Genomic DNA, 129974 nt, shown 5'->3' with positions numbered 1-129974 from the left:
ACACACCAGCAAATGAACAAATAAGTGATATTTGAAAAGAAATGGAAAAGTATCATTAAGCACTGAGGAATGAAAAGTCTGCAAGAACCTTAAAGATGAAAGTTATATTTACAATTGTAAATTGGTTGCATAAGAAGCTGTGTTGGAAATCTAGCAACTCTCTATTGGAATACTTTTCCTTCTTTGGATGCCACATCAAATATAGAAAGTGATATCTTCAGTCAGTAAATATGCATGCTTAGATGCCAAAAAAGAAGATTGAATTAATTACATTAATTCAAAAATGTAATTAAAATTCAATTATTAAGCAACAATAATAACAAAATGCCATCATTCTCATAAATTAACCAACAAAATATAACTTTCAATGTATAGTCTAAAGTATGGAATATTATATCATTTTTTTTGGATTGTCTGTAAATGCCAAACTGACTTAATATTTGAGGGCAGGGTATCTTTCTGGGGGAAAAGGGTTTAAAAAAAAGTAAAGATAACTATCACAATCACATAATTGGAAACATGCACTTTTTCTGTGTCTTTCCTTACTGCCAAATACAAAGATTATATTTTCTTGTGACTTATAAAGTTGAAATTATTGGCTGAATTCACAATATACCATGTGAGCCCTATTTGAATATGTGAATTCAGCTAATACATGTTAGTATCTTGTACCAAGTCAGCCATTATGGAATAATCATCAAACTAGAGGTAAACAATCATTGTTTACATATAAACTCTTTATTTTGCGTTATTGTGCCTAAGTCACCAAACTGTAATTGGAAATAGTGCTTGGTGTAAAGTGTAAAACCACTCATAGAATCAAGAATCAGCATCAACAGAGTTTACTGGTAATCCTTACTTAATGATGCTGATTGGACCTCACAACTTTGATACTAAATGAAACAATAGTTAACCAATTTATGTTAGAAATCATGTAACTATTTGGATTTGGATTTGGATTTATTAGACATTTATAGGCCGCCCTTTTCCCTGAGGGGACTCAGGGCGGCTTACAATCCAAAAGGAAAGGGAGTGTAGGACAATACAAAAGAAAGGTGCACAAAAATAAATTAACCAGTAAAACTCAACATTCACTCAGCATTCGGGAGGGGCAAAAATAAGATTATCCCCAGGCCTGACGGGCTAGCCAGTTCTTGAGGGCTGTGCGGAAGGCCTGGATGGTGGTGAGGGTACGAATCTCCACGGGGAGATTGTTCCATAGTGTCGGAGCCGCAACAGAGAAGGCTCTCCTCCGAGTAGTCGCCAGTCGGCACTGACTGGCGGATGGAATACGGAGGAGGCCAACTCTATGCGATCTGATGGGACGCAGGGAGGTAATTGGCAGAAGGCGGTCTCTCAAATAGCCAGATCCACTACCATGGAGCGCTTTATAGGTGGTGAGTAGGACCTTGAAGTGCACCCGGAGACCAACAGGTAGCCAGTGCAGCTCACGGAGGATCGGTGTTATGTGGGCGAACCGTGGTGCGCCCACGATCACTCGCGCGGCCGCATTCTGGACTAGCTGAAGTCTTCGGATGCTCTTCAAGGGCAGCCCCATGTAGAGCACATTACAGTATTCCAGCCTAGAGATCACAAGGGCTCGAGTGACTGTTGTGAGGGCCTCCCGATTCAGGTAGGGCCGCAACTGGCGCACCAGGCGAACCTGGGCAAATGCCCCCCTGGTCACAGCTGAGAGATGGTGGTCAAAAGTTAGCTGTGGGTCCAGGAGGACTCCCAAGTTGCGGGCCCTTTCTGAGGGGTGTAAATTTTGTCCCCCCAGCCTGAGTGATGGTATGTTGGTCAAATTTTTGGGAGGAAAACACAACAGCCACTCGGTCTTGTCTGGGTTGAGTATCAGCTTGTTTGCTCTCATCCAGTCTTTAACGGCTTCCAGACCCCAGTTCATCACGTCCACCGCTTCATTGAGTTGGCACAGGGCGGACAGATACAACTGTGTATCGTCCGCATATTGGTGGTATTTTATCCCGTGCCTTCGGATGATCTCGCCCAGCGGTTTCATGTAAATGTTAAATAGTAGGGGGGATAAGACCGACCCCTGTGGCACCCCATAAGTTAGTGGCCTCAGGGACGATCTCTGCCCCCCCACCAACACCGACTGCGACCTGTCCGAGAGATAGGAGGAGAACCACTGCAAGACAGTGCCGCCCACCCCTATCTCCCGCAGTTGTCGCAGAAGGATACCATGGTCGATGGTATCGAAAGCCGCTGAGAGGTCCAGGAGAACTAGGATGGAAGCATAGCCTCCATCCCTAGCTCTCCAGAGATCATCAGTCAATGCGACCCAAGCGGTTTCTGTGCTGTAACCGGGTCTGAAGCCAGACTGGAAGGGGTCAAGATAGTTAGCTTCCTCCAAGGTACGCTGAAGCTGGAGAGCCACCACCTTCTCAACAACCTTCCCTACAAAGGGGAGGTTGGAAACTGGACGATAGTTATTAAGAACAGCTGGATCCAGAGACGGTTTCTTCAGGAGGGGTCTTACCACCGCTGTCTTGAGCGCGGTGGGAAAGTACCCCTCCCGAAGAGAAGCGGTAACAACCGCCTGGATCCAGCCTCGTGTCACCTCACTGCTGTTGGCAACCAGCCAGGAGGGACACGGGTCCAGTATGCAGGTGGAGGCACTCACAGCTCGCATAGCCTTGTCCACATCCCCAGAGGCAACTTCCTGAAACTCAACCCAGAGATGGTTTGCCAAGTCTTCTCCTTGTGTCTCTGCTGGATCTACTGGGGTGGAGTCCAGGTCCGCTCGAAACCGGGCAACTTTGTCCGCCAAGAACTGGACATACTCCTCAGCCTTACCCTGTAAGGGGTCCCCCGTCTCCCTCCTATTTAGGAGGGAGCGGGTTATCCTAAACAGGGCGGCTGGGCAGGACTCGGCGGACGCTACCAAGGAGGCAATGTATGTTCTTTTTGCTGTTCTTAAGGTCCGAATATACTCCTTGGTGCATGCTGTTAAAAGTGCCCATTTCGACTCGGACCTATCGGACCTCCACGAGTGCTCTAGGCGTCTCCTCCGGCGCTTTACTTCCCGGAGCTCCTCAGTGAACCAAGGAGGCCTCCGGGGGCCACTGACCCGGAGGGGCCGTAGCGACGCAATCCGGTCTAGAGACTCCGAAGCTGCCGAGTGCCAGGCAGCAACGAGGGTCTCCGCCAAACTGTGGGCGAGGGTATCAGGAATAACCCCAAGTTCCGTCTGGAACCTAACAGGGTCCATCAGTCGCTTGGGGCGGAACCAGCTGGTCGGTTCCTCCTCCCTACGGTGGGGGTTTGGCCTCCGGAAGTCTAGCCTCAGTAGGTAGTGGTCTGACCATGACAGGGGTATGATCTCATTACCCCTCAGACCAAGATCGTAACTCCACTGCTCCGAGAGGAATACGAGGTCAAGCGTGTGACCCGCTGAGTGAGTTGGGCCTCGAATTACTTGAGTCAAGCCCATGGCTGTCATGGAAACCATGAACTCCTGCGCTCCATCAGAGTGTTCACCGAGCGAAGGCAAGTTAAAGTCCCCCAGAACTATAAATCTAGGGAACTCAACCGCTAGCTCGGCTACTGACTCGAGGAGCGAGGGGAGGGCTGCTGCAACGTAGTTGGGAGGCAGGTACGTAAGCAGCAGACCCACTTGACCCTTGAGGTCCAGCTTCACTAGCAGGGACTCACACCCGACAAGCTCCGGAGCAGGGATCCTACGAGGTACTAAAGACTCCCGGACTACAATAGCCACACCGCCACCCCTTCCCTGGGCTCTCGGCTGGTGTAGCACCTGAAATCCGGCTGGGCACATCTCAACGAGGGGGACTCCTCCCTCCGGGCCCAGCCATGTTTCAGTAATACATGCCAGGTCTGCGCCCTCATCAGTTATCAAGTCCCGGATGAGGGGGGCCTTATGAACAACAGACCTGGCATTTAGCGACAGCAGCCTGAGACCAGGGTCCTGAGCACCCGCGCCATCTGACCTTGGAGTGGGACTCCTAGGGCCGGAAGGAGGGATCTCTATGACACAGCGAGCCCTCCTTCCCCGATGATGGCCTGCCCTAAAGTCCCCGCCATATCTGCCTCTCCCTGTCATGACCGCAATGCTCCGACCCTCACCCGTGGTTGTAGTCCCCCCAACCACCCCGATGACCCCCGCATACCCCGGCAGGTCCTCCGAATCAGTCATACCCAAACTCTCACTCAAGCAGTCCTCACGAAATGATTAAAACACAAAGTTACAACAGTAATAATAATAAAAGTGAGATCATTCATATCATCCCAAGCAATCCCATGCACTCAACATACCATATTAAAATATTTTTTTTTTTTAATTTAAAAATTGCGCTATGACTATACCTGTAGGCTGGAAAGAAATTAGTCAGTTTCCTACCTTCTACTTTTGTTTGCTTCCTAGCCACTTCCCACCCTTTGGAATGCTGGAGTGCCTGCTTACTGTCTTGTAAACACTAAAAGCAATGTGATCACATCCCAGACCAGAATTGGGAGCCATAGGTGTGCTACACAAACAGTTTATTCTTTTGAAATCCCATTTACCCAATCTCTCTGCTCTACATGGGAGGTGGGAAGGTCAGACAAAGGAGAGCTCTACAAAAACCATGACTTTTTTCTATCTCAAAGAGTGGACAGATTAAAAAGGAAGTTATTTCAACAGAATACTGTAAGCTGGTTGCATAGCATACCTTTGGCTCTCAAGCTGGGGGATGGAAGAGGAGACTGCCAGCACACTTCTATTGCTTTTAGGGTATAGAAGAGCAATCATCCCATTAAGGTGAAGAGAAGTGGGGAGAGAAGGGAAAAAACACAGAAACACCTTACGAAAAGCATACTGTCTATACACATGACTGAGTGTTACTGTGAAAGTTGTCAATGGGCCATCAGCACCTTTATAATTTTGAATGGTTGATGAATGAATGGTCAGTAAGCAAGGTCTACCTATACTCTGAAGTAGTTATACATAAAATTTGATCCCACATATTTCCCATCTTCCAAGTCTTTCTGGTCTTTCTGCTTATTATTTTCCATGTTATATGTTAAGAAAGCAGAATATTTTTACAACTATTTCTTTTCAAAAAGTTTAGCCATAAGTTAAATTTACCTTCCTTTTAGAAATTTTTACTGGATTTGAATTTTAACTGTTGTATTTTTTTTCTTTTTGAATAGTATCATTTTGGTTTTATCTCTTATTTTTACTATTTTCTAGTGAACTTTAACATTTTGTGTTTTAATTTGTATTACAAATTAACGTTAATGTTAACCTCTTTTAATGAGTGTTGCTGCCATGTATTGTGTATTCAGTTTTGAGAATAGCAGTGGGTCATTTCTTTCAGTCCTGCTGGCTGGGGAAATCTGGGAGTTGAAGTCCATGCATCTTTAAGTTGCTGGAGTTGAGAAACATTCTCTACAGGAATGTTGAATGCCTTAACTCAGGGGTATCAAACTCACATTGTCATGGCGGTATCATGTGATGTATTGGGATATTTTCCCCCTTCACTAAAGTGGGCAGGGCCAGCACATGAATCATCTGGCTCATGGGCTGAGGATTTGACAGCCCTGCCTTAACTTATGCCTTCTGAAGACTTCTCATCAAATCTTACCAGGCTCAATGTAAATACAGATTTGATATCCTTTTGAAAGAGTGTTAGATCATGCTGACTGGGGAATTCTGAGAGTAGAAGTCCACACATCTTAAAGTTGGAGCATTTGAGAAACACTGCCTTAATATACGACTTGTTCTTCAGCCAGGTCTTCTGAATTGTATCAATTATTTTAACTGCTGTTTCCCTCTCATTAGCAGAGTTTGTTTCATTTAAATTTGCAATCCTTTTTTTCTTGTTTTGCTGCTTTCAGTACTACAAGTATGAAAAAATAAATTAAGTTGACTTTTATTAATAGTGTTTTTAACCAACCTGTTAGCTCCTTTAACTATAATTAATAACAATGGAAGATATACCTATCAGCATCTGGAGAGGAGGGTAAGTGACACCATAATCATCATTAAATCATCATAGAAATTTTAATTCTATTTGTGCGCTGAGATCATAGCAATCTTTTCGCTTTTTCCCCCCATACATATATACATGCATCTATACATAGGGCATGTGAAATGGTCCCTGCTTCAGGAAGGCACTCAAAACACAGCCTACATGCTGTGACCATGCTGTCTCAGACATTCTTGAGATGACTTGTATCACATATCATTCCATTCAAAGCACTATTGTGTGGTTGATGTGCTTTATTAGCCATCATAGAGCTAGTTTGGTGCACTGTTAATCAGAGGCAGACTTCAAAAATTTCAGCAACTGTTTTCTGCCGAGTGTTGGGTGAGTGTCACCATGGTGGGCATGACCTAGTCAGCCTCCTGCACCCCAGCAGTCAGCTGTTTTTGCCTTCCCCAGGCTATGGAGCTTTGGTCAAGCCTTTGGGAGGATGAAAACTGCCTCCTCCGGGCTCCAGAGGCCATCCAGAGGCTGGAAATCTTGTTTCCAAAACTTCCAGGAGGCTCACTTTTTCCCCTCCCCAAGCTTCTGCATAAGCCCTGCACTGATTTTACATCCAAAATGGGCCAGCCAGGTATGGAATTTGGAGGTTCTCTGAACTGGCCATAACATTAGCTGCAGATTCTCCCAAACCAGGGCGAACCCAAAACAGCCTACCCCTGCTGTTAATGTGCTGGCTAAAAACTAGGAAACAGAGATTTTGGCCTGTCTTAGTCATGCTTGCTTGTGTGTATATTAGGGCCAGTCACTTTCTCTGAGCACAAACCACTTCACAAAACTGTTATTGTGGGGAAAACTGAAGGTGCAGTAGTATAAAGTATGTACGCCACCTTGAAATAATCAAATATAAAGATGGGCTAAAACTTTAATCACCAACATCTTGCTTTAAGCAAAATGAAATACAGCAGCATCTCCATTCCACTGCTTAAACTCAAGGAGACATTCCTCTTTGTTAAAGTGCTTCAATCAGAAATAAGAACTCTTTTTATTTTTATTTTATTTATTTATTTGCAAGCATGTATAAGATAACAGGTATGAGTATAAACATGATTATGAATACATGAAATCAATACAAATGAATGGGGACATTAGGACAGGGATGGTAGGCACTTTTGTGCACTTATGCATGCCCCTTACAGACCTCTTAGGAATGGGGTGAAGTCAACAGTAGACAGTCTAAAGTTAAAGGTTTGGGGGTTTATGGAAGAAACCACAGAGTCAGGTAGTGCATTACAGGCATTTACCACTCTGTTCCTGAAGTTGTATTTTCTGCAATCAAGCTTGGAGTGGTTTACCTTAAGTTTGTATCTATTGTGTGCTTGTGTATTGTTGTGGTTGAAGCTGAAGTAGTCATTGACAGGTAGGACATTGCAGCAGATAATTTTATATACTATGCTCAGGTCAGACCAAAGGTGGCATAGTTCTAAGTTGTCTAAGCCCAAAATTTCATAAGGTACTCTGTTGCAAGCAGAGGAGTGGAGGACTCTTCTCGTGAAATATCTCTGGACTTGTTCAATTGTATTAATGTCCTATAAGCAGTGCAGGTTCCAGACAGATGAGGTGTATTCAAGAATGGTCTAGACTAGAGAATGTGATTTTTGGCACACAGTACATTTCTGATATTTATCTAGTAGAGCAATGCAAAACATTTGCACCTGGTACTTATTAAAGCATCCTTGAGAGAATGAAGCACCTCCCTTTGGAACATTAAAGCAGTCTGATCTTTGGGAAGCCCTTTTGGATGCTTCAGAATGGGGCCCTGATTTCCTCTGTGGGTATGTAAGTAAACTATCTCTTTCCTTTGCTGAGGTGCCAGTTGGTAGTATACGTACATGTGGGCAAAGACGGACAGCTTTCAAAGGAGCAGATGATAGTTCAAAACAAAATAAAAAAGAAAGCTTTGAATTGGAAAGCTTAATGTAAACAAGCTCAACAATTATTAAAGTTTGTAGTTCTCAAAAGTGCAGGAGAAAAGCTTTATGTAACAGTTGAAAGGATTTTGTCATGAGCTGTTAGGTGAGAATGTTCTTGTGAATCCAATTGTTTTTTATGTATTCAGTGAATTGTACTCCACCTGTGTCCCTCTATTAATTTGACTGAGATAACATATTTCTTCTAGAAAACTGTAAAATACATGTTCCTGAAATGTGATTCCAAAAACTTGGCTCAGGAAAAGTTTTTTATATTCTAATCAAATTACCAAATCACCATTTTATTCACTAAATTTAAAGTCTGGGTATTCATGCTTTTACAATAAGATTCATTCATCAATAAAAGAAATCAATGCCCAGTAGCATCACTTTAGTCTGTGTATGGGGTGGATAGGTAATGAAGTTTTTGGATGAAATTGGGAATTGTAGGGAACTGATAGGGTTTTCAATATTTGATCTAATCCTTGAAATAAGTTATGTATGTGAATTCTAAAGCAATGGAAAATCATAGCTGAATTTTTCTGAAGGTAGGCTGTGATTGGAGAACAGCGTTTTGTGGAAAAAAAGCCACATCAAATGAAATACATTGACTGGGTCCCCTTTACTGGCATACGGTGGGGGGGATTTCTTCAAATTACATAAACGGAAATATTAAGTCGTGGGCACCGCATCTATGTGACAGAGGCGCTGTTAAACTGAGAATCTCGCACCGGTCCAAATCTTTGTATAACAGCTGCGTGCGCTTGGGGTGGGGGAAAGACAGACAGACACAGAGAGGTAAAATTAGGAAAAAACAACGGTCCCTCGAATCCCCTTCAGAATCCGGGAGGATCCGGCTTTTCCCTTTTTCCTCGGGAGTGGGGGGGGGGGAGAGGCAGTTTGACTGACAGTCAGAAATCTGATCCTGTTAAAGACGCGGTTAGCCAATGGGCTACGGAGATCCCTCGGTTTAGACTAGAGGCCCCTGGAGGAGAAGTAGAGGAAAAACCACTGAATGTAGAGTCCTGTCAGTGGCGCTTTTCGCTTGAAAGGAGAAGTGCTGGGAGAAATAATTAATGTTCTTATTATATTTGTAGGGACTTTTTGTTTTGGTGCGCGTATGTGCGCGCGCGCATCCGATCGTCTTTGCCGTACTTTCAGGTGGGTTTTTAACAGCAACTTTGTTGTCTGTTGCTCCGGCGATTACGTGGTTGTGATTTGCAAAGAGAAGGTAGCTCTGCCTTCTCTTTCTCTCTCTTTCTCGCTCTCTTTTTCTGTCCTCTCTCCCGTTAGGTGTAACGCGAGTTGTGTTGTGCGCCATTACTAGTTCTGCACACGTTTACAAATGGGATCGCTCCAGGGACCAAAGCGGGCATGCCAGCTTGGCTCGCGATTTGATTTCTTGTTTTTTCCCCCCGAAGTCCTTTCCATCCTCTTGCTATCCTCTCCGGCTCTTGCTTGTAACCAAGAGGAAGGCAGCAGAGAAGGAGGGATGCGTGTGTTTTTATGAATGGCACTCTCGGAGGATCATTAGATATGCAAATTCAAGCAGTTCATTCATGATTTTAAACAAAAATATCTAAAAGCCATCTTGTGTTCTCGGTTTTTTTAAGGCTCTTTGAAGGCTGCATCTGGAGGAACTCTCTTTTAAATCCAATGTCCAGAAAATAATAAAAATACTACGATAAAGTCATCAGAATGGATGGATTTTATGACCAGCAAGTGCCTTACATGGTCACCAATGTGAGTGATCAGCTCCTAAGTTGTTGGGTCTCTCGGCGGGAGGGTGCAATTTGTAGTTAAAAGGGGAGAAGGCAAAAGGTTTTAATGTGGAAAATTGTTCTGGGTTTTTTTTTGTTGTTTTATTTTTGGACTGAAGTGAAGGGAGGAAAATTTATACTTTGTAATGAGATGTACATTTAATTCAATAAATTTCCTTTTTTCCCCCACATACCATTTCTTTTGAGGAAAAACAAAAGCACTTTTACCCCTCAGTATTATAAGACGAAAGAAATCATAATTGTTGCAGTTTTAGAAGTGTTTTGTCTTCTTTGTCTTCTTAAATAGAGAGAAGTCTCCTAAAAGAAAAAAAGTTTTTTTCCTTTTAAAGGACTTTGACAAATAAAAAGTTAAAAATTAAAGAATAATGTCCAACCAGAATCAATCAAAAGTTGGCTTTTAAAGAAATACCCTTGGTAGGTGTTAGAACTTTAGATTGCCAAAATTAATACTTAACACCTACAGCCCTGCCTTTCTATATAGGTGTCTATATGGACATGTGTTTTCAGTAGGTGGGTTGAACCTAAATATTCCTTTGCATAATTCTAGTAATTTTAGTTTGAAATTAGTGATAAGATCAGTAGGGAAGCTTTAAGCTTTCTCCATAGCCTTAACATTTAAAACCTACTGCTAATATTGCTTGATATCTAACTTCTTCCCCTTTTTCCTTTTAAAATAACCATTCTATTCTATTTGTAGAATCTCTGTGGGAGAAATTGTAATGAGCGACCAGCAAATGTCAGGAAAAGAAAATTCATTAACAGAGATCTGGCTCATGACTCAGAAGGTGAGGATATGTGTTACGCAAGGAGGGGGGGAGAATAAATGTTACTGGCTCCCCCTCTTATAACTACATACCCTGTAATATGCTTTTTAAATGTTGATGTCTGCGCATTTCTCTCCTTTTCTCCCTTTTTCCTCCTTCATGCATCTTCCTGGAGTTTTGTCTACATCTATTTATAGAAATGAGACAAGAAAACCACATCTCATGATGTGACACAAGCTGACAAAAGCAATTCACCGCTAGGCTGATGTACCTTCAGTGACTCACCCTCTGTGTTAGGTATTGCCACATGGTAGGGATGTAAGTAAGTCCATATATCTGGAGGTGAAAATTTGGCAAGAATCGATAGGTAGTAAAAGGGCACACACAATTTGCTCACCTGTAGACCTCTGCACACTTCCTCCCCATTATCATTTCCTTTGGGAGTGCATACTGGTGTGTTTCAGAGAGATGCTAAAGTTTTGCTTTAATCACTAAGAGGCGAAATAGGACAAGATCCAGAGTTCTATCTGCCTACTTTTTCCATTTCTACCCTTTGGTTTGTAACTCCTATAGTAACCAACTATGAACCACTCAGAAGAAAATGGTTCATTACACTTTTTAACATCACACCCTGTGAATCTAACACTTAGTAAATTTGTGGAAAGGCTGTTGAAGGGAAACAAGTGTTTGCAACAGTGCTGCCTTGATAGCTAGTTGCTTCAAACAGCAACTCATGGCTTACTGGGGGCAAAATAGTCCTCACTTGCTTCCCTTAAACTAAGAAAAGCACCAATGTCCTTTCTTAGACTGGGTTCAGACTAGAGAAATTCACTCTTATCCATCTGCATTATAATAAGACTACTCTACCAACTTGGATTGGTAGCTTTTTAAAGATTTCCCAGAGAATGATCTGAAATAATTTTGAAAGCCCATGCACTCTTCTAAAAATGCTGTATAAAAAGTTATCTGCTAATGTGGAAATAATGATTAATAGCAACAAAACTAAACAAGAGCTTCATGAATTCATGCATTTGTCCTGCAGAGAACTGATTTGACTAAATTACCAATTCAGATTTCCATATTGGTTATATTTGTGATTTATTAACTAAATACATTAACTAGCAAATTCCTCCTTCCCAAAGTAATTTAAGTAAAAACCTTACTTTGCAATGGCAACTTGTCTGGATTTTATTTCTATCATTGTATAATTTATACCAAACATATGAGCAAAACTGCATTTCATTATTGAGTACTCCTTTAAAAAATGTTAGGTTATAGCCTGATGCAGTTATTTTGGAGTAAGCTCCACTAAAATCAATAAAATTGTCTTTGAGTGGGTATGCATAAAGAAGTTCAAGGAATTTCTCTTTAAGTAGTCTTGGTCATTCAGAAATCAGGTCAATTGATTTTTATGGGTTCTCTCAATAGATACATGTATTTTATTATTACTGGATTTGATTGTGTTTTTTTACCAGATATATTTTATGCAGAAACTAACATTTGCATATACACAAAATTAGACGAAATATAATAAATTACAAAGATCTTTGCTTAATTTAATATTATTTGAACATTACAGAGCTGCTTGCATTTTTAAAAAATATATATATCTTATTCTTTTCTTAGAACTGTTTCAAGATCTAAGCCAATTACAGGAAACATGGCTTGCAGAAGGTAAGGAGGGAAAAATGTTTTCTACCCAAAATAAAGAAAGAAAGGAAAGGGGGGGGGGAGCACTCTGGAAGAAAAAGGGAGGGGGAAAGGGAGGGGGGAAAAAGTCCTGAACTTGCTGTCTTAATGTTCAGCCCAATTAATTGAGCTCTAAAAGAGCCACCTCATGTGTCATGCATACATTAGAGCCTCTGATGAGTTTGTCTTTGGGGACTCTGGGGCTGCTCTATCCAATGTCATCACAAATTACCAGGAGAAATTGCTTCCAGCCCACAATCACATCTGCTTTTGGCAAGAACTAATGCACCAAGACTTCACGTTCCAAGCCTCTGTTCAGATTTTAATTGCAATTGATCAGGTTTATATTATTGTACCTCAGGAGACTGCCTACAGCCAGAACTGGGCTCGCTCTTTCCTTCAGAGCAGAGCATACAATTGTTTAGTGTTCTGGAGGAAGTACTTTTCTGATGGCAGAATATAGTTTCTCTGAGTTCATCAGGACGGGATGCTTCAAGATTTAAGTGAAAGTGTCTTCTTCCCTGCTTGCTCGCAACACCGAACGTTAGGTGTGTATTGGCTACTTAAGAAACGATGGATTTCTATTACCATTATTTCAAATTTATAGATATTTATTTTGCAAGGCATTTAAAAGGAGAAACTTTATTTTCTTTTCTTTTTCTTCCTCTCATACCCCCTTGCATTTCCATAAATCTGAGATAGATTATTTTAACATAGTTGACAGATTATAATGAAATAATTTTAATGCTGGAGTTAAATTACTATGGATTTTGATTAAGATGAAATGCCGAGATAAGTTTTGCAAAAGCTTAGGAAGTTGATCTTCACTGAGTTATATTTTCTAACTAAAAAAGTTGATGCTCCTGACATGTTTGGGCTTTTTTCAGCATGAAAATAACTCAATTCAAATTCTTTTCTTTTTTTAAAAATATGTATACAGTGTGTGTGTGTGTGTGTGTTGTGTGTGTGTGTGTGTGTGTGTGTGTGTGTATATAAAACCAAGAAGCAGAAAATTTAATTAAACCTCATTCAGAATTAGGTGATATACCTCTGTCTATGTGTGCTCTTGCTTGTTTATGCATTTTTAGTATTCATTTAGGTTTTAATTTTTTTTAACTCTTACTGAATGTGCATTGTTTGTTGAATGAACATCCTATTTCTTTTGGAAAGGAAAGGGATAATTTGATGCAGTTGCTTAACAGAGAAAAGAGAAGTATTGTAACGGTACATATAGGCTGCCTACCTTTTAGATACTACCTGATATAATTTGCCAAATAGTATGTAATTCTCATTAATTTATCTTTTTTGGCATGCTTTTATGTACAGTAATACATTATTTTTTTTAGCAAAAATATTAAATATGGTGTAATAGGTGGTAAGCCTCAATATTAATATTGAAGATCTTAGCTAAAATTCAGCAATAGTTGTGTAAAGTAACTCTAGTAAAGATCTATACAGATGCTGAACTTTCAGCTTGTCTTGATAACTTGGAAGACCATCAAAGCACTAAGCATTCAGTATTGCTCATTTCATTCATTGAGTTTAAATTTTAATGCATGTCTTAATTTGGTAAATTTTGATTAAATGCAGTTTTTTAAAAGTGCAATCAGATAATTGTTTAAAATGTTTCTGAATAGGAAGAATGAACAAAAATGGATTTTATATCATTTGCTAATCATGGTTCTGATTAAACAAAAGGAACAAACAAAAGGAAATAAACAATTTGAGCTATAGTCATGTACTCAGTTAGAAATAAGTTTCACTGAAAGCAATAAGACACTCTTCTGAGTTAGCATGCAGAAAATGGCTTTGTGTTATTACCAATTAAACATGAAAAATTAAATTCTTACCTTAGAGACGTATATTTAAATAATGTGTCCAGTGACCAGCATAGAGCTTGGTTGAATCAAATCCTAAACATGAAAACTAATTGAGTTTATATGAAATGTAATAGTTGAGGGAAAGTTTTTGTAACCTAAGACTACAAATCATAGATATGACTTAATAGTTATTTTTGCATTTTCCAAGAAAGGAAAAAAAACATTGAAATGCTCTGTAGGTAGTAAGTAACTAATCCACACAAGATTAATTATAAAATTGGTCTTGAAGTAAATCTACTTTGCTTACCCCTTGATTAAATTTTGTCCATTTATGTTCACATGGTTGCTGATAAAGTTACAACTCTGTGAAATAATTAGCTCTCATAATACTTTGTACCAGAAATGTCACTTTAACTTTCTTAATTCTGCCACTCCTTTTTAAAAATAGTACAGTAGCATCTGACAGAATCATTATGGATTATCATTTTTTAGTTATTGGAGGATCTGTTTTCTTTCCCTCTTCCATCCCCATTTTAGAGAAATAGTTTTTAGACAGGAAAGAATAAGAGCAAGAAAAAGAGAAAAAATGATAGTTGAGATATTTCAACTGCATATTTTTCAGTATCCCTATTCTTCTGGGGAAGATGTTGTTAAAATGAGTAATCATAAACAGTCTATTTTCTTTTCACAAAAGTGGCATTGGAAACAATGGCATTTACATATGTAGTGAAGGTGGAAAAATAATTCAGTGGTGAATAGAACCAGATTTGGTTGCTGTAATCTAGTGTGCTGTAATTTGGTTGCTGTGATATGTGTGCCAAATCTAGGGTGTCAGTTCAAAAATGGTTTGCATCCAGTGGCTCAAGAATCTAGCAGAGTGCTTGACCAAACTTTCTTTCTTGTTCTCTATGTGAGATACAGACTTAAACACTTGTTTTTTTCCTTCAGTAGAAACCTGCTGCTACTGTATTGAGGCTTAAAACAAATAAACCATTGGGACCTGAACATTTGAAAAAAAATGAAGGGCTGTTAATAATTTCCTAATTTAGTAAAGCATTACTATGATCTGTTAACAACCCTGGGTTATTCAGGTGCCAATACTTCCTTTGTGCATACATAGAAAAGTTTATTCAATATGTATGGGACTTTCAACTAAACCAGCTAATTCCCATGCATGCAGTGTCATGGTGATGCCATTTTGGCCCAGTAGATGATGGAACTCCCCTATTGAATTTGTAGATATTGCATTAAATTGCTCTTGACAAATAGAAGTTAACAATTGACTTCAAATAATCAGCTCAAATATGAACTTAATGTATTTTTCATTATCGGAAGCTCCCGCTGTTTATTCTGTAACAAAAAAGGGAACGAAAAGACTGATGGTGCTGAAAGCCTGCTGTGTTATGATGGAAACAGTTTGTGGTTTGAAAGAAAAATAATCTGAAAAAGAAGAATGTTTTAAATTTGTATTCAAAACATTAAAAATGATGGATAAAGTGTAATGTAAATGTTACAGGATGTAAAACTCTGTTATATTAGTATTGATTTAACACAGTGTCATCTAGAAAGAGTAATATATTAGTGAAAGGACAGTATGTGTGTGTGTGTGTGTGTGTGTGTGTGTGTGTGTGTGTGTGTGTGTGTGTCCCTTTCTCCTTTGGGTCATATCAGAGATTCAGATAAAGAACTAATTTTCTGAAAATATACTGGTGCCAGTGAAAATAATGGCCAGGTTTGGTGATTGAACTTTGTGAAAATTCCATGTTCTTGGCACAGTTTATCTCTTGTTTCTTTTCTGGCATTATTTTATTTTTCTCTTTCAAATAAATTTAATTGTCCCTTTTTATTTTGATCAAGAGAGAAAATGATATTGAAGTGCCTTAAATCAGGATGTTAGTTTGTTATCCTCATCTTCACAATCAAGAGAGTTCTATAAAACTTTCATATTTTATATAGTGTTTAAATGTGTCCCTTAAAAAAGAACTAAATTATAGTACAAAAAAATAATGAGAAATACAAACTTTGTACAGTAAAAGTTCCCGAGATATTTGGGGAAACAAAGTTACAGGGTTATCCCTAACACATAACTTGAAGGCATCTGTTAAATGAAACCTAAAGGGGTGAGAATGGGAGATTTGTATATGTCATAAAGATAATAAAGATAAAGCTAGGCTTTTGGAAGACATATTTATGATGTCTTTAAATGTACATAGATTTTAAGAGCTTTTTCTGCTCAATATAAAATAGTGTAATAACTTTGTATAGTCAAAGAAATAATAATCTGTCTCATAGGTCTTGGATGTCTACTTTCTAGGACTACAATGTTAAGATCAGGCTGTATTGACAAAAATGTTTTGGATTTGAGATTTTATTAGTCACTTTTGCATCTCAAAACTATTAAAAAGTATTTGGACAGAAAGTGTATAATTTTGGAAATAGTGTGCTTTTTAATATCTTAAAATGCAAAATGTCATATTCTTCTTATATGATTCACTTTAGAGAATTAATTGGAAGGAGCACCATTTCTTTATTTATATTTTAGCTGGTAAATATTTTCGTGTGTATAGAACAGTGAGACAGGTACTTCTTAATTTGTGTAGTTTTTTTTCCTTTTCAAAGGCGAATTCTTAGATCTTCAAAATCTTTGGCAATTTGGCTTATGGATTGCTAGAGTACTAAGAAGGAATGAATGTCACAGTCTGTGTAGAATTGATTAAAAAGAAAAGGAGTAAAAATAGTGCTTTGGCTAATCTGCCTTATGCATTTTCCCTTTCTCACTCTGTTTCCTGCGCATCTCCTGTGGAGCCTGTAACTTTTTTCCATTCTGAGACCATCTTTTTTTTTGACATCTCATTTATTGTATTTGTTTCCCTGATAGGGCCTGTGTAGTATCCTGAAAGAAAGCAATGAAATTGATGTGTTTATATAAAAAGTTCAAGTTTATTCTTCTGTCTCTCTTTCATTCTCTCTACTTTTCTAATGGGGATGTGACAAGAAAAGATTGTGGTTGAAGCCACATGTTTCTTGCTGGATTCTGTTTTTGTGAATGAAGGCAGAACTCCAATTCTGACTGCTTCTCTTGAATAATTGTTTAAGAGATCAGCTGTCTCATTCACTGGCAAAGAGAATGATTCATACATCTTCTGCCTTACTTGGCTGCAGGTCATTGTTACAGTGGATAGAGCTGGTTTTAATTAAATATCAACTCAACTTATTTTGCTGTCTACTTTTCTGTCTTCTTTTGCGCTACCCCCACCATATACTTTTAGGGGGAGAGAGTGATTACTTTTGGAAAAAAACTAAATTGACCTTCAGTTTGTTCTATTCTGCTGTTGCTTAGCTTAATAATAAAATCTTAAAGATGTTGCCTTTTCTTCTTAATATTAAAAAATGGTCTGAGGCATTTAGGTGTGTATTGAAAATGTCAATATCTTATTAGAGAGTGATCCTGTGTATTTCTGGGTCAGTGCCGTTCTATCAAAAGAGCATATTTCTGAATAAATCCCAGCACTTTTTTGTTATTTAAAAGTATTTGGAACTAAAATCTCCCCAGTGTTTTTATCTAACATTTCATTACCTTTACTTTCACCCAGGGAAGATTTGAGAAGTTGACAGGAAAAGAAGGAAGCAAAAGCAAAGAACATACATTGCTCTCTCCAGAGTGAGACAATTAACGGCACCTTGTGTATTAATGCAGAATAAACCTGATAAAACTGTTAGGATTATTATATAATCCCCTGTTCTTACCCCTTAAAATGCTTCTTCTATTTAACTTTTTCCTAATCTTAAGTAGTCCATTGGAATGTTACTACAAAGGGGATCTTTGTAGATATTTAATATTCTGTCCCTCCCCCCAAATCCAAATTCAACAGTCATTTATATTGATATATCCCACCTCCTGGTCTGTCACCATATTAAAAACTACTATTCCTTTTACGAAAGACTCACTGAATTGCAGCAGTGACAAGAAAAAGGAAATTATTGGTATCTAAAACTACTTGCAGCACTACACTTTTGTTTGGAAGATTTAAGGTATATTTAAATCCTCCAAACAAGAGTTAGTTTGTTTGGGGCATTTAAGGTATAGTTATACCTGCTGTTCTAACTTTAGTGTGGAAACCTAAATTTCTTTGCAGGGTGGTATTGTGAGGCACCTGACATGTTTACCATTAATCAACTACTACTCTTGGTTTTATTTGAAGAATAGAGAAATCATGATGGGCTGATACTATCTAAATGAAGTTTATTGGGTTTTGTACCTTGAAATTTTAGTAGTTATATTTCTTCTATTTTTTGTGTTTCTAATACTAAAGGATATTTTATTTCTACTTAATTGTAGCCATTGAGTGCTTGTTCAGGATAGATTGTTTACTTCAGAAAAAAACAAATATGTCAATTTGAAACTGGACAGGATTTCATAAATTGCTATATACAAGACTTAAGATGTAATTCTATATTTAAAATATGCTATACCTTTGTTTTCATTTTATAAAACAGAATATACTAGTTTTCTTCTTTACTGGTAAATTTCTGTGGAAACCAGTTACAGCTGACACTATTACGAACAACAAAGAACATACAGCTGTTAAACACGTGGTCTGTTAATTTGGTGTTTGTATCTTGGAAGCAAAAGTTTGAACTTTGTCATTTCTTATTTATAAGAACAACAATAAATATGCTATTGGTCAATTTGGAAATATGGTACTAGCTCAAGTTATAAAAAATGCAGATAAATTGGAATTATATTTGCTGAAGGGTGTGTGCTTTAAAACTTTTCTACCCATTAATGTGGCTTTTTTGTTTTTATCTGTATTTTAATGTGCCTTTATTTCAGCAAGTTACAGTGCTGTTCTAAAAGTTAGATTTAATCATTCAGAATAATTCTCTTCAACTATTTAAACATGTTTACACATTCTAGCAACTAGTCTAGGAACTTTATTTTTGTGTTGCTAAAAATGCAGGGCAGAGAAAAACCTTTATTTTTTATCCGAATCAACAACTTGTAGAATGCTGCTGGTAAGTTTTAATTTTCTTTTTTGGCTTATGAATTAGTGAGAACAAGAGTTAAATGTTGCAGGTTAATATGAAAAATCTAGCTTTTAATGTGATAAAATCACACAAAATCTAACCCAAAGAGTTCCTGTGAAGGCAGAAAGATATGCTGAGTTCCTGAAAGACAAATTCCTTAGAGGATATTAAGAGCATTGAAGTTTATTATAGTAAAGGAATAATAGTTAATTGTACCTGCTATTCCAGTAGATTTTAAAAGGAGAAATGTGAATTACAATATGTGAATAATGGAAAATAAATAAGAGAAATCTACAGTGTATTTTTAGCTTATTATCCGTTCATATTGTAATTACATTGGTTGTTATAAACTGCTAGCACAGATTGTGGAAATCATCTTTCCACAATTAGGGGTAATAGTTACTCTAGGATATTTTTTTTGCATCATGAAAAGAGCAAACATTAGCAGTTCCTTTGGCGTATGGAAATAGAATAATTCACAATGGTTACATAGTTGATGTTGCCTATATGTCAATACATTTTGAGCTGAGTACTATTAATGCTGTCCAATTAACAGAATTATTAGTAAGCATTTGTGGTTCTGATGTGATCTGAAAATTTGGGCCTAAATCCAATCAACAATACCAACACTTTTTATTAGCCAAGATGCTTTTAGGCAAATCTTGTTTCCAAACAACATTTTGTCCTATAAGGCAAATTGATCCTGGAAGTAAAGGAGGGAGGCTTTAGGTTGTAGTAAGTTCAAAGAAAATCAGTTTAGTCCTAGTTCTTCACTTAAGTTAAAGCTCTTTGGATCACAACTTCAGAAATACTTCAGTCACCCTCTTTTGCCTTATGTGGGTAATTTTACATTAACTTCTCTATAGTGATTTTAAACTAGATAGCCTGCTTAAATGCTACCATTGTCCAGTAAGCTTTAAATAGAGAAAAGAAATAGGAAACTATCAAAAAAGAAATATTATATGGTATTGTAGCTAATATTTTGTTTTTAAAAATATTTATTTACTAATATACACTAGTACATGCTGTTAGCTTATAGCTAACTTAGTTTATAAACTTAGTTGCTATAAGCTAATTTATAAATGTATGCACACATTTTATTCAGATGTCCTGGTAATGCTTTCATTCAGATAATAAATCCATATCAGTGAAACGTTGTGGTTGATTATTAATTCTTGAAGTGAATTCTAGTTGAATTAATAAAATTTAAAAGAATGATTTCTAGAGAAGGATCTTTACAGTGGATTCTCTTGCTATGTCTAGGATCATTAGCTGGAAGTAAGTTTCCCAGGACTTAATATGACTTAATTCTCGTCAAGTATGCACAAAGATAAGCTTTTAATTATATCCAAGAATTTGGGGACTTATTATGTGAATATATTATGTAATTATATTCTGCCTTGTGGATGATAATTTACTATATAAATGAATGAGTGATGAATCCTTCTATCAAATCAAGAAGCCTTTATAATCCCGTTTCAAATTGTAAATGTTTAACAACAAAACTCTCTTAAAGGTGTGGAAAGGTATTTCCAAATGTGTGTGTTTTTTAAAAGGGAATTACTTTGAAGTCAGGAGCGTGAAATGTTTTATATCACTGATTTAGCTGTGTTCTAGAATTTAATAAAATTGAAGGGGAAATGTATCTTCTTTTGTCTATCCTATTTTCCTCCTTGCTATTTTTCCTCTTAAATATTATAGGAGTACAAAGGTAGAAGCCTCAAAAGCTTCGATGGGATTCAGCCTGCATTCTATTTGACCCCTTGGTTGCTTGCCTTAATGATATTAGTTTAATTTATTGCTACATAAATGCAATTCTACCTCCTAAATGCTGGCAAGATAAAACCATAAATCTAAGGTGGGTTAACTGTTCTCTACCTAGTTTTAGCATAAAGGTATTTAGTGACTAATACATCACCTTACTTATTGAAGTAAATGCTTGGCTCTTGTGAAGTATGCCCAATATATGGGATGCTCGTGTTCAGTGCTGATTAATGCAACCTCAAGTGCAGAATTTCCCAGTGCATCTTCATTTGCTGTTGATTCCCATTTGCTGTTGATTCCCATAATCATTTAATTTTTTTGTTTTATGTAAAGTGCATTCTCTTCTTGATTTGGCTAGTCCTAAGAGTTAGAATTAGCTCTTTTCCATTTAGTAGCTTCTTTTCCTAATTAATGTTTCTAATAAATTATTTCTTTTCATTTTTTCCCATACCTTACCTTCAGCTCAGGTACCTGACAATGATGAGCAGTTTGTACCAGACTACCAGGCGGAGAGTTGTAAGTATAGCACTTTTAAATCCTTTCCTTTTTTAAAAAAAGAAAATATTTTCAGTAGTATATTTCTCCTTCCTTTAGCCAATAGATAGAGGAGGAGATGTCAGTCCGTGGCCGCAATATAAAAATATATAAAAAGAACTCTCCCTAAATTGCAATAACAAATAGATTGATTGAAAAGCCAATGTCCATCTGTGTCTCCTCCTCTTTTTCCCATTTATTTAATTTTGTAGATATTTTCATTATGACAAAGAATAGGTTTTCCAGAATGGGAAAATAGAGGAATAATTTAGTATAACAATAACAATAACAATAACAATAATAACAACAACCAACAACAACAACAACTGGAAATGGAATTCTATCTAAATGTTCTAGTGGTGTGTAATCAGAGGACCTTCAAAAATAGTTATCCAGTGCAGTTTTTAAGAGGACATGGGGAATAATAAATAGTAAAAATATTTAATTAATTGTTATTTATAGTCTATGTGAATGTTTTTGTCAGTGATTCAGGATGTCGTTCCTAACATATTCTGAGAACGTGTGCAGTCTCTGACCCAAATTTACAGCCAGCTTTGTATTCTTAAAGACAGCTTCCACCATCAATGTTTTTTTTAATTGGCAAAAGATAAATAAATGAAAAAAGGAAGTAGGATGTACACAAGGCAACTTTGAGGCAAAGCAAAATTGGAGAATATAGGAGTTGAGCAATCTGCTATAAAAAAAATTGAATTTTCAAAATTGTAGTTACTTGGTGTTAGCAGAAAAGCCTAATGACCAGGTATACAGTAATAGGTGGTTTTCACATAGGATTTCATTTGGGTTATTGTGCTACAAATACAAATACTAGTTCTAGTATTTGTATTTGTACTAGTTAATCCTAGTTCAACATTTTTTCTCCACTGTTATAACTCTTCTCATTTTTATGAAAGGAAATAGCTTTTGATTCTCTTCTACCCCCCCCCCCCCAAAAAAAAAGACCCACAAGAAGAAGAAGAAGTTAGGAGTTAAATTCTTAGATAGAGTGTGGGATTCATGTATTTTACCTTACAGAGTAGCCAAAGATTTGTGTCTTTCATTATCCACCCTGCTCTTCAGCAATCTGTAGCCATCCTACATTTCAATGAAAACTTAAAGGCAAAACATAAAGTGGAGCTCCTCCTATGGGGCTTTTTTAGAGTAGGAAACAGAGGAGCCAAGAAAGTTGTCACTTCTCAGTAGTAAAGTAAACTCAGAAACACTACCAAACTAATTTGAAATTATACTAAGCCAGAAATAGAAAGTGGAGGATGGTTTTATGGCAAATATTAGCTAAAGCAGAATAGTATGTGGCTGCAAAAAACACTTCTTAAAATGTGCTAGGATTCGTGGTAAGATTCGTGTGTGGTTTATTTCAAAGAACACCTTAATGGAACGGTTTTATGGTTGACTAATATCTCTTCATTTGATCCACCTCATTGTTTGCTAATAGCTGACTATTTGCAAAAGCCTCCAGGGATGAATTTAAGGGAGCAAAACAAAGGGCAAAGATGTTATGTAACAATGTATATTCATCAAGTACATAAATTAGATATATGAATTGGCTTATCACTCACATTGCTTTTTAGGACATTTATGTATTTATTCAGCAATTTGTAATTACATTTTCCCCATTGCTCTATTTTCTTGCCAACCTCAGAACAGGGAAAATTTTTATGTCAATTAATAGATTTTCTTTAATGCACCATGACTGCTCTTGTATTCTTAAAAAATATGGGTAGTTGCCTATTTAGGTCTTACCATTCCAAGTTTATTTGTTCTTATTTTTCCATTCTTGGAGCTCATGGTTATTAAACTTGTTTCTTGGACTTTTGATCCATTATGCTGTAGATATATGCTATGAGTTTGGTGTAAATCATTAACACTAGAAACTCTATATTGTTGATTAATGCACTTGAATGGCACACTATACCCTTGAGAAATATGTGGAGGTTACATTTTTTTATCCTGTTTTTATTATTTTTATAAATATCTCAAGGCGGCAAACTTACCTTATACTTCTTCCTCCTCCTATTTTCCCCACAACAACCCTGTGAGGTGGGTTGGGCTGAAAGAGAGGGAGTGGCCCAAAATCACTCAGCTGGTTTTCATGCCTAAGGTGGGACTAGAACTCTCACCAGCCTGGTTTCTAGACCGATAGTTGAAACCACTAGACCAAACTGGCTAGGGAAAGGAAGAAAGCATGGTGGAGAACATAATCTCTTGGAGATCTGGTAAGATCATTTTCTTCAGTCAAATATTAAGTGGTAGTACTAATAATGTTATCTGATTTTAAAATTCATTTTTTGAAAAAAATCAAATTGTTATCTGCCATGACTGTCCTATGGGAAGAAAGGCAAAGCACAATCCATTGTCATAGCATCACAATGAATATATCATTCATTATTCTTTGCTTCAGTTCAAAAAGACATCCCCATAATTTCAAATGGTCCTTTAGAGTTATTATAACATAGGATTTTTTCCAGATCTTCTGTATGTTCTTCACACTGTAATTTTAATTCCTTTCTTTTAATATTCTTCATTAGTTATGTATTGAAAAAAAATCCATAATTATGGTATAGTATATTCTCCTGCAATTGATGTGAAAGCTTTAATTAATTGCTATGGTTTCCTTCTTAAAATGAAGTTCCTTGACAAACATTTCCTATTTAAACAGGCTGTAAGATTAACTTTTTTCAGTTCCTTACATAAGTTATCAATTGAAAAAAAAACCTTTCAAATGGCATTAATTAATGTTCTTCAGTGAGAAAGATGGGCGGTTTCAAAGTGTGATAAATAAACCTAATTTTAATAATAGTGTTAAAAAATGATATGACATAAGTAAAGGTGAAATAAAGTTGTTAGGAAGCAACGAGTATAATCTTAACATTAAAACATGATTAAACTTGATTTATTATATTTAAAAAGAATTTATGCATCGTTTTATTAGAGACTATGCAAATAAAATCACTTCATTGATTTTGTTAGATTTTATAAGACTGAATTTAAAACAGATTCACACATGGGCAACTGATGTGGATTTCACATATTTTTATGTTTTAATCCTAGGTAAAGATACTTGATATTTGGAACAATTATCTTCAATTAAGCAGATCTTTCTGCTAAGCGCAAAACCAATTTGAGATAATCAAACCTATTCTAGTGAGGAATGCAAAGATTTGCCAACATTTTGTTTTACAATCAACACAAAAAGAAGGGCCACATATTGTTTATGAAAAATCCTGTCAAAGATGATCACGTTTTCTTAAGTGAACCTTAGCCCTTCAAACATTAATGCAGTGATGTAGCCAAAGATTATCTGTCCAGATAAATAATCTTCTGTGTATGTCCAGATGGATCTGTATGCAATTGCTGGGCTGTATATACAGAGACTTAAAATCCTATCAGCCATTTTTAGAAAGTTTGAGATATTTTAATCCAAATATTTTATTCCCTTAGCAAGTGGACTTGGCTGTTTAACCTTTTGAAATTGTTTCCCAGGCATACATTAACACACCTTTGGAATTATGTGCTTGATATTTTCTGATTATCATTGCAAATCAAACATATACAATTTACATAATACAGTTGAAAAAATATTATTTTTCCTTGTTCTTCCTTTTTGAAGGGCCAGAATATTTCCTTTTGTTGGAAAATTAATTCAGCAATAGATACAAAGTTACACAGATTGTGCAGTAAACTCTGTAAAATATTGCTTGGAATGAAAATTTTAAATACATGTAAGCACAAATTTTGAAAATTTTGTCAGTATATATGGTATACATATACTTACATGGATTTTTGTATGCATGTATGCACAAATTGTAAGTTTACATTTTGTTGATTAAAGGATGTTTGTGTTATGGATTACACAGTTTTCTTTTATTCAATCACCATTCAGTTCTGATTCTATTTGATGACTTGTTTCAACATTGATAGGTGAAGGAGAAAAACAGCCAAGCTTAATTTGGATTAATTACAGACCTTCATAGAATGAACTTACATGAGTTTCCTTAAATTGCAAGAACAGAGAATGTCTAGTTAGTTATTTTATCTTTAATTGTACTGAGGTTATTCTTAAATATGGTAATTTGCATCATTGAAAAGAAGTCTCTGTAGCATGAAAAAACTGCCTTCTTCTCATATTTTCCAATAAAAGGTGCAAGAAGATTTTATCATGAAATCTTCTGATGTTTGAAATAGCTATTCTCAAGGATTCTGGGACTGATTTAACTAGTCCAGCAATATTTTCTATGTTTCATTACAAAGGAAATATCAGGTTTGCTCGCACATGATCTGATTTTTAATAAACATAGTCAGAAGCATGGATTGTATTCCAGGAGTTCCATTTGACAAATATCTTGACACTAAATTGTGAGACTTAACTTTATTATATAGTATTGCTATGAAAGATTTGTTTGTGGCCTGTAATGGCTGTCTTTCATACGCAGATTAATGTTACAATGATCGTACAGTTTCTTTATGCCTGACAAAGAACTGAACATGTAAACAACCAAAGAAAACAAAGGGCCTTCTTTTTTGTAGGCATTGCACAATAATGGCAAAAATTGAATGGGAAAAACACAAAGAAAACTCTATTCCACATTTGGGATGTTCCTTTTTCTTGTCATTTAAAAAATATCTAAAAACATAATACTTTTCTTCTGATCCTGATTTTGTTTTTTATTATCTTTCGCCTCCTCTTTTTCTTCCTTATTATTATTAATTTCATTTGTTTTCATCCTTCCTTCCCAGGGGGTGTTGAAGGTAACTGACAACAAGAAACAAACAATTAATACTTAATTTAAAAAACCCTTCAGACCAGAAAGGCCTAATAAAATAGGCCTGTTTTCTAAAAAACAGAAAAAAGGACTGAACACAATTTCCCAAAGATATATATTTCAGACCTGGAAAGAAACCCAGGAGACAAGGTCTTCTCCCACAAACACAATAAATGTGTCTTAATCTTAACCTTACATATACACTTCCACTGAGTTTATTCGGGCCTATATTCAGGTAAAACAATTCCCCTTGAAATCTACTAATTAGAATCCCTCCTTGAGGGAAGTTGGTGGTCTAGAAGCATGAAATATAAATAAATAAATGAAGTTGTTAGAAATAATGCAGCAGGAGAAACTAAGACTACACTTTTGCATGATCTTTATTAGCTCTTTCTATTCATTTCCAGAACCAATAAAAGGTTCTGATATTAACCTATAAGAAGGGAAATGACAGATTACCTGGAAAACTGACAGCCCAGTATCAAAACCCAATAGTCTTGTGGTAAGGAGGGGGTGAGCTTCTGCCTTACCACAGCTTCTGCCCACCTAGCAGTTCTAAAACATACAAATGTGAATAGATAAATAGTACCACTTAGGTGGTATATAGATATGCTGGCCACATGACCATGGAAATATCTTCTGACAATGCTGGATCTTTCAGCCAAGAAATGGAGATGAGCACTTCCCACTAGATTCAGCATGATTGGACAGGGAAAACATTTACCTTTACCTTACTAACTTCTAAAAGTTTTTCATGTTTTATGGGCAGAATACCCAAGGGAATGTTTCTTCTCATTTGTTTCTACTTACCCTGACATCATTATTGATATGGGTGCATTCCTAGAAATACAGTGAGTGGCTACTTTAGAAGTCTTTTTCAAAGATAGTTCTTGATTTTAATACCACAATATGCCTTGTGCATGTGTATAGATTTTTAAACTTAAGGAAAACCCACCCACCTACATACATATAACATTTTTGTAGAAGAAGAGTTTGCAAACATCAGCAAGGATATGCAAAAATTGTGCTTCAACCAATACTCAGGAGGCTTCCAATACTTTGCCTAAGTATTTTTTTAGGACTAACAGAATATTGCATAGATTTTCAAGTCAGTGGAACAGTATAGCTTTCCAGGTACTTGCACATGATCCCTCTGTATAAAAATGGAATGCATAAATCTTTTGCAAGTTAACTAGGAAGACAGACAAAGGTAAGGATATAACTACATGATTTTCTGGCAGAAGGTGGTTTATGTAATTTTCCCTGATATAACTCCGAAATAAAATATACATTTCTCTAGGTAAGGATACTCTAAGAAATACACTAATGTAGAGGAGACTGAAGGGTTAGCTGATCATGTAAATAGTTTCTAAGGCGATAATATCTCTGCATTAATTTCTGGCATGTTCTAAGTCATTTCTCTTTCTGAAACCGTCTTTGGAGTTGCAGGTTAAATCTGCAGTGATCTCATTACTGCGATCTGCAGAGGATTTGGAGGATAACTGGCATATATTTAACTTTTGCTCTTCTTTTCTATTTAGTATGTTAAGCTTTGAAGCATTTTATGATGTTCTGAACCTGAATCTGCACTTACTTGAGTTTCAGGGATGGACGTCAACTTTGCAGGAAGTCTTAGCATGAAGAAGGATCCACATTAATTCTAGCCATCTCCATGTGCACCTGGAAAAACCTTGAAATCCATATATAGAAACATGCTGCAAATATGTATGCATTCTTTTGAAGGAACAACTGGAAGTAAATGCTTCCTACTTATATATAATGTGGGATAAACCAATGTTCCAGCAAATGAGTATCATAAAATTATATATAGGAAGGTAGAAATCTGCCTTTTATTAAATCATACTATAATCAAGTTTTTAAAATTAAGTGTGTAAATAGGAACAACTTAACAAGCAAGATATGTTAGCTTGCCCCCCCCCAATATTTTATGTTCTCTTCAGAGTGTTTTAAAACATCCATAGTTCTTCTTGTTTTTATCATCATCATTTTATTCATCAAATTTGAATGAGTTTAGTAAGTCCTGAAGCATGTTCCTTGTAGCTCTCTCAGTCTTGCCAATGGATGCACCATTTCTCTTTTTGGGCCGTTTGCCTATTTTTAATCATAGAAATATAGGCTACACTGGACATTAATAAAAATTGTAAAAAAAAAAGGCAATGGTAAATTGCCTCTGATTTGTCAAAAAGAATTACGGTACATTGATAGACCAGTGATCCCAAGGAGTTGAACTCCGATTTCCTATGGAGACTGGTGAATTTTGGGAATTCAAGTACATACAGATTTTCCTCAATTTATAATAATTCATTTCGTGACCCTTTTAAGTTAAAACAGCACTGAAAAAAGTGACATGACCATTTTTCATAATAATTATTGCAGCATTCTCATGGTCACATGGTCAAAATTCAGATGCTTGGCAACTGACTCATACTTATGACAATTGCAGTGTCCCAGGGCCACCTTTTGTGACCTTCTGACAAGCAAAGTCAATGGAAAAACCAGATTGACTTAACAACCATGTTACTAATTTAAAAACTACAATGATTTACTTCATAATAATGGCAAGAAAGGTTATAAAATGGACAAAATACACTTAACAAATGTCTCATTTAGCAGCATAAATTTTCAAGGCTTACCTACCTGTACTCTATGAGGAGTCCACATATTTGGAGAGTGTTCATGTTTAAGAAACCTGATCGAGTCCATTTTTGTCTACTTTGTCTTGTTCTACAGGGTTTCAAGGAACATCTTTCATTTAACCCATTTTGATTTAAAATGGTCCGATGTATTAAGCAAACTGTTTTATCTTGTCATGTAACTATGCTGAAAGCTAACCACAAGCCTGTCAAAAGAGTACCCACTAAGAAATATTTCTATAGATTACATTTTTATTCATATGGCAGATCTTTGTTGATTTCCCCCCTCTTGCTTAAAGTAAGTGAAATAGCTTTAATAATATAGTTGATTCTTTGTTCCTATCACTATAATTTCATTTTGTGGTTATCCCCAAGCATTAGCCTGTATTTAGATTGAAGATTTATCTTTTCTCTAGTGAGTGAGTTTCTTGTTAGTTTTTTTGCCTCTGAAAGATTAGGAAGCTATTTAAATTTGATGAAAATTTAATTTCCCATTTATGTATGTATGCATGTACATATGTATGTATGTATGTTTGTAAAGAGGGATTGCTACAATGATCCTATTAATTCCCTAATCTGTAGAAGCAACTTGAAAGATTTTTTGGTTTTTAATAAGTAGGTCTTGGTGTATTATTTTTCTGCAGACTCTGGAGATGCATTTTTTTAACTTAAAAAATGTAACTCATAGCTCTGAAGGATACAAAGACCTTGATAGCCTCGCTATTGATCTAATCCACAACTGGCACACTACCACTATTAAAACAAATCACTGCTGCCTGCTCCCCCTTCTCTATATATAGACAGTATTGATCTGTAATCCTTTTGGAAATTTAATTTTTATTTTATTTTTTTAAAAAAGTGACCTTGTTTTTGAGGTGAGCACATAGCGCTAACCAAAACTGCCCTCTCACTGTTGTAAAATATATGACAGACCAAGACTCATATCCTTTGGCTTGACTTCCTTGTGGCACTTAAGATGCACCTTGGATTGATTCGATCTATGTATCCTTGTTTCCTTGTTTATTCAAGTCAATAGATATGCCATGGCTAAGTTTTCCTCAGGAGAAAAAGCAAGATATCATTTTGCCATTCTTTTGTTACACAGTCTTTTGTTTGTGTTCTCCTTTTCTTTCTTGTGTACCCCTTTCTCTGTAGTACTTGTCTGAAGGGAAGGAATAACCCATTAACTAACTTAGTAAGAAAGTTTGAACTGATCACTTATGAAGCGTTTTTTGGAAAGCAGATAAAAGCTACCTATCCCTTTTCAAGGCTTTGTCTTTTTCATAGAAAATACTAAAAGGGACTCAATGCATTATTACAGACAAAAAAAAATATCTTAGAACAAAAAACTTTATCCATTAGTGAGAGTTGCAGGGTTAAAATAAAATAGCCCTTAACTCAGAGAATCCCAGAAAATGCTTACATAAAGGTATAAATACAACTTTCATATAGATAATATTAATAAAATACAGATTAATACAAGAAAGGGTGGAAATATCAGGACCAAATGCCACCTAGTTTGAGTGAGTTTTTTGAATTTTGAATATTGAACGACAAATGTTTGAGAAGCCTTGGATTCTCAAACGTTTGTTTGGGTTAAAAAAGGAGACACTCATAGACCTCAGATAGCAAGTATTTGTTTGAAGGAAGCATATTAAGGGCACATGTCTTTATAAATAAAAACAAACATCCAGCTTGTCGTGGTGCCTTGCAAACATTGCTAGGTTGTGAAATGCAATAAAGAGGATGCCATGGAAAAGATAGCAATGAAGTCCCTGCTTTAATAACCCTATTATATACCCTCATGTGAACAGTATATTGCTTCTCCCTCCCCCTTTCACAGTCTTCAGTATCCTTTAATTAGAGTATTTTCCTGTCCTTTATTACAGCTGTGGGAAGTGTACGCAGTTTATCGACATAAGTAATGGCTCTGTCATAACATGAACTAAGCATATGCTGTTCATTAGATTAGAGATGGTTAGTACTTACATTTGGAAAAGCAGTGTAATTAATTGGGATTTGACTTTAGAAGGCATGAATAACCTACGGTTTGATTGAAAGTACATTTAAAGGCGAAGGCTCAAATATTGCTTTACAGTTTCCATGTGAAACTTTGCCAAAGGCAACCAAAGATTTTTTTTCTTTTCTTCCTTCTCTCTCTGTCTTGAATATACGATATATAGGAGTTTTCATTTGGATAAATAAGAGGTGTCTAATAAACTCATCAGACTTTAATACTCAGCAATCTAACAGGTGTAGGAATTATATTTTACAAATCTAATAACATTCTTCTGTAATGAAAAAGCCAAGCCTGTTGAGTCATGCTGTAAAATGATATTGGTTCTGAAATGGAAAGCCATGTTGCAGAGGCCTTGTTACTCTTTCACAATGAGTTAAGACATCTGTATGTTGTTATGAATTTTCTTGGATGATTAAAAAAATGGAAAGAAAGTTCACACATTATTCTGACAGTTTCCCATTGTAGGAATAACATAACATGAATTCAGAAGAAATAGAAAAGCAAGGTACCCGTGGTCTTCCATACTCTTTTCTGGATTGCAAGTGTTGGCATTAAATGTTAATTAATTGAGAGAGAAAAAAAATCAGATGATATGTGTCAAATGATATTGCCTACAGGTATGGTCAAGTTATGACCAAAATAAATCCAGATTTTACAAGCTTTTTTGTAGTAGTCAATAAGCAAATGATGTAGTTCTAAAGAAGCTGCTGCAGTCATTAACAAATCAGTTCTTTGCTTTGGGTCCAGTTTTGTCAAAATCTGGAAATAAATGCAGATTTCTGGCAAATCCACTCTAAAACACAATCATGAGACCATGAAGACTACAAAGGGTTGTAACTGCAGCCCAGTTGTTGAATGTTCAAAGTACCCCTTGTAAGGTTTAATGATAATTTAAAATTACAATGGTGTTAAATTTTTTAAAATGTGTTTTTCACATTTACAACCCTTGCAGCATCCCCATGATCACATGATTAAAATTCAAATGCTTGGGAACTGGTTCATATTTATGATCGTTGCAGTGTCCTTTCATAACTTTCTGACAAGCAAAGTCAGTGGGAAAGCCAGATTCACTTTACATCTGTGTTATTAACTTAATAATTGCAGTGATTCAGTTAACAAGAAAGATAAAAAATGGAGCAAAATTCACTTAACAAATGTTTTGCAAATGTTGGAGACAATTGTGGTTGTAAGTCGAGGACTACCTGCATTGCATCTCTCCTTGCGAGGCAGTATTATTGCAGCAAATAATATTGGGCAGTCTTGAAACCTTGACATAACTTTAATCTGTACCACAGCCAAAGACAACCTGTAAATCCATTATGACATTCTTTTTCAAACTATGTTGTCTGAAATGATGGGATTCCATGAGACCTCGATGGATGTCTATGAAACTAAAAACAACACAACAAAAAAGTTAATTCAAATACAATCAAGGTGTCAATAGCAGTTTTAAGCTACAGTGGACATTCTTGCATTAAAAAATAGATTTAGGGAAGAAAACCAGGTTAATATAGTCTGAAAAAGTTGGAAATCTATGCAGTAGGGTAATAGTTGCAAATGTCATAGGTGGTATGGTAGTCCCATTTGTATTTATATATTTAAATATAAATTTTTTAGGATGTTAAAAATAGCAAAGTACTGGTTTATATATATATCAGCATATTAAGTCAGTAAATGATTTTAAAATGGTTCAGTTAAAATATTCATTATTGCATTAGATTGTGCATATCTCTAGTTTTGCTACTTATACGTAAATTCATGTATAGAAACTATTTGCATGTATTTACATGAATGTATAAGTAGCAAAACTAGAGATATGCACAATCCAATGCAATAATGAATATTTTATACTGTCATATATATCATGAACATGTTTTTGTCTGTTTGGAAATTTGGGTTATGGCTCTCATAATGGATCTCATAATGGATCTCAAGTTGGAATGAAATCCCTTTCTAATATAATTGAAAAGCAGCTGTTATTTTCACTTACAATAGGAAAATCAGAACTTGTAATTTATTAGGTGTTTAGCTGAGATATTCTGCATATAATTATATAACTCAGCCTTCCATCCTTCGGAGGTCAGTAAAACAAGGATCCAGATTGCTTGGGGCAATAGGCTGATTCTATAAACTGCTTAAAGGGAGCAGTAAAGCACTACGGAGCGGTATATAAGTGTTATTGCTATATAATTAGCATATCAGTGCAATCTATAAAAGAGGTTGGATCTATAAATCAGGGCTTTTTAAACCAGTTGAACTTTATCTGGTAACCTTCAGTGGAACTTAATTCTGATTGATTTCAATAACTGATTGACTGACTGTATTATAGAGCCGAGGTGGCGCAGTGGTTAAATGCAGCATTGCAGGCTACTTCAGCTGACTGCAGTTCTGCAGTTCGGCTGTTCAAATCTCACTGGCTCAGGGTTAACTCAGCCTTCCACCCTTCCGAGGTGGGTAAAACGAGGACCCGGATTGTTGGGTGCAATATGCTGACTCTGTAAACCGCTTAGAAAGGGCTGAAAGCCCTATGAAGTGGTATATAAGTCTAACTGCTATTGCTATTGCTATTTGGATCCAACCCAGGGGCAACAATTTTTACAAATGATATATTTCAATTATTGGAAAACATAAATATAAAATATATCTGAAATGGTATATGGTCTCCTCTACCCTTCCAGTTCTATTCTGATTGATAACACATTAAAGACCCTGGAAAAGTAGTTTAGTTAGGCTAAGTTTCCCTGTATTCTGTGAAACTGGTAGATTGTCATGATTAGTTATCAATAGTATTCTGTAATAAAAAAGTATACTAGATCATGGTGTCTCACAGTGCTTAATTATTAAAAATATAAGATTCCAATGAACAATAAAAGCAAAAGTGAACCAAATTTTCAGCTTCAAAAAAGAAAAGTGAGTGTTTCCTTGCCTCGTTCTTCTTCCAGATGTAGAGAAAGTTATTCAGCTAGTTGAAATCAGGAGCTCATCAGCTGTCATAGTGAAGTTTTTTGGCAAGAGAATAGTCCAATCCAAATTAAACATTTAAGGGAAATGGTACAATACTAAGAATCTAAAAGAATAAGCAAAAACTGTAGTTGGAATATAAGACTCACTTCCTCCAAAATATAAACCATTGTTTAAACACATATGATGCAATCCTGAGGTCAGATTGTGCTTAGTCTTCTACATCTGGTCTTTCTTGAATGGTGTTAATATTTACTGACCACTTTAAGCCTGGTCTATTATTAATATCTGGTTGCTAATACACTTTCAATATATCAAATGCTTAAAGGTATATTTGGTTTCTCTAACCATTGGATCATTCTGAATATACTGGTTGTGAGGTTTGTGCTAAATAACAATATATCGATTCAGTTGCTGTTGCTTGCATTTCTGAGACTGTGCAACACAGGTAGACTTGGATGATACACAAGATCTGTTCATAAGAAATTAATCTGTTTCAGTACTTTAAAAAGGTAAAGGTTTCCCCGCATATACATGCTAGTCATTCCCGACTTTAAGGGGCGGTGCTCATCTCCATTTCTAAGCCGAAGAGCCAGCACAGTCTGAAGACATTTACGTGGTCATGTGGCCAGCATGATTAAATGCTGAAGGCACATGGAACATTGTTACCTTCCCACCAAAGTGGTCCCTATTTTTGTACTTGTATTTTTTACATGCTTTCGAACGGCTAGATTGGCAGAAACTGGGACAAATAATCGGAACTCAATCCATTATGCATTGCTAGAGATTTGAACCGCTGAACTGCCAACCTTCTGATTGACAAGCTCAGTATCTTAGCCACTGAGCCATCATAATAGATAAACTTAGTAAGACAGTTTAGGGTATTAGCAACTTATATATGCTGAAGTATTTGTGCATATTCAGGTAGACCTTGACTTATAACAGTTCATTTAGTGACTGTTTAAAATTACAACAGCACTGAAAAAAGGGACTTATGATCATTTTTCACACATAAAACCGATTGAAGCATTTCCATAGTCACATGATCAAAATCCAGATTCTTGGCAATGATTTATATGTATTACAGCTTCAGTGTCCCAGGGTCATGTAATCTTGCGACAAGAAAAATCAATGGGAAATCCAGATTAGTTATCCAGATAACTTAGCAACCGTAGTGATTGAATTAACAACTATGTCAAGATAAAGGAGCAAAATTCACTTAACAAATGTTTCACTTAGCAACAGAAATGTTGGGCTCAATTAAGGTAATAAGTCAAGGACTAACTATATTTTGTACTAAGCCTATTACAGCAGGTAGAGATTTGACTATCACAGAAGTTGTTTCCAACAAATTATCTAGTCCGTGGTTCTGTTTCTTGTATTTCACCAGCACTTCTGTGGAATTCTAATTTTCAAGAAATCTATTAATATTAGGAACCATGATTAGTTGTTCTGGATCAGTCTGCTTTCTATTACTTGATGTAGCAGAAGTGACACTTTCATGGATTCAAGAGTTTTAGAACAAGAGTTCCACAACCTTTGCGGATCATTGGGTGGGTGGGGAGGGATGGTTCCATGAGTTAAGCCAGCAAACTCCATTTGCATGAGTGCACAAGCTGGCCTACTGCTCATGCAACTGGGGATGCATGCATTTGCTCTCTCATCAGCTGGTTCCGTGGCTTAGTTCTGAACAGCTCAGCTACGGAGTTGGGGACCCCTGCTTTAGAATATACTAGGATAAAAAATAGAGTATGATCTATGAAGACTGAAGTGATTGTCTCCAAAATTCATGCTAAGATTGGGATCCTTACAGAAGGGGAAATCAATGAAGTTAGTGCTTTCATTTTCCAATGTCTATTTTTATGAAGAAAGTTTTCTAAATGGACATGATAGTTTACTTCTGTTTAGTGATCCAAATGGAACCTCTGGGTTGTAACACATAGTTTGTGAATATAAAAATAATAATAATAGGCTATGCTTTGCTATTTTGTATGAAAGTCACCTTGATTCTTGGTATTTCATTTTTGCATAAATCAAATGCAAATATTCAGTGTCCCCTTGTTTAATGATTTCCAGACTGGCTGTAGGTTACAAGATGGAAATGTTTATTATTAGCATTGTTATTTTCCTTAAATGAGGTCAAAATTTGTGCCACCTGAAAAGTGTTGCCCCCTTCAGCTTTGAAGCTATAAAATGTTGGCAATTTTTAAAGATAAATCTTGCATTTATTCCCCCCCCCCCCTACAATTTTATTATCTACTTTCCCCTCAGTCCCTCATTCTTACCACTATGGATATGAACAGTTTGCCTTTGCTCTCTGAATCAAAAAAAAAGGACACACTCATTTTCTTATTATATAGGCAGTGGTGGGCTGTAACCGGTTTAACAACCAATTCAGTGAGTGCATGCGTGCCTAACGCACTTGCATGCAGCATTCAAAATACAACAGTTTGAAGCTCATCTGCTTACCTTCTAAGGCAGCCCCAATAAGGAGAGTAGAGGAAGTGCAGAAATCAGCTGTGTTACGTGAATCCAGAAAGAAGGAAATATAAGGACAGGATAGGGTGGGAATAGGTTGGTGGAGCCAGCTGATTGTCGGAATTACTACCTCAAACCTGTCCAAACTGGCAGCAGCCTATCACCGGATATAGGTGCATTTATTTATATATTTCTCTTTTATTTAAGCTGTAAATTGGGACATGAGTACCTTTACAGTTTATGTGTGTGTGTGTGTGTGTGTGTATACATACATACATATATACATACATACATACATACATACATACATACATACATACATACATACATACATACATACATATATATATATATATATATATATATATATATATATATATATATATATATAGTGTCACAACCCCTGGTAAGCCCCAATTATGGGAGGAAGCTAACAGCTTCCATTATCTGTCAATCGGCTCGTCACAAGAGTCCATCACGACAGAAACCCAATATTTTTACTGTTGCCTTTGTTACACATTTTGTGTTATATTTGTGCTGATAAATAAATAAAGGGAGACTAGTATAGATCTATTTCAAGCTATTTAGCTCTCATCAGCTAGCCATACCCTTACTGGGATTCGAACCTGTGCTATATTACATCTTAGGCATCTTGTGGCTTAATGGCTAAGACGTTTGCCTAAGATGTAATATAGCACAGGTTCGAATCCCAGTAAGGGTATGGCTAGCTGATGAGAGCTAAATAGCTTGAAATAGATCTATACTAGTCTCCCTTTATTTATTTATCAGCACAAATATAACACACACACACACACACACACACACACACACACACACACGTAATTATATATATAGTACTGGCTGAGAACAATGCCTTTTTATGTTAAGTAATATAATTCTTAGCGTTTGCAAGCGTGTTGACTTACATTAAGCAACGCATGCAGAAGCTATTCTTCACTTGGCTGGTGTTTCATATACTATCATAAATCCATCATAAAATCAAAGGCTTCTTTCCAAATGGCAAGGATGTTCCTAACAGTTTTCATTTGGAATATGTAAAATCTTGCAGATATTAATGTAGTGGAAGAGACTTAAACCCAGTACCCTCCAATTGTCTTGAGAATTATATAAATTGAGAACTATATTCCAACACGTAGTAAGGGCACTAGGTTTCTAATGTCTGTCTTGGAGGATCATCTAGTTTACAAAGATTATGCATATCTCCTGAAAAGGAGTTTTACTGTAAAAGGGTTGAATTACCCTGATTGGAGTGTATGAATAATGCAACAGTGGTTCACCATTTGATTGTTATGAAAACATACAGTTTAATGAGTGTAGCAAAAGTCATTCCAATTGTTTTATACTGAATTTTACGAATGTTATACCTCAGAGTTCCCCAACCTTTCCTTCTTTTCCGACCAGTGGGAAGGGCAGGGGAATGGGTGGATGGTGGGACGCACACCTGCCATTTATGCAAATGCACCCCCTTGCTCACCATTTCCACAATCCAGTTCCAAACAGCTGAAGGCCCAATAGTGGCCCGGGATTTAGGGACCCCTGGTATATCTAACTCATTTTCTTCTTTCTCATTGTTTACCTTATGTTCATTACAACTCTGATAAGGAAAGGAAAGAAAAGGATAGGATAGGATATTATTGTCATTTTACTGTGAGCACCATTTTACTGTAAGCACTGTGACCCACATTAAAAATGAAATTCTGTTGCCTTCTCTCAAAAGAAAGTATACATCTACCCATACATAGCACACATACACCCATGCTATATACATGCATAAATATATACTTGCACCATAAATATTTATTAATCACTGTCCATTTTGAATACAAAGCAGAAAGAGGAAACTTAAGAGTCCAAAAGTTTGATGCTTTATGGAACAAAACTGTGACTGAATCTAGAATTCTGCTTCAGATATCACAAAGCCTTCTCCCAGAAAGTAACAACGAAAATAGGCCATGAAGATGATGTGTAGAATCCCAGACAATACTGTGAACTCTGCTCAAGCATCGCTTATATGTGATATCCTGGATAGAAGGGAATGAACTACTAATGATCTTTTCTGCCATCTAAACATCCAAGACCTGTTTAAAAATTATTTGAATTAAGTTTGCATGATTCAGCTCAATGATGTGAAAATTAATTTCTGATGAAGTTTACATCAAATATGAGATGTATAGTATATAGATAGTTCTTGAGTTACAATCACAATTGGAGCCAGAAGTTTCATCATTAAATTATGGGATTATTAAGTGAGTTGTGCCCTATTTTGCAATCTTTTTTGCCAGGGTTGTTAAGTGACTCATCTGTCTGTTAAATGAATCCAACTTCCTTTATTGGCTTTACTTTTTGGAAGCTCTCTTGGAAGGTTTTAAATAGTGATTAGCAGGTACAACTAGACATAGATGATATGGGCTTTCCAAAGGGCTGTTCAATACGGTAGCAGCCATTTGAAAAATTATATCAAGCTAGCTTTCATGATATCTCTTCAGTGGGAAGAGAAATCCCTCAGTTCCTGGGAGGAAAAACTAGATAAATTGGAAAGGGGAAGATAATTGAAGGAAAGAGAGATAGGTGGGTTTTTGCATTCACAACATAATAAGAACAATGTGAAATTAAGTGGTACGTTCTTCTAGTTCAGCTTTGTTTCTCATCATGTCCATAATGCATTTGTTCTTAGTTTTTTAAATCTTGCCTTTATTAGACTTATAAATAAATTAAGGCAGAAAATATCTAATACCCATTCCTGCTCCTTTTTTCTAGACAACAACCCTGTGAGGTGAATTGGACTTAGAGAAAATGACTGGCCCAAACTTACCCAGCTAGCTTTCATGGACAAAATAAGAGTAGATTCACAGTTCTGGGAAACTTGCAGATACCAGTAGTGTAGAGAATGATGATTCTTGTCTCCAGTAATTTCCCAGCAAACATTACATAAAAGATTCAAAAGGTGTTAGTATCTGGTCAATTTACTAAATTATGTCCTGTCATTTTTAACACCACCCCTCTTGTCTGTTCCTACCACAATTGCTAGCAGTGGATTCCACTTTTAACTTTGCATTGTGCAAGAAAGTATTTCTTTCTGTAGGTCACAAATCACTCTGTAGTTATTTTCAGCAGACAAGTTTGAACACTGTGAAAAAGTGAAAAATACTTTCTTTTAACCACTTAGCAATATTATATATCTCTATCAAATCTCTTCTTTCTTTTAATGCAAAGAGCTCCAATTACAGTAAGCTTTCTTTCTGGGACAAGTGGGGAGATCTTCCAACTGTCTTTTATAACTTTTTTCTAGATATGTGAGATCATTTTTAAACCTCATAATGGTCAAAATGTGGTCTCACCATAGATTTATATAAAGTTATTATTATATGGAGTGTTCTATTTTCAGTTCCATTCTTAATGATTCAAGCTACAAGCCTATTAAGCTACAAGCCTGTAGTATACTGCATACTACATAGTGAGTTGCACACTGGGTTGGCACTTTCATCAGGTAGTCCACCATGACTCCAAAAATAGCTAGATTCCATAAAAAATATAGATGCTAGATCTATATATTTGGATTTTTTACATCTCATAAATATATAGATGTTGTTGATTTCCTTTATTTTTTTTTCAGATTTGAATTCCATTGCCTTCTTATTATATTTTTGCAAATTATGGTACTGCCATAAACAAAAGTTACACATTTATCTGAAAAGATAAGCAATTATATACTTACATTCTTTTTTTTTAAGTGGGTAAATACTGTCTTAGTTTGTTATTACCTTCTTATAGTTTGAAAAGGGTGATTTGCTGTGGACACCTTACTATATCTTAAGCAATGAAGACAAAAGGAAAGTGTATATTAGCCACTGAATCAATTAAATCTGGTTCAGAAATAAGCCAAGTCTCCTCCTCCTCCTCCTCCTCCTCCTCCTCCTCCTCCTCCTCCTCCTCCTCCTCCTCCTCCTCCTCCTCCTCCTCCTCCTCCTCCTCCGTTCCTCTGCTTATTTTAGTCACAAGATAAAAAAAATATTGGGAAAGCAGAGTTGCTTTCCCAATATTTTTTGTCTTGTGACTGTAGAAATACATTTAAAAAGCTGCATGTAAACTTCTGCTTTAGTGTGCTGATATAAATCCTACCCAGTAATTTATAAAACTGAATTAGTCAAGTGCTGAATGTATTACCATGTTTTCTTTAAACTCAAGTATTTTTTTATGTAGTATACCTTAATGGAGCTCCCACTATTTTTGCATCTTGCTATTTTCTTATTCATAATAATTGTTCTGAGAAGGCTGGCTTTGAAATACAGAGTCCTTTTAACATAAGAGGCAAAGACCAATCTGAATGGGACTCAACAAGCAACAGTTGCTTAGCATTTAAGCATTAATGATTTCTGGCTCTCTCTCTCCCCCTCCCCCTTGTATTCACATACCAATTAAATGAGGTATGAAACATTTCAGGAATTCTCATTCTTAGAAATACAGTGTATGATTGAACAAGGTTAGCAGAGTTGAAAGCCTAATTGATGACTTTTATTTGTAAAATAAAATGTTTTTTTTAACTTTGGAATTTTGTGGTCTATGATCTTTAGCCCTTCATGCTATGAAAGATTTTACAATGTTGGTTTTCTGCAAATCATATTACATTAAATGTGTTTCTGTTGATTTAGTCCCTGTAGATTTCATCTTTACATTGTGATAATAATCTTTTAGTAGCAAATATCTGATTTAGGTAGGTATAATTGTCCATCCTCTGCTTAGTGAAGGAAGCCCACTAATATACTAGGCTACATCCTATAAGGTAAACCAAACTAGCAAACCAATGGCGTTTAAGTTAGTACTATTTTTATTGTGATGCTATAGTAACAAAATGCATTATCCCTCTTTTATTTTGTTAAAACTGGTGAGAAATTTGTCTGACATATCTATTCATGTTACTTTTTTGACTTGGATTCAGCTGCTTTTTTGTTTCTTTGGTAATGGTTCTTCCTTCTGTATAGGACATCCCTATGTCCTATATATCAGAATATTGCATGGTTTGACAAGAATTCAGAAGACATACTTGGGCCTTATACACATGCAGCATATATTTGCTAATTATTAAGTGGTCTAACTTTTATTTGGACTTCCACTTATGCCATGAAAAATACATTTCTTGTTCAAGAAATCCATTTATTAAATTTAAAACCACTTTTAATTAATTTTGAATTGTCACACGCTCTGGCACCTGATAAATTTTAGTTATGTTTAGAAGAATTCATAAAAGGTAATGTATTAAATTTAGTCACATTTATTTTTGTAATATCAACAACTATGTATTACTATCTTTTTTTCACTTTGCATGCACTATGGTCAAGTGTGCAAGTTCATAGCAATTTTTTTCCTCTTATTTTTGTTGGTTGGTTTGATATCTCACCTTTATTATTTTTACAAATAACTGAAGATGGCATATAATCACACCTTTCTCTTCTTATTTCTACTTTATATTATTATATTACATTTACTTGCCATAAATGATTCAGAAACCTGGAAATTTTAATCTTCTTTTTGTTCAGAAATGTTCTATCCATTGAGATATTATGTACAGTATCAACATAATATCAGCTTGGCAGAAACTCCTTTCTTGTTGACCTCCTTAGGAATAGCTAAATAGTTCTTTATAGGTATCTGAGGAGCTAGTGAGCAGGTGATGAGAGAGATAAAGCCTCTGCAGCACATTAGTTTTTCCTTTTTGGTGTCACAACCTTAGCTAAATCAACTCTCATTGTTATTGCTATACCTGAATGTCTTGAAGGCTATTTATAGGATGGAATCAACAAATAACTAAATATGGGCATACTTGAAAATTGCATATTAGAAATGAAAGATTATTTATTAGTTATCCACCCCAGAAAATATGCCATTCAATGTGATTGTGTTTTTTTTTAAAAAATCAAATCAACCAGCAGCATGATAGTGGTGGGAATGGGAGAATCAGTGCTTTACTTTCATTTTAATCTTTCCAGCCCCACTCTGACCTTGGCAACAGAATAGACATGCCAAAAGTTAGGAATACATTATGATGTAGTTCATTTTGAAAGTGGTTGTTTCAAGTTTTAAAAAGCCAATCTATAGCAGCATGAGTAATCACCAGAATCTTTGAAGATCATGATATATGAGGCACTGCAAGGAATCTCTTCAGAACTGCCAACTTCTCATGTATTCAAAACTTCAAACTTAGATGCAACAGCGGATAGATTTCTGAGAAATTATATTTTCATGGCATATATAGAAATGTTATGAACTGTTGTGTTACAGAATAACAAGCAAAAAGAAAGATTGCTACTTAAAATTTGGATGTTAAGATGGGAGAAAGAAATATAACCAATTTCACAAAGAAAGGCAGAGGACAGGATAAAGAATATCTTGAGTCAAAATAGTTCCCATTTAGAATAGGTGTGTCAAACTTGATTTCATTGATGGCCGCATCAGGGTTGTGTTTGACCTTGGGGGCCAGGGTGGGTAGGGCCAGGGTGGGTGTGGCCAGCTTGTGTCAGGGTGCTGGTGATGGCCCGAGCAGTTTGCCAGCAAAAATGATGCTGTTTTCAGACGCAATGGTCATCTGCAATTCTCTGCCAGTAAAAACAGAGCTCGTGAGGGCTGCTTATGGCCCACCTGACAGAGGTGGGTTCCTACCAGTTTGGATCGGTTCGGCTGAGTAGGTAGTAACTTGGCCTGCCACTCCCCTGAACCGGTTTTATTGATGGCGCCATAGAAGAAACTGGAACCACCCTCCCTCCTGAGCTCCATTTTCACTGGCAGAGACTGTGGGCCAGTCCTTGGCTGTTTTCAGAGCGGCCCCATGGGCCAGATCTAAGTATTACATGGGCTGGATTTGACCTTGAGTTTGACATCCCTGATTTATAGGCCTTTTGAATGGTCTCTCAATACTTCTTAACTACACCAACTATTTCTTTGGGATGCTTCCCTTGTTTTAACCTGTTTGCAATTGATGGGGAAACATCTAGTCACTTTCAGAGACAAGTGATGGGATATCTAAAAGAAATCGAATATATAATATATTAAGGAAGAATTTGTACAAGTTTAAGAAAACTAGCTAAGATTGCATTTCTGTCTGAGCAAGTTTCACTTAAATAAATTTCAATTCCAGAAAATCAGTAAAAGCTGAACAATTGCCATATATAAACTGAATGGGAAAATTTTGCATTCTAAGAGAAGATGTTAAACAGGTCATAGATGTGTTTGCTTCTTTCAACTGTGTTCTTTGCTTATGTTATTCATTTTCTACAGTTGACAGAACTTTCTCTTCAATCATGTGGATTTCCATCCTGTGAACAGCTGAAACAGTTTAAGCTGCAATCATTCATTTGGCCTAACAAGTCATTTTTACTGGCAGAATATTGAAAAATTATCTTTGTAATTTCTGTATTGTTTCTATTTTGGAAGCAGGTAAAGTGTGCTTGGTGTTTAGTGAAAACTCGGCTTTTCTTTAGCAGGAGATGAATTTAAATTTCTTAAGTGGACATAAGACTGCAATCTCATCACCAAAGTAACTTAGTTTTTAAATAAGCTACAGAATGTCTTGAGTGGACTGACCAACCATTAAAATTAAATTCCATTTTGTATCTTGTTCTCTGATTAAAAGATAATAATCCTGGTGACACAGTAATTACAATGCTGTTTCACAGGCTATCTCAGCCCATATCCTGGAGTTCAATCCTGACAAGCCTTGAGATTGACTAAGCCTTCTATTCTTCTGAGATCAGTAAGATGAGGATCCAGATTAATGGGGACAATATGCATCATAAACCACTCAGAGAGTGCTGTAAAGCACCGTGAAGTGATATACAAGCCTAAGTGCTATTGCTATATTGCTGCTGAAATATAGTTTTTATTTTCCAAATATTTATGGCTGCCCAACTCACTTGATGTGACTCTGAATAGTACACAATCAAATCTAGCAATTAAAACACAACAATATCTGTATTTTTCGGAGTATAAGTCGCACCAGAGTATAAGATACAGGAAGGTTTTGAAGAGGCAAATTTTTTAAAAAAGTTTTTGCACTCTGCAAACCTCCCAAAAACAGCCCGTTTTTCTTAAAAAATAGAGCATGAATAACCGTTAGGAGTTATGTAGAGTTCCTGCGGGTATTGGGGGGGGGGGCAAAATGAGCAAAAATGGTCCATTTTTTGTGAAAACAGGCCCATTTTTCGTAAAAAAGGGGGCATTAGGAAGCTTATAGAGTGTTCTTCGGGGTTGGAGGGGGGCAAAAGTTAACCAAAAAACCGCCAATTTTTTTCTCATTTCTGCCCTCCCCAGCCCTCAGGAGATCTCTCAAAGCCTCCTACAAGCTATGCACAGCCATTTTGGTGAAGGGGAAGGGTTTCAAGAGGCAAAAATTTGCTGCATTCAATGTATAAGATGCACCCAGATTTTCAGCCTCTTTTTTGAAGGAAAAGGGTGAGTCTTATACTCCAAAAAATAGGATACATAAAATAAGATCATGAGGGAAGAAACTATATATGGTGTAGCCAGCATTCCAGTTGTCTATTACCAATAGATCACCAGACCTGCAAAACAACATTTTGAGGGCTTTGTGGAAGATCACATATGTTGGGGCTAACCTCATAATGAGCAGAATGATGTTCCAGAGGGTGGAGGCACAACAAAGAAAGCTCATCTCTTGGGTCCTATCAGATGGAGCTCCTTCTCATACAGGACTTGCAGCATGATGCTCCTGCCAGATCTGATGGGACAGGTAGATGTACTTGGGAAAAGGTGATTCCTCAGATTAACCTGGCCCCATGCAGTTCTTGTCACCCGTATGGCTCTTTTTTTCAATAAGTAACATATCTGGCTTCTTTTTTTTTGATCTGGAAAAGCTCTGTAGATTGACTTGTCTCATAGTGTCTTCCTTTGAGGGATAATGAGTATATAAGAAGCCAGGGAGAATGTCAAAGATATAATTGTGAAGCAAGGTCAATGACTAAGGTAAGTGCACAAACCTATCAATGGAAATTTATCTGAGAGGGTAAAAGCAAGAGTATTTGACAGCTTTATTGTTTTGGCTAAAGTAGCATTCAGAACAAAAAAGCAGAATTATTAATTTTTGGTGTTCTATTTAATGTAACAATTTGTCCCAAAAATCAAAGCTTATAGAATGCAATTTAGATTTGTATTTGAAAAAATATGGATTAACCTGTATGTATGAACCTGAGTTTGATTATCTGTTGAGTACTGATGATGTTACCTAATGAAAAGTCTGCAATAAAACAGACAAGCTCAGAGAACATAAAGCATTCCACGGTTCAACTCTGATCTACACATATTCATTTCTACTACAACCTTCATAGCTTCATCATTTTCCTCTGATAGCATCTGCCAATCTCCTGTCATTTTTTCACTATCACAGTCATGTTCTATTACAGTGCTGACTAATAGAAATTAAGTGTGGCCAACCATTTGGGCATTAATTTATTTTTGTACGTCTTTTAGATGACTCTTTGGTATGATTGACTCCATACTCCAGAATTTAAATTTGAATTAAATTTAAAATATATCAACACTTATTTCTATAATACTTTTCACTTCTATTATGATCTTCATGTATTCTTCTATAGGGAAGGTAAGGGAAAAGAAAATTGGCTGGGAACTATATTCTAACAGATGATATTTTTAATTTGGTTTTCTACTTTTTGGATGTCTTCTTTTCTAGAAAGTGGCAACTTCAACTGTATAGCTGTACTTTTTTTTTGTTAGATAAATGTCCCACATGGTTTCATCTCGCCCACATGATACATCATTGCCAGTTGGCTCAGTTTTCCAGGGCTTGGGCTCATCATACAGAATTAGTTTCCAAAAATGAGATGCCATGCTGTTTCCATCTACTAATCTAGTGTGGGTTGGATAGATCTGAACTGAAGCCAAAGCAAAGCAAGATAGGATTGGATTACATCTACTATCTTTGCCAAACTATTGTCAAGTTTTGCTACTTTGCTTTCTGCAAAATGATAACTGGAGGTTGCTGTCATTATTAATGTTTTCATTCACATGAGTGCTCCTGCAAGTAAATCCAGTGATGCAGAGTGAAATGTGAAAGAGTTGATGCTGCTATTGTTATTGTCATTATGAATCCTGCATATAGCCTTAAGCAGAACAAAGCTAGCAGGGCAAGCTACTGTTATATTTATTTCAAGTTGTCAGTGATTGATGAGTTTGTTAGTTGTAACTGAGAGATTGATTGTCTGTTGATTTATTTTACAGTATTTATAACTAGCCCCAATCCCAAAGGACTAGGGGCAGCATGCAACACCAACCATACCTCCTTCCCAAAGCATGTTTTACATGACTAAAACAGAATAATATAAAAAAGTCACAAAGAGCTAAAATTAAACCCAAGAGAGGCATCCATAGTTATTTGATTGTGACCAAATGCATTGAAATAAATTACTTTTAATCTGTTGATTATAATAAGGAGAAGTTGTATGTACTTATGGGTAAAAATGTTACAGAGAAAATTTGCGATATCACTCACATACTAGTTATTCATTTTATTTATTTACAGAATTCATATGACCACCTATCTGAAATAATGATCCTAGAAACTCACAATTAGCAAAAACCAAAATAAACACCAAGACCACACTCTCCTCCACTCCAGGCATCAGTCCAACATATACAGGAAGAGGCAGGTGTTCATTACTTTCTGGAAGACTATAAGATAGGGATCTTTTAGATCTCAGGTGGGAGGTTATACCAAATGACTGGAGTGACTATTGAGAAGGTGTGCCTCCAAGGTCTCAATATGTGACACCATTTAAGAGGGGACCCGGAACATGTCCATTTTATTTAGGTTTTAGGTTTTAGGTTTTATTGGGATTTATATGCCGCCCTTTTCCCTGAGGGGACTCAGGGCGGCTTACAACCACAGGGGAGGGGAAGTGCAAGGTCAAAACAAAACAATTGGTGAACAAAAGAAAATTAATAAAACACAACTTTCATTCAGCAATCAAACACTCGGGCGGGTGATTGGAAACCTATTCCCAGGCCTGCTGGGAGAGCCAGATCTTGAGGGCTGCGCGGAAGGTCTGGATCGTGGTGAGGGTGCGGATCTCCATGGGGAGCTCGTTCCATAGGGTCGGGGCAGCAACAGAGAAGGCTCTCCTCCGTGTGGTCGCCAGTCGGCATTGACTGGCTGATGGGATTCGGAGGAGGCCTAGTCTGTGCGATCTAATTGGTCGGTTTAGGGAGGTAATCGGCAGAAGGCGGTCTCTCAAGTACCCAGATCCACTACCATGGAGTGCTTTAAAGGTGGTCATTAGTATCCTGAAGCGCACCCGGAGACCAACAGGTAGCCAGTGCAGCTCGCGGAGGACAGGTGTAACGTGGGCGAACCGAGGTGCGCCCACTATCACTCGCGCGGCTGCATTTTGGACTAGCTGTAGTCGCCGGATGCACTTCAGGGGCAACCCCATGTAGAGCCCATTGCAGTATTCCAGTCTAGAGATCACAAGGGCTCGAGTGACTGTTGTGAGGGCCCCCCGATCTAGGTAGGGCCGCAACTGGCGGACCAGGCGAACCTGGGCAAATGCCCCCCTGGTCACAGCTGACAGCTGGTGGTCAAAAGTCAGCTGTGGATCCAGGAGGACTCCTAAGTTGCGGACCCTATCTGAGGGGTATAAAATTTGACCCCCCAGCCTAAGCGTTGGTGTATTAGCCAAATTATTGGGGGGGAAACACAACAGCCACTCGGTTTTATCCGGGTTGAGCACCAGTTTGTTAGCACTCATCCAGTTCTTAACGGCCTAGTCTAGTGGATGAGCACATAACCTGTACCTGTGCCATTTAAAGCTTTAAAGGGGATAAATACAACCTTGAGGCAACTCAGAAAGCAACTGGAATTCAGAGCAGCTTATGCAATGGTGATATAATTCAGATGAATTGTTAGGCACTGAAAACTGCATGCGCAGTCGCATTCTGTAGCGGTTGTAGCTTCTAGGTGGTTTTCAAGGGCAACACCATGTATAGTGCACTACAGTTATCTTAATGGGAAATGACTAAAACTTAAGGATTATGAACAAGTTTTTTCAAAGAATTCCATGCAATATATCTTAATGCTAGTATATCCTAGTAATGCACAATTGTTAACTTTAAATATAATGACCAGGAATTTTAATTGAGTTCAGAAGCCTATTGTCAACCAGTATAGTGATTTAGTGTAGGTGTCATTCTATTTCCAAGGAATTTTCAGAAGCAACTACTTTTTTTAGGTACATTAAGTAATCCATACCATGATGTTCAAGCTGTGAGATACTAAGATTCTAGTCCATATATGGTTGTGCACCAACGAAAGTTAGCTAAAGTTACCAAACTACCACTTTTAACTGCTATTTGAGTGGGAGTCCTGAATCAAGGAAATCCTTCAGTAGTGAAGAATATCTAATTTTATTTTTTGATAACACTTCTGAGACATACATGAAGATTCACTTGTTATTCTTTTTCCTTGTTTATTGTAAACATGGACGAGTAATTATTTTGAGGCATTTGTTCAAGAACTTATAACTTCTTTCAGTTTGGACTTAACTCTTTCCTGACTTTCTACAAAATTGATCAGAGAGTCACCATTTCACAATCTTTTTAAGCACTTCATACTTTTACTTTGTCTAATTCCTGTTTCCAGGATAACTTTTGCTTTCTTTTCAATTGATTCTCTGCTGCTGCCTTCTCAACAATTCCATATTCCAATAAAGCTGAAAATATTTTCTCTCTAAAAGGCAGCAGCCAGCTTTCATGCTGAGTATTTTTGACCATGTGATTCTTGAAGTTCTTGTTAATATCTTAATGAAGTTTCTCATACCCATGACAAACCCTATACATCTGCTTGTTAAATAAGGCACCCATTTGACTCCAAAGTCTCTATTAGGGCCCTCCATTCTGTATTCACATCACTTGCATCATAATTCATAATTCTGCAGTCTAATTAAGTTTATTTATATGACCACCTTACTCAACTTTCAGTGACTCGGGTGCCTTACAAAAATAAATACCAATATGAAAACAATAAAAAAGCAACAACCTCCCAACTCCTTAATAAAATAAGCCATCCAATAGGCTCCATCCAATTGCGTACCCAGGCCCATTAGTAAAACCAGGTCTTCAAGATCTTGCAAAAGAGCTCCACAGAGAGTCTTTAAGGAGAAGGTCCTTCTTCTTGATCCTGCTATATGTACCTCTTTAGAGTTAGGAGACCATAGAATTCCCTACCTCCTGGCTCTGGTGGATTGGGTAGATCTGAACTTGTCTATCAAATAACCTGATCCCAAGTTATCATGACTTCCCCAGATACTTCTCTACATATCAGGTTGGGTTCCTGGCATGTCAGGAGCTGCGCTTATTGATGGCTCTGAGCAGCTGTCTGTGAGGGATTTGGTTAAGGTTCCAGGTGGGGAAAGCACACAACTGCAGTTGGTCATTGAGGAGAAGCAACTGCCTTCTGTACCTGATCCAAGAACATGTAGGGCAGAGAAACGGCAGGAGCAGAGAAGGTCAGCCACACTACTTGTCAGGAGAAAGCCTCACCCTTCTTAATTGGCTACACAGAAAACTGGCTATTTAGCACAGGAGATAGATGGAGGTGATACTGGGAACAACATCTTGATTCCTAGCTGTTGGTCATTATGATTCCTGTCTCAGTTTGGATTGACATTGTATCTTGACTTAGATCATTTCTTGGAAACTGTGAACTCTTCTTTCCTCGTGAACTCTTTTGTGTTGTGGATTTAAGTTTGCTTGGTGGATTTATTTTGATTAAGAAACTTTCAAGTGCCATGTCGACTCTTTGGCCATTGATCTGTGGCCATTGGTTTGCTCGTGGCTGGAGTTAATTGGGACAGTTATGGGTTTTTTTGGTGAAGGGAATTGCTTATGAATAATTTTCAAGGGTAGCCCCACTGCAATAGTCAAGATGGGAAGTGATTAGAGTATGAGTGACTGTGAGCAGGGATTATTGGTCCAAGAAAGTTACCATGATTCTTGGGATAATAAAGTTCCCTGAATTATTTCATATAGGCTTGTCATTTTTTTTGACTGTGTAATAAAAATTGAAAATGAAATTCTTTATGTTGGTTTCTTTCTTGTTCAAATAATTATAAAATACTCTTTTTTTCTATTTTGCTTTTATTTTTAATTTAATTTCTAAATTTTCAAATTCCATGACTCTATTAGCCAATTTATAGAATAATACAAAAGAATTCAGAATAATTCTGAACTAGGACTATGAGAATTATGTAAATCAGTCATTTGTGGTGTTAGGGATAACAAACTATTTTTTAGGGATAGCTGTTCAGTTTTGTTTTTAAAACTTTCAGAAATGGAAAACAGAATTTCAGTAGCTATATCATTCTACTGTTGTATAAATGTTATTGTTAGGAAGTTTTTCCTTATCATTATCATTCTATATGCAGGGATCAACAAGAACCATCTTGTATGTTCAAGCACAGTATCTGCCTGCATTCATTGTTCTTGCCATCTTTGCTTCAGCCTTCCATACAGCCATCTTCTATTTATATTAAAGTGTGAGGTGATATAGGCAGTGGTGTGGGTGTTGCTCATAAAACATGCCTCTACCACTGTAGGCACTTCTCCTATACTTTCTCTGATATTCACTTTTGAACTATGTCATTGCTGACATGGTCATGGAGAGAAACATGTAAAACTAATGAAGCATGCACATTTTCATGGCATGTGAAGTATGCTTGACATATTTGGGACTGGCCAGCATTCAGCATCATATAGAACTGCTGAGTACACAATTGTTTTATACACTTTTGATTTTAGATGGATTGGCACGTGTCAATCATAGAGCAGGTTTCACTGTAACCATGCTTCATTCACTCTTGTGTGCACTTTGTGATGCTGCTATCATTTTATATATGGGATAAGAGGTGGGTTTCTGCTGGTTCACCCTGGATTGGGCAACCAGTAGTGTTGGCGGCAGGATGCTCTGTCTATCGGTCCCGATGCTTCTGTGCATGCATCAGCGCAAGAGCGAACCAATAGTAAAATAAAATAAAACCCACCACTGGATAGGATTCTAGGTAGTGGAAAAGTTATATTTAAATTAAATTTGTTTAAAGGCTTTATTTATATTTAAAGGCTTAGAAAGTATTTCCTTTTATTTAAATGAAATTTAGATTGCTCCAATTTATATTCATTCTATTAGGTCCTGGCTTCTGTAGTGGTGGGAAACAGTTTCTGAATGTCTTCTTTGTGGCACTTTTTTATGTACCTGACTGTGTATCTCCCGAAGGTCTTTTTTGTCCTATTTAAATTACCATTACAGTTTGGTACAAGTATATTATCAGAAATTATCATATGTTTTGGATGTGAAAACTGAGGTAAAAATTCCGACTAGGCTTCTTAGGGATTCTAAAAGTGTGCTACTGATTGTTTATTTCTAATTTTGCCATACATCCACATATTTACAAATACCATCATCCATTGCATATTTGGCTAGTTTCCTCTTGTTTTCATCCTTTTTATACTTAGAATTATTGAGATGGCCCACACTCTAGGATGTAGACATCCCAATGAAATCATTTGCACACAACAAAGAATACAGGAAAGCCCTTATTTTTTTCCTAGTTATCTGATTAGTCTTTGATTTCTTGTGTGAAAATAAACTTTAAGTCCTGGTAATTTTTCTTTACTGTATGTAAAAGCAAATGCATTATGACCAAATAATCACCACATTTTAGAAGGAGGTTTGAATTAATAATTATGCAAATCAAAAAGGTAATCATGCATATACCTACTATATGTGTGCCACATGACCCTATCCACAAATATTTATTCTTCTCAGTTCATAAGCATATAGAATGGAGGATTTCTTATAACAGTTGAAAGTAGCATAGGAAAAGAAAAAAAAACTGATCTTAGAAGCACTTTCTTCCTATAACTCTCTAAGAAATCTCAGCAATAGTGGTAGCATTTAGACTTTATATATCGCTTTACATCCCTGTCTAAATGTTTTACAGAGTCAGCATATTGGGTCCTCATTTTTCTGACCTTGAATTGAACTGCTGGCAGTCATCAGAATTAGCTTGTAATACTGCATTCTAACCACTGGACCACCAGACTCATAACAGATAACCTTTCAGACAACTACACTGTTAAAGTGCAGTCCAAATTCTAACACTCTGAAACTTTAGAATGAAACCAGTTGCCTTTATTATGGCTTCATTCAATTATTTCTATTTTATGAGGTGCATATTGTAGTCTATTTTTATGAATAATATAATTGCCTCAAAAATAATCTATATGGTATATCAGGCCTTTTTACTACTTGAATGAGAACCTTCCAGGCTATGGACTAGATTAGAAAACTAAAAATAATCAAGAAAGAATGCAATGGCAAACCATTGAGAAAAATGCAATATGGACATAGTCATATATCCACCAAGACTCAAACTCAAGGAACAGTAATTTATTAAAATAAATTGTGATTTTTTTTGGCAGCTGTTCCTTTTTATTCTATCAAGAACATATAGCATAATAAAAAAACCTGTTGAACAAAACTATTAACCCATATAATCCATTATTCTCTGTTACAGAGTGGGCAAATAAATACATTATGGCCAACAAAAATATTCCACAGCAATAATAGAAATGATAACACCATAAGCAATTGTAATGATTAAAATGAACCAAAACTAAAGAAATAAAAAAGGATCCAAGTAACATTAAAGTATAAAAACAATTCCATTCTTTAATATATTATTAAATCTACATCATAGCGAACATGTCAATCCATACTTTTACAGAATGAATTAAAAAACTCATTTCAAAAATTAGTAAAGAATACATTCCTTGAGTATCCTATTTAACTACAAGAGTGTAAATTTCCATGTTCCACTTATACTGTTGCTTTGTAACAGCTGTTATTCAAGACATGCTGTCTGCAATTTCAGATAACAGTCATCAGGACTGGCAGCCAACAGTAGTCCAACACTGCAATAAATTTGCCAGTCTCCTTTTAAAACCATTGAAATTAGGGTCTCTTATAATATCATATTGCATCACAATCCAGATTTAACTCTGTTTAGTATAAAGAAATTTAAACAATTCTATCTTTTTAGGAAACTAGCTCTTGGTATAATAGCAATGAAGATATTGCTTGAAAAAGATGTTGAGATGGTGTGATATGGCTCTATCTACAAAGATCATAATTATGCAGAAAATTATTTTTTCTATGACATTCTATGACAAAGTTGAACTTTGGAGAGGCAGGATAGCAAAAGTAAATTCTTTTGAGCTTTGCTATTGTAGAAGACTCCTGGGAACACCAGTTTTAGCCAAGAAATCAATCAAATAGATCATAGAATTAATCAATTCAAAATTATCACCCAAGGGACAAATAACCAGGCTTAACTGATGTTTTGGACACATTAAACAAAGAACCATCTCTTTGAAGAAATAAGTGCTGGAAAAGATGGAAGGAAGGGGGGGGGGAGAATGACAGAATTGGTGGATCATTGGAAGACTGGAAGATCAAATTAGGAATAAATCCTACTAGAGAAAAATCTGTGTAGTTGTTAAAACTTACCAATTTGATGGCACGTAATCAAATCCATCAAATTCTTTCAGTTCATATTTCTATGCTACAGTGTGAAAATTCTTCAATTTATTCTTTTTTGATGTTAAAATCCCTGAAATGTTTAAATATACATTAAAAATAGGTCCCCTTTAAACTTGTTTTTTAAACAGATGCTTAATGGGGAAACTGGTATATTGGAAGTCTTACATTATGTGGTATAGTTCCTAAAGATTTTTAGCACTGCAACTTCATATTAAGCAAGGTGCAGTTTTCAGTGATTCTCTAATCCAAACTCACTACTTACTCTTTGAGTTCCTGGATTTTATTTCATCAAAAAGTTTTTATAAGGGCAATGAAGCACATGGGACTCCTTGCATTTTTCAGAACTTTAACAAAGTGCCTTGTATGTGCAGCTTGACATTTTGTTGCTGAACTATGTACTTTGCCCCTTGGCCAGAGTTCTTGATGGGAAATGACTCATGTGCTTAAGTTTTTAAATCTTCCATAATTCAACCTGAATGCATGCAGATCTCAAATGTTGAATTTCTGAGCCACTTGAGGAATACTGAATATAAGTGACCACAGCTGTATATTCATCATGCTTCAAGGGTTTTTTTTATGTATAGAGTTAACTAAGAATAGCAGTCTTCCATCAAATATGTAATCTCCTATGTCTATATATGCATAAATCAAAGTTACAGTAGATGCAAGTAGCAAAAGAAAGAGATTTTTAAAAACATGGTTGAAGTCATTACTTTTTAATTTTTTAATGCATGCCATTGCATCAGAAATATTGTATTTATATTTTATATTTTCTTAGGAACACTGTCAGAATGATCCATGGAAGCATTCACTTGATGATTTTGAGTAGGGGCTAGGGGTATACTAACCAAAGATGGTTGAGATGATAAATGCTTCTTCTTCTATAAACAAATAAAACAGCTGCACTCTTCTACCTTTCCTTCCCTGCAAGATCTGTAGGGAAAAAAGTAACATAAAAATAACTTCTATAGAATTTTTTCCCCAATTCAGGAAAAGTGAAGACCATTTCCAAACAAAACCCCAAACTCAAAAATCAAACAAACAAACAAACAAAAACCCAACCTCCACCCAGGGACTTTGTCCTTTAAATGTATTTCAGTTTGCATTTTGATCTGAGTTTGGAAATGTTATCACCCACTTTGTCACAGACATAATTCACATCTTTCTTTAGGCACTGTAAACAAGAGAAATGGTTTAATGGCTCCCTAAAAGGCACTCTGCACTGATAGCTGAGATTAGACTGTTTAGTAATGGATTTTTGCGTGCTGAAGAAAGAAGGGGAGGGAGACTTTGGCAGGGGGAAATGTAGTGGAAAAGAATCTTTGAAAGGCAGCAATGAGGCATCTGAACGCTGGTTGAGTCTTATGCATGAACAGGTAGATGTGTTTAAGGAATCTTCAGTACTGTGAGTTTTATCAGTCACTACCTCTTTTGCATCTAGAATTTTGCTGCATGTTAATTGAGGCCATCTGAATCCATTAATCACCTACAATACAGAGTGAGATCTGAATTAGGACCATGGCTGGCCCTTGGAAGCCCTTGTGAAAAAGTGTTGGCCTCTTTAAACATGACCTTATTGTAAGGCTCTCCATATCACACCATTTCCAAAATTCCTTGGTGGGGCTGAAAGTGAGCAAAACTTTTTGAAGACATCATGGTAAATGCTTTTGAGTTTGTTATTCAGATATAAGAGAATAAGCCAAGGCATCCTTTACAATGTACATTTTGGAAGATTTTTTTTGCTGTTCCTGGTTAAAAAGCGAGCATTTAAAAATATTATTTCTTTTGTTGACAAATTGTGCTTTGTGTATAGGGTTGTGTATAGTTTGTTGTAGTTGGCAACATTTAACTGCATTTCACTGTCAAATGACAATCCATGTCTCTTCTATATCTGAATATAGGGATAATCTTTTAGCTCCAAAGATTTGACACAATCTGATTTTTTTAAAAGGGTGAAGGGTTGTTTTGCAATAGGATAATGATATCCATTCACATTTCTTCTACTTCACTTTTTTTCTCTTTGTTCAGATTATATGTTTTATCTCAAGGTTAAGTTTTTACTCATGCATTTAAGCCAGGTGTTTTAACTTAAAACACCGGAAACTGCTCAACTTTTTATTCTGAATCATTATCAGCAATATTTTCTTTGAGGTTTGGCACATGAATCTCTAGCTGATCTTCTTATGATTCAGATTCATATGCTTTGTGTGGGGGTGCACTTAATGTTTCTTGAAAAGAAAGGAGAGTTTCACAATCTGTAGGTCTACAATGTGAAGTGAGCTGGGTCTATGATAAGCAAGCATTGAAGCAGCCAGATTTTCTAGGGGTTTCAGTTTTGGGACTGTTGTTATTTTTTAGTTCAAGTTTTCTTGAAACAAACAAACAAACAAACAAACAAACAAACAAACACCACAGCTATTGGTAAGAAACTTTAATACTTGTCTTACTTATTCTTCTAAACTTCCTAACTTCCAGTATATTGTACAAATTTTCCAGTCATTGTTCTGGAACTGTATATTATGTGGCCAGATATAGATTAGTGCCGTATACACCTAAACCTCCAAAACATTAAAAAGCTCTATCCACGTGTTTTCACTGTCTTTTTAAGAATAAACTGAGTAAGAGAAACATGAAACTACAGAAAAACCTACTTGAGATTTGGTTTTTTTAACCCCTCCCCCCATTTATTATAGGTGTTGTAAGTAAGATTTAGGAAGATCAGAAAATGGAACCAGAGGAAAAAACATAGCTGTTATTTGTGTTCTGTGAGCACTGAAATCTGTATATCACATGAGATTTCACCAAGCCAGAGTAATCTTTCAAATTGCTAAATCGGAAGTGATTATTTGAGTAGCTTGTACTATTTTTTCAGACTATGGAAATCTGCTTGAAATCTTGAATTTTAAGTATTTCATGAAAGTTTCTGCCTCTGTATTCCATGGAATGGTGAAACAGAGAGCTGGGTAATATATTAAATTGGTTGTTTGTGTGTGTTACTTATGTTTCTATGCTGATGATAGATGCTATCCCCACCTCTTTTAATAATGTTTCCAATAGAAAACAAGAGCTAACTTATTATCCTCAGCCACAAAAAGCATGAACCAAAAGTTCCACCAATCTCACCAGTTTTTGCACTGATCATTCAACATTTGGTCGTCCTCAAGCAATTGATTCTCAGAGCACTGATAGATGTTGACTAGTTATAGGGAAAAATCTTAGCAGGTTTGAGCTGCATCTTGACATTAAAAACTTAACTTTGCTGCCTCAGACATTATATCTTGACACTCTTAAAAAGATGGCATGGACTTTTCATTAAAACTCTAGCTTAGTAACCTCCTAGCTCTGCTCTTTGAACCTTGCTATCCTTGTATCAGAAGCAAAAGAAAATATATCTTGTAGCAGAACAAGCAGACATCATGTTCAGTTAGAAAGTTATTTAATTAGTGTTGATCATGACTCCCGATGATAGTGATTTGATAAGGAATAATTTAGTATTTAATAGTCTGTTACATGCACCAATTCTATCTGGAAAAGAAATATTGTATAAAATGAACGTAATACATTTGGAAAGCCTTGTTCCAGTGAGCTGAAAAACTTTTTTTAGTTTCTTTACTGTCTTTTCATATCCCAGTGATGAGATACACAGGGATATGTCACATAAGATGTCTGTATTTTTTTTTCATTTTAATGGCAATTGTGAAAAATTGTTTCCCATGGATTAAGAAAGAAACCAGAACCAACAAATCGAGAATGGAAAAGGGTCTAAGGTATAGATTCCAGATGTGCTACAGAAGATCAGTGTTTAAAAATCAAAGGCATCTGAATATATGATTTTAAGGCCCACTTTTTAAAACAAAAATAATGTGCTAGATTATAAAATGTTAATCAAAATCAAGATACACTATCAGTAGCATGACATATAGTTACTAGAACTTTCACATTTCAAGAAAAGTTGCAACTTAAATAGATGTTGGAGAAGCATGTGGCTACTTGTTTATATGGCCCAGCATAAAAGTCAATTACAGACTGAAGTACGCTAAATAGGAATAAGTCACCTGAAGGACCTTGAAACAGTATCCCAAAATTTCATGTTGTTTTGCCATTATAAATAGGCTTGTCTATTACTTGATAATGAATGTGCTCCTATAAGGGAAACCTCTTTAGGCTGCTAAAGTTAGCAATGTGACATTTCTGCTTGAATTTTCATTTTATTATTTTATTGGTTTGTGTATTATGGTTTATTTTCTTTTTTTTTTGTTAAATTGTTTTTTATGCCCAGGGTGATTTAAGTTGAGTTGTGCAGCTGTATGAATGTAATAGATAATAGATGATAGACAGACAGACAGACAGACAGACAGACAGACAGACAGATAGGAAAAAGCCATCCATCCATCCATCTATCTATCCATCCATCTATCCACCTATCTCTCTCAAAAATTCTTAGAAAAAACAAGCAAAATTAGACATTCAAGATATTTTATTTTACAAATTCTTACTTCTTCAGAGGAGTTTATAAAATATCACAAACTCATTTTTGCATAGTAGCTTATCCCCAAATGAAATTGTTAGAGGTTGAAACTGTACAATCATTTCTGAAACTCAAATCTTTGATATCATGAATATAAATGGGGTATCTGTTCTCATGTTTCTAAGAAGGGTCATATTGAATTTAACCAAAGGGGTAGCATGTCTAATATTTTATTCCCAAGAGTTCAACCAATTCAAATAGATAATCTATAAATGGGAGATGGTGCTACAACGATAATGTTTGTCATTCATAATTTTCAGCCATGATGTTTTGGAAGCATAACACCTTCTTACCAATAGGTTATTAGCCTCCTGATTTGTCTGAAAGATATCTAAATTGGTGACAGTTCCTCAGTAAAAGAAACTTCATTTGATTAATATGTCCTGTTCGAAATTTGTGAAGTTTTTTAATGCTAAAGATTTCCCCACAGTTTAGAAAAATAAATTAGCGAAAGGCTGCTTGCAGAGCTGCTGATGGTATTTCATTATGATTTTTGTGTTAGAATTTCAGTGAAGATGTATTTAATTTATAACTAAAATACTATTTTGAAGCATCTTATACTGAAAACTACAGTATTTTTGGCATGAGGTAATTAAAAGCAAATGCGAATAGTTAAGGTTTGTTTCACTGATGGTGACTCACACCCTCATCACCTCTTAATTACACTGCTGTTATATACACAACTTGAGATTGCCTTTGAAGACCACCCAGAAACCACAGTTGGTAGAAAATGCAGCTGCTGTCTGTTAATGAGGGAGTGTTGCTACAGCAAAATAACTCCAATCTTGTGGGCACTCTGTTGACTACTTATCAGTTTCTGTATGAATTTAAAGTTTTTGTAAATATCTATGAAGCCTTACGTACATAGCTTGGCTTCCTGTTTGGGAACCTTCAGGTACTATCTGTCATTTTCATAGTCTATGAGGGACCATTTGCTTTTGATTCTTACCTCAGTTGTGGCTAAGAATCTGAAGGCAGTCTTTCTCTGTTATGGTCTAATTGCTATGGAATGGTTTGCGCCTGCCCCAAAGTAGACTGGCTCTTCCCTACTTTGTATGAATACTGGAAGATGTCAAACTAGAATTAATGGAGATGTGGTAAACCTATAGCTATCATATCTTTGTATGAAGACTTTATTTGTACATTGTAGATCTGAAAGACCGGGGGAGGGGGGGGAGAGAATCAGCTCTGGGAGAGAAAAATGACATAGTAGATTTCAGGAAGAAAGTTTGATCATTTAATGTTTGAGTATGTGTCATCAAATATTCAAATGTTCATCAAATATGACCACATAAATATTCTCCATGATGATTTGTTTCTAACCTGGCCTTCCAATCATGCCATTGCTATTATAACTGAGTTCATCTACCTTGCTAATGGTCATCCTCCTATTTTCTTTCCTTCCCACTATTGGAACTTCGTTCAGAGAGTTATGTCTTAATTTATCCAAAATAGGATAATCTGACCTTGGTTACTTGTTCCTCAACTGAGATCTCTGGGTTGATTTGGTCAATGGCCTATTGGTTTTTTTTTCTTGACAGTCTATGATATTCTCTGCAATCTTGTCTAATACTTGTCTAAAATGTCAAAAATCCTTAAAAAAAGAGGATATCTTTCTGTCCTTTTATCCCAAAGTCTGTCTTTGGCTTTCATAGACTGTCATAGAGAGCACCATGTTTTGCACAATTCTGATCTTTGTAGGTATGGACACATCCTGTCATTATAATATCTTTTCCAACCCTTTCATGGCTGCTATATCAAGTGCTAGTCTGTGGCATATTTATTAACTGCTGGTTCCTTTGTTGATGATGATGATTATGTAATTAGCTTGCTCTTTTTTATAATTAATTTTAGTCCTGAAGCTCCTTGACTTTATCTAAATTATATTTCCTGTGAAAGTTGTAAATATTAAATATGTTTTCATATTTTATTCTTAAGCAAGGTTGCTTCAGGTTGGGAAGTTTGAATACCTCCAAAGATTGTTGAACTACAGTTCTCATTATTCTTAACTATTCCCTAATGAGACTGATGGGGAGTCATTTTTCAGTAACATTTGGTGGGCATGAGGTTTATCATACTTTTTGAAAACCTTATTGGTCACTCAAAAATTCCCAAACGTTCTCCCCATTATATCCAATTTATTGATTGATAAATCAATAATCAATCAATTGTATTGAACAACTTTTAATTTTCTTGACCCATAAACTATTCTACCTGGCCAAATTCTTACTTACATTTGGTCTCTGTCACAGAGTATGTTGAATTGAACCTTTGCCAGGTAATTTAGGATAAGGGGGAAGATAGAACAGTGAATGTCATGTAGTAGAGAAAATTCAGGCAGTCTGGCATTGTTTTTGAAATGAATTTCATGTATGTATATAATTCTTACATTCTTATCTGCTTGAAATTAATTTCTATTTCTGTTTTTTTTTAATCTTTCCAGTGGCTTTTCATGGTCTTTCAGTGAAAATCAAGAAAGAACCCCACAGTCCATGTTCTGAACTCAGCTCTGCTTGTAGTCAAGAACAACCATTCAAATTCAGTTATGGAGAAAAGTGCCTGTACAATGTCAGGTAAAGCAAATAGTATATTTTGTATTAGTTCTTTCAGTAGAAACTTTAACATCATGATGATACAGTAACGGAACAATTAAAATCTACTTTTTCTTGATCTTGAAAGGGTTATCTGGTCTGATCATGTAGCCAAATTGTATTTGATCATACCAGTTTTTAAGTGGGGAAATGTTTTCTTGTCATGTTTACTGCTAAGAAAAGTAAGCTAAAGTGGGAAAACAGTAGGCTAAATTGTCACAAAAGGACTTTTTTTTTTCAAAAGGCAAACTCAATTTTGTTTTTCCCTGATTCCAAAGTCCTTTTGAAAAAGCACCTTTGGGACAACCATGATCTTGGATAACTGAGAATCTTCATAAAGCATAGGCTAAATTATTTCCCTTAGATACAAGAGTTTCTCTTTCATAAATTTTACAGTTGAAATAGTACTGGCTGCATGAATGCTTGGATTTTTTGTTTTTATTTCTAAAAAAGAAAATTTTAAAACAATTAAACCAGTGTTTCTCAATCTTGGTTTCATAACCTTTTTAAACTATGTGGACTTCAACTCCCAGAATTCCCTACATAGCTTAAAAGAGAAATATAGTGATTAATTATAATTAGGCATGCAATGCTTCTGCTTGCTACCCCTTGACTATTTTTGCCAATAAATAGAGCCAACAAACTTATGACTTTTTGTCATGATGGAACACTGGTTTGTTCTTATCTGTTATCATATCAGAGTTCCTGGTTCGCATATTTTATGAACAAACCATCTGTATGCAAATCTATCCATTGACAATTGACATCGATGGGTATGATCAAACAGGGTGTACAGGCATGCTTGTGAATTTCTGGAAAAATCAGATTACAACTGCTCACTCTCCATTGCATGCAAATAATTGTAATGGAATCTGGAATCTTCCACTGAGACTCATACATAATGAAACTGGTATTGGTTTTTTGACTTTATGTTGAAATTAAACTACAATTCCTGTTCCAGATTTTCAACACGCCCAGAAGCTAGCTATTCTAGTATGTGAACAAAGGGATAAGAGGACGGTGTTGAATTATTTTTGGGGAATGTTAAATCAGAATGACATTATTTTGTAAGCTAATCAAAAGCCAGTGAACACTATTAAATAAATATTCAGCCTCCACTTTAAATAACAGCTGATACCTGTATATTATTAATTAATTCTCACTATCTGCCTCATCAGGCTGCTATGCTTCCGTAATTGCTAGTCTATCATAGTTTTGTAGTTACTGTCTATGCATGATAGGCTCCTATTTGTTTTGCTTTGAAAAATGATTAAGAGGACTCCTGCCTTTATGGAAACAAGAACAGGGGCTTTGCTTGCACCTGTTACAGGAACAGTGCCAAACAAAAAGGGAACTTTAATCTTCTTTCAGATAGTGGCCCTTTTCCCAGTTTCAAATGATAGTGAAACAAGTGAAATTATGAATCATCTGAGTGCAGTCACTCTGGACAATGATCTGAAAGCTTGTTAAAGTTGTGTTATGATATAGGATTATAGGAGTTGAAGTTGAAAAAAATATTTGCAAGCCAGTATGGGTCATTATCACTTCCCTTAAGGAGATGCTGTTTTTCTTCCTTGGAACTGTTTTTTTCACACGTTCTGCATTGTAGGTAGAACTGTGGCTCCATTCATTTTCATTTATATCTTATTTCATCTCTGTAATTTCCAGTGACAAAGAAAGTGTAAAAATGCAACAGAGCATAACAGCTGGTGTACATGCTCTGTAAAAGTATCAAAAACAATCTGATGGTAATGGTCTCCAACAGTAGAAACCTGGAAAAATTAAGGCCATTGCCAAAAAGTAATCAAAGTGGGCATGAGGAATGTTTCCTTTGGAAGGAAGGTCCATAAGTGGTATCCAGATGCATTAGGATGGGTATAAAGTGTCTGCCTTTTTATTCATCCCACAGAGTGCTCTGCAGCGATATATTTACTCTTGGGAGTTCAAATAGCTCTGCAACCAAGAGACTAACTTTTTTGAAGAAAAGAATAGCATCATTGTAATATGCATAACTCTGTATTTTTATTTTAGCTTTACTGTATGCTTCTAACATTCTAACAGTCTTCTAACTCTAAGATGGCAACAGACTTCTGAATGACGATGGATTATCTGTCCCCTGTCTGATTTTCCAGAACCTCTCTCTCAGTGGTCATAGATAAGGAAAGATGGAGAATTGTAGCTTAGCTGTATCTAGAAAGATAACAGGTTCCTTCTCCTAGGTTCATATAAGGGAAATCCTTTTCTCCATTTCCTGAACTTCCTTCATCTTTCAAAAATATGGATTCTTAGCAGGTTTACTCACTTGTTCCAATCAAATATGTCATGTTTCTTTTGAAATTCAAAATCCTTATATACATGCATACACTCATGCATACACCTATAGAAACACTGCAAAATTAAGTAAAAAAGAATAACATTAAAAATGCAAATCATTTTGTTGTATGACCCCATGTTATCACATGTAGACTTATATGTGCAAATTTCAAATGAAGTGTTTTATTCCAATAAAGGGCATTGCTGTATGTTAAAAAGAAAAAAGAAACATTGCAAATAAAACGTATGATGCCATATTTCTGGCATGTTTCTTGCTTAAGGATAAAATAAATCTTACTTTGGACATAACTGTTGAATGATTGCTGAAACTTAAAAATGAACCCAACTTCAAACAATGAAGCAATACACAGTACAATCTCTGTCTTCCAATTATCCATTTAGCATAATTTATACTGTATCTTCCAGTAATCTTAAATCAATATTCTGAAGTGATTCAGTGAAGGACTAGCTTATTGATAAGGCAGTATATTTGTTTCTAATTCCTATCAGGCTTTGGAATTGCTGCTAGTGCAGCTTACTCTATACCTGAGAAATCCCAATTTGCATCTTTGATGCTTCGTTTCTCGCTAATACTTGCTAGATTTATGTTAGAATTGGATAACCTAGAAATATGATAAATACATGAAAATACATGAAAATTGATAAGATATGATTTGAAATAAGACTCTTTGGGGATAGGAGATCACTTTTAACATTTTCTTGTGGTAAGTTCTTTGAAATGCAAAAACTTGAATCTATTGTATAAAATTTTAATCAGTTTTGTTTCTATGCTTTATGGAATATTTCTGATTTTTTTAAAAATTGTGATTGTAACCATTTTTATTTATGTTCTATAGCTTTAAAAGTTCATTTTTGTAAAATCAGCTTGATCCAAAATCTTTATAAAGCTGCAAAGCTGTCTTTATAAAAATTGTGGTGCAAGCATTTTGTTCTACATATTCTTAAAAAGTAAGAAAAACAAACTCTCCAAACAAATAGCAGATGTATCTAACAAGCACAAAGAATAATCAGTGTGTATTTGTTATGTATATTATATCCAGAACTTCCTAACTGGGTTAGGAAATAATGCTGGATAGAGAATGATTTATGCTTTGATCATCTAGTAGAATCAAGATTAAGATTGTAATATAGAATCAAGATTGTTCAAGATTAGCATTAGTTATTGGCACAAGGAAGTTGATTAAATACTATGCTTTGTGCTATACTGTATTTGGTGTTGCCTAAATGCATAATGTGACCTTAGTTTTTGCATTTATAAACCATAATTCAGGACTTTGCAAGATATGTGAACTCAGCCATTATGGTACAGTCATGTAATCATGGCTAAAACAATCTAGAGGCAAATGATGAAAAAACATTCAACTTCAGAATTATACATCTGGTCTGTCTGGATCAACATTACCTAAAATGTGCCTTTTAGCTATATTTTGAGACTGTAATCTACCAGAACAATAGAGAGAATCAATAAAAAGCATCAAGACTGCATACAGTCTTGAGTGTGTTATGAAGTCTAACTGGGATTTTCTAGAAACTGATTATTTACAATTAGTCTATCTGAGAAAGCCATTTATATCTCCCCTTATTTAACCAACAGTGCCTATGATCAGAAGCCACAAGTGGGAATGAGGACTTCTAACCCACCAACTCCATCAAGCACTCCAGTTTCACCACTACATCATGCATCTTCAAACTCGATTCAGAATTCTAAACCTGACCGGATTTTTGCAACTCATTTGCCTCCATCCCAGCCCATTTCAGACAATAACTTTCATATGGATCACAGGTAACAGAGTCAATTCTTCCTATGTTTGTTTTCCATTGTAAGTAGGTTTGCCACTTTTTTATATTGTGTTTATTATTGAATATGTCAGGATCATCCACCATAGTTAATTTTATTTAAAATCTTGAGAATGATGTAGGAGTGAATTCACATACATGCAGAGAAAAAAACAACAATCAATACATGGAAAGGTAAAATATTCTGAGACATTGTGCTGTCTATCAACCTATATTGTAACCCTATATACATTTTTAAAATGTTTCAGATAAAGGTCCTTCAGACTATGCAGAAATTTGAGCAGAATATTTCAAGCCTTTAAAAAGTTGCTATTGGTTTAATAAACCAAAACGGCATATTTTTCAGAACTAGGCAGAAGATACATTTTCTTTAATGAATAGCAGAGAAGCTTGAAGGATGCCTTCCAAGATATTTTCAGAATATGCTCAGTTCTAATACATAACACTATATTATAGCATTTTTTTTAATTTTCTGTTAACAAAGTTAACAATTCTAGCACCTTTTTTTTTCAAGTAATCAGTTGAGAAATCATTAGCTCTAGACAATCTGAATGTTTTTTAAAAATAATGGTATTTCAAGGGCAATAATAAAACAGATGTTAAAATCAAGATCTCGTAAAATTCTACTGCATTTGGAGAAAGTACACAATTTTTTATAAATTTTATACAGATAAATACTATTTATCTGACTGGGGAAAATTACTACATAGGATTTTTATGAGGGTTACAAACCACTCTTTCTTTGTTCATTATTTTAAATTTAATTAAATTAATTGTACGTAAATATTGCTGTTTAATGTTATAATTTGCATAGTATCCATTGAAAGGGTGTGGGCTTTTTTGTTTTTTATTTAGTCCTTTGAGCATTTTGAAATGCACTAGCTTAGGAAGAGGAAGTTAAACAGCCAAAACAAACTATGTTCAAATAACTTTAGACTTAGCAAAACCACAAAAGCTAAAAAAACTAAACTGAAGCTTCAGCTACGTCCCTGAATCACCCTGCTTATTTCTTAAATTTGAATTTCCTAAGGCAAAGCATCCATAGATTAAATTAATACATTTTGTTTACATTTAGTTATGGCTATATTTGAATTCTGACAATATTGTTAAAGCAACTCTAATTCATTCAGTTGGTTATATTCTAACCATATCAGAATGTACTGCCTAATTCAGTTTTCCCCACACCCATATATATTTTCCCCAGACCCATAGGATTTAGTAATGTGTAGGCACATAGCTGACATACTATTTATGAAATTTCCCTAATATACACAATGATACAAATAATTTGGTGATGGTTCCATTAGTCTTTGAATTTGCATTTTCACTCTAAAGTCAGAATATCACCATATGAATTCTAAGATTTTAAGCTACAAATATTTCTTATTAGTTCCTTCTATTTGACTGTGATACTAAAAATTGCTTGTTGTACTGCAATTTCTAAATGAACAGACATGGAAGTTAATTCATTGAACTTGGTGGGCTTTCTTCAATGTTAACATGCATTTTATTTACATAGAATAATATGAAGGTTCCAGACAGAACTCAAAAAGTTAGCAAAATGTGATGAACCATGGCTTAGTATATTTGTAGCTTCAGTAAATTATTAAATTGTTACTGCCCACATGTGAGATGGATAGTGGCAGAAGACTTTAAAGTAAACAATCAATAGTATTGTATTCTATTATTTGTGAAAAGCCCAATTACCTTAATGAGTACCAAAAGAAATCAAAGCTACTTGTATAAACACATCTATCTATCTATCTATCTATCTATCTATCTATCTATCTATCTATCTATCTATCTATCATCTATCTATCTATCTATCTATCTATCTATCTATCTACACACACACACACACACACACTATGAGTTCAATTATTTTCTCCCTCTTTATATGCCTTCCTTCTTAATTTAGTTTGGGTAATCCATACTTTACAATAATGTAAATTTAATTTGCATTAAATTTTCTGTAACACATTAAATGAAGTGTTTTGAATACTGAACATGCTATTTATATATAAATTATCAATCCAAATAAATAACATCATTTAAGTATCTGCTACCTGAATGACTGCAAAGTCAGTGTTTCTACTAAATATTATACTTACTTTATTTTCTCCTTGTGCGATATAAAATATTGATTCCTTGTTTCATTCATTTCTCTGTTACTTTTAAATAGCTTATTAATATCAAATGAACAAAAAAGAGCATACTTAATTGGTTCTTAATAAAACTGTTTATTATGGCAGGGTCAACCATGAAATCCTTCTCTAGGGGCAGCTGTTTTTATCTAATTCTTACAGAATGATGTTTCCTGTGCTGTCTCTTAGATTCTTGCTATACTCTGCAGAAAATTGTATATGTGTTTCTTTCCCAGGAGAAAAAATAATTTCCAAAATTTACTGTCATTTCCCCCATGCCATCTGTTGTGACAGTTTATCTTCTGTCCCACCCTGACCATAATCCATTCTTTCTCCATGGTACCTCTCTCTCCACCATTACTAGATTAATAATCATTGTCTGTGTTATTGTCGTAGATTTCGCCGTCAGCTCTCAGAACCTTGTAATTCCTTTCCTCCTTTGCCTGCCATGCCACGGGAAGGACGTCCGATGTACCAACGCCAGATGTCTGAGCCAAACATCCCTTTCCCACCTCAAGGGTTTAAACAGGAGTACCATGATCCAGTGTATGAACACAATGCCATGGTTGGCAATTCAGTCAATCAAAGTTTCCCTCCTCCTCTGATGATTAAACAAGAACCTAGAGATTTTGCATATGATTCAGGTAATACAAATATTTCTTTTCATTTTTTGTTCAGTAGGATTTGATTTATTTGACAAGATTTGATTTATTTTAAAGATTTAACTCTGAAAAACTTCACTAGGGTCAATATTTCTAGATAATTTAGGAGTATTCTGTTTTAACACATTAGATTGTTAATGAAAGTACAGGTTTTATCATGCAAGATTTATACCATTAAATAAAACAGCATTTTTTCCCCAAATGATCTTGTTGTGTGAAAAGGCTTTTTATATATATAATGTCAAGGTACCAGAGGTGGGTTGCTACTGGTTTACAATGGTTCAGGTGAACAAGTATGGAATGTTGGCCTGGATCGCAGAACTGGCAGTTACCCAGGCTAGCCACGCCTCCGAACCGGTTCCCCCATCAGAGGGGATGATTTTTGGCATTTTTTTAATGTTCTGCACATGCACAGATCTATTTACAGGCAACTATGCATGTGCGTGGAGCACACACAAAGCACCTGCACACTGAACTGGCAGTAATTCTAGTAGCAACCCACCCCTGCAAGGTAATAGTCTAAAGTGGAAATTTAATACAAATATTTCATTTCAGGCTCTTTCCCAACATGAATTTATAACGCCTGTTGCAAGCATTAGATAGATTTTTAAAATTAATACTGATATTTTATATTAATGATCAGTAGAAGAGCTCTGATCAGTCAAAACACTGAATATTGAAATTGTTCACTAATATTATTATTGTTTAACTGAACTTGGCATTATCTAGAGATTTGGGGTATCAGACAAAACTGATGATGAATCTAACACATGATTTATGTAAAATCCCTTCCAATTGATAAACCAACTTTTCATTGATACTAGTTAATTTTTAATAATATTTTACAGTATAATAGAATACTCCTTGAAGTAAACAGTCTGAATATATTTACTTTAAAATTAAGTTAGTAAGAAGGTAAGCAAGGACAGTATTTTGTAATTGTCACCTCAAGACTGGATTACTGTAACGCGCTCTACATGGGGCTGCCCCTGAAGAGTATTCGAAGACTGCAGTTGGTCCAGAATGCAGCCGCATGAGCGATATTGGGTGTACCTAGATACACCCATGTTACACCCATCCTCCGCGAGCTGCACTGGCTCCCTATTGGTCTCCGAACGCGCTTCAAGGTGCTAGTCGTTACTTTTAAAGCCCTACATGGTTTAGGACCTGGCTACCTGAGAGACCGCCTCCTGCCACATATCTCCCAACGACCAACTAGATCTCACAGTTGGGCCTCCTCCGGGTGCCGTCGACTGGACAATGCCGGTTGGGACTCCCCAGGGGAGAGCCTTTTCTGTAGCTGCGCTGGCCTTGTGGAACAATCTACCCATAGAGATCTGGACCCTTACCACTCTCCCGGCCTTCCATAAAGCCACCAAGACCTGGCTGTTCCGGCAGGCCTGGGGCTGTTGATCAATGTCCAGCCCCACCTACACTGAATGGATGATGTGCAATTTTAATTATGTACCTTTATTTTTAAATTTTAAATGTTTTTTATCTGTCTGTAAGCTGCCCAGAGTCCCTAGGGAGTGGGCGGCATACAGATTTTATTAAATTGGAAATTGGAAATTGGAAATTTACATTTCTCTGATTGTTGCCAGATGTAGTTGTAAGATATTTACCCCAAACTTCTGACATTGGAGAAGTTGTTCTTTCTGGAATCCTATTTATTTACTGAAGAGATTATCATGTTGTTAGTCACTTAAGAATTGCTGAATAAGTGGTACTGAGGTTCTATTGATTCCTGTTAATCATGTCCTTTTGCATTTGGTAGGATTTTTATTCCTCTCAGAGAGAAAGAAATTTCAAAATGTGTCTAGCTTTTTGAAAACATTTTGCTACCATTGATCAAGGAAAGGAGAAAGGCACAGGTTTAGGAACCCCCTCTTAATCCCATCAAATATGCTTACTTGGGCTATTCAGCTAATATGGTAACAAAGTTCTTGTTCTTATATTTTAGCAGGAAGGGTTACCATATCTTGTGCTTATAGTCTGAACTGAAGCTGATTTATCTTGCCGCTTCCTCATTATTCTGAAAGATTCGGTAAAATAATATATGTACCTCTATTCCCCATGGTCATTTGGGAAGTATTAGTTTATATTTTGCATAATCATAATTGTTGACTCTTGAATTGATTGTTGATAAAATAGTACTGAGACCTGAACTAGTCCTACAAAGCATAAATTAAAACAGTTCTTTTATCCCACTGCTCTCCTAGATTAACATTATATTAAAATCAAAATCTTATTCCTCTTATCTTGCCTTTCCTACAAGGATATCCTACAAGGATAGAGCCAAGGTGGCGCAGTGGTTAAAAGCAGCACTGCAGGCTACTGCTAGATCAGCAGGTCAGCGGTTCAAATCTCACCGGCTCAGGGTTGACTCAGCCTTCCATCCTTCTGAGGTGGGTAAAATGAGGACCCAGATTGTTGGGGGCAATATGCTGACTCTCTGTAAACCGCTTAGAGAGGCCTGAAAGGCCTATGAAGCGGTATATAAGTCTACTGCTATTGCTATTGCTATTGTATATCAGAGAAGTGAATTGAGTTATCTGTCTTCCATTTCATCATTACAGCAGGCTGCTAATGTATTGATCTACTAGATACTGATCCCCTTACATATTTTTTTTAAATAATCTCTTTCAAGATTTAGGACATGAGTCTTCATAGTAAAATCTGGATTTCCATTGTTCTTTGCCCAGATGCACACTGCAAAATTATCTGGAATAGGAATAGCAATTGCACTTAGGTTATATACCACTTTACAGGGCTTTACAGCCCTCTCTAAACAGTTTACAGCATCAGCAGTTTACACCCCAACAACCTGAGTTCTCATTCTACCAACTCGGAAGGATAGAAGGCTGAGTCAACCTTAAGCCTGGTGAGATTTGAACTGCCAAATTGCAGGTAGCCAGCAGTCAGCAAAAGTACCTGCAGTACTGTACTCTAACCACTGTGCCACCATGGCTCATAGAAGGCTGAATTTTTGATACATATTCTATCTATCCTCTTTCTGACCCATGACCTGATTCAGATTGAATCGATGTTAGAAAATCGTGGGGTAGCTAAAATTTTGGTTATGTTAACTTTTCATTCTGAATAATGAGCCGTGAATGAAGTCATTGTGTTAGATAGATCTGTCTCATTGCCTATACATTTGTGGGGAGAAAGAATGCTTTTCATGTTTATAAATTTGGTAAATGTAATATCAAGTTTTGTTTCTTATTCCCATCCATTCTTTTAATTTCAGGAATTGGCCTCTGCTTCTTCAGGAGAAAATATTAGTTTAAAATGATCTAGCAGGACAAACAGTAGTAATGAAGAATTGATTTGTGGCCTTAGAGTACTTTTTATGGCTCTAAATTCCTGCATTTAAGTTGGCACATCTGTACCAACATAAAATACAGTCAATGGTTTGATGGTGTTTTGCTTTGTTCTGCAGAAGTCACCCTTTTTCTTATCTTTGCTCTAAGAGTACTTTAAATAACCCTTTTGGAAGCATAATGCATTTTCCCATTGAATCATTGATTTTATTATGTTTATGGATGTTTAGGGATAAGTCACACTGAAAAGGAGCTTGCATAATATTACTTTGCTATCTAGATAAAAAAAATTAAAAAACTCTTTTGCAGGATCATTATAATAAGATGTTTCTTCAGGGAGATTTTGAAAGAGCCTCAACACTGCTTATTGCTTTTGAGCTCCATATTCTTATCCATTTTGGAAATCTGCTGAATGAAAACCATTATTATGGAATGATTATAACTCTATTAAAACATGACATTAATTATGACATCGGAAATGGCAGATCAATTAGTTGTAATTGCAGGTATGCAATTTCTATTGCAGAATGTTGAGATAATGGAACATGGAAAGAAATAGAAATGTCAACACAGTAGAAGATGTTTTATTTTTCCACCCATCCTAGGAGCCATGCTGTGGGGATAATTCAGACTGCAAAATGAAATAGTAATTTCTATTAGAGTGCAGTTTTTATAGGTGCTTTCTAGGTGCACATAATTCTGTAATGGGAACCATTCTAGGTCACAGAGTCATAGCATCGGAAAGCCATCTAGACTATTGAATTCAATTTTCTTGGCACAGAAAGCCAATGTAAATTATCTCTAAATGGATGGCTATTGTTTAACCTCTGCAGAACACATTCAGCAAAGGATCTCCCATTAGTAACTAGAATTTTGCTTTTTGACTGTAACACCATTATTTGGTGCCCTACCTTCTATGGCAATAGAGAAAAGGTCCTAGCCTTTTTCTGTATGACATTCTTTTAAGTACTTGAAAAGTATTAGCAGGTTTACTTTCTTATCTCTATTAAAAATAATAAGATTTCCTAATAAGATTTATGGTTGAGGCCCCTGATTATCTATACAGTCATTTACTGTGTCATTTGCAGTTTCTCTGAATCTTTGTTAAAATATGGTGACCTGAAATGGATGCAATATTCCAGGTGAGACAATGGAACTATTACTTCTTATGCTATGGTAACTATATTTCTGGTGATTCAGCCAAAAATTGTATTTATCCTTTTAGGAGATCACTTTTATTTTTTAGGAGTGGTCTCCCATGATATACTAGATTAGCTCCAGCATTATATTCTTCTAGAAGCAGAGTAGAGTGAAAGTCATTTGGATGACTTTTAAAATTTAATTTGTTGAGAGAACTCCTTATATTATATACTTATGAAATTTATTTGGCCATTCATCTTAAGCAAATAATTTGGTATTTATAATACAGAACAATAAAGCATAAGTAGAAGCATGACCATAATAAATACAAAATATGAAAACTAAGGCAACTTATACACTCTTTTCATTCACAAACTCCCCTCTATCAGGTTCAGCCAACAACCTGACCCTAATGTCTCTGAGGAAAGCAATGCCATAATCTACTAAAGTATTTTAAAACAACACCGGTAAATTTAATCTGACAACAGCTGTTTTGTCAAATCCATTATGATTTTTAATAAGTACTGTTTTACTTTTATGGTCAATAACTGTCATCTCCTAAATAATTTTCCCAGGCATGAATAACAGATTGATTCGTTTTTAGTTTTCTGGATCTTGAATTTCCGTTTTTCTTAAGATATGTCAACAGTTGCCTTCTATCAGTTTATCAGATGCTTCACATATTCTTCCAAAGTGTTAAGTGGTGGATTCATGTTTGGCCACATCCTAGACATCATCCTTATCTAGGATGCAAGATTTGGATCTGAATTAATTTAAGTTTGGAGTATATCATGATCAGCTCAAAGACAAGGTGGAATACACCTACTTCAGTCATATTGTTTTTGGAAATGAGTAGGTCAAAATTAAATTGAATAGGTCTTTTCTATTTATCAGGTATTTATTGTTTGTTTTTTCCATAAGTAGATGATAGTATTCCTTTTTTTACTTTGACTTTGCTTAGGAAAGCTCTCTTTGTTATTTTTAACTTCTTTTGTTAACCCCATCTTGCTCTGAGTTCTCATTTACTTTATCTCACAGATGGTTTGATCTTTTTGTTATTTGATCTGCTCCTCCTTTAATTGATTGTTTTAATGTCCTTTTTGATGTTTGCATGCTCTTTAAACTTTTTGTGTAACCACATCTCCTTCTTTAGAAATATTTGGAACTGTTCCTTTTTCTTTCCCACCCTACCCATTTTTAAGAACTCCCACTACTTTGGAGCCTCTTTTTCTGTTAACTTCTCTAATAGAAACCTAATAGAAAATTGTTTTTATATTATTAAGATTTGGGGCAAGGTAAACTTTAACTTCATTTATTTTTCATTTTCTTAAAAACTAATTTTTAGTGTTTAGATAGTTCTCCCCCTAAATTCCCATAAAATTTCTATTCTTTTTGTTTGTAATTTAGTAGCTTGCATGTTCCTTAACTGAAAATAACTCCTTTAAAACACTAGTTTTTAAAACAAACAAGATCCTCATAAGTAGTAGTAATTTTTAATTTTTATTATGATCACAGATATTAGAAATAAGCATTAAAAATAAAAAAATGAGATAATATCTAAAAATATTGGTGGATTATCAGTGGACTTCCTAATTTTACAAACAGTACAACAAAATTTAGGTATATTCAAAGAAACTACATCCAACTGATTGGATAACAATTGTACATTAAAAGATCGATGTTTTCCTTATAGAAGGTACAATATAGTAGGTTGTGACTATAGTTGGTTCATCTGCCCTTTTCTACCTGGAGACAGAGATGGGCTGCTGGGGGTTCACATGGGTTCAGGCAATCCTCTAGATAGGATACTGCCTGCTTCAGTGAACCCCCAAATGCAATCCCTGGCTGGATCCCCCCACCCCACCCCTCCATTCCCAGAAATCTCCATGAAGCCTATTCATCATGCAAGGTAAGTACAGGGCCCACATGGAGGCTCAGGGAGAATGAAAAATGGGCCTACCAGAAGTCCAGAAATGGGCCATATCTGGCCTCCCGAGGCCCTGCAGAACCTAAGGAAGCAGGTTTCACCCTCCAGAGGCTCAAGGAAAGCCTCCAAATCATGGGGAGGGCAAAAAAATGCCACTTCCCTGCTATGGTGCAGGAGGACACCCAGTCTATGCTCGAACCTGTTGAAACTTTTGAAGCTTAACCTTTACTTTGTCAAACTCACACTCCCGTACCACAGTTCTTTCTTTTGAAAGCCTTAGGACTTGGACTTAGGACTTATCTGAAAAAAATTACTGGCATAAATCACATTGATCTTAGAAGATCATGGTTTAAATACATAAAATACTGTTACAAAATCTATTCTCCATCTTTTAAATAATTTTTCCTTCTGTTGAGCTATAGATTATGATTTGGCAATTTGTCGAGTTCACATCAAAGAGGAGCTTAGAATTTCAGATTGTACATTCTTGTATAATAGTGATAGTTCCCTTGCATAGAAGTAGTGTTATAAGTTTGATCCTAGCATATCATGAATTATTCTTCTTGAAAGGAATTTGACAACAAATCTGATGAAGAACTATAAATCACATTATTGGGAAATAATTTTTTTGAAAAAAATCTGGTTATTTTTTTTTAAAAAAAGGAAAAGAAAGCTCTCAGAAGGTGAAAGCAAATCTATAAATAATTTTGAATGAAAACAAAAAGGGGTATGGTGTCTTGGAATACTGTATTTGATTAAATCAATATAAAATACTTTGAAACAAGTTCAAAATAATTGTTTCTAGGCTCCTATAAAGTTTTGCCTCAAGTTTCAAACTGGCAGGTCATTTGATCCTACAGTACCTAAGAGGAAGTAATATAGGGGAATATGTGGGGTGCATAGAGATTACATAGCTTTCTGTGATGATAATATAGTTTTTTTTCTTACATTAGGCAGCTTGATTTAGATCAGCATAATCTGTAAGGGACAAATAATGTAAAGCAGGGGTCCCTAACCTCCAGTCTGTTGACCGGCACTGGATCGAGGCATGCAAGAAACAGGGTCACACAAACAAGCAAAGCCCTATCCCTGGGATACAGCAAGCAGACAAAACCACACCCATTCTGGTCCATGGAAAAGCCTCTCTCTATAGAACTGGTCCCTGGTACCAAAAAGGTTGGGGGCCACTGATTTAAAGTACAGGTTTTTGCTTTGTGTTATATATCCAGTGACTGCAGTCTGAAATAAGTACTATATCATAAGAATGTATCATTTTCCTGCCTTTGAAAGAATATTTTCTAGCTATATCCTCCAATCTTTACCATTCCTGCATCTGTATATACAAACTGAAATGAGTGTTGTCAAAACTATTTTTATATAATTATAATCACATACATCACATCACAGTAGCAATAGCTCCAAAAGATTGTCTTGGTCTTGATTTTATTTCTTCTCTCTCCTCCCCAAAGGAATAGATAAAATATCCTCTGAATCTACAGTTACAGTAAGTGGCATTGGCTAATGATTTGATTTGAGAATTGAGAATACAGTCTGGATTTACTCTTTGTGCATTAATGCAGGTCAAATGGACATCAGCTGAATTTTCAATCAGTAATGGAAGGCTGAAGCTTGTCTTAAACCAATCGCATCAGCCTTACCCAAGTCTGACTGATCCCTAGAGACTATACCCAGTAAGCAAAGCTTTTATATGAATGGAGCCTGGAGTTTCATTCATAAAATGGATGCTGAAGGGGGAAAGAGGCGGGGGAGAATGATGGGAGAAATACACTGGAATGTCCATTTATACAAAGCTGAAGGGTGTAGTATTCCATCAGCTGCTACTCCTGCCCATTGACTTGAAACAATGATTAATGTGTGTTGGCCTCCTCAGTATGTAACTTGACACCATTTATGTGGCCTTGGCATGTTTCTAATGTATAGTGAATGAAAAGGCTACATGAGCCAATCAGAAACATAAACAGGAACTGGTTGGTCTGAATTCCATTCAAATATGTCACTATAGCCCAGCAGTGTTTGCAGACTTAAATTTTTATAGACAGAGAACAGGGTGGAGGAAGAGGCTAAACACAGATGTTGGTGTGTGTTTCCAGCCAAAAATCACAAAAGGGAGTGAAAAATGGTATGTTTGTGCACTCATTTATGTGCACTTCTTTATATAAAAAAAGCAAGCTAGTCTACACATCACTTAAAACTAATGCCATATGACTGAAATAAATACATAAAAATAGGCACTCAATAGATTGTAGCTTTTTTTGCATTACAAACACACATGTCTTTTTGATTCTGCAACCCTCTGTAACAAGTAACCATTTGTTAAAGGAAGCTGGTTGTTGCCTGATGTGTTTTCTGAAAACCGGATGTCATGACAATGCCAGAATAAAGCAGCAGTTTGCTATAGAAAGCAATCTGGTGTATTTCAGGGACGAAAACTATAGCTTTTATTTGTGTGTGTTTTGGTTTGTTTTGGAATGGCTGTGGACAAATTAGATTAGAATTTAAAGGTTGCTGCCAGATGAGAAGTTGGACTTACACCCCCCCCCCGATGCCTGGATTTTGTATTTTGTATCTGCCATAATGTGATGTTTCCGTTATGCTGAATTTTAATTTTTAATGTTATTTTACAAAGACCATGTATTTTTCTTTTCTTTTGCATCCTGCTGTAATATGGCACTGTTCCCCCTGTTCAAATAAAGGAAAAAGAGCTTTCAAATAGTTTACATTGATAAAAAAATTATATATATTTTTCTAATTTTTTGAATACACACAAAAAACACATATAAAATTGTATATGTGATAAAAAATTTAAAGGGGAAGGAGTGAATGATAATTACATTTAAATTTGCTCCAGTAAAATTCCATGAATGAAATAGGGAGATTACTTGAAAGAAATTTTGGCTAGAACATCCCTTTAAGTAATGATTGTAGTCTAAGGAGAAAATCATGTTGCAAATTATTAGTTATATACAATTTTAATTGCAAATTAAAAATAGGTTGTTTTGGGAAGGATTTTCTATCTAGTTTTACAATATAAATCTTATTTTCCTCCATTTTTTGTTAAAATATTTTTTTTGCCCACGTTCCTAAAGAATGCTCCACATCCTTAGATCTCTGAAGCTCTGACTTGAATTTTCTAACCCATCCTGAAGTTTTTGAGGTTGTGCTGAAATATTTTTCTATTTTCTATAGAATTAAGAGTTAATATTCACTTTGGAAAAAAAATAGACATTTTTATATCTAATTTTCTGAAGTTATTCCTCATTTTTATTTTATCAGTGTGTTTGTGTGTGTTTGTGTGTGTATGTATATGTGTGTGTGTGTATGTATGCGTATACACATACACAAACACACACATACAGAATTTGTAATGGAAGAAATTGAATAATAAAACTGAATATTTCTGCATAGGTATGTATGTATGTGTGTGTGTGTGTGTATGTATGTATATGTGTATGTATATACATACACATACATACATACACATACACACACACATACATACACACACATATATATATAGACGTATATATATATGTGTGTGTGTGTGTATACATATAGATAGATAGATAGATAGATAGATAGATAGATAGATAGATAGATAGATTAGATAGATAGATAGATAGATAGATAGATAGATAGATAGATAGATAGATAGATAGATAGATGATAGATAGATAGATAGATATATAAATCTTCAGTTTTATTATTTAATTCCTTCCATTACAAATTCTGTACAATGGGCAAAGCAAACACACTGCAAAACAATAGAGGAAATAACAGGATTCTGCAACAGCTGCCAAACTACTTTTCCAGGAAACAGATTTAACAAGTCAATTAACTTTATAGATTATAAATGCATCATATGGATATTCCTTTTTTTTAAAAAAAATGCTCCTACCAAGATAGCCATTGATCTAAATCATATTGTCTTTCAGCATAGCTCAAGTGGTACACCAAATAAGGTAAAGCTTTATTTTACTATTGCAGATTAGAACCATTTTCATAAAAGTAGTCAGAGAAAAAGCTATGTTGAAATTGTGCCGCTTATCTGATCCAATTCTGAGGATTAAGAACATGCTGTCATCATGCTGTTCTTGACATATTTGAGTGGTATATTAACCCTATCAGTAAATAAAACCTGGAAAGACCTTTGTTTGCATTACAACAGTGGAAGCAATTCTTTTGTCCTAGCACCATTAAGGGGCGAGACTATTCAGCATAGTCTGAAACCTAACAATAAATATTAGCATCAGAGTTACTTATTACATCTTTCAATCAGGCAATTTCCTTTCTTCAGCTGTGCATCTATTGGAACTGATCTGCTGCATCTCCTTTTACATATGTTCTATAAATGTAAGATTGTTTGTTGTGTTCTCAGGATATGTGGCTTGAGAAGATTGCCGTGGTTCAACTTAATAGGACCTGTGTATTATATGTAGTTTTCTTTGATCTGGGGCATCCAATGTAACAATTTATGTTTTAAGCTAAGCAGAAGCCAAGCTAAGAATATCATTAGGGTCATTATTACTTTCAGCAACCCTGTAACCAAATCTCCAGGAGTGATTAGCTTGCCTGCAAAGAAGGAGCAAAGATATGAAGCAGATCACCAGATTTTTAAAAAGAATATAGTGTAAGGTTGGAGACTTCTTATATTCCTCTGGCAGTCTACCTTGTTCCTATTGGCTGTCTCTTAAGTATCTATACATTTGTGCCTCATTCTCTGGTGCTCTAGTTCTCTATACTTGGAGACGATAGTTATACTTGGAGACGATTTCCGCTGCAGTGAATCAACACTGTACAAATGTTCTGGGCTGACATCATTAAAGAAAAAAGAGAACACATTGTAGATACAGACAAAAATCACATTTGGGGAGAAGTATTACCATTTCACTCAGAACTTATAAAACTCTGGCTGACAAAGGCTTTGCAATACTGGCAGGCAGTGTTTCGTATACATGCTTTGTAATACTGGGAGGTTGCAACTATTTTAAGATATTGCAGTTCAACTTCTAGATTTCCTCAGCCTGCAGTTGAAGTCCACACATTCTAAAGTTGCCTGACATTGGGGAACACTGATTGAAGAGAAGAATTTCCACTGCAAATGTTGTAGTTTGAATTTATGTAACAAAGTCCTCTTTCCATTTCTGAAAATGCAAATTGCTCACTGTGTGTCTACCCATTGATTTAATAATGTTACAATCCAGCTGCATTGAAACAAAGGGATTGATGGTTAAAAGCATGAGTCAATCAGGGTTGGGATTATTTCTGTTTGTCCATCTTTTCTCTTCATTGGGCCTGTGGCTACTCCCTTCCTGGTACCCATAGAACAGCCCTTTATGGAAACTGCCTTGATAATGATGCTGGCAGGCTTACTTTGAAGTACTGGGATTGATTTTGTTCTAAAGAAAAACTCTATTTTATGCATGGATATTACTTGTGGGTCTTGTTATATACTGAATGCTGCTTCTGTTTATAGCTTGCTTTATTGCCCTTTCATCTATATGAAGTTTGGAAACAGCATATCATGAATACTCAGTTATACTTGCTAATGCTAGCATCAACTTTTCATTTTTAGGAAGTGTTTTTCATCATATGTAGAGGAATATGATAATAACTTGGAACTAGTTACATATGCTGTAGCTCTGTGTCTCCCCACCTTACCAACTTACCGTGTGGACATCAGTATCCAGAATTCTGGAAGTTGCAGTCCACATATCTTAAAAGTTGATAAAGTTGAAAAACACAGAGCTATTCTATACTACTAACTGCAATAGTTCTCACCCATCTGCTTTGTTTCAAGCATTATTATTGAATCTGCTATTTTTATTCTTCTCTCTTTCTTTCAAAAAGGCCATTAACTTTCAAAATATACACAGTGACACAGTTTTTAATCATTAACTACCGGTGCCAGTTTGCTAGTTAAATTATTGCTAGGTATTAGTCAAACATTTAGCACAATTTAAAACTGCAATGTTAAATTTCATTTGTTGGCCTTTTTATTAGATAAGCTAGAAATGAAAGCAGCAGGGAATTTAATTGGCAGTATTTTTTTCTGGTTAAGTCATTACTTTGATGAACTTCAGAGCAATGTTTATGGCTCCTAATTAACCATGATAGTCATTTGATTGAATAATCACTTTGGAAATGTTTCTAAAATTTGATTAGAGCTTGACCCATTCTGATAGTCATAAATTCACCAACAGCACTTTTAGAATCATACCGCTTTAGGTCCTTTGGAAAATCAAAATCAAAACTGGAGAGTTTTCTTTTCAAACCAGAGTGTAGTATTTAATCATATGGCTATGTTAAATGCAAAGTGGTGGATAGCATGAAACTGCTAACATGTCAATTGAAATATTAGGAAATGATATATTTGGACTCATGGATAATTAGATTGCTCACTGCCCATGCAGGTAGTTCTCAACCTATGATCACCACAGTGACCAGAACTTCTGTCCCTAATTGAGACAGTTGTTAAGTGCTCTGCTTTATGACCTTTATTGGCATGGTCATTAAGTGAATTTGGCTTCCTCCATTGACTTTGGTGTCAGAAGCTGGATGGGGGAAAAGAAGAAAAGAATGGAAGTGTACTTACTGACCCTGTGCATTTAGATACATTTTTTACACCAAAGACATTGCTAAAGATGTGTAGATATGCTCAAGAATTCTGCATGTTCTTGTTGCCTTACAAAGCCTTCACATTAGAGATTTAACACATAATCATTTCCATTCAAGAAATAAATGGATTTAAGGCAGAAGCAGTGATTAGAGCAGTGGTTCCCAACCTTTTTTGGCCTTGCCTTACTCAGCATCTCTAAAATCCTGACCCCCCCCTCTATGACATATAATTCTTATTTTACTCAAAAAGTGAACTCTACTCATGCATAGGAAGCTTAAAAGCCCATTAACTTGTTTTAAACAAAGGTCAAATTCCCTCCCTGTGGGGCCTGGGCCCCACATTGGAACCACTGGATTAGAGCTTCTGTGTACTCTTGATTCAGTGATACATAGTAAAATTTAAAACACCATAGATGTTTTTTTTAATGTCAGTATGATTATTCTTTCCCTTTCTTCCTTCCTTCCTTCCTTGGGCTTACTGTGATTCTTAACAACCTTTCGGTAAAAATAGGGATTGCATACCAGGATATGGAATAAGGATCTTACTTGACAAACAGAGGTGGGGAAGGCTTCAGTGCTTTAACACTTCTCTCCATTACCTTGCTTACATATTTTATAATGCAACTAATCATGGGCTACATGCAAAACTGCAAATTATTCAGTAATATGAGAGCACAGCTAGAACAAGCATTCTATGATATGCTGCTAATGTTGATATGAAGTTGCATGTTCCATTCTTCTAGTAGTTATTTACTGTTAGTTTGAAGTTTGAGGTGGGAAACATAACCCCAAAAGCTATCATAATAAGTTTGCTTAAATAGAAGGACAGATTGCATTTATAGTATTCTGCCGTGCACTGTTAGTATTTTTAACTGACTTTAAGAAAATATTTCAAGTATTGCAGGTCTAATTTAACAGGTATAGTTCATAGTAAAAAATAATAAATATACGAGGAATAAGGAAATGGATAGATGCTCTTACTGTTATCATTGGCTACACTCACTCAGTGAATTCAATGTAAAATCTCATTTTCTTTTCCCCTAACTCCTTGATACGTATCACTAGTCAGTGAGCAGTGAAATTGAGGATTGAGTTTTGGAAAAGGACTGCACACCACACTGAATAAATTACTTTTGGTCTTTTATTGTTGTTTTCTAATTCTTCAGAGATTATCTAAGAAAAAATATGATAGTATAGCAAACTACATTTTGCTTGCTAGAATGTTAAAATTAAAATTCTAGAATAATACATGTGAACAGTTTGCTATGGCATTGAAACTCAAGAATAAAATTAATATCCTTCAGAAAAGCTGCAAGTACTGTGCACAAAATATGGGTTGAAACTGCTGACTAACAAGTCAGGAGATTTTGAGTTCTAGTCCTGCCTTATACAACTGACTGACTTTGGGCATTTTCAGCCCAACCCATCTCACAGGAATAGCAGCAATAGCAATAGCAATAGCAGTAGACTTATATACCGCTTCATAGGCCTTTCAGGCCTCTCTAAGCGGTTTACAGAGAGTCAGCATATTGCCCCCAACAATCTGGGTCCTCATTTTACCCACCTCGGAAGGATGGAAGGCTGAGTCAACCCTGAGCCAGTGAGATTTGAACCGCTGACCTGCTGATCTAGCAGTAGCCTGCAGTGCTGCATTTAACCACTGCGCCACCTTGGCTCAGGAAAATATGTTGTTATCAGGAAAATATGAGCAGAATATTTATTCTCATATTTAAGGAACATTTTGTGTGTAATTAAATATAAAATAAATATTTATTAGATAAAAATATAATAAACAAGTAAGTAATTAAAAGTTATGACAATAGTTTGGAGAAATCTCAGGAGACAATCTATACTCATGAGTAAATTTAAAAATAAATTGTATATTCCAAATTTCTTGGAATATTTGGTGATTAGGTGAAATTAAATAATAGGAAGGTATGTGGCTCTAGAGTAAGTTCCCAATTCCAGAATTATATGTTAAATGGAGAAACTATATAAATTGTCTAAATAAATAAATAATAAAGATATGGTAATTGTATTAATTTTACTATAGCCTCTCATATTTTGGTGGGAAGCTGCTGCTTCTATCATTTCTGGGTTTTTTGTTTTTGTGAAGAATAAAATGGATTTAATGTTTGTATTATACATGAACAATCAAGTTAGTACATGAACAACTGATATGAATATCCCTTCCACTACCGATTACCTATTTCACATTTAAATTGCCAAAACATTAAAAAGCTCCAAGAAACCAGAGGGTGTGGAAAAACCTTGGCAAGGTAGACATAGTTTTTCCTTATCACCACTTCTATTAGAGCAGGCAAATAAAAGAAAAAAAATGTCTGGTGTTTGAACAAAAGTTCAAAATTGTATTTATCAAGTTTTAACTTAATGCAAAAATACTCAGAGTATTAAATGTGTTTGAAAACGTCATTATATATTCGGGTTATATTGATTGAACATCAGAATAAAATAGTGTAAACTTACGGGTAAGTCTGATGTTTCAGTGAAGTTTGATGGAGTGGCTGATTATATGAGATGGTTGGTTTTAAAAATGATTGCAAATGGTTTTATTGGAAAAATCAAATATTTGTAGACCTTTAAAATGAATATGTTTTCTTTCCATCAAAACATCCTTCAAAACTAGCCTTTATTAGTTGAACTGATCAGGATAGTATCAGGATATCTAAATGATTGGAACGCTAAGAAAACATAGAATCATTTGAATTTTAGAATTTGGATAACCCATGACCCTTTGAGTCATATTTTCAGATATATTTCTTTATCTAAACACAATGCAAATTTAAACCATTCATTGGTCTTCCACATTCAGCTGATCCCCTGCAATCTTCCCAAGTTTCTCCAGTGATTTGTGGGAGGGTTAGGAAAGTTGTAAGGGAGGATCATGTGACTATGGCAGTGGGGTGGTAGTGCTGAACAGCAGCAGAGAGCAACACTGAAATGGCAAAAACTTTCTAAAACTTTATTCCCTTATGAGTAATGGATCGCAGCATTTTGTAAGTTAATTCATTTGAAGTACCTCTTTCCCCATGATGCATAATTTCACCCATTTAAGGATTAAAGATACAGGAGCTTTATTAGGATATAGATTCTAAATGGAACCAAGCTTTAGCAGTATTTTTTTTAATGTTCAAATCTGGCTGGCAACATCACTTTCATGTTTGCCATGTGCAGTTTGATTGTTTCAGTCAAACAATTCTTTCACTAATATTGCCTTCTCATTTCAGAAGTGCCTAGTTGCCATTCCATTTACATGAGGCAAGAAGGCTTCCTCACTCAACCAAACAGAACAGAAGTTAAGTCTTTCTGTATATATATATATATATCCTTGTATGTATGTGCGAACTTTGTTTTCTTATTGTCTAAAACTCTTGGCTTAGACTAAATATACTAAAAATGGACAGAATTAGAAAAATATTGCAAAATTGTTCCTTAAACACAAGCTTTCTTAGAGGTACACCTTTTTGTTTTTCTAAATAGCCATATGTAAGCTCTGGAAGACAGGGTTGTGTTTGGGTGGTTTTAATTCTTTATTTCATATTTTTTCAGGTATGGTAGCTTATGGGACAACTCTATGTTACTACAGTAAAAACAAACCTTTTCTCTAAAACAGAAAGTAGCATGGCAAAGTACTATTTATTCTTCAGGTTTAGGTTTATTTTGAACATATTGTGCATTCCCTAGTTACCTATTTTTGTACATCATGATAGATACTGTATATGTCTATCAAAGTAAAGAATAAAGAAAAGGGGAAAAAGTGTTTTTATAAATTACAAATCTACCAATAGTGATGCTAACAAGGATGGTCAATAAAATTCATGATAAGAAAAAAAGTGTTCATACTTGTTTTAACTCATCAGTTCATTTAACTGTGAACTTAATTGTGACTTAAAATAGTTTCTAGAGAGGAAGCCTGTCTAGAATTGCCCTGGAGCTGTAAAAACAACCTGACCTGGAATCTTGGCCTGGGATGAGAGCAGTCTAAGAGGACTTCCCAGAATGCCCCGATTCCCCATGAACGAGGAAGCTCCTCCCTTCCTGGTCAGTTGTCTGCTGAGATCTGCCCTGAACACTGCCTTCCATTGTAGCAGTCCCGAGAAAGGCCCACCATGGTGCTACCCTGCCATCCTGAGCAAACTTCTCTCACAGGATTTGAATTGCTTCGCTTTGCAGCTCTAACTAGTTTCCTTTCTACAAGGGGAAGTGTCTTTCAGATGGCTCTTAGCACACGCTAGTTTGTTAAGTGGCTGTCCTAAAGTGACCCTGGGTGAGTCTCTGGCTCTTTACTGCCCCTTCTTGGTGTTCCCCATCCAGTGACTTTGACTCCTGACTGGCAACTTCCTGGCTCTGTTGGACTGTGAAGGATGTGTGCTGTGCACCCCAAAGTTTCCTTTTGGAAAACCAAGAGTGAAAGCATTTGGCTTACTTTTTCACTGTAGCTAGTCTTTTATACAATAATCTTGTGAAAAGTTTCTTGAATTCTAAATATTACACTTTCTAGATTTTTGAAATCAAAAGTTTTCAGTGAAAAAAATCCTACTTTATTTTACTATATTAAATAGTAAGAAATGTAGGGTTGTTTGCTATAACCAGTTCATTAATATCAGAAATTTACAATAGCATTGTAAGAGCATAGTAGGGTTCTAGCATCCTGTGCAGTACCTTATGTGGTATTGTAAGAGCTATTTGTCCGAGATGAATTGCTTTTCATCTTGTTAATCAATTCCCATATGTTAGTTTATTGGAAATGTGTAATTTGTGTCAAATTTCAAGATATTACAGATACACCTTTTTGACCAGCAACAAGTTCAACACTTTTTCTATCAGTGTTGTGTCAGAAAACACTATTTATATAACATTTATGTAGCAATAAGTGTGCCATCCTTTTGTAAAAAAAAAAAAATCTAGATTTTTTAGAGAACTAATTTAGCTGTTATAAAAACTTATTTCTTTAACAATTGACCAGAATTATTTAAAATCATTATTATTTGCTTTTAATTAACAAAATAAACTAAGCTTGTAAGATTACATTTAGGAAAATGCATGGCTTGAGAATACTTTGTACTAAATATTGTAAAATAAATTCTATGCTATTACCATCAGTGTATTTTTATTTCACTATTCATTTACTACATTACTTGGGCCTCCTTTCAAGGCAAGACATTTTGTGTGTGTGAAGGAACAACTGATAGGTGAAGCTTTTCAATGTTTTATTTCACTTGGCAAAATCACAATTTTTTCTACATATGCCAATAAAGTAATTTTGGGAATTCATATTTTATTCTCTTAGCAGACTGTTTTATTGCTAATTAATACTCTAATCTGCAACATTCTAATGAGCCTGGTACATAAAGTATATGTGTCTTGACTCTTAGCTATAGCATTTACTTGGGATTTTTCAGTTTGGAATGTCAATTTTCAAAATTTCTCATGTTTTCTAGATAAAAGTTCTGAAAGTTGGCGTTCCAACACATTGAAGGAGACCAAGTTGGAAAGAGCAATGTATTTTAATAATCTGTTTCTAGTGAGTAATGTGTCTGCTTTTCCTAAAATTACAGGTTGTATGTATGAAAAAGGTCCAAGGCAATTTTATGATGACACTTGTGTTGTTCCAGAGAAATTTGATGGTATGTTATGTACATACATTTTTTGTTCAACTATCCAGTCTTATGGAAGAAATTATATGTAACGAAACCAAAAGAGAATAAAGGATTTTTTACTTGACAAAGCATATAGTAATGATCCAATCAAAGAGAGATAAATATATAATTTGTTATTTATGTGGTTGACCTTTGCTTTTTGAAATCAAAATATGTTTTGCAATCATATCACTCTGTTTTTGAGAGAAAGGATTCTAAATTCAGAACCAAGGCAATATATTTTACTTCTAATTATTAGTTCTAATTATTCCAAAGAGTCATAGATAGGTTTTATGTCTTTATCAGTGCATTTGAAATCTATTTTAGAGATTTATTGAAAACGATTAACAAACAGAACAAAATGCAGCTACTCTGCACTTACTAATAATCCAAATTCTTATCTTATATTTCAATCCCTGAAAGGGTTAATTATAGAGAGCACAAGTACATCTGTTTTTCTATGTGTATCAACAGTTTTGTTGATTGTTATAATCTCTTGTATTTCTTAAAACTGATACCTAAAGAGTAAAGTATATAGTATAATACCAAACAGTCTTTAACTAATATCATGTGTCATATGAAGCAAAGCATATTCTTCTCATTATCAGATATCAAACCAGTATGTATTATGAAAATACATACTAATTACTAATAAGTTTAAGATTGTTTTTTGTAGTCAAATGAATTTGAATGGATATTTCATGTCACATTAATTGGGTTCCACTTCAGCTCTGGGGAAAGCTGCTTTGCAAAACAGACAGCTAAGTGATTTATGTCTTAAATTGATAGTTGTATCAATACTAATAAAGAACCTTTAAAAAAGTAGAGAGACAGTTATGGCAGCCAAAAAACAAGGGAACATGGGAAATGTAATGGTTCTTTCCAACTTTGCAATTTTTTTGAAGTGTATTCAGTCAACATTCTTTGGCTGAAAGTCTTCTGTTATCTACAAAGTCTTGTCCATCACCATTACCTTTTCATTCAGCTGAAGACAGCTAAGAATTTCATTCTTGCTTTTCCCTTTAAATTCATGATAACTTAATCCTCTCCTGAGCTTCTATAGGTGTCGGAAATTTTGATCATTTCTAAAAACCAAAAATCCTCTCCAAAGGGGAATCCAGAGAAAAGCTGTGCTGTCATAATATTCATGTTTACAATAAAAGACTAGTTTTTCCTGTAGAATAGTATTAAAAAAAATCAAGGACTAAAGCATCACTTATTTCATTTGTGTTTTGTGGCACAAGTAAATATTTGATACGGTTTTGATCAAACTACTAACTTGACTTTTCCCTCTCCCCCAATCTTCTGGAAACACTATTATATACTTAATAATCCAATTGTCAGCCTTAAATTTATTCAGAGGGTTTAGTTAATAACATTGATTCACTCAATTTCACAGATAATGAGGTGAAAATTCTCTAAACTTTTCATCTGTATGGTAGTGAGGAACTTTCTATAAACAGGTTAAATAAATGGAGAACTAATTTAATTGTCATATAATGTATGAGATTTTTTAAATCATTCATCTGCATTTAAAAATAATGTCAATATTCATAAGGTGAACAAAAATAATTTCACTTATGAACTTTTAGCTGACAATTGTATATTTTGAATATTTTATTCAGTAAGGTGATTTTTAAAAATATGTAATTAGCATTTTGTTGGTTCTTATATGAAAAATATAGCTAGCTATATAGCTATGTTAGATTATCTTTGAGCTTCAATATATAAATGTACACTTTCTCAATTAATAGTGCTTTTCAGAAAATTGTGAATAAATAGCTAAGTGATGTGAAATACTAAAAAGGAACTGATTGATCCATAAAATTTGAATACCATACAATAAAACCCTATTATTCAAATACTGTTAAAAAATTTCATATAAGTATTTGCAGGCACTAGAAGATACATACATTGTTTTTCCTAATGAGAGATTATATAAAATGTTGCATACAAATAGAGTCCTTTAGATATCACCATTTCCAAAGCTGGATCTTGCATAACTTTTGATAGTTACTTTCATACTGTATGATTTGACTCTGGAATAAGTAAGTAACATTGTATTTTAATAAGTTTGTAATTAGCTATTTTCTGAAGAATTATAGTGCAAAGTCATGAATAGTATCCTATTATCAATCCCTTTCTCTCTTCTCTCTTGCTGCAATAGCATCTTTTTTTTTCTTTGTTGGTATTAAATTTACTCTATCTTTGGGTCCAATGAAATAAAATAAATGAACCCACACTTTCTTTTACATAGGTGACATTAAGCAGGAGCCAGGAATGTATCGTGAGGGCCCCACATACCAGCGGCGTGGTTCCCTTCAGTTGTGGCAATTTTTGGTAGCTCTTCTTGATGATCCATCAAACTCTCATTTCATTGCTTGGACTGGCCGAGGTATGGAGTTCAAGCTGATTGAACCAGAAGAGGTGAGTAGGGTCTCCTATATTGCATCTGTGCACTTTAAAACATTGCTTTAGTACTTTTTCTTCTTTATTTCTATATTGCCTTACTAAAACTAAAAAGTAATATGGTCTTATGCATAATGCATCTTTGAAGTCTTTAAATATAACATTTATGATTCTGTACATGTATATGACTCCATACAATCAAAGCATGCAAGAATAGACTACACTAGACTTGCAGTCTATTTAATCTACATGTATTTTAATAAATTCTCAGCCCAACAACACTAGCATTGATTATTGTGAAGAAAATCGGAGAGATCACTGTGTTCCTCACATTGAGATCCTGGAAGTAAAGTAGAATATAAATCAAATAAATAACCTTTCCCTTTATCAGTAAGGTTGGCAAATAGGGATCAGATATGTCTATTGTATACATTTATACTTTGGCTAAGATTTAATTCACACAATATCAAGCATGCTATTGTCTTGAAATTCATTTTTAAATAATCTAATTCTACCACAGCTCTTAATATCTGAACTGGGCCTATGTATCTTCTCTGTTAGCCTCCCTTTCTTTCTTTATATCCATTTTCATGTGATCTGTGATCCTTCACACCTTTCAGAGTCTCTACAGATAAACCCTTTCATATGTAAAGAGCCATGCATGGATTTTCAGACTCTATTATACTTTGGAACACATTAAAATCCCCAAATCTCCATAAAGGTGCCAGAGATACTATTCTGTTTGAAATCTTCTTTTACCCAAAAAGAGAGGAATAGAGGAATGCTTAGAAAGGGCTAGAGTTCCTTCTTGAAAGAGGAGTACTAATATGTTTGGAAGAATTGTGATCCTGAATAGTAAAGTTAAGTTTGGGAAAATGGTGAAAAGATACTTGGTGCAAACCAAAATAGATAAACAATGAAAACTAACCAGCTTTTGTGAGCCTGAATGCCTACTTCTAAGCAAAAGAGAGAATATGAAGGAATGGAATAGGAAGAGTATATAGTGGCCTGTTTTGGCCATCTGAATAGAACATCCCTAGAAATATGCTGATATTCAGTTTTATCCTAACATAACATCAATATTCAAACTTGAAATGTACACAATACATTAGAAAATCTTGATATTTTTTTAAAAAAACATTTAGCTAACATTGCTAACATTTTTTATTTTTGTTTTCATCAATTTTTCTTTTCAATTATATGTTTATATTATGTCTACATTTTGAAAAGCTGCATTTATTTGCATATTATTTATTCTGTATTGTTTGTTTGAACAATTTATGATGTTCAAAGATAAATTTATATGGCCATCTCTCTCTCTCTCTCAGACAAAAAAGTGACTTTGGAAAGCCACAAGGGTTAAAAACAATTTGCTAAATCAACTGGATGCCCAAAGTTACCATTGCACACCCATTTTATGTCCTGTTGCACTGCAGGTTCTACCGGGACATCAGATCAACATACATTCTTCCTCTATTAGAAAGATTTCTAGGGAAATCAGATAATTTCTTCCTGAACCATCTTCAGAATATAATGCAGCCACAACTTGTGCAGTAAGAAAATTTTGTGCTGCTGAAATAAGGAAAAAAATACCTAAAGAACTAAAGATCTTTATTTGTATTACTATTTTGCTTAATTATTTTCTAATATTTTTTAGAAAATATATTTATTTTAACATTTAAGTTTTGTGCCAGTCGGTGACCATAAAAAAGATCTATTCTGATTCTGATTTACCAGCATGCCAGCTCAAAAAGACAATGTTATCAACAAAAGGCTTCCCTAGCCATCCAGTCCAAATGACCCCAAGAAGAGCAAGGCCTTTAATGAAAGAAACCTGCAGGATATGCCCTCTTTGCTAGATCTAGATCAAGGATAGATAATTGTAGACAGGCAGTTTCATAAATAACCTGGCACTATGCCACATAGTGCTTTATTGATGACATACATTGAATTGCATCAGAAAACCCATTGTGAGGTCATGCTCACAAAACAGAAATTTTATACTAATATATAACACGACATAACATAATGTAATATAACGTTGCTATACTACATAACAGGAAATGCACCACTGCATTTTGGACCAGCCATTGCCTCTGTACTTTCTAATGCAGAGTTAATGATGGAAATTCTCTGGATCAGAGGACCTTAAAACTCACATCTACTTAATCTTGATTGATTCAGGTGAGCTGAAACCTTCTTCACCATCTAAATTTCCAGGCTCTGGGAAAAACCTTTACAATAGCACTTTGGTTGATCCAGGGTGCAGATTTATTTATTTAGTGTATGTAACAAGATGGAGATATACAAACAGATATCATTATCCCACTGACATTATTTATAGATGTGAGTATCAGCAGTAGTTTCACACAGGTGTCAAATAGGTACATGGAGGCAGTAGAGCTCTAAGACAACCTACAAAGCTGAGGTTTCAAACTCAAATTGTTCCTTTCCTCAATATAAACTAGAAGTGATCCTGGCAAAAGGAAGAGAACCACAGGAACACCATGCCTGCCATACTAGTGGTGGGTTGCTCTCAGTTCAGTCTGGTTTGGCCAAACTGGTAGTAGCAGTAGCGGGAAGTGCAGAAGGGTCCCGAGTGCATGGGAGCATGCCTGAACCAGTAGTGAAAAAATTGGCAACCCACCACTTGCCATACCTGTAAGCCAGTCCAAATGATACCATGACAGATGGCATCAAAAGTCCTGAGAGATCAAGAAAGATAATAAGATATATCAAAGTGCAATTGATCAATGCAATCAACCACCTCATTACTATGGGCAGGCCTAAATGCTGACAGGAAGGGGTCAGATAAAGCCAGTTTTATCAAATTTAGAAAACAAATTTTACAAAATGTAACAGATGGGTGCTAATCTTTCTTGGTGACAGGTGGCACGGCGCTGGGGCATTCAAAAAAACAGACCAGCTATGAACTATGATAAACTTAGCCGATCACTTCGCTATTATTATGAAAAGGGAATCATGCAAAAGGTGAGGAATTTGTATTTTTTGTAGTGAAATATTGCATGTTAATTTATAAACTTGTTTAAAAATCCAAGTATTTCTAAACTGCATATCCAGTATGACCAATATAAGGAAATTCACTAAATGTGTAACTTTTAAATTTACTTCTCCCCAGCCTATTATTTCAAAATCCATGACTTAGAATGTGAACCTTGATGTAAATTGAAAAGTTATAGTAGGGTTTTGGTCAATTTTTGGAAATTTTTCCACACCATTAACTGATTGGCCTTCCTAATGCCTCTGTACATTTTTCTCCTTCACATACCCTCATGTCAGGGATAATACAATCCTCTTGCAAATATGTTTTTAACTTCCTTCAAAACCTTTTAAGGAGCCAAGACTCAAATCTGAGGCAGTAGTTTTCTTCCAAAGTTTCAGAAAATAAATAGAAAACTGTTACCCTCAATTATAAAATACACCTGTGTGTGTGTGTGTGTGTGTGTGTGTGCGTGCACACACATATACACACACACATGATCGTAATTATAATGGTTCAATCTTTTTTGGTCTTCATTTTGACACTGCAGTTGTTTTTATGATTGAAACTATACCTGTCATTCTTATCCTATCATTTTATTTTCATAATAATTTCCTTAATGCATAAATATGCCTAACTTAATATTAATTAATATAAATTTGAATAATAAATTTGATAAATCAGTAAATAAAAGGTTAAGAATGCTGAGAGAGGATTAGAAGATTTCATATGTTGCCAGATGATGGTGGCCAGAATCCTTATCCATTAGCTATACTACTTGGGTCTATTAGAGGATGTAGTTCTGTAATATCTGAAGATCCCAGCACTGAAAGGAAGAAATACAGTGATTGGCCTAAGATTATTTGATTTCAGTGGCATGTTGGTGATTTCAATTTTGTTTCCCCAACTTAATCCAATACTTACACTAATAATCAGAATAATTATAGAAGTGAATTCAATATTCAATATATCTACTGTCTTTTCTTAATCTAAACATAATGGTGATTCCTTTTTAAAGCCAATCTTATTCACTTGTTTTAAATGAACACTGTACAAACCAAATTAACCAAAATACAAATAGGCATTTGCTCAAGGGGGGAAGTAAAATCAAAATCTGATGAAAGCAGTATTTCATTAGGCCAATGGTACATTTGTGAATTAACAGCTTTTAAGCTTCCAAGAATGCTTTATCAGATAAGAAAAACATTTTATCCAAAATGGAAGGGTCTGTGAGTAGGAAAATATATGGTTGATGCTAACCAAGTTAGCATCAGATTAACATCTCTGAGTGTTCAAGTTGCAAGAAAACATGCAAAGCAGACCTTATAATGGCGGCCGGGGGGGAGGATGTTGTGTTCTTTCAAGAATTTGCCTCAAAATTACGAGGATGAAAAAGAGACTGTCATTGAATAGTATGCAAACTTTCTATTACAGTTTCTTTGGAAAAAATATCCATAATAAAACCCATGCAGAGAGATAAAAGTTCTGCCACTTTGCTGAAGACAGGCACAAAAAATGGTGGAATTCAAAAGCCATCAGCTTTTTTATACTTGTCTCAAATGACCACAGCCTCTCTTTTCTGAGCTCTTGCGAAAATAACATCTTGATCGAGTCCATTATCAACTTACTTTCTTGAAGATGAATGTTTTTCTGATCAGTTTAGTCACCCTCCACATCAAAATAGCCTGATGGTATCTAAATACTCAAAGTTTCCAATGCACTTTTCATCCATCATAAAGTAAAAACAGAAAACCAACCCCATTTGGCATAAAGAGCCAGGAACAACTAATACAGCATCAGGTGATGTGATACAGTCTAACTTCAATTGCTTCAAACTTCAATATGGCTGAAGAATAGAATTGTAACTTTAAAATATATATTGGAAACTAATAAGACTGTCCTTGGCCTGTCTAATCTTGTGGGCACTTGTCTGGCAGTTGTCTCTTCCTTTGTCCCTCTTCTTTTCCTGCATTTGGGACAGCAGAAGCTTATTAACAATGAGTCATAGGTTTGGATTGTTCAATATATTTTTCAAATTAAAACAGTAATGCAATTCAAAAGAATTCTTTATGTTGGGATTATTTTTTTTAATTATGTTCCCTGAACTCTAGGGTCTTTTTTTTTTTTTTTACAAAATATTGGTAGAGTTCTATGATAGACTAAGAGGAAAAGAAAAAGTTCGTGCAGACTCACCTAATTTTTCTATCGCTGGAGCTTGCCTTTCATCAAGAGTTCTAGGATATTTTTTTAAATGAAGTTTCTACAGCCTGAAAAAGTTTGAAAATCCCTATTCAATGTGATTTTTTAAAATAGTAAAGCCATTAATCTTCCATGTCATTCATTGTCGTCTAATTTTTGCCCAGTTTTCCTTGTGCATCTTGTTTTCTGTGTTCCTGATGCACAAAATATTTTTTGATACTCCTATATGGCTGCAAAAGAAAATTGTACTTCTATCTCTTACAGCCTTTCTCTTTTCCACCCTTCTCCTTCTTTAACATTGCTCTTAAGGTTGCTGGAGAGAGATACGTGTACAAGTTTGTTTGTGACCCTGAAGCCCTCTTCTCCATGGCCTTTCCGGATAACCAGCGTCCCTTGCTGAAAACTGACGTCGAACGTCATATCAATGAAGAGGACACTGTCCCTCTGTCCCACTTTGATGAGAGTATGGTCTATATGCAAGAAGGAGGCTGCTGTAATACCCACCCTTATAATGAAGGCTATGTATATTAATTGGAGTGACAGGAGTGGAGCCCCCTTTTTCATCCTAAGCTTCTCCCTCTTTCATGAGACCAAGACAAAAGCTGAATTCCCGTCAGTTGATTTTATAAGAATAAGGATTAAAAACTGTAAAAAAGAATAAAAGAGTACTATAAAGGGGTTTCTTCTGTTGTATTACTCCTGTAGTCTGACATGGACAGTGCACTTTATTTGAAAAGGGAAGTTTAGAATCTAATTGTTTATTCTTTGGAACAAGGGTGGAAAATACAGGTTTTAAGTACAACAAAGCTGTATCATGTCTGAGTTTGTTTCTGTTTCTTACTTGGTTAAAAATAATGTACATGTTCTCTAATTACCCATAGTACAGTTAATTCTAGACATGATCAATAACCATTTGTACACTACCTGGAGAATTATCTGTCAGGGACACTCTTCCCTCTCTCCCATTTTCACTATAGTCTAGCCATTTTTCCTGTCTTTTTTATTGCTAGACAGACGTTATTTATCCCTTATAAAGATTGAGCTTTGCACATTCAGAATATGTGCTCTACCACTGAGCTAAGTACCAATAATGCTAGATTTGAAAACTAGAATTAGATTTATAGTTTTGTTCCTTAAAAGACAGGATCCACTTTTATTTTATCTCTTTAAAACATATCTATGTATCTTAGACACCACCTTGATTCTGTATACAAGTCATTAAGGAAAGCATTCATTCTGGTCCAAAAAACACAGTTCCTGGTTTATGATTATAAATTGCAAGGCTGTAGCTTAGCTTCTGATATCAGGTGCCATCTTGTTATGCAAATACATCAACATTTAATCGTTTTCAACTTTTCAATGTCCACCTGAGTGTAGTAATTGTTTATACTGAACTATTCTGCATATTCTTTTAACTTTATGTACAGGACTGTGATCACAAAGGGTGAGACAGAATGCTGTCCTTCCACTTTCTTTGATTCATAAATAGGTTATTTAATCAATAAGAATTAACTGTACTAGTTCTCATATCTTATTATGCTATTTCAATCCACAGCAGTTTCTCCTTCAGCAAAGCATCCAATATACAAATAAGTACTTTAGTAATTTTTAGACACAATATCCAATAATATGCATTTTAGCCTTTATACTGCTGTGTTATGTTGATAAGCATATATACATACTAGCTAATGCTATCGCTTCTGCTGCTGTCTTTATTCCTGTAATACTCTCTTTGCTGAATTTACTATGCTCTTTATAAGCAATGCTGTAACTACAGGTAGTATTCAGGACAAAATAGATGACTTGAACCTTTTACTGTTTAGAAAAATAGCTTATGCCATAGCTGTGCTATATACAGCTTTTATGTGCATTGCAACATGGATAGGACTTTCCAGCTTGCTAAAGGGGAGCTCTGCGGAACCTTTTATAATGCTCCATGGAGCAGAGACCTCTACATAATATCAAAAATACAGTTATTTTTTTTCTTTCTTTTTGGGCTGTATCATGTAGTGCTGGCACTGATGCTTAACAATTTTGTTGGGACACTAATTGTAAGTGTGATTAGGTAAGTTTGGAAAACCCTTTAAAAGTTGTTTTAATTTTGGGGAAGGCAACATTGAAAGAAGGCAAAGATCTTATTCTTAAGTTCAAATTAAATGAATAATATTTAAGAAGACCTTATCTTCAGTGTTAACTTTTTGCATTGGAGCAGGAAATAGAAAGCATGTTTGAAGTTTGGAGAGTGGTTTTTCAAACCACTTCTCTTCCAGAACATCCATCCCAATAGTCATATACATACTTTGCCCAGAAATCATCAACTCTGAAATAGAGAAAGGGCGGATAGGAGTCCATAATTATTAGTTTCAAAAATAATGTTTCATTGTAAATGACATGATATCAGAGATGCGGGGATATGGTGATTTACTTTGCACTCAGTGTTAGTCAAGAACCCTATAAATCTATAAATGATTTATAATGCAATTCATTTCAGACTTAATGAGTATTAACCACTATAAACCACAGCGGCAACAGAGCACACTGGGCCTGCATCTCTTTCACCCTAAAACATTAAGAGAGTTTCATGTGTGCATGTTAAAAATTCCATGGCATGTTAACCTTACAGAAATCTCTGCAAAAAGTGCTTCATCTTATCCCTGCCATTGTTCAATGGCAAAATTTCTGTAGTTGGCTATAACATTTGTTTTTTTATTTTGTTTTTGAAAAGCTACCATTGGGATAGAATCAGTGACTTTAATCATGATGCCTACTGATGTCTCTATTGACCTTCCTAGACTTTCCTCCTCACCTAACTTAAAAATGGGAGGGTAGCATTTTCAGAGTGCCAACTTCCAGCTGTCTTCAATCACAGTTATGCTTTAAAAAAGTTCTGCTTATTAAAAAAAAACAGTTGGGGAATGTCTGCTTGCCCACTAAGAATATACCTAGGTAAATGATGTGATATAAGTCCTGGGAATATATATGCATTTGTCATCTGGTAGATGATTGATTTTTATCTGGCTGCATCCATTATGGCAGCCATTTTGTTTGTCATCTCTGTCAATCTTTTTTTTTCTGAATAAGGTACCTAAAATTCCAAATGTGTCCCCCAATCTTAACAACAGAAGCATCTTTGGAGGAGTCAAGATCTCTAAAGTGGCAGGTGCAACATCACAATTGAAGCCCCACCTCTTGTATGTACATACAAAAGGGTAGGGTACTGATGTGATTGCACAGCTGCTCTCTTGCCCTCTAACCTTTTGATCCTCTAACAAGAATTTAAAATAAGGTTTCTCCTTGCCTTAACTGCTAGGTTAGGGTAGATGCAGAGAAACATACTCTAAACAAGGTGTATTAAATAAACTGACTGTGAAGCAGAAGAGGTGACAAAGTATACAAGCTTAAAAGTCCTTACAGGGAGAAGCAAGTATCTTTACTAGAAACTTGAACACATTCTGCTTAATGATAATTGTATCTTTATTCTTTCAGGTAGCCAGACATTAAAGCATATTGAGTCAATTCGCAAGGCCAAGGTTTTTATTTCCACCCCTCAATGCCCCTCTTACTGGAAATATTAATTCACCAACCTTATTGATAGCCTCAAAGGTAGCATTTGATTTGACCTGGGATTATCAGTCTTCTGGCCTCAGTTCACAGAATATCTGAGTACACCTTCAATCTCCTGCATCACCTTTGCATTTTTAATGGGCAGGGGTACACAGAACATGTCACCTGATAGCAAAAAAGGCAGAACAAACTCCTGGTGTTTGTTCTGAAACATATGGATTAATCCAGATTTTAAAAGCCACTTTTTAACTGACAGATCTCCAATATATGTCCCACTTAAATAAAAGGTTCTGTGGTTACTTTTGGTCCTGGTTTTATTACAAGGAACTGTTCTTTGAAGAGAAAATATTAGGTGAACGGGGTAGTTGAAAAAAAGAAAGCCTAAGGCAAATGTCTTAATATTTAATATATATCTATATCTATATACTGTATATGGTAGTGATTCACTGAACAAAAAGATAATTCCCAGGGGGAAAATGGTATAAGAATTTGTTATCTGGAATTGTTGGATCCTTTTGAAATTGTACCTTAAAAAAAAGAGTTTATTTTAAGTTCTGTTTTTATTCCACATTTTTCCAGGTAGATTAATAAATCTGGCAGCTGATTTCTGAAAGATGGCTTGAATGTCTAATGATTTTATTTTTATTCATTCAATGTAACTGAAAGGCTTACTGGAACAAAGCAAAGATGTCTCTCTTTACTGCATTTACAACACCACAGCAACTATTATCATAGTTAATGCGTAGCTTGCTGCTAAAAAAATTCCCCAAATGAAGGCAATTTTTTTCTAAAAATAAAGAAAACCCATTTCTTTGAGTAATCACAATGGGTTGTTAACTGGTCAATCTTACTTGGAAACACAGTACAACATTACAATATTTCAAATCAGGACATGCATCTCTTTCCTCACTTTATTGGTGGTAGCCTTATCACATATACTTGTTGCCTTTTCCATATGTAGTCAAAATTGTTCTAGCTTGTTATTTCTGAGATCCCTTTCCTTCAGTCTTTTCCTTTTAAAGGCACCTTCATAAATAGTAACTCATCCAGTGTTGTTATGGGGATGATAAATATGGAAATTACATTTGAGGTCAAAATCTGCCACCATAGCTTCTTGTAAAGGTATGTGGGAATAACCTTGGAAGACAAGAAGAGCTATAGCCTAGATATGGTCAGATAATTTAAATTTGATTCCAAAAAAAGAGAGGTGGTAAAAGCATCCCTGAAGGGAGCCTCCCCAATTTTCATGAGAGTAAGAATGAATGTCACACGTTCTTTTAAGTAGACCCAAGTCAATGGGCTTCAAGAGAACCAACACAACAACCCAGGTCCATAGGCAACCCAAACACAGATTACTACTCACTATTCCTTATTACTACATTTACTTTACTTCAACTACTACTACTTATAAGTCATACTACTGGAGAAATGTATTTTTCTAACAACTTTAGGCTCTTGGGTTATTTTATTTCCGTATGAAAACATACACTTTCTTCCCTCTCTTCCACATACTAACATTACCCATTCCAGCATAGCTTTTATAGCCATAGTTGCCATAGTTGGCTGGAGGGAAGGCTTAAAGGGGCAGACAATAGCTGACCAGGTGCTGACCATTTTCTAGGCAGCCTGCTTTCCCACAAGGAATTTTCAAACTTGCAAGATACTGTTAATAGAATGTTACAATAAAAATGAAGTTACTATTCCTATTGTGGTTCTAGGCTGGACTACCTCATAAGGCAGCTCTCTCTGGCTGACCGCATGATGAATAGGATAGTTTGTTGGTTATAATAATGGGAGAGAGTAAAAAAAAGATGTTAGGGCAGCTACATATAGCATTTTGCATACATCCCCTGGCAATAATGTCCCTCCTCTGCTGCCAGACACAGGGAAAAACAATGAAGCAATACGTGGATTTGAATTACCTGAATATGCTCAATGAGGAACAAATGCAAAATAGGGGAAATAAAGAAAAAGAAAATTATACATTACACTCTAGACATAAACCCTTGGTTACATCTATTACAGACTGTCTTCATGATGTTTACACTTGAATCTTTATTTTTGATTCACTGAAACATGAGGAACACCTTAATCCCAACTCTCAAAAGTGTTAACCAAGAAGAAAAAGGGAATGGAAAAGCCAGACAGTTATGTTCACAAATCTCTATTTGGTAGGATTTGGTCAATATTTTTTTTGAATATGTTTATTGTAAATTAGCTTCAGTGACTATTTAAGGTAACACAATTGTTTAGTGTCATGTGTCCTGATTTACTGGAGATTGAAATCTATCTGAACATCAAGTGGATCAGGTTCAAATTCAAGTTAAGAATAAAATTCTTGAAGCCAATAAGCAAGTGGAATTCTAAAATGTTTGGAGAGAACATTAACTCTTCTTGAGGTAGAGAATGAGCTTGAAGTTATAGCAATAGCAATAGCAATAGCAGTAGACTTATATACCGCTTCATAGGCCTTTCAGGCCTCTCTAAGCGGTTTACAGAGAGTCAGCATATTGCCCCCAACAATCTGGGTCCTCATTTTACCCACCTCGGAAGGATGGAAGGCTGAGTCAACCCTGAGCCGGTGAGATTTGAACCGCTGACCTGCTGATCTAGCAGTAGCCTGCAGTGCTGCATTTAACCACTGCGCCACCTTGGCTCTTGGCTCTTGGCTCTTATCAATAGCACATCAGTTAAATAGTTTTCCTTCCTGTTTGGGTTTTTTATTTCTTTAAAAATATAGCAATTATTTCTAAATTAACTTCTTAAATATTATGAGATCCTGTATTTCTAGAATTTTAAATATAACTTTGCAAGTATTTTTGAATCACAGTTTCCAGTATCTGTCACTTTTGGCCATGATAAGGCCAACAAGAACTTTCTGATTCAGGTCTCTGATAAGGTATTTAGGTATTTAGGTATTTATTGGGATTTATATGCCGCCCTTTTCCCTGAGGGGACTCAGGGCGGCTTACAACCACAAGGAAGGGGAGGTGCAAGGTCAAAACAAACAATATGTGAACAACAGAAAAATAATAAAACCCAACTTTCATTCAACAATCAAACACTCGGGCGGGTAATTAAGAGCCTATCCCCAGGCCTGCTGAGAGAGCCAGATCTTGAGGGCTGCGCGGAAGGTCTGGATAGTGGTGAGGGTGCGGATCTCCATGGGGAGCTCGTTCCACAGGGTCGGGGCAGCAACAGAAAAGGCTCTCCTCCGCGTGGTCGCCAGTCGGCATTGACTGGCAGATGGAATTCGGAGGAGGCCCAGTCTGTGCGATCTAATTGGTCGATTTAGGGAGGTAATCGGCAGAAGGCGGTCTCTCAAGTACCCAGATCCACTACCATGGAGTGCTTTAAAGATGGTCATCAGTATCCTGAAGCGCACCCGGAGACCAACAGGTAGCCAGTGCAGCTCGCGGAGGACAGGTGTAACATGGGCGAACCGTGGTGCGCCCACTATCACTCGCGCGGCTGCATTTTGGACTAACTGTAGTCGCCGGATGCACTTCAGGGGCAACCCCATGTAGAGCCCGTTGCAGTATTCCAGTCTAGAGATCACAAGGGCTCGAGTGACTGCCGTGAGAGCCCCCCGATCTAAGTAGGGCCGCAACTGACGGACCAGGCGAACCTGGGCAAATGCCCCCCTGGTCACAGCCGACAGCTGGTGATCAAAAGTCAGCTGTGGATCCAGGAGGACTCCTAAGTTGCGGACCCTATCTGAGGGGTATAAAATTTGACCCCCCAGCCTAAGCGTTGGTATATTAGCCAAATTATTGGGGGGGAAACACAACAGCCACTCGGTCTTATCCGGGTTGAGTACCAGTTTGTTAGCACTCATCCAGTTCTTAACGGCCTCCAGACCCTGGTTCATCACGTCCACCGCTTCATTGAGTTGGCACGGGGCGGACAAATACAATTGTGTATCGTCCGCATATTGGTGGTATTTTATCCCGTGCCTCCGAATGATCTCGCCCAGCGGTTTCATGTATATGTTAAATAGTAGGGGTGATAGGACCGAACCCTGGGGTACCCCACATGTTAGGGGCCTCAGGGACGATCTCTGCCCCCCAACTAACACCGACTGCGACCTGTCCGAGAGGTAGGAGGAGAACCACCGCAGAACAGTGCCTCCCACTCCCACCTCCCGCAGTCGTCGCAGAAGGATACCATGGTCGATGGTATCGAAAGCCGCTGAGAGGTCCAGGAGAACCAGGATGGACGCATAGCCTCCATCTCTGGCTCTCCAGAGATCATCGGTCAATGCGACCAAAGCGGTTTCTGTGCTGTAACCAGGCCTGAAGCCGGACTGGAAGGGGTCAAGATAACTGTGATAAGCCACAGTTGTCCACCTTCAGTATAGTTTTTCATTATTTGGCTAAGTAATTCCATTTTTTATAGTCATCTACAGTAGGCTTTTATTTAAAATATTTTGAATTTACAGTTTTGCTTTTTAACTGACTTGGCTTTGTCCCTTATGCTTTGGCACTCTGTGTGAGTTGGGGAGTTGTTTTGCTGTTTACATTCAGCGCTTTTCCTAACCTGTTACCCTATGATGACTTCCACCTTTTCCATAGTTCTCTAGCTGAAATGGTGAAACTTGTAACACAGCATGTCTATTGGGCTGCAGGCTAGGAAAGGCTGGTTTACTCAAACCATCTGTGTGGTTTTGGCTGTAGTTAAAAGTGCAAGCAGTATTTTAGTTTACTATATATGGTAGTGACATACAATGCCTAAAGGCAAGTAACTATTGCCATAATCTTTTTTTTAAAAAAAACCAAGTTAATGATCTATAGTTTCTGATCTGTATTAAAATCAGGGGCACTAACTTAGATATGAAGTACAGAATAGTACAATCTACACAACTATTTTTGTCATATACATGGTTTTCTTATCTGAATCCTTCAGTTATTCTTATTGTGATAAAATAATAATAGTTTTTATTTGGAATTGTTCATCAAGGCATCCATAAACACCATAAAGAGTTACACATACATATAAACATATCCAACTTTTCAAATATTACTTAATCAAATTGAGCATCATTATTACATGCTTTCATAGCTTGTTTATAGCACAGTCTTATAACAATAACTTTCTTTGAAATGACATAGACGATCTCTTCAAGAAAAATATCAATAGGTTCAGTGTGACTTATTCCCTGGAATCATTGTTTATATAATCTAGATTATAGATTATATAATCTATAATCTATCTTTCTTTTTCTTGGCTGCTGAAAGTTAGCAGTATCAATTTGTTTCTTAAAATTTGGTGTAATCATTTGGAAAGTCATAGTGCTGCTCACTTATGAAGAGTTACCTATTCATGTAGAAGCCATTCGTTTTCAAATTACAATTGAGAGATCTTAGAATGACCATGAGGACTTCATCTGTGTCCCATTGCAGGTTAAACACAACAGCAAGTAATACAGTTTCCATACCCTCCCCTGTATGAATCCTAACTGGAAGACATATAGATAATCCATTTCATCTGGAACTCCCAGAAGGGAAGATTGGTGACTAAATAGAAATTATTAAGATAATTTGAGTAATAGCCTTTTACACTGGGAAGAGTGTGCATCACTGTCATCTTTGAAGCTGATGGTATCATGAGCATATATAATTTACAGAGAGGTATCCTCTAGTACTCAGCCTTGTTCAGGCTATGGTTTCACCAAAAAGCATGTTTTTGATAAAACATGTTATTTTCACTTAGCTAGGTTTTAGTCTTGCATGCCAGACCTCTTTTCTCTCCTGCAGTCATAGAGGAGTATGATCCTATTGCAATGAATCTACACTTAACATAACCAAACTGAGTGGAAGACTTTCCAGAATCTAGTACTTTCAACAATTTAGCACCCAAACACTGGGTTGTACTAGGAAGCCAACAGGGCAGTGGAGCCAAGATTCCTATTAATTGACTGATTGACGTTATTATATGGCCACCCATCGCACATAGCATGATTCTTATCATGTACCCCTTTTCCTGTAATGATCTGCTCCATCACACCTTTTTTTGCTAGTCACTACTACTATATTCCAACTGTCCAGCTCTCTAAAGAGGACCTCTCTCATTGTCCATTCCTGCCACACTTGAGTGGGTGGTACACTTTCTTCTAATAAGCTAAATCAGAATGGATCACAGAACACTGTCTGATGTATTACATTACAGACCTTCTTACTAGGCCTCTCTCCACTTGATGTCCCCTATGTCTCTCATTCCTGAATATGTTACTGATCATTAATCCTTTTCATAATCAAGGCAGAGAACTTGGGATTCAATTATATTTCCAGCATCACTTGCTATTGTACCCTGGCTAGCACTATTTATTATTTTGATTCAACCAATATTTAGAAAGTAATCTTTTTCCTCCTCTAATTAGATACATTTCATTTTGGAACCTGATAATGAGCAATAAACATTGCTATGTCTATGTTCCTATCTATGAATATCCTTATCCATAAGTAGATTTTGGAAATGAGTCTAGCTATAATTCTATGTTCACTTTTGGCAATAATGAGGCAGTAATAAAAGATGTATAACTCTACTGTGGAGACCAAGACACATCCATGTCATCTTGATTCATAATTTTGGGTCAGCTGTCAACTATTTAGGATGTGTTCTCATATAAAAACTGGAGAAGGGAGTACTATATATACCTTTGTGATCCCTTGAAGGAACAGCAGGACCTAAAACATGGACATAAGCACTTAATTTTATTCCATATAATATATTTAGATATATATTTCTTCTTAATATGATAATTAAATGAAAATTAGTAACCTACTGGTTGATACACTTTTAATTTTTCATCACTGTTTTTTTTTTTGCATTCATCATTTTTGGATAACAATATATACTTTTATCAGAGAATACCAATAGTTCATTAATAGTTGATCTTTTACTCTTTTCCTATACTTTGCTTCTGTATTTATCAATATGTAAATACTCACATCAGCTGTATATTTAATTTATGAATGTTGCTGGATTTATAGCCCAACTTTCCACCAAACAAATTATATAATAAAATTAATTAAACAATTGTGATCCACAATTACATAACAAACAGTTTTGAACAGCATTAAACTTTTATTTGGCCAATAAAAACATTTGATGTATCTCCTTTATACCTCTGGAAATGGCTCAGTCCAATTGCTTGAAAATTGCATCTATTTGTTTTTTAAATTTTATTAATTAAACTTTGACAAAGTAAAAGCATTTAAAGCAAAAGGAAAGGATAACGGAAAGGAAAGGAAGGGAAGGGAAGGGAAGGAAGGGAGGAAAAAATAGTGCAAATATAATTAAGAAATGAAAGAAAAAGTAAAAAAAGTGACTTTTGATCTTTATTGCAGCTATAAATGACACACTATTTGACTATATTTCCCTAAGGTTACATAACAGTTTCTTTCTTTCCATATTCTACCCTTTCTAATCATATCCATAAATAATAAGTTTACTTTTTTCTGTTTCCATCAAAAAGTACATAGTGTAAAGAACTTCCAGTCAGTAATAAATGTAGTTTCTTCTTTTTTTTATTAAGCAAGTCAATTTTGCCATCTCTGCCAATTCTGTCATCTTCACCCACAATACCTCCATTATAGATATTACAGGGACTTTCTAAATTTGTGCACATAATATTCTCATTGTGATTACAATGTTCAAAACAATCACCCATAAGTCTTTTCTAGTTGTTTGTCCATTGTCCCCAGCAAAAAAAGGTTCTGCTTTCAAATGATTATTAGCCAAATAATTAAGGACTGTATTTCAAATTGTCCCCCAAGTATATAGTGCAGTAGTTAAAAATGTGGCAGTTTTGACTAAAACATTGAGTCTTTATTGATTAGCCCTTGGGCCATATCAAAGTACAAAGTTCCAGAAATAAATTATTACTAAAATTTGATAAAAAGAAATTTAAAATGGAATTTGATAAAATACCATTTAAAATGGAATTGGAATAAAATATGATTTAAAGTGAAATTGGAATAAAATGCAGTCTAAAATGAAATTGGAATAGAATACAATAATTTAAGATCTAGATAAAATATGATAAAATTATATTTCGGTGTCACCCCTGCAATCTACCTCAATCAATTCCACATATGCAGATCTCAACCTGATTAAAATAAAATCTGGCTCATGAATTTGTCTTGCTTCCCACTGGTTATTGTCTACCCCTCCCCCTGCCCAAATATTTCCAAACCTGGCAACTTTAAGATATGCATGCTGGGGAATTGTGGGAGTTGAATTCCATATGATTTTTTTCTTTTTTTAGAAATCCACAAATCTTAAAGTGGTCAAGTTTCAAAAACACTAGTTTAGAGTCTTCCAATTGGGATAATTTTAAACATGGAAAGTGACATCCCTAGAAATGCTGCAACACTCTGGGCTGCCAAGGAATAGAACAGAATAGAACAGAATAGAATAACAGAATTGGAAGGGACCTTGGAGGTCTTCTAGTCCAACCCCCTGCCTAGGCAGGAAACCCTATATCATTTCAGACAAATGGTTATCCAACATCTTCTTAAGAAAGGGGATTTTGATGAGGGATTATGATCAACCACTAACCAAACTCAAGCAGCCTGCCAAAAATTTGAAAGCCAAAACAGGATTAGCCAAAAATTTGAAAGCCAAAACAGGATTAGTCCTATCCAAGGAACATGTCCCTGAGTATATATAGTCCGTGACTTACAACATTATTGAGCCCCAATTTTTGTTGCTAAGCAATACAGTTACATGAGTTTTGCCCCATTTTATGATGGTTATTAAGTGAATAGCAATAGCAATAGCAGTAGACTTATATACCGCTTCATAGGCCTTTCAGGCCTCTCTAAGCGGTTTACAGAGAGTCAGCATATTGCCCCCAACAATCTGGGTCCTCATTTTACCCACCTCGGAAGGATGGAAGGCTGAGTCAACCCTGAGCCGGTGAGATTTGAACCGCTGACCTGCTGATCTAGCAGTAGCCTGCAGTGCTGCATTTAACCACTGCGCCACCTTGGCTCTTCCCCATTGTAACTTTAAATGAATCTGCCTTCCCCATTGACTTTGCTTGTCAGACAGTCACAAAAGGGCATCATGTGATCTCAAGACACCGCAACCGTCATAAATGTTACAAAGGTCCTTTTTCAGGAGGGAACTGGACTTTCTTGTTTTTTCTTTGAAGACATTTCACTTCTCATCCAAGAAGCTTCTTCAGCTTCTTGGGTAGTAGAGATAGTGGGGAATGGAAGAATTTATATTCCTTGCAGACAGCTGGTCATTGCCATTCTTTTAGAGGCTTATTTAGGGGTTTATCTGTGTCCTTAGTTTATCTGTGTCACCTGAGTAGTGCTCTGGTTCCTGTAGGCTGCAATTTTTCCTTTAGAAATCCAATTATACTCCCACACCATTCAAAGATTGTTCATCCCAAATTGTATAGCTAAAAGTCTGTATAGATTCTCAGTTATCCATGTCATGGTTGTCCCAAAGGTCCTTTTTCAGGAAAAAAAACCTGTCATAAATATTAGCCAGTTGCCAAGTGTCTGAAAGTCACTTTTTCCAGTGCCATTGTAACTTTAAATGAACTGTTGTAACCCGAGGACTACATGAAGTCAATCCTAAGTTTTAAGGCCTGAAAGATGCTTAATCAAATAAGTTTACCTCCAGATAGCACTTACATTATGGTATTCCTAAGAACCATTCTCAAGGGCAGAAGCAAAAAAAAAGGCCATACAAGTGAAGATTTTATGATTCACTGAGTTTGAGATGGGCAGCTATACAAACTGAATAAATAAATAAAAATAAATAGAATTGGATTTCTATAGAGAAGGAGCAGCTGCATCTACAGTTCATGACCTGTCATACGTCATCTTTCATAAAGATACAGAGCCCTGATTTATATCTCTTTATCGAAATACTCAAACAATTCTGATTTATTTGCTGACCAGTTACTTTTATCAAACCAGTACAATTTTGTTTCCTTTTATATAGCTAGATTTTGTCATACTTTCTGTAAGCCTACAAACATTTTGATTACAAAATGACCTAATTATAATTATTTACAGAATTCTAGTCAGTGACAATAATGTGTGTGATTTAATTTGTATTAACTAAAACTTCATAAAAACAATTTTATAATTTAAAAAAAATAGTAGGGAAAAGAAATACAAAATCATTTATCCAACATTCATACAGAGAAGCTTGAGTAAAGACTTTAAATATGATAATCATAATATAATAAATAATTAACCAACTGATATCTCACAAATTTCAGGGCAGTGCGGGTACCAACATAGAGAAGGCCCATCTGCAAATGATACTCTCTTGAATTTGGTGCGACTGGTTCTTGCACATGTAGCATGTTATATCAAAGGCATCTTGCGCATGGCTCAATAGTTAACTGATAAGTAGTTCAATTGTTTAACCACAACACACATCTGGTGCATCGTAAGCCTGGTAGTTGATAGTTGAAGTACCTTTTGCAAATCAGCACAGTAATAAAGTGTAAGGTGAAATGCCTTGTTAAGACAGATCATGTGATTTTACACAAGCCCATTCATCGCTGTAACCCCTGTAGTTAATACCAGATACAGCTTCTAGGCCAACTACAAGGATGTGCCCAATCCAACAATGATCTAAAAAAAAAGAGGCAAAGGTGTATATAATGGAGAACAGAACAAAATAGAATAGAATGTCTTTATGAGGTTAGAGAAAAAGGAATACAAAGAAAATCCTTCCAGATTTCCTTTTAGTAAACAGAGGTTTTTGTATGTTTGCTAAAAGACAAATCCTCATTGATAGCAGCTATTATCTACATTATCTACAATCTAGAAAAATACTTTCAACATTCTTTATGTTCCCCTAACTAAAGAATTGGGAAACCTATGATTTACAAAGAGTGGATTACAAATAAAAATTTAAGTTTTCTTGGTGCATATTAATAGTAAACATACTGGTTTTGAACCAGATACTACATTCAGAGCACCATCTCTTTGATTGATGTAAAAGGAAAAGGAGTTGGAGATATCTGTATCTTTGATCTCTCACTTTCATGAGATCACAGTAATAATCTAACAAAATAAATCTCAGAAAGTTTTAAAGGTAAAGGTTTCCCCTATCCAGTTGTTTCTGATTCAAAATGGCAGTGTTCATCCCCGTTTCTTAGCTCAAACAACCAGCATTGTCCAAAGACATTTCTGTGGCCATATGGCCAGCATGACTATATGATGAAGCACACAGAATGCTATTGCCTTTCCACCAAAGTGGAAAGAGATCTGTGACAATTTGCCATGGTCAACTCTCTGTGAGGAAAGTCACTGTGGGACAAGAGTTACACTAATATCAAAGAAATGGTGACATAGAATCATTAGAGAAAGGATGCAAAAAGTGGGACAGAATAAAATAAGAATGACAAAAAATAAAAATTTCTTAATTTATTTTAAACAATTAAATTGAATTGTTAAGTTATCCCATAGTGAATTGTCCCATGGTGAGATTTCCTGCAGTGAACTGACTGTGATATGTTGGCCATGGTGAGTTCACTGTGGTTAGTTGGCCATGGTGAGTTAGCCATACTGAATTGGCTGTGGCGAGTTATCCTATTCTGCTGAAGTGGTTCCTATTCATCTAGTCGCACTTTCTGCTTTCAAACATAGAACATAGAATTTTTATTGGCCAATAAAAATATCTAGATGCCTTCCAATCTGGTTTCAGGCCTGGCTGCAGCATGGAAACTACTTTGGTCGCACTGACCGATGATCTCTGGAGAGCCAGAGATGGGGGCCGGGCCTCCGTTCTGGTGCTCCTGGACCTCTCAGCGGCCTTTGATACCATCGACCATGGTATCCTTCTGCAACGGTTGTGAGAGGTGGGGGTGGGAGGCACCGTTTTTCAGTGATTCTCCTCCTACCTCTCGGGCAGTCGCAGTCGGTGTTGGTTGGAGGACAGAGGTCGACCCTTAGGCCCCTTAATTATGGGGTGCCGCAGGGGTCGGTTCTGTCCCCCCTCCTGTTTAACATTTACATGAAGCCGCTGGGAAAGATAATCCGACGGCACGGGATAAAATACCACCAGTATGTGGACGATACTGAATTGTATCTGTCCGCCCCATGCCAGCTCAGTGAAGCAGTTGACGTGATGTGTCAGTGCCTGGAGGATGTGATGGGGGTTAACAAGCTGGCTCTCAATCCTGACAAGACTGAGTGGCTTGTGTTTTTTCCTCCCACAAATTGGCAAGGTATTCCATCTGTCAGGCTGGAGGGTGAAATTATACGCCCCTCAGATAGGGTTCGCAATTTGGGAGTCCTCCTGGACCCACACCTTAGATCACCATTTGTCGGCTGTGACCAGGGGGGCATTTGCCCAGGTTCGCCTGGTGCACCAATTGCGTCCCTACCTGAACCGGGAGGATCTCACAACAGTCACTCATGCCCTTGTGACCTCAGGACTGGACTACTGCAATGCGCTCTACATGGGGCAGCCCTTGAAGAGTGTTCGGAGACTTCAGCTGATCCAGAATGCAGCCGCGTGAGCGATTGTGGGTGCGCCTCGGTACACCCACGTTACATCTATCCTCCGCGAGCTGCACTGGCTGCCTATTGGTCTCCGGATACACTTCAAGGTGCAAGTCATCACTTATAAAGCCCTACATGGTATTGGACCTGGGTACTTGAGAGACCGCCTCCTGCTAATTACCTCCCATAGACCCATTAGATCCCACAGATTAGGCCTCCTCCGAGTTCCATCTGCCGACCAATGTCGGCTGTCGACCACCCGGAGGAGGATCTTCTCTGTGGCTGCTCCGGCCCTGTGGAACGAGCTCCCCGTGGAGATTCGGACCCTCGCCACCCTTCAGGCCTTCCGGACAGCTGTTAAGACCTGGCTGTCCCAGCAAGCCTGGGGTTGAGTTCCCCAGCATAAAAATACATTCATCATAAATCGTAAAAAGAACACCTAATGATAGTTATAGTACTCATCTCAAATGATCTACGTGCCAGAGAAATCACTGTAACAGCATTGCCAAAAAGGCATTAAGAGTTGTCAACCTTGCATAGCTTCTTCTCCGGTAATATTGAACTGCAAACTAGGGCATACAAAACTTTTGCTAGACCAATTCTTGAATACAGCTCATCTTTCTGGAATCCGCACTGCATATCAGACAAATATAATCGAATGAGTTCAGAGATATTTCACAAGAAGTATCCTCCACTCCTCTGCTCACAACAGAGTACCATATGCCACCAGACTCGAAATTTTGGTCTTAGACAATTTAGAACTTGACTGTCTTCGATCCAACCTAAGTATAGTACATAAAATTATCTGCTACAATATCCTACCTGCCAATGAATACTTCAGCTTCAACTACAACAACACATGAGCTCACAATTGATACAAACTTATGGTAAACTGCTCCAAACTTGATTGCAGAAAATATGACTTCAGTAACAGAGTTGTCACTGCCTGGAATGCACCACCTGATACTGTGGTTTCTTCACCAAACCCCCAAAACTGTCTACTGTCGGCTTCGCCCTATGCCTAAAAGGTCTTTAAGGGGCATGCATAAGCTCATCAGTGTGCCTATCATCCCTATCTTAATATTCCCTTGTATTCATATTCATTTCATGTATTCATAATCATGTCTATACTTATATCTGTTATCTAATTCACATTTGATGAAATAAATAAAATAAAAATATATAAAATATAGGTAATAGGAAAGATAAGAAGAAGAAGAATACAACCTTACTAAACAGTTTGACAGTGTTATGGGAATTAAAAAACTGTTAGGTGGACAGGAGCTGGTGCAAGTAACAGGAACTTACCATGTGTGCAGCACTCAGGTTTCAAACCCTGACTGTCAGCCTTTCTAGCTGATAAGCTCATTGTCTTTAACCATTGAGCCACCACACTCCCCCAGAAAGTCTAAGAAGCCATAAACACAACTGTAGAATTTATTTATATATTGATGCTCTAAAAAGCAATTTGAATGCATTACACAACAGCTGAGTGAAAAGCTCTTTAAATAATATTCTAATAGTACAAAGAAATAATCTGCGGAAGCAGAGATGATATATACATCTATGCTGATCAGATCATACCATTTCAAGGTGCTTCATAGTAAAGTATTGGATGTTTGACTGATTGAGATATTGATTTCAATTGTTGAAATTTGTGATGGGGATTCATCTTTAGCAGAAATCAGCTTTACCTTACTGTATCCTATCTCCAGTAACTTATATGGGTTGTTTCTCCCTCAATATATTTTTGCAGAAGCATAACAGGCATTGGTAATGCTGCTCTTTTTTAAAAAATGTTGCAACAAACTTAAGGGAAATGATGCTAAAAAAAAATCCCAAACTGACCTTATAGTCTACAGCAGTTGCGTCACATGACATATTAGGACTTTTCCCCCCTTTGCTAAACCAAGTGTGGGCATGGCCAGAGTGTGACGCATCCAGCCCACGGCACAAGTTTGACAGCCCTGGCCTATAGCCATCAGAAGTAGAATCAGTAGGATTTTCCCTTTCTTCTCTTCTATAACCAAGCAGATGGACTTAATGGTTTTTTTCAAGCCATAGTTAATTCATCTACAAATAATAGAGATTGGTTTGCAAATGTGCATAGAAAGAGAGAGACTTTACTGTTTATAAATGTTCTTCAAGTTTGCTTTGCCCTATCATTAGTAACAAATGGTGTTTGTTTTAGAAACATTATTTCTTGAATCACCTTGGAGTCAGCGTTGGTACAATAAATTATCTGTAAGGTGAAATGAACATTAATTGGTTAATGTGTCTGCAGCAGTTTATTTCATGAACAACAAAAACTTCAGCCATTTTTTCTGGATTTCAAAATGCCATTATGAGTGCAGTTTATTCCTTGTTTAAATGTAGTATTTTTAAAAATAAAAGGGGTGTGCTTTCTTGTTACCCATCATTGTTTTTTCAGATCCTTTCACTTCAGCAGTTTAATTAACATATTATTAATGTTGCTTTTGAGATGTAAGAACACGCAGGGAATACCACATGCTTATTCCCTGTACTAATAACCTAATAATAGTATTAAATTGATGTGGTCTGAAACAAGTTCAGAGCAGATCTAATTACCAAAAGATGATGTGCAGTAGGACTCCAATTATCTGAAACTCATTTAACAAAATTATATTTTTAATACAAATTAACAGTCTGTATCCTATGTAGCCCAGTGCTAAACTTGTTAATAGCACTGTCATCTAATTATTTATTTGTTCCCTGGACAATATATCAAATAAGGATAGATTCTCTTCAACATATCAATTAGTGATGAGAGAAATGTTTTACATGTATTGTTTCTTCCCTATTGGCAACTAGTGTTTTTATGATCAAAAGGCTGTCTGCTCAAACTATTTCAGACTATCAAACTGCACATTAGCTGTAGAAATGATGCACCAAGAATAAAATAAGCAAATGTGAGTAAACTAATGGTCCAATATGTACTGCAACTAACATACATTAAAGCTTTAGATGACATCATTGCTTGGAACAATTCAAGCACAATTCCATTGCGCACCCCTTGATGACCATGTAGATATACACATATGCATGCTCACACATGCACACATACACACATATATGCATGCACACCCACGCACACACCATTACAAGATTTTGAGAAGCATATACCAGTGACAATGAATGCACTCTTGGAATGCTTAGGAACAGATTTTCATAGGAAAAAAAATGAAGTTGCTAAGTCGATACAGACTTGTTGACACAATTAAATCAGCCAATGCCAGGAGCAGGGATATCTGCAAAACATGATCAAAGAAATCAAGATAGTGGTTACAATGGTATATTTAAAGTTATATACCCATTTTTTTAAAGTTTATCATACATGCAATGCACAAAAAAAATCAGGAGAAATTTGCATCATCGTGGCTACCATCTTGACTTTTTGACCACACCTTGTAGCTATGTCTGGCCTGAAATATCTCTTAGTTGGAAATAATTTTATAGTGTGTATGTGTATTCATTAAAATAACTTTTAAAATTAATATAAAATAGGATCCTTCCTTGGACTGAGGTGAAACCTTAAAAGACATGGCTACTTTAAAGAATAATAGAAACTATTGGCTTGTTCTTGAAGAAGTCAGAATACTTCTGAATTATTTTTCAGCATTTGCTCAGCCAAATAGATGTGAGTTTGCAGTTTCACAAAGGACATCTACCCAAACAATGGATTGGTTTATTATTATTTAAATATTCCTCCCAGTTTTATGTGATTTGATAGTGTTATTTTTAATTTGCTTTGTATCTGTTTTAATCCAGTTAGGGATTGAGGAATCATATGTCACTCAGACTCAGCTAATTAGAACAACCTGTAACTCCTGCAAATAAAATAAATAGCCATAGGTCTATACTAAAATGTTTAATCAGAGGTTTTCTTTGTCATTATGTGGGTGAATCAAGAATGCTTCGGAACCTGGTCATGTCACACTTTTACTCACATGCTTCAGTAGAAGAAACAATTGTGCCTTCACACATCAAGATGAACAGAGAAGTGTTTGCATTCAGTAGTGTATAAACAAATCACATTTTCATATTTATTGGGATATAAATTGAAATAATTTGTCCTTCCCGCTTTACTTTTCATGTATATTTTTCACAATCCCTACAGACTAAAAAGGGGTGAAGGGTTTTAATTTGTTGTCATGTACTTGTCAAAAAAGCCCACCTCCCTCAAATAGGCATTTTTCACTTATAGATGTGAGTAATGTATCCAATTAGCCTATCCAAGATTTGCTTTCTTTACAAGCTGATCTTGTTTGAAGTTAAAATGTATTTCTTGATTTATGATTGATGGTTTTTCAGCTCTGCCATTTAAAATGTAGCAGGCATAGGCAAAGGTGTTGGGATGACATTGACTATAATAAATAACACGAGATATATGTTAAGAAAACTGTGAAATTAGATATTGAAGAGCATTGATGCTTGGGGTGGTAGATGTTCTTGATTTTGAACAGAAATTATAAACAAAAAAAAGTTGTGTTAAATTAACCCCAAGAAATATGCTTACTAGTCCCAATGGTGTGGTTACATAACTGTGTTATCAAAAGATTTCTTACGTTAAATAATTTTGTCCTTAATACTCAACCATACAATTTTACAGAAAGAAAGGAAAACAATGAGCTTTGAAATGCAATTTCATCACCCTAAAATGCTTAGCATTGATTTCAAATTAATCCCAGATGACAACTGTTGATTTCATTTTAGGTTTAGACATTCATTGTGAAGATCAGTATCTCTCTTTAACCTACATCAATTCATTCTAGAGTAGGAAAAATAGATTGAATGTAATTATATACACATGCAGGCATTAATGTTGATTAGGATTTTTGGCTTTTGGAAGCTTCAGTCATAACATATCTGAAGAGCTTCAAGTATACATACATACATACATACATACATACATACATACATACATACATACATACATACATTTTACTTAGCTATCTATCTCACAAGAGTGAAACTGGGAAACTCATAAAGTTGAAGAAGCATATCTAATCAATGGAAAAAGTACATAAACAAATGAAGTCTTCCTCTAATATTGTACTTAAAATCTCATTATTAGCAAACTTTGGATCTCTTCTAGAACAAAATAGATTTTTCATACGAGTTGTTGGGATAATGTCAGGCACCTGAGCATCTGTGTAGAAAGAAAAATGTGAAATTTGACAAGTGAATTTTAGCTTCTTTTCAAGTTATTTGTTATTGCAAGGCAAAGGGAAACAACTAGCAGTCCATGTTACTATCCCTTGTTGGATGATAAGATCAGTTGGGATTTCTAATGGGAATAATCAGTTTCCAGAAGATGAGAAGGAGAAGGAGAATAAGAAAGAGGAAGTGACCATGCACAAAACATTCCCACACTTTCTTAAAGATTACCTGCACTATAATTTTCCTTGCTTCTGTAGTTTGTATTTGAACATATATTCAGTGAAGAGGGATAACAGAGAGTGGAAGGTTGGTGTTGTTGATGTCAGATATTCTGGCCTGCTTAAACTTTAGCAAGAAAAAAAGACAGCATTTCATATATAGTAAGAGTCTGATCTCCTTCACAGTGCTAGGTTCAACTGTGGAAAAATGTACCAGCTTAAATACTCCCCCCCAAATAATGATGGCTTATAGTTTTCCAATGCTCACAATTCATCTGCAAAACTTTTCTCTGTGGAAATGCTCTCCCTTGCAGTTTTGTCTGTACACCTATCAGTTTATCTGAGACATAAAAAGCAGCTCCTCCTGTCTTCTCAAATGATGAGTAGAAAGTCAGAACTACTCAATAAGCTGTAGACAGTGTGTTGGTCCAATGTCAGATGCATAAGGTAGACAAGACCAAAAATTAATTCCACAAAAAGACTGGAACTATACTTTATTGACTTATAAGTCTTATTGTGTTTATTCTTACTTCCATCACATATGCCAGAGAATTAGGACAGCATTTTCCTGATTCTCCTTCCAAATATTTTGTTTCTCAAGAATGTTTCAGCCCTCTTTGGCTAGATGATGATTCTTGCCAAATTATCTCATAGTCATCTACACATTACAATGGAGTTTAATGGAGTTTAAAAGAAGGAAGTTCAATTAGAGGCATGACATAGATTGAAACAAAATGCTCTGTTTATAAGGGTAACCATAGAAATGTAGTTATTGTGTTAATAAAATGTGAGGTTACAGCAAATACTCAAAAGAGTTCCAAGTCTACAGTGCTGAAGAGCACTAGTATATGATTGTAACCCTCTTTTCAGTTCATGTGAAAATGGATTATATCTTCATTTTGCTTTGGTAAAAAAGAAGAATATTATGGACTCTGATTGTTCCTTGAAGAGGAACTAAGAGAAGTTTCCGATTGTGAAAGGGTATTTATCCAATCTGTTTTGAGATGCAACATCTCATCATGCCAATTGTCATGAAAGAACAGCAGCAAGCCACTGCATGCACAACTGTGAAATTCCCAAATAACAGCAATCATATCAGCTATCTGGAATTATGCAAAAAAAAAAAAAAAAAAAGGAACAGAGGTGACTATTCAGAAAACTTTAGATAAGTAATCATTTTCAACCTGAGATCCAATTTCATTTGTAAGAAAAGATATGAATGTGGTGTTAATAATAAAAGGAAGCATTATTAAAATAAGTGAAGCTTACATGACATGCCTCTTAATGTTAAGGTAGCGTAAAGGAACCTGAGTAGAATTCATCTTAATAAGAACTATGCAAAGATGTGGTTAGAGTCAGGTCCAGGCAAAGATATTGTGTAGAGTGCACTTTATGGCATGTAACACTGTAACTTAAATATTAGGTAAGGCTCCCAAATAGATTTGACAGCTTAATGTTTTTTAAGTTATTCTCATTTGAGAATGTGATATAGTGGCCAATCACTCTTGCTCCAGGTTGAAATCACACAATGAATTATTGCATGCTGTTTGGCCAGCAATGGTCTACAATAACTCTTGATCAGAAAGGTAGGAACGCTGCATGTTATTTGATCTCTTCAGAATGTGGATTTCAATATTAAAAACTACATTGAGAAAAGGGAATGGTTACTAAATTTAACTTGCATTTGAGCATCGCCATGATCATATAACCAGAATGTCAGTGAATAATTAATGCAAAGGCTGATGAGATAAGAAAAGCAACATGAAAGCAGTTCATAAATAACATACTATCATAAGAAAAAACAATCATTTTAGCTCTCACTCATTGCGGTTACCATTTATTTGGAAGCTCTGTATAACAGAAATTTAACATATACATAGAGACATAAGGGTTCGTTTTGATAAAAAAAAGTGTTTTGCAGGTATCTGCTTGAAGAAAACTCCATAAGATATTTATCACATTGTCTAACCTAAAATTGGTCTGGCCTCCAATCCCATTTAGTTAGCTATGATTGTAGATAATTAGCAGAATGGTTTCCTGGCATTTTCAGGGAAACTTTAGTTTTTAAGCACTTATATTGGCTTAAGATACTTGGGAAAACCTAAGCTCTCTCTCTCCACCCAGGTAAAACTGAAAAATTAGTTGGTTGCTGTTATAGCCCAGCAACAGCCTGTGCTGCGCTCTAATTGGTCGGGTCAAAGCACAGCCTGTGATTGGAGGTTCTAATGACAGTTGGTGACCTGGGGGTATAAATACCGTGACAGTTGTAACAGTTGCTGAATCGCTTGTCATCTCGCAATAAACATCTTACTCTCTGATTCCATGGCTCCTGCGTCTTTCCCTCACAACATATTCAACACTGGCGACGAAGGTGGGATGGAATCAGAGAGTAAGATGTGTGAAGTGTCTCTATCATTGTATCATTCTTCTGCCAACTGCAATTCCCCAAACATTTGTAACAACTAAAAATAATTTAAACAGCTGTTTAAGAAGCTGCCCATCCTATATTATTCAGAATATTAACTTTCTGAATAATACAGAGCAATTCTCTTTCTTTATTATAACTTTCTATATCCATATTTACTATATAAGAAGTGTACTTCTATTCTTTTCTTTACAATATTGTAACAAATATACTTAAATTTAAGCGATGTCTAGCATCTATGTTGTTTTGGACCAATGTGTTACCCATGACATATCTTAAAAAACTGTAATACTCTCTTGGAAATAACAGGATGAAATCTTGGCTTTGCTAGTACAGTTGTTATAATTGCTTGGGAATATTACTTCTGGTTAATCATGAAGAAAAGATGCCAAATATCAGAAACACCATGAGCAGATTAGAGTTATGGTGCTAAAGAAAACTGTTGGACATATTCCTCTCTCTAAAGACAGAACAACATAACAAAATTAAAACTTTTACATGACCATTCAGCATTACTTACGAATGTAAACTGGGTTCTTCTTTATTGATAGTTGGAGCAGGTGAGAGAGGAGTTTTAAAGATATTTGTTTATGAAATTTAGTTGCTACCTTATGATATTCAGTTCATTGAGCTTCTAGCTATAAACTGAAATAAAAACTAATCAGATATAAAAAGGTTTTCACATACCCAAAGGTAAAAGCAAATAATAAAAAAATGAACTGGACAATTCCATACTTAAGAACAGGGGTGGTATTGATTTACCTTCCCTACCGGTTCACAAATGTGAGCATGTGCACACATGTGCACACATGTGCACAGCCTTCTGCACATGAGCTTTTGGTGAAAAAAGTGCCTAAATGGGATGCTGTAGAGCCGGGACGAGTGGGTAGGGCCACCCGCAATTTCTACTACCGGTTTGGACAAACCGGTCTGGACCAGTAGAATACCACCTCTGTTTAAGAAGGCAAATTGCAATCAATCTCTGAGTGAATAGCTATATTTTCATTAACAAGATCACACAAAGATTCCATGTGAACTTCCTGGAAAGAACAACAGTTATTGCCAGATCTCCTTTATGCTAGCAGAGCAAAGACAGGAGAAAGTAATAGATAGTAGGAAATGTCCTTGTTCATGTTCTCATTCACCATTTCCTGTTGTTACCTTCTTATTGATCCTCACCATTTTTTTGTTGAAGGTATCACTTTGGTCATGCAATTTTTAAACATATATAATTATAAAACATTTCTGAAAGAAAAAGCCATGGGAGAAAATAGGCAGTCAAATAGTCAGCTTCAGAGAAGTAGCATCCCTGTCTTCTTAACTTCACAAACCTGGAAGATATCGACACTTATCAATGACAAATAGACTAATCTGCCACATGCAGTTTCTTGTAAATTATCAATGCAGCACAAAACTTTGAAGAACACAGTGGATTTGATGATTTGAACATGAACATTACTGCTAGATTAGGAAAGATACCTATTTAATCTAACATGCTATAGCCTAGATCATGCAGAAACCGAACAAGTGCCTTCAAATGGCTTATCAAAAGGAGAGGGCAAAAAAAGGTTTTCTTTTATTATATTTCCCCACCGACAGTATTCATGATATTGTAGCTACAATTCAGAATGTAGTATTTAACCATCATATATTACTAAATATCAATTTATTTGTCTATTCACCATATAAAACTATATAAAACCCTATACAATTTTATGTAGCAATAGCACATATACCGCTTCATAGGGCTTTCAGCCCTCTCTAAGCAGTTTACAGAGTCAGCATATTGCCCCCACAGTCTGGGTCCTCATTTCACTCACCTCGGAAGGATGGAAGGCTGAGTTAACCTTGAGCCGGTGAGATTTGAACCGCTGAACTGCAGATAACAGTCAGCTGAAGTGGCCTACAGTACTGCACCCTAACCACCGCGCCACCTCAGCTCATCTAATGAGCCGAGGTCCATATCCATTCCATATCTAATGAAGTAATTTCATGATATTCTTACATTATGGTTGAAATTCAGGCTGTCAAATTTCAAGCATATTTATAATTTTGCAAATATTAGGTTTGCTCTATGTTCAAGTTTCCAAAATTAACAGAAAAGATGTGCCTTAAAGTGCTATCCCATATGGAATAAAAGCGTCAGACTATTATACCTATAGCATAGATTTTTTATTTAAATCCAGGACACTATTATAGTTTGTTATATACAAAAACATAGAAAGGAGACCAAAGCACTGATAGAATAGCCCATAAATAGCAATTATCCAGCTGCTTTTTGCAAGTCCAGTCTGCTCAATGCTTAACCTCCAACTTGATATGTGCAAATTGCTTTGCAGTAGTAATATATACATTCTTGATCAGAATAAAATGAATTTACACCTGATCATTAAAGTTAGGGATTGAGATAGCTGGATTGATAGAACAGTTTTACTAAAACTGTTGTTCTCAGGAAGTCGATTTATGAACTGTGAATCTATCTTGATGCACTAGTATCTCTAGGTTTTCTGTAAAAGGCATAAAAATAATACATAATAATTTCTTAGCTATTTCCATATTCTGAACTCATGCACAACTAAAGTAAGTCATTAATAACTTGGAAATGTACATAATTAATTTGTGATTTCTTTTTTAAAAAAGTAGTTTAGGTTTATTTTTATTTACTTTTAAACAAATTTTATGGCCACTCAACTCACACAAGATAACTCTAAGCAATGCATAATATTTAAAACCTACAACATAAAAATCCTGCCTCCCCACACCAAAGTCAATGGTAGCAGCAAATTGACAAGTATATTGTAATATGAAAGATCCCTTTTTCCTGTAAAGGATAAAAGTCTACCTTATGGTAATTTGTAATAAAGCTATGAAGAAAACAAAGTTGAGATATTTTTCCAAAAAGAGTAAAACTATTGATTTTGTAGGAAATTCTTAGTAAAAAAACACAGCTATTTTTCAGTCTGATAAAATAAATACCCCCAATATTTACCGCTTTTGTCTCTAAATATACAAGACTATATATATATATATATATATATATATATATATATATATATATATATGTGTGTGTGTGTGTGTGTGTGTGTGTGTGTGTGTGTGTGTGTGTGTGTGTGTGTGTGTGTGTGTGTGTGTGTGCGTGTGTGTATAGAACATTGATCAGTTATTTTATTTATCCATAATATACCCTGTGTATTTGGAAAATGGGCTGCCCCTGAAGAGTGTTCGAAGACTACAATTGGTCCAGAATGCAGCCGCGCAAGCGATATGGGGTGTATCTAGATACACCCATGTTACACCTATCCTCCCCGAGCTGCACTGGCTCCCCATTGGTCTCCGGACTTTTAAAGCCCTACATGGTTTAGGACCTGGCTACCTGAGAGACCGCCTCCTGCCACTTACTTCCCAACGACCAACAAGATCGCACAGGTTGGGCCTCCTCCGGGTGCCATCAACTGGACAATGCCGGCTGGCGGCCCCCCAGGGGAGGGCCTTCTCTGTTGCTGTGCCGACCCTGTGGAATGATCTACCTGTAGAGATCTGGACCCTTACCACTCTCCCGGCCTTCCGTAAAGCCGTCAAGACCTGGCTCTTCCGGCAGGCCTGGGGCTGTTGATTGATATCCAGCCCCGCTTAGATAGAATGGATGATGTGGACTTTTAATTGTATTTTTTATTCTTAAATTTTAAATGTTTCTTTTGTCTTCTTGTGAGCCACCCAGAGTCCCAATGGGAGTGGGCGGCATACAAATTTTATTAAACTCGAAACTTGAAAAGCATCTAGTAATTTGCTTCTATATAATCATTTTATCACTTAATCTGAAGGTGTCCAGATTTACTTTAGTGGTTGTTTCTTTTTCAGGAGACAATTACATCTGAGGAAATGCTGTATAATTTTGTGTGTGTGTGTGTGTGTGTGTGTGCGCGTGCACCTGTGTGATTATATATATAATATATATAATAATATATAATTTCATACTTTAGGGGTAGGAAGTTAACTATTTTATGTTCTTTAGTATTTTAAAACTTATTGCAACTTTTCTTATGTTGCTATATTGTCTACTTATTTGAAATTAATGAATAAGAATTCATTACATTCTTATTTCAATCTGTTATCATAACAAAAATTTAGTACTGTACATGTCAATGAAACATAGATCAGTGATACAAATATGCCAGTGAATTAGTGAGTCTCAGGTTTAATTCTTAGCATGGGGATTAAAATATATAGACAAACAAAAAAAATATTTGTAGCTAGGGATTAAACTGTAGAGTCCTTGGGGCTCTTTGAGCATGGTTGGTTTCCTGCAGATATTTTGTTATCAAACTAGGTAGAATTTTCACTGCCAGAAAGAATGGAGTTTGCTGTCCACTTATATAGAGTGGCTTGCCCTATCTTTGTTGGTGGGAATGTTGTTCTTGGTAGAACCTTGAATAAGCTGTGGCTTACTATTTAATTGTTTAAGTTGGTAGTTCCTTGTTTAGGATATTATTTCCCTGTTTGATTGTTAGACTAGTATTAATCTTGTTATTAGTCTCTTTTTATGTGGACTTGCTGGTGAGGAACTTTGTTGTGATCTTAATGAAACATCTACATGAAAACAACAAAGTTTAGAAAGCACCATGGTCTACAAATATAAAATTCAATCTCAAGTATTATCTGTTCATTTTCCTCTCTTGGGGCTGTGGTGTTGTCCAACTTACAGCATTAACCCTTAACCACAGACTTACTATTTCAGCTATGCTATTACAGAAATGAGGTCATACTATTTCAGCTATGCTATTACAGAAATGAGGTCATAATGACCTTAGCAGCAAAAAGACATTTGATGTTTTCATGGTTGGATTTAAAAATTGATGTATAGAGCAGTAAACCAAAAAAATGTATTGATCTCTATCAAATCCACATCGCGCAGGTCACTTTTTGTTTCTCCACCATTAAACTTCAATCTTTCTTCTCTAATTTTTACGTTGGTCCATTGAATGATGGCACTAATAATTTCTTTAGAAAATAATAATTTCCAAATATCTAGGGGAGTAAGTGAATTTTTGAGATTTCTAGATGCTGGCTGTAGTCTAGGTAATTTCACAACAATATTGTGACTAGTGGTTCTGGATCTATGGCTTCCAAAAGATCCATAAGACCATTCAAATTTGTTCCTGCCATATAAATTATTGCATGATGGTGATTGTACCTGGTCATCAATTTCGTTGGGAGCTTTATCATCACTGATGTCAGAATCAGTTGTGGCAGCGGGTTCCTCATAGTCCATTACAAAATGTTGTCACAATTGATTCCACTTCACTCAGCTCACTCTCTGCTTCTCCATATCATTTTAGAACAGTGTCTCAGAAGTTCACCAAATTGCACTCTTTTTGGCAGAAAACTTGGCCCCAACATTATAAAAAAATATGTTAACAAAGATTTGTGGTCAAAATGACTGAAACTCAAATTCAACTGCTACTACAGAAACACTAAATAACTGATGAAATAATGATGCTGCCAACACCCTTATTGGTGGGGAAACAAAACCTATTCTCAACTTGAATTGTCTATTTCTAAAAATATGGGTGTTCCAAATATTTTGGAAAACTGTTGTGGTCACTATGACCATGGATCTGTGGTTATGGATTAATGAGCATCACTCTAGGACCAGACCAGCCAACAAAAGAGAATGTACCACCTAGAGAGTAATTTGGACCATATTCTGAACAGATCCAGAAACATCAAGATATATAGCCAATATAGATATGAATATATGAGTAAAGACAGCATGCAGTTCAAGGACATCTGGAGACAGATTGAAAAGTAATCCATGTTGTGCCATTGATCAAAAGTTAGTTGTTGCCACCACCACTTTACTAAGTTTAAAATCAAAGGGAGGGAATAGAAAACCCACTAGGGAAACTGAGTGGGCATGGTATGTACTTCATGTAAATTTTTGGGAAGGGGAGACAATAGAAATGACCTTGCATAAGTGATGTCATCATTTTACTACAGGAGGAAACTCAGACCTAGCTTGCTTATGAGCAATAGACAATAAGGTCCAAAGGAAAGAGATTAATTATTTCCAATCACAATATAGAGGATTGGTGGTTTAATGCAAGAGTTCTTCAGGAACAGGGGCATAAATGAAAATTCAACTAAAAGGAAGTCTGCTGTTTTCTTCCATTACTTATACCATTGTTGCAACCTTTTTGTTGCTGTTCTTGCTCCGGGGAAGCACACAGGGGAGGGGGGCAGACACACACAGACACATACACACACACACACACAGGGAGAGATACAGAGAGATAGAGATAGAGAGAGAGAGACAGACAGACAGACAGGGACAGAGAGACAGAGACAGAGACAGAGAGACGGAGACAGAGAGACACACAGAGAGAAATATAACTGAAGGTAATAACTATGACTGAAGCAATACAATTTCCACCCATCTTAGGCAGATAATCTTTCATTCCCCAATAGGAAGAGGAAGAAAAGGTTTCAGAGAGAGTGGACATATTACAGAAGAGCATGTACTACACTAGATGAACTTTTGAGCTTCTGTGTGCCTAAAAAAACCAAAACTGTAAGCATAATCTGTCAGATCTTGAATTATTAGGAATGAATCTTGGGCTTCCAAGTTAAGCCTATGCTCTCCAAATGACCACACTTTTTGCTTCTCTCCCCCTCCCCCTCTCCCTCTCCCTCCCTCCCTCCCTCCCTCTTTCTTTCTTTCTTTCTTTCTTTCTTTCTTTCTTTCTTTTCTTTCTTTCTTTCTCAGTTCCCCATGATGACTGCATCATACTGTGCTGCTGGTGACTGAGGTGCTGCTTCACCTTCTGCAATGTTGCTTGATCTTTGATTTCCTGTGAAGCACAATGAATCTTACATTAGACTGTTCAAAGTCAGGTGGTGCACCATCTGTTCCCAGGCTTGGAAAACACTGAGTAACATAGATCAACAGAAAGCAAAGCAACAGCTTCACTGGATTCATCAGAATATTCATATTCACACAGTGACAAGGAGGCAGATGACTTCATTTTCCAGCCTTGAAAGAGGGTGGGAGGACTGCCTTTTCTTTTACAGCTTTTCTCTTAAACCTGTCCTGATGTTGTTACTATGTGTTTTGATTTTCTCTCTCTCTCTCTCTCTCAAAATTAAAATGCATTGGATATTTGATGAATACGAATAGTGTGATCAAATGTGTTAATGAATCTGATAATATTTGGGTTGCAGGATGCTATAGGAATCATTCAACTTATGGTGCAAAGAATGTTTCATATGATGGCCCTCAAGGAGTTGTATGTGTGAGTTGCCACTGCAGAAGTTGCTGACAAGGAAAACCTTAGAAGATATAATAAATTTAACTATAGGCAAGAGCCTGTTTAAAACTAGTTGTTCCCTTTCTTGGTTTAAGCTTTTCCTTTTGCAGAGTTGCCCAGGGGGCAAGCCCTAATGCTATATAGAGTTGTTGCTTAAGCAATTGATTTTGAATCTGATAAATACAAGGCAATAACTGTATTGATTATTTATGATAAAATATATTTAATATATCTAGCTTGAAATGATGGGCTTGAATGTTTGTGCTCCAAACATGGGGATTTTCAGATTTTATTCCCAAGCATAGAATTAGATGCTCAAAATAAAAATGTTTCAAGCTGCATTGTTTCAAACATTCTCGGCTCTTCTGGAACACAATATGATAAGCACTTTCAAAATTTGCAATTAGAGCATTGTCTGGGTCAATACTACAGCAGGGGCTGGTCAAGTCCTTATTTGATTTTGCTTAAACCCAGGTTCTTGGTACTGGCTCCTGTGGATAAAGTGAAAGTGATTATCAGGCACACAGTTGTATTTCAACTGCATTTTGGGACAAGAAGGATACATTTGCTATATAAATGTAAAGCTTGGAGTTTCAATATCTTTATTGGCAAGCATTTTGAGCAGCAATTTATGTTGGAGAAACTCATGTCTTCATAACATTTTCTCTGTACTCTGGCTTGCTTACCATCCATCAATGTAGGTGGCCCCAAATAATATTTTTCACTCTAATTACATTAATTCAAAATAGCATTTTGTATGAATATAATTAGTTCTATCAATTATTTCCAAATTTATATCTGATTCTTCTGTTATGGCCTTTCACTGGCGTGTGACCAGCAGATACCACCAATTTATGAATGTCTACACTCATATAGCCCCCTAACAATTTTTAGATTATTAAAAATGCATACTTTCTTACTTTATATTTAAGCCCTTCATTCATAATTAAGCCTGTAACTTACTACCTTACATGCATGCATTCTGTTTTTCAAATGATTTTATTTCTGATCTATTATCCACAGGAGCCAGTATATTAGAAGGATAATAGATCAGAAATAAAATCTATCTTGTCTCTTAGTTCCACAACCGCCTATTTTTTTCTTTAATTTCATTTGATTATTCATTCCAAATTTATATGACATATATCTCATATTACAAGTTGGTATTTTTCATGTAATGAGTTTGTTACATGATTAATCCATAGATATTGAGTATCATTCATAGCCATTGCTAGTTGAGGCTTTCACATAATGGTTTGTAATAATATAAAGTACATGAGACTAGTCTCACTCATACTTATGCCATATCAACATATTTTGCTAAGAATAAGGACAATTCCTACCTTTCTAACAATATTGATAGGCATATGGTGGTTATTTTTCCCTTGAATGAGGTGAGATAAATTTTGTTCCAGTAAGATCCGTATTAGTTTAAAAATCAGGATTCTGACTAGATTAGTTTTTTCTGGTTCTCTGATTGGTCAGCTGAACTTGATCATTAATAGGCTCATGGCTATGTTCTCAGCAATTTGAGATTGGTAGGTGATAATGGTTACCTGCTGGCTTCAGGTTGCTTATGAAAGGATCGAGAAGTGAAAGCAGACTGGTGTGTGTGTGGGGGGTAAACTAAGTTATTTATTTTTGTTTTGTAGTTTTCAAAACTATCCTTCCTTCCTTCCCTCTCTCTCCATCTCCCTTTCTGTTCTGTCTCCATCTCTCTTTCTTCCTCTGTCCCTTTCATAGCATCAGTTCAAACCAGATTGAAAAGGGAACATCCCCAGGTCCCATAAATATACATCCCAGTTCCTCTCCAGTAACAAGTGAAAACTACTGTCTTTGCTAGGCTGCAATCAAATTATTTCTTTCCTGTTCAGCTCATATAAACTCTATCTCCTTCCTTCCTTCCTTCCTTCCTTCCTTTCTTCCTTCCTCCCTTCCTCCCTCCCTTCCTTCCTTCTTTCCATCCATCTTTCCATCCATCCATCCATCCATCCATCCATCCATCTATCCCTTACATTTGGATCTCTTTCTTTTTGACTGCCCTGAAGTTTCTAAGTCCGATGTAGGATCCAGCTGTACTTAATATGTTTACAGCTCAGAAAGTTATTTTTTTAGAAAAAATATATGTGCCGTGCTGCAGGAGGAAATGTACACCCAAATAGGCCAAGGACCGCAGAAAGAAAAGGGAGTTTTCCCTGATGGCAATTATTTAAGGATGAGGACTGTTTTGCTCTGTCTTTTTGAAAATGCCGATACATACCTGGAGCCAAGTTGGCATTACCTCTTCATTTCTTATTTCTTCGTACTATGGATTATGGCTTTCTAAATTCCAGCCTCAACTGCATTACTGCTCTAAGTATATGCAGCATGTTCATTTATCTTACACATGAAAAGTGATGATAATGTGCCATATATTTTAAACATTAAAGTTAAAGTAACTCCTTGAACCCTTTGAAAGGAAAGACATTAGATGTCCAACAATATTTACTCTTCTTTGCATGAAACAAAGTTAAAAATCACCCTATTTGCACTTTGGTCTCTGAAAAACAGTCCTAGACAAATCACAATGATTATATTGCATATGTCCATGTTTGTGCATTAGACTGACAAGTGAATATCCCAAATAAGCTTCAAGCAGTTGCCTTCTGGGCTGTTTGTATACTTCTTTGAGATAGACAAATGTTGCCAAAACTGGCAGCCTCCCCTTGGCACCTTCCAGTGTAGTAACAGCAAAAATGTTACAATTCACAAAACAAACTCCACACATCTCAAACTGATATTGTATAACTCAGCACATTCCCAACATCATGTGGAACTGAGAGGTGTTGTATATTGTGCTGTAGATATGTAGACACGCTGTCTCTTTTCCTTGTTCCTCTCTCTCTTGCAAAAAAGATTTGACATATCTTGCAACTCGCTTTGAAAAAATTTTAATTTGACTTTTGATGACAACTTATCATAATAAAGCACAAACCACACACTTGTTGAGAATAAGGAGGCTTCAAGCAAAAGAAACTCAAGGCTCCATAAAAGTAGCCTCGTATCTAGGATGCAGTGTCCAAATTCTCTCCAAGAATTGTTACCAAAATGTAATTTTAAGAGTGAAATTATTAATTCAGTTGAGTTTAGCTTGAAGTAGTTTAAATGTAAAGTTCAATTAAGTCAAATTTATTTATTTTTCCTGTCCTTATTTGTGTGCTTGTCTTAATCATACCTATGCCTTAGTCTTCTTTCAAAGTTATTCACCTCTGACTATTTTCTTCATGGGTTATTGCTTTTTTAAACAGCCTGAACTGAGTCAGAAAGTGATAGAAGATGTGCAGACATTCCTCATAATCTATACTGGTGGGCAACAGAGCTAAATCAACTTATACAAGTAGTCAATTTTCTTCAATAAAATTGCATATAGTTGAAAAGACAAACTTCTGTAAAAGAGACAAACATTATATTGCAGCATAAGCTGGTTTGTTGCTATGGCATGTGTTACTACTACTTTTCCTAGATAAACATTAATGCAAAAGATGCAGACAAGAGTACCACATGGCTTATTATGTCAACCTTGATGCAAAAATGGCAAAATAATACCTGCTAGTTTAGTCTTCAAGTCTCTACTAATCTATTCAAGTTTTACTTGTGGTTTTAATGCTTAATAGTACAGCTCATCATGCAACTTCTGGTTTAATTAGAGATCTGTGAGAGAAATGATTTCACTGGAGAGAAAACTCCTGTGCTCACTCCACCCACTAATTATCTGCCTTTTCTCTGACACAAATATTTGATAGTAGGAGTTATATTCTCAGAGGAAGGAGAAAGATGAGTACCTTTGATAAAATGAATGAATGCAGAAGGAACTGGTGAAAACATTTTTAGTTTGTCTACACTCTTCTGTGAACCAGAAGGATAAATAAATAGAATTGCATAAAATGTATGCTGCCTGTTCTCTAAAATCATAATATGAACTTCTGTTTATCAAACACTGGATCAGTGGTGGGATTCACTTACCTTCCCTATTGGTTTGTAAATGTGAGAGCATGCACGCTCGCTTTGCTCACATGCGCTACATCTGCACATGTGCACTACCCTCTGCGCATGCACAAACCTTGCACATTACATTGGGGCGGGGGGCAGAATACCACCTCTGCACTGGATCTATACTTTAAGTTTTACTTATGTTTCAGCTAATTAGTTAAGCACTGATTGAACTGTTAATGGAGTTCTAAAACACCCAGAAACCAATTACTGCATATACCACAAATATAAAATCATTAAAAAAATTCTGCTTGGAACAATAAATATAGGTAGTCCTTGACTTGCAACAGTTTGCTTAGTGAAGTTACAATGGCACTGAAAAAAGGGACTTACAGCTGTTTTTCACACATGACCATTGCAGCATCTCCATGGTCACCTTTGGATGCTTGACAACTGACTCACATTTATAACGGTTGCTGTGTACCATGGTCATATGTACCCTTTTGCAAACTTCTGACAAGCAAAGTCCATGGGGAAGCCATGATTCACTTAAAAATCATATTACTAATCTAACAACTGCAGTGATTCACTTAATAAATGTAGCAAGAAAGATTGTAAAACGGGCAAAACTCGCTTAACCAAATTTC

At 35.8% G+C, this 129974-nt stretch overlaps 1 protein-coding gene across 2 annotated transcripts; it reads left to right on the top strand.

Moving 5' to 3' along the window:
- Positions 1–8936: 8936 nt before the first annotated feature.
- On the top strand, positions 8937–98355 carry ETV1 (ETS variant transcription factor 1). 2 transcript variants are annotated; one of them, XM_014059652.2, is made up of 14 exons: positions 8937–9079; positions 9532–9661; positions 10397–10484; positions 12090–12137; positions 21227–21280; positions 60799–60928; positions 64875–65063; positions 67618–67865; positions 84158–84225; position 84435; positions 86489–86557; positions 88827–88996; positions 91868–91969; positions 94488–98355. In XM_014059652.2, exons 2-14 carry the CDS (start codon positions 9617–9619, stop codon positions 94707–94709), a joined length of 1434 nt encoding a protein of 477 aa, XP_013915127.2. In that variant the 5' UTR covers positions 8937–9079; positions 9532–9616; the 3' UTR covers positions 94710–98355. The 2 variants fall into 2 exon arrangements, with proteins under 2 accessions (XP_013915127.2, XP_013915129.2); XM_014059654.2 differs by lacking the exons at positions 8937–9079; positions 9532–9661; positions 10397–10484; positions 12090–12137 and adding an exon at positions 12329–12700.
- Positions 98356–129974: the final 31619 nt, after the last annotated feature.

The sequence above is a fragment of the Thamnophis sirtalis genome, unplaced genomic scaffold (assembly GCF_051295495.1).
Source record: "Thamnophis sirtalis isolate CommonGarterSnake01/CBP01778 unplaced genomic scaffold, rThaSir2_p1.2 scaffold_4, whole genome shotgun sequence".
Lineage (NCBI taxonomy): Eukaryota > Metazoa > Chordata > Lepidosauria > Squamata > Natricidae > Thamnophis > Thamnophis sirtalis.
The sequence above is the reverse complement of the archived record's forward strand: the minus strand, read 5'-3'. Positions and strand labels throughout refer to the sequence as shown.

What these genes read in the sequence shown, in the direction of transcription:
- ETV1 (XM_014059652.2), top strand. Translation starts at nt 9,617, where the DNA reads ATGGATGGATTTTATGACCAGCAAGTGCCTTACATGGTCACCAAT. An exon ending in TCTGGCTCATGACTCAGAAG is followed by an intron (nt 10,485 to 12,089) that starts GTGAGGATATGT and finishes TTCTTTTCTTAG; the next exon opens with AACTGTTTCAAGATCTAAGC. An exon ending in AAGTGCCTGTACAATGTCAG is followed by an intron (nt 60,929 to 64,874) that starts GTAAAGCAAATA and finishes TTTAACCAACAG; the next exon opens with TGCCTATGATCAGAAGCCAC.